This window comes from Citrus sinensis, chromosome 2 (genome assembly GCF_022201045.2).
Source record: "Citrus sinensis cultivar Valencia sweet orange chromosome 2, DVS_A1.0, whole genome shotgun sequence".
NCBI lineage: Eukaryota > Viridiplantae > Streptophyta > Magnoliopsida > Sapindales > Rutaceae > Citrus > Citrus sinensis.
The window spans coordinates 26,093,209-26,215,104 of NC_068557.1; the positions used below are offsets into that span (position 1 = coordinate 26,093,209).

Consider the following 121,896-nt stretch of genomic DNA (forward strand, 5'->3'; position numbering starts at 1 on the left):
TATTATGGGAAACTGAAGTTAACCGACTTGATTGTCACGGAGTACCGTTATCCGCCACTTCACCGGGGTAACAAACTAAAGCACACAAACAGAAAAAAAATTAAAACACACAAAGAAAATTAAAATCGTCCTCTTATTGAATTTACCTCAAGCTCCAACTGGATGTCGTAAACACTTCTCTCAATGTCTTTGAGTTGGCGTTCTAAACCCTCAACATAGGCTACTAACTCTGGTGGTTGTAGAGCCCAAATGCGTTGTGTTTTACAAAATTGAATCTGCTTTTTGAGATGAGTTTTGACACGTTGAAGTGGTTTAAGAATGTTCAGGAGGAACGGTCTAAGTATGGTACTCATGATTAACAATGATAAGAAAAAAGAAAACTTAATGGTAAAACAAACACACTTATGCAAAAATAATTTCAATTAGCAAAAGACTAATAAAAAGAAAGAAAGAAAAATCAAATCAACAAAAAGAAAAAATCAATTCAAATCTGGTGGGTCACTCAAATTTATTTCGGTGTCTTCTCCATGTGGTTGGTACTCTAGATATGGCTTTAATCTTTGACCATTAACTTTAAACGTGACACCGTTCTTTGGGTCCTTAATTTCAATTGCCCCATGTGGAAAAACAGTATGAACAATAAAGGGACCAGACCATCGAGAGCGTAACTTACCTGGGAATAGGTGCAAGCGAGAATTGAATAAAAGCACTTTCTGACCTGGAGTGAATGATTTTCTCATAATGTGCTTGTCATGAAAGACTTTCATTCGTTGCTTGTAAATCTTGGCATTTTCGTATGCATCATTGCGAATTTCTTCAAGTTCTGTCAGTTGTAATCTTCTTTCTGAGCTGGCTTGTTGCATGTCAAAGTTGAATTTCTTGATGGCCCAATATGCACGATGCTCGAGTTCCACAGGTAGGTGGCAAGCTTTTCCATACACTAGCCTGTAGGGTGACATCTCAATCGGGGTCTTGAAAGCCGTTCTATATGCCCATAATGCATCATCAAGTCGTAATGACCAATCTTTCCTGTCTGGCCTCACCGTCTTTTCTAATATGTGCTTTATTTCTCGATTGGAGATCTCAACTTGGCCACTGGTTTGCGGATGATACGGGGTCGCCACTTTGTGTGTGATTGAATACTTTGTCAAAAGAGCCTTGAATGCTTTGTTACAAAAGTGGGCACCACCATCACTGATTATCGCTCGAGGGAATCCAAAGCGTGAAACAATGTTGCTTTTCAAAAATCCTATCACCACTTTGTGATCATTGGTTCTGCATGGAATTGCTTCAACCCATTTCGATACGTAGTCAACAGCAACCAATATGTATTGATGGCCAAAAGAAGGGGGAAAGGGTCCCATGAAGTCGATACCCCATACGTCAAAAATCTCAACCACTAAAATTGGATTTAGTGGCATCATGTTCCTTCGTGTAATGCTCCCCATTCGTTGACACCTATCACATGAAGAACAGAAAGTGTAAGCGTCTCGAAATATAGTTGGCCAATAGAAACCACATTGTAAAACTTTTGTAGCTGTTTTCTTAGCACTAAAATGGCCTCCACACGCTTGTTCATGGCAGAATGAAAGGATATTTTGAATTTCACTTTCTGGGACACATCGCCTAACAATTTGATTTGCACAATACTTGAACAAATACGGGTCATCCCAAAAGAAATTCTTTATTTCCGCAAAGAATTTAGCCTTGTCTTGCTTGGTCCAATGCTCTGGAAGTTTACCTGTAACAAGATAATTAACTATATCAGCATACCAAGGTAATACTTCCACATTCATTAATTGTTCATCTGGAAATGACTCATTCAATGGTAATGGTTCCATAATTGTGTCAAAATGGAGACGAGAGAGGTGGTCCGCCACAACATTTTCTGTGCCTTTCTTATCCTTGAATTCCAAGTCGAATTCCTGCAAAAGTAACACCCAACGAATTAGTCTAGCTTTTGCATCTTTCTTTGTGAGAAGATATTTAAGAGCAGCATGATCTGTGAATATAATTATTTTACAACCAATGAGATAAGATCGAAATTTCTCTAATGCAAACACTACTGCTAGCATTTCTTTTTCAGTAGTTGAATAGTTCAACTGTGCATCATTCAATGTCATACTAGCATAGTAAATAACATGGGGAATTCGATCAACTCTTTGTCCTAAAACTGCTCCTACTGCATAATCAGATGCATCACACATAAGCTCAAATGGTAAGCTCTAGTTTGGGGCCTGAATGATGGGTGATGATGTCAACAATTGCTTTAATTTTTCAAAAGCCATAAGACATGAATCATTAAAGATAAAAGGTACATCCTTAGCAAGTAAATTGCATAAGGGTCTAGAAACTTTGCTAAAATCTTTAATGAAACGTCTATAGAAACCAGCATGCCCAAGGAAAGATCTTACTTCTCTGACTGTTTTGGGTGGAGGAAGATTAGAAATTAGATCCACCTTGGCTTTGTCAACCTCAATACCTTTGCTTGAAATGATGTGACCGAGAACAATACCTTGTTTTACCATAAAATGGCACTTCTCCCAATTTAAGACTAAGCTCTTCTCGGTACATCTCTGCAGAACTAGCGTTAGATGATGTAAACATTGATCAAACGAGTCACCAAAGACAGAAAAATCATCCATAAAGACTTCAAGGAATCGTTCAACCATATCAGAAAAAATGCTCAACATGCATCGTTGGAATGTAGCAGGTGCATTACATAATCCAAATGGCATTCTCCTATATGCAAAAGTGCCAAAAGGGCAAGTGAAAGTAGTTTTCTCCTGATCTTTTGGTGCTATGGGAATCTGATTATATCCTGAATAACCATCTAGAAAGCAATAAAATTCATGGCCTGCTAATCTATCAAGCATTTGATCAATAAATGGTAAAGGAAAATGGTCTTTACGTGTGACAGAATTCAACTTTCTATAATCAATGCATACACGCCATCCTGTAGTTACTCTAGTTGGTATCAATTCATTATCAGCATTGGTAACTACTGTGACTCCTGACTTTTTGGGGACGACTTGTACAGGACTGACCCATGAACTATCAGAAATTGGGTAAATGATACCTGCATTTAATAGCTTAAGGACTTCTGTTCTAACAACTTCTTTCATATTAGGATTTAACCGACGTTGCATTTCCCTAGTAGATTTAGCATTTTCATCAAGGTGAATGTAATGCATGCAGTCTACTGGATTTATACCTTTGATGTCTGCTATGGTCCATCCTAATGCTCCTTTGTGCTCTTTTAAAACATCCAACAACTTACCTTTTTGTTCCTCATTTAGGGATGATGAGATGATTACCGGCAGAGTACTTTCTTCTCCCAAAAATGCATATTCCAATGTGTTGGGCAATGGTTTGAGCTCGAGTTTCGGTGGTGATTCTGATGATGGGATGAGTTTCTTCTCTAATGGTGCTAGTTGTTCAACTCTTGACTTCCATTTATTAGTGTCCATGTATGGTGCTGAGTCAAGCAGGGAGTTGACCTCATTGACCGATCTGTCAATATCAAAATCCAAACCAAAGTGAGTTAAACATGTTTGTAAAGGATCATCACTAAGGTTTGAAAGAAATGTGTCATCAACTAATGCTTCAATTAAATCCACATCAACAATTCCATCATCTGCACTGTGAGGTTGTTTGGCAATGTTGAAAATGTTTAGCTCCATAGTCATGTTGCCGAAGGACAACTGCATATTTCCAGTCCTGCATTGAATGTGAGCATCCGCAGTTGCCAAGAAAGGTCGGCCTAGGATAATGGGGATGTGCTTCCTTGAGTCCTGTATTGGTTGAGTGTCAATTACAATGAAATCAACAGGAAAATAAAACTTGTCTACCTGGATAAGCACGTCCTCCACAATACCACGAGGTATTTTTGTGGACCGATCTGCAAGTTGTAACACCACTGGAGTTGGGTGTAATTCTCCCAGTCCAAGTTTCACAAATACTGAATAAGGCAACAAATTTACACTAGCTCCTAAATCCAACAAAGCATTCTCAATTGTGTGGTTCCCTATACTACATGAGATAGTGGGGGAGCCTGGGTCTTTGCATTTTAAAGGAATTTTATGTTGGAGTATAGAACTAACGTTTTCTGTTAAAAATGCCTTCTTTTGAACATGCATATTTCTCTTTTTAGTACACAAATCTTTAAGAAACTTGGCATAAGATGGAACTTGTTTAATAGCATCAAGTAAAGGGATGTTGACACTTACCTGTTTGAAGATTTCGAGAATCTCACCTGTGGATTTTCCCTTCTTTCCTTTCGCTAACCTCTGAGGAAATGGAGCTTTGGGAACGTATTCTCGTGGGTTGGTTTCTTCTTTTTCCTCCGGTGGTGAGTCCTCAACATTCACAGGTACAATTTGATTTTCTTTTGTCACCGGCATCTCCACTTTGTTGTCGACTTCCTTTCCTTTTCGCAAGGTCATGACTGCTTTGACCTCTCCATGCTGTTGTGGTGAACTGGTACTTGCTTCATGTACTCCTTTAGGATTAGGCACTAGTTGACTTGGAAATTTTCCTTTCTCAACAGTCATTGCCAAGGTCTGAACTGAAGAAGCAAGTTGTCCCACCATCTTCTCGAGGCTTGAAACTGATTGAGCTTGTGAGTTGAAGCCTGCTCTCAACTCATTTCGTAGTCCATCAATGGTGCGGTTCTGTTGCTCAATTGTGGAGTGAGTAAGATTCTTGAGATTCTGGAATGAATCCTCCCATGGTCTGGGTTGAGAGTAGTTCTGGTTCTGATTGTATGGTCTGAATGGTGGCTGAGAGGCTTGAGGATTTTGAGGAATTTGTTGCATTGGTGGAGCTGGAGCTGCTGGTCCATTCTGTTGGAATCCTTGAGACCATGAAAAATTGGGGTGGTCTCTCCATCCAGGGTTATATGTGTTGGAGTATGGGTTGTAATTAGATGGCTTTCTCATTACACCTATGGCATTGGCTTGATCTGGATATGAGTCAGGGTCATGTGATTCTGTTGATTTAGCAGTCGATAACGATGCTATTTGTCGAGCAAGACCTTCAACCATCTCCTTGACTTCTTTGATTCCCGAAGTTGACTCGCCAATTTGAACCTCATTTACTCCCTTAATTCTTCTGGTATTCCTGAGTGATCGACTCCGTTGTTGGGAATTATCCGCTTGTCGCTGGAAAAACTCCCAAATTTCTGATGCACTTTTTGACATTAGCTCTCCTCCACTTGTTGCCATTAGCCATTCTTGCACATTCGGCAATAATCCCTCCAAAAAGTATTGGCATTGGTGCCATTTCTCGTACCCATGATGTGGACACTTCAAGAGTAGTCCATTGAATCGCTCCCAAGTTTCGAAAAACTGCTCGTCCTCTCTTTGTGTAAACTCTGAAATTTCCCTGCGAATAGAATTGGTTTTATGCACTGGGAAATATTTATTTAGAAATTTTGTAACCATTTGTTCCCATGATGCAATGCTATTAGCAGGCAATGTATTAAGCCATGAACGAGCTCTATCCTTTAAAGAAAATGGGAATAATCTGAGTTTAACATCATCGTCTGAAAAATTTTCATATTTAAAAGTTTGACAAATGGTATGAAAATCATTCAGATGATTATATGGGTCCTCATTTTCTAGGCCATAGAATGTGGGGAGACAATTTAGCACACTAGGTTTTAATTCAAAACTCCTAACAGCTACATTTGGGTATCTTATACATGATGTGCTCAAATTAGCTAAGGGACTAAAATAGTCCTTAAATGGCCTCTCCTGTGGTGCTTGTAAATCCATTCCAAATTTATTAATGTGCTTTTGTGTGCGAAGTGTTTTCTCAAGTTCAAGGTCTATAGGTTCAAGATTAGGTAATAATGACCTACGACCATGCATGCAAAATAAAATAAAAATAAAAATAAAGATGAGAACAAAACAAATAAAAATAAAGAAGAGGGAGAAATTACGATACTAACCTTATTGCGTTATTACAACCTTTCTATAAAAATACACAAAAACAAATACGTGAAATAAATTAACTAAAAATTAAATTAATAAAATAAACAAAAATTACAAAGAAAAAATAAATTGAAAATTAAATTACAGAATTTTAAAGAAGAGAAAAAGAAAAGAAATACTAACCTTTAAATGTAGATTTACTTTTTTTTTTTAATAAAAAAAAATACAAGAAAACAATTTAAAAAAATTTATTCACAAAAATTAATTCTATGAATTAAAATTACTTACCTCCCCGGCAACGGCGCCAAAAACTTGTTGTGCAAATTTTAATGAACTCGCAAGCGCACGAATCTATTGTAGTGTAGATCAATGGTGACGAGTGTCGATCCCACGAGGAGGTGGATTTTAATTGTGTATAGAATTAATTTTGCAAAATGGGTGGTTGGAATTGTGGTGGAAGTGATTTAAAATATGCTAAAATTGGAATTGCAATGGCGAGAATAAATTGTAGAGAAAATCGATTAAATTGACGTACTTGGGTATCTGGATCCGTATCAACATGCATCATGGGCTAAATAATCCGTATTAATGCCAATTAAATCATGATGGGGGAATCCACACATCATGAACCACGCTCTAATCAATATGGTGCTAAGGGCTTATCGTGCCAAATAATAATAACCTTATACTAGAGAGCCGGTGTAACCAAGGCGGTATCTAGACAAGATCAGTATTATTTGTCGACGAGAAGTCAAAACATCCACAAAAACTAGAGGGGAAGAGAAAATAAATTTACCAAATTAAGCCCATGACACATGTTGAGACTTCACCTTCAACCCAAGCTTGAAAGAAAATTAGCCACTCATAATTGAACTAGGGGCAAAATGGGAATTTATTAAAATACGAAGAAAATACAAGATGGAGAGGGAATTACAGAAAATGGATCCCAAAAATGGATTCAGAGATATCAAATTAGGGGGGGGAGGCCCCCTTTTTATAGATACATGGAGTAAATCATGGCCATCGGATTAAAAACAGTTTGGACGCTCAGGATTGCGCCACGTCATCAGTCAACAGTCCACGGTTTGACCACGCGGATGAACAGTAACACGGTTTGACCCGGATGAACAGTAACGCGGTTTGGTTGAAAATAATCCTGTGTGATGCATGCACCGTACGCGAGATTTTTCGTCCACTGATATGCTGCCACGTCACCGTCAACAGTACATAAGAATTTTAGTCCAACAGGATCGTGACACCTCATCAGTCAATGCCACATCATCGGTCAATGCCACGTCATCGATCCGTCTTTGTGAACAGTGTCGTGAACAGTAACGTAGACAGTACCGTATACGTGAATAGTACCGTACATGTGAATAGTGCCATTTTTCCTTTTATGCTCCTCCTAAGGTTTTCGACCGTCCTGAGTTCAAAAGTGATGTCCGTTTTGCCGTCTGATCTCTCCTTTATTGTGAAATGACTATAATGCCCCTAAAATACATAAAATACTTAATTAAAATAACACACACGTAATTACATCACAAGAAGGTTAAATACATAAAAGTAAGGGTTGTTAGTAAGACTTGAAATGTAAAATGACGGTTTTCTCCTTTATAAATATGCATTTTCTAACACTCAACAATGATCTCTATTCCATGCTTCTATTCCAGTGTAAATAAACAACATACTCCCACTCCCACTCCACACTTCCAATCCTAGGATTTTCACTCCTCAGGATTCACAATCCAATCCAAAAAGTAAACGCAGCCTAAGTTAAAATGTTGTGTCCAACAGTCCAAGTTAGACTGAGCCTGCAGTTAGTTAGAGGGTGCCCGAGCTTCTTAAGAAGCAGGTTCGGCCCAGCCCGTACAGCTGATTTCTCATGAAGCATATAGTAACAACATAGCAATGGTATATTTAAAAACTTGGGTACAAAAATTGATATTCCAACGAAAATGATATATGATGTGGTTTTATTGTAAATTGTTGTGTGTCAAGTCAAGTAGTTACTAATCTTATTATTTTAGTAGAATATGATGTTTTGTGTAATAATATGTATTTACTATTTCAATTAAAATATAAGTATGTAATTCTATTTTGTAAAAATAATATTAGAAATCTCAATATTTAAATCTCACTATTATGCGTCACTTATCTATTATAAGATGAATTTTATAATTTATAAAATTATTTAATTACTATTTAATAAAACTCAAACGAATACTTAAATGTTTTGATGTGTAGCATTGTTGATCACTTGATCTTGTAATGTATGGCACTACGATGGACGGGGAGCCCTCTTAAGGCATATTTTCTTTTTTTCACTTTGGCCCCTTCAAGTATTAGTTATTTTCATTATACTCAACAGCTTTAACTGTACTTTTTTTTGTTTTGACCTCTACAAATTTTGTTTCATTTCATTATAGCCCCGAACTTCTACAGTTCCCGCACTATTTACTCACTTGTCTCATGGTCTATCCCATTAGCAAATTCCTCGCGTTTGCTTACCCGTCCAAGTTCGTCCTTCCTAAATCACTATCACGAATTGAAGACTAGAAAATTTGAACACCTCATTTACAAATATAATTTAATTGATCAAATTAATCAAACGGTCCACAATAAAAAAGAAATGTGAGATTATGTGTGTAGGGCCCATTTGTTAAGGCAGGACACGTCCGGTCTCTTCTTTCCTTGTTTTTTTTTCCCCTCTTTTGACTCGGCACTCACTACTCTCTGTCTAGAATTCACTTCGAAACTCAACGTTTTATCCTTCTCTCTCAACCTCATTTGATCCATCTTTTGGGGTTTACGCTTTAAAAGGTATGTGATATAAGACGAGATATTATAAAACAGAAAAAAAATCTTTTCAATTATGTTTCTGTTTCTTTTTATTTTAAATTTCGCATTGACTATAAACTCTTTAATCTAAATGACTAATTCAATGCGTTTGTTTCTTTTATTGTGGCATTTGTGTATTGGGGGGATTTAATATAGGTTTTGATGTTTAGATGACGGCTCTGGTTTCTTATTAATTTTTGTTTAGAGGAAAAACGTATGTTTAGCAGAAAGTTTCACAATTCCATCAAATCCAATTTACTGATTCAAAAAAAAATAAAAGGAGAGAGAAAGGTAGCAAGCTTATTCATAGTCCTTTTCCATCAGTGACTGAATGGAGAGTAGCTAATTGTGGTGAATCTTGAGATGCCATTGAATATAATTACTTATAATACGTAGGCCTCCTTAAATAGTCAGTGATGAGGGTTATACCATTGCTGCAGACTGGCAAAAACAGGTGGCTGTATGAGTTACGTTACAGCTTTTGTCTGCAAAGAGGCTGATAATTTTGATAATGACTTCGAGAGCAATCTTGCGGAGGAAGAATTTCCTCTTCAATTATCTAAATCGACCTACTTACTTGACTCGGGGATTGCCTAGTTTTGAGTATGGGCACACTACTGCGTCTAATTACTTTGAACGATCAAGCTTGGTTGGATTTTCAATTCATTCATCTGAAGATACTGATGGTGGACAGGAAGGAGGTTTATCTCGAGTCACCAAGGATGAGCTATCAAAACCTTTACCAGTTGGTTTTCTCAAACATGACTTTTTTCAGATGTCAAACTTTAAGTATGGAGTCGGAAGAGTTAGTTTTATTTCTCCATTGCAAGCTAGTCTGATTTCCCAATCTGTACGTTATGGGTCCACTGCAACAGCTGGTCAGCCTGAAAGGGACAGAAATGAGCAGCTGGCCACTAAACAGATAAAAGAAGCTTCACCAGAGGACTGTGACCAAGCTGTTGAAGGTTTGAGTACAGTAAAAGCAAAAGCAACAGCAAAAGCTAAGCAGATGCAAGACATTCAAAAGAGTGCTAAATCTGTAGTGCAGAGAGTATGGGCTGCACTACTGGGTATTGGTCCTGCTTTGAGAGCTGTTGCTTCTATGAGCAGGTTCAGACTTTGCTGTTCAAGTTCTAATTACATTAGATTTATGCTTTTATAAGCCGTCTAACACTTTTTTACATTCTATGTCATCTTTCAGGGAAGACTGGGCGGTGAAACTCCGCCATTGGAAGGATGAATTCAAATCTACCATGCAGCACTATTGGTTAGGTACAAAATTACTCTGGGCAGATATTAGGATAAGCTCGAGGTTATTGTTGAAGCTAGTCAATGGGAAGGGTCTTTCTAGAAGGGAGAGGCAACAACTCACTAGGACCACTGCTGATATTTTTAGGCTGGTTCCAGTTGCTGTTTTTATTATAGTTCCTTTCATGGAGTTCTTGCTTCCAGTATTCCTCAAGTTATTTCCCAACATGTTGCCATCAACTTTTCAGGACAAGATGAGAGAAGAGGTAATGGTTGGAATAATTGTCGCAAGATGCTTGATTGCTTTAGCATTCATCACAGTCTTCATACTTAAACTTGGTAGCCTCAATCTAAGCATATTCAAATAGGAATACATGTCTGCTTGTATTCTTTACATGTAATAATACTTTAAGTTCTGCTCCAAACTATCATAAAGGGGAATGCAGTTTCAATATAATATTTTGACTTTCAGGAGGCATTGAAAAGAAGGCTAATTGCTAGAATAGAATATGCAAAGTTTCTTCAAGACACTGTGAAAGAAATGGCAAAGGAAGTTCAAAACTCACGAGGTGGTGATATTAAGAAAACAGCTGAAGATCTTGATGAATTTATGAACAAGGTGATAATTGATTCTTTCTTTTACTAACAAGGAAAGGGGGTTTTCCTTTCAATCGACTGCTCTCAAGCTGGCAATAATTTATTTGAGACTCTATTCTGCTGTTTGGACAGGTTAGAACTGGTGCTGGTGTTTCTAATGATGAAATATTAGCTTTTGCCAAGCTATTTAATGATGAGCTTACTTTAGATAACATTAGCAGGTTAGTGCTGTGTAAGCATTCCTGCAATCTTCAGGGTCATGCTGCCATTGGGTTTATCATCATTTTGCTTCGGTTAGTAACCCAATGAATAAATTGGTGAATGCAACTTTTTGGTTGATGAATGCAGGCCTCGGTTAGTAAATATGTGCAAGTATATGGGAATCAGCCCTTTTGGGACTGATGCATATTTACGTTATATGCTTCGGAGAAGACTACAGGAGTAAGACATTTCTTTTCTTGATATTTTCTACTGTTCCACCCTTTGTTTGGATCAGATTCTTTCAATTTTAATTATGTATTTTGAAGGTTATTTTTGTGGTGGACTGCACTGATCAAGTGCCGCTGAACAATAGATAGTCTAGTTTTTGACAAATTATTGCATCATTTTCTTGGATATTCTTAATTCAAGAATTCATAAGGAAAGAGAAGCTAGAGATGATCTGGAGAGCATATATTTTGGTCTTCGGACAATTTTTAAGCAATTGTTTGTGCTTTGAATTCAGAGAAGCTCCTTTTGTGCGAATAGTAAAGATTTTTGTGTTTGTAAATGTCCTGTAGTTAATAATTTCTTTCAAATCTATTTGTTGTATGTTATCATGAGTGGATCATGACTCCCACATCTATGTTATGTCCTGTAATATGTTGAACATTTTGTTCATGATGACAAAACTTAAGCACAAAAAACGTGAATAATTAAAATTACTTACGAAATTAATTACTCATAGTTTATGGAAAGATTTCATATATGTTGAATTTTCTTGAGATTTGAGGAATATTGCCATATTTTAGAGCTCTGGAGGCAAGAGTTCTCCAAATTCTTTTAGATTTACTTCTGATGCAATTTTAAGTTAACAATTAATTACTAGCACAATAAAAAATCATGTTGGGTTTGGCAGGATAAAGAATGATGATAAGATGATTCAAGCTGAGGGAGTGGAGTCTCTTTCGGAAGCAGAGCTTCGTCAAGCCTGTAGAGATCGAGGCTTATTAGGATTACTTTCGGTAGAGGAAATGCGGCAACAGGTAAATGCTCAATCATGCTATTACATATTGTTTTTATAGACTCTCAATAGAAACCAGGCTATGTATCATTTGTGTAAAAAATTCTTGGGTTTGTATCCAAAAGTCTAATCTTCCTTGATTTTCACAATCCGTGAGCCCACATTTCCTTTCTTTTCATTTAATTAGCATTTCCAACAAAAATTCTGGTGTCTTAACAAGCCAAGCTGGCTGGACTCAATATAAGCTAGGTGGGCTGATGAGTACCAATATGTTGTACCTATTTGTCAAACACAAACAAACAAGGAACAAAATTATATCACAGCAGCTTTAGTAGTTCTGTTGGTTTATGATATCTTTTACTACTAACTTTAGATATTAAAATGGCTTTCTGTCAAGCGTCATGATATTAAATCAATTTTATATTGATCATGATCTTAATTTGAATACGAATGGCAACAGGTGCTGAAGTGAATGAAAACAGCTTTCTAGTAAAAAAGAAAGCCTATCGGATTTTCTTTTAGAAGTTGTGTATTGGACCTACCCTTTTGCAGTAAACCTCATTTATGAGTTCTGGAACTTCTGTAATAGCTGGGGACTGTAGTTTCTTCAAGTTTATTATATTGTTTTCTGTGTCAAACCTCTATTATCCTGGCCTTAAAGTCATTACTTCTCTTTGCAGTTGCGTGATTGGCTGGATTTGTCTCTCAATCACTCTGTACCATCTTCTCTTTTGATTCTTTCTAGGTAACTTAAAGCTTCTGTTGTTAGGGTTTGTTTTCAGACATAATGCCAGATTTATATATTTATTGTCATTTTTGTAATCTCTGCAGAGCCTTCTCTGTGTCTGGAAAAGTTAGGCCTGAGGAAGCTGTTCAAGCTACACTCTCCTCCCTTCCAGATGAGGTTGTGGATACGGTTGGGGTTACAGCTTTGCCATCTGAAGATTCTATTTCAGAAAGGAGAAGGAAGTTGGAGTTCCTAGAAATGCAGGAAGAACTGATAAAGGTTTTTCATATAATGCTTTATTTACGTTTGCAGTTTATTTTGGGTAAAAAAAATGTTGCTTCTATGATGTTCGGGCCTCCTTGTTAGGGCTTGGGAACTGGTTTTTCTTTAATATTATAGGTCTAGTTTCTATGATTCACTTGCTTAGAGTTTCTATTATTTTTTAACATTTTATTGATGCATTCTTTTTGTTAATAAATTCTCTTTGTTTTTTATCACAATATTTATATGTGTGTGTGTGTGTGTGAGAATCTATTGATTAATAAACTTGTGCTTCACTCTTTTTCTGTGATGAAATTTGTTAATTTAGCAAATTTCAGTGTATAATTTTGAATTGAATTTGTGGATTTATAACTGTTGAATGGGAGGGATTATTCCCTTAGGTAAGATTGATTTGTCCATGGCTTTAGATTACGAATAGTCATTTCAAAAAATCTCATTCTTGCGAGGTCCCTCCCTCCGTCTGGGCTGTTCCCTCATCTGGATTGTCCTGTCTATGCACTATTCCAAATCTTGTGTGACCTTTTCCCCATTTTGGACAAAAACCTAAACACTCCATGACAAAATCTCATTGTGCACAAAAGTTTTTTCCCGTTGCATACTGAATCTTCAAGTCAATCTTTATGTATTGAAAAGTGCTGAGTATCAATGCTTTGCTACTTAGCCATTTCTTTTGGATATTGGAAATGTTGCGCTGGTAGCAGAGGCAGTACATGAGGTGTCTTTAGTTTAGATTATCGATTAAATTGTACTCTCAATGTTCAGTTGAACTATTGTATATGAGAATTAGAAATTCAGAATTCTGATGTCAATAATACCTGTTTATTTTGCTGTTCATAAATTTGGGAAATATGTTATGAACTTATGGTTGGTTTGAGAGGGTTCTGATGTGACCTTTCTGCTAGGGATAATTTTATCCAATAGTGTAATGCATAGTAATATGCCTGGGAAAGACAGGTAAGTTTTAGTCGTGAAGAGTCTACTCTCCACCCTAGTCAACTTGTAATAAAGGTATTAACTGAAATTGGAAGAAATCCCAACACTTTCATAAGCACGTTTACTTACAAGTCTTAAAGCTCATTCATTAAATAGACTTTGTAACACTTTTGAAGTTTTTGCTTTTATCTGGGGTGCAATGTCTTAATTTCCTTGCTGTTCTTAAGAATTAAATTGATTTATAGGAGGAGGAAGAGGAAGAGGAAGAAGAGCAAGCCAAGATGAAGGAAGCTGTTAGGAGCCGAAAGGATGTTGCGTTGGAAGAAATGACGGATCCAACTGCTAAAGAAGCACAAGAACAAGCAAAAGCTAAAACATTGGAGAAACATGAGCAGCTTTGTGAGCTCAGTCGTGCATTGGCTGTCTTAGCTTCTGCATCTGTAAGAATTAAGAACAGTTATAGATCACTTGTCAATTGTCATGTGTCATGTTTCATATGTGTTGGCATCTGCTAAGACTCTTGACTCGCTTTTTCTGCTGCTTATTCAGTCTGTTAGCCGTGAACGTGAAGAGTTTCTGAGACTTGTCAATAAGGAGGTATGTGGGATTAATTTGTATAGACAAAGTGTGTTAATACAATTTAGATCCAAATTCCTTGAATAATGGTATTTACTTTAATTAAAAGTCATTTATGATTCAAAAAGCTGAGGGTGATGTTATATAAACGTTTTTTAATAGTAATTTCTTTTATATACTAAATTATACTGCTATATGCAAATGTTGATTGTGATTCTTGCTTCCACACATTTTCCTAGATAGACACTTAGTAGTCAAAAATCACAAAACAAGACCCTGAAGTTGTATTGCTCTTTCTTCATTTAACGAAGTACTTATCTGTCTTTTTCGTTTCTCTGCTGCTATGACCATTCCAGATTGAACTTTATAACAGTATGGTAGAAAAAGATGGTAAAGTAGGTGAAGAAGAAGCTAAAAAGGCATACAGAGCTGCCAGGGAGGAGACTGACCAAGATGCTGGGGAGGATGTTGATGAGAAGGTTTCTTCAGCACTTATAAACAGGGTACATATTTGCGGATACTCTTATGTTATGATAAGCGCCAATCATTATCATTCTGGTGTTAATTTAATAGCTATCTGCTTCAGGGATATAACACATCCAACATTATCTAAATGTGACTGTTCATTTGATTTTCAAATTTCAGGTAGATGCTATGCTTCAAAAGCTTGAAAAAGAAATTGATGATGTTGATGCCAAAATTGGAGATCGTTGGCGGTTGCTTGATAGGTTGTTTAATGGCTCTTGAAAATAAATATCTTGAAATACGATTCTATTGTTATGCATTTATCTGCAGTCATTGTATGTGCATTTAGAAAAATTGTTAAATCTGTTCAGGCTCCCAGTTCTCCGTTTCAAGCCTTATATTTTTCTTGTCGGCTCCATTTGCAATGGAGATGTATATTCCTCTTAGAAATAGACCTTAGTGATTGGTGTATCTGCCTCAGCATATCAGACTCTTTTTAGCATTATTGCCTCTTACTGTGTCCAATGCCTTGGTTCTAAGCCAACTCTTATTTATGTGAGATTTGGATGCCATTCCCTGAATGTGAGCTTGAATATGCACAAAATAAGAAATCCTAATGTATCTGTTCCAAGAGGTAGCAATCTTTTAATTCAGAAGGCCTATGATTTTTATTATTATTACTTTTGCAAAATTTCTTATCCTATTCATTTTCTTTTACTTGATCTAAAAAAAACATGTAATGTTGTTAATACCTATCTTCTGCATGTTTCTTCAAACCCCTATCCTTCTTTTCTCCTCTGGTTGAACCACCATGGACAAATTGTGGAAGTTTCTTTTGGCTGGTCTTACTCCCACTTCTATTGGAAAATCATATTTCCGTAGATTAAGTGTGACATTAGGAGAAAAAACTGAATCTATTAGAAGTTGCATGGTGTAGTTCTGTCCTCGTGACCATAATTGACCTCCTGCATATTTATTTTATACAAAATGAAGGTCCAGTTTATCTCATCTGTAAATTAGTTATTTCTTGTATAAGCCTTTTTCACTAGCAACTTATTATTTTCTAGAATTGCAAATAAATTATTTGTGTGATTTCTTACCAGAGATTATGATGGGAAAGTGACTGCTGAGGAGGTAGCATCTGCAGCTATGTACCTCAAAGACACCTTGGACAAAGAGGGCATCCAAGAACTTATAGCCAATCTTTCCAAAGATAGAGGTCAGGGGCAATTTCCCTCTTGTGGAACCTTATGCTACTCTTGTCACTTAATTACCTGCAATTATCAAATTTCTAAGTGCATGTCAACTTCATGGGTGGAACTAGATTCCGTTCTTTCTTTTCCCAAGCAGAGAAACATACCATTTCTTTGAATATTCTTTGGTTATACAATTGGGGTGCATTTCAATGTTCTGTGAGCTTTACTTACTAATATATATACTAATAATATATTAGTGCTTTCCTCATGTTATATTTGTCAATTGTTCATGATTGTGAACGGTGCAAAGTTTTCATTTTCATGTACTATTATCTGACCCCAATGCATATGTCCTATAGAAGAAAACTGGATCAGCGTTTCCATATGCTTGCATATTTCCTTAAAAACATTTTTCTTCCTATTTTTGTTGTATTATTGTTGACATGCTTGAGTATATACTCAATATGATTATTCAAACATCTTATATGAACTGGATGTCTCATTGGTGCTTGTTTTCCTGCAACAGAAGGAAAAATACTTGTCGAAGACATTGTTAAATTAGCCAGTCAAACAGAAGATACTGAAACAGCGGAAACAGGAAGGTCATAGAGATGTGCATCCCCCTTTTTTAAATCTTGTCAATTTGCAGTTTGTTTCTTTGGTTGGCTGATCAGTGAGAGCATCTAAGCATTTTACCCGAACATTGTGGGATGGGACAGCATCCACCTTTGTATCTATGAATCATGGAGGTTGAGGTTCTGTCCCGAATTAGAGGAAAGGTAAAGGAAACTTTTATTTTTTCCAGCAATGGAGGATGTGGTTGCTTTCTTACCACTATTGAAGATAATTACCTTAGAAGATAATCAAATACGGGTATAAACATCTTGTATCAATGCTATTTTGTTTCAATTTATGTCTTGTGTAGTTTGGCGCATATCAGGTTTCAGGAGGCTCCGAAAGTTGTATTAAAGCATCTCACTCAAACGGCCAGCTCAGATGGCCTAATCTATTTTACAACCTTAAATTTTTAGTTATAGAAGGTTCCAAAAGTTGTAGAATCCTATTTGTTATTCTCGTTGTCGCTCTCTTTTTTTTTTCTCAAAATAAAATAAAATAAAATGAAATAGAATAAAAACAAGGGGTCCAGCTATGTTGCAACAGTGGTACGGTACCACTGTTGCTTTCAGCCATTTAATCTTGCTAATGCAACTGTACAATTATAGATCCAATGACTGAAAGTAACAGTGGTACCGTACTACTGTTGCAACATAATTTTGTCCAAAAACAAGTTCATTTTATACAATATAAATATAATAAATATTAAATTTTATTGAGAGGAAATATTTGAAATTGTGGATATGTATTCGATTTAGTATTTGAAAATTATTATCGTTATTATAATTATTTTTTGATTGTCAATGTGAACCGAATATAATCATATTTCTTACATAGTTTTGGCTCATATTTATATCCTAATGAATTTAAAGTGGACGTACGTATGCGGTTGTCCATTTTCTTGAAATTTGAATGTACATTAAGACCTTATTGTATATGAATATTTAACCTTGGTCAGTACAGTTGAAAGCCTAAAAGAATTTTAAGAAGCGGCAGCGTTCAGGGTTTGGAATCGTAGAATTTTAAGAAGTAAAGGGGCATAGGGTCTGTCGGAATTATTAATTCAAAAGTAATTTTAAAACATTAAAAAAGTTAATTTTAGTATTTAGTAAAAATTTTAAAAAATCATAACATATTTGTAAATAAATTTTGAAATACGATTTTAAGAATTAATTATATCTTTTAATACAATTACACAAACATTTTCACATTTTACATAAACCATTCTTGTTCAATTAGGAAATGAAATTATTTTTTATTATGAATTGTTTTGAGAGAACAACATAAAAAAAATTAATGAAATACAAATATTATATTTTAGTTGCCAATTATTATATAAAGACAATAAAAACACCAATATATATTGTATATGTTTCTTTATATGTATCAGTAAATTTCATTTATCATCATGCTTTTAAAAATTACATCATCTTTTAAATTCACTAAACATTTTTGCATGCCGATTGGTTTTCTTTGTTTCTTTTTTCTTTTTTCTTTTTAATTTTATATGTTAAATGTTACATATTTATATTTCTCAAATCACATCATTTTTTTCAAATAAAATAATTGTTAAAAAAGTTGCGATATTACAAGTAACGATAAAAACTGATCTTTTTTTTTTTTTTTTTTTTTTGAGAAAAAAAAAACAACCAAATTCGTAGTAAAGCCCAACTGCCCAATAGTAAAGACTAAAGAGTGGTAGCGTAATGTCTATCACATGGAACTGGGACCCAAAACTCCGAAAATTTCAAACCAATCAAAAGGTGCCACCTCCAAAATCCAATCACAGCACACAAACTTGAAAAATGTCCCAAAAATTTTTTTTAAAAAAAAAAAAAAATTGAGGCAACGCAAAAAGGCAGGGCGCTTCACACTTTTTCGATTTGTTTCAAATCATTTCAACTCCCTCCGTCACGATCTACATACATATCAGTCTCCCTAAACGTCGTCGTTCTACTAGCTAAGTCAAAGCTTATTTTCGTTTCCTTCGTTTCTGTTCGAGGGTTTCCTGCGAGTTGGCAAATTGTGTAAATTACGTCAACATGAAGCTGTTCAATTTCCTGGCTCTGGAGTGATTAGGGTTTCTTTTCTGCGGCTAATTTGGGGGGCTATTGTTGACTTCATCCAGTGGGAAATTCTGTTGTATGAAGAGTTAGGGTTTCCTTTTATTGCTATTTTGGAAGTTTATGCATCTAATTTCAAATTTCTTCCGGATACCATTGGAATTTTAGGGGTTTGGTGGTCAATTCGTTCTATAGATAGTTAGGGTTTCTTTCGTTGACCTTGCAAGTGTGTGCTTTTTTTCATGGTATTTATGTATTGGGAAGCTTATACGAGTTTCAAATTTAGTGTTCGTAGTTAAATTAGGGCTTTTTTTGGTACTTATTTCAGCTACCAGTGTGAATTTTGGTGCATGAAAGCTAGGACTTCTCTGGGTCTGGGGTGAGAAATGTTTTATTCACAGTTTATTTTGGCCAAGAAAGGGCCTTTAGGAACTATATGGATAGCTGCCCACTTGGAGAGGAAACTCCGAAAGAACCAGGTGGCTGATACCGATATTGGCGTCTCTGTAGGTTAGTAATATTTATCATTTTCTTTTTAAATTTGAAGGTCTCCTCACTTTTTTCTTTTCTTATTGCTGAAGTAATAATTAAAAACTTCAAGTTCTTGAATTTTTGTTGATATTTCTTTTATCCACATAGACTTATTGAGTGCATCTTGACTCGGCTAAAGCAAAATTATTGGAACTTTTTAGTGGTTGGATTTTTCGTATTGAAATTAAGATGTTGAAGACATGTACCATGGAAAATTTTCTATTTTTTATAAGGATGAGATAGAAATTTTGTGTGGTTTCTGTATGAAACACCATCTACCGAAGGCCCAAGTGATTTTTACTTTTTCACAACAATTTATAAGATAACAAGAAGAAAAAAGTCAATCAGATATATTCTTAGTTAGTTTTTTGTCCCTTCCGTGAAACTTCAGTTGCTCTATATGTGCAATGATGTTTGTTTTTGCTCTAATTGCAACCTGTGTTGCAAGTTCAGTCTCTTTTGTTATATTATGTATTCATTTCTCAAAGCTCTTGTCTATTTATACAGTGCGCTGCTGTTGGCTTCTTCCTGTTATAGTTATTAGTTTAATTTTCATTTGCATTTGTATATTGTAACACAATCAAATTATAGAGAAAAGAACATGGCATTGTCTGGCTACTACATTTTTAGATATAAGGAAGTAACTTTCTTGTACAATATAAAAAAAACAATTGGATAATCAGTATTTCAGGATGGTTAAAGTTGTAAAAAAAAAGTATTCTGGTTGAAGTTGTGCATATTTGATGAACTTAGATTATCTGAGTATCACAAACTTAGAAGGTTGATCTTTGAAATAGTAGATGCCTGGTAGCATCGTTGCAAGTGTGCAATATATATTCAAATACGCATCTATTGGTTCAAAATGTCCAGATCTATACTCATTAATATACTTTGTCTTGTGTTTCTTATTAAGAAAAAAGAATCATTGCATAAAGTTTTAAATCAATGTTATGCACCAATGACTGCGCTGCAGTTGAGATGGCTTTAGGCTTAATTATTTTCCAGATTGGACCTATGGGTTGAAATCTTCAATTTGCTCCTGTATCCTTCATTTTGCCTTTGTCAAACCATCACTCTCGTCTAATTGCCTCTTGACACTAGGTACTTTTGGCATTCATTGAAGTTATAATTTCTTCTCTGTTGATGTGCACTTGAGCTTATCCTCCTGGAGCTTCAGGGAGGGAAATCACTTTTCGGGACCATGTGTATTTATCATTAAAGGGTTTGATGCGATGATAAAACTATAATGTCATTAATTATGCCTAATCTGCCATTTATTGGTGATTGTCGCATCCGATCTTAGTTATCCAAGAAAAGAAAGCCATTTAATGTTTCACATTTTTGTTTCAAATTTCTACTTCTTTGAATGTCTTTATTGTCTTTGTTTCTATACTATCATCTAAGTTCATCTAACATAGAATGAATTTGTCCATTTGAGCAGACTCTATCCTATTTCCGGATGTGCCTATTGCACTTCGTTTGTCCAGCCATCTGTTGCTTGGTGTAGTGAGGATATATTCTCGAAAGGTGAATTACCTTTTTGATGATTGCAGTGAGGCTTTGCTTAAGATAAAGCAAGCTTTTCGCTCCACTGCCGTTGATTTACCACCAGAAGAATCAACTGCCCCGTATCACTCAATCACCTTACCAGAGACTTTTGATCTTGATGATTTTGAGCTGCCAGATAATGACATTTTTCAGGGGTTAGTTCCAAAATTTTCTCTTTAATTTACTCTTAGTTTTTGTGTTTTCCATCGATCTAAAACATAGCTATTGAACCATAGTCACGAGGCACAAGTTTTATGACAGGGCTTGCCCAGGAGGTGTTATAAATCCATGTTTAAACCATTCCTAATGAGAGACTTGTATTTAAAATGTAATACTGACCGTGCCAGCATTACTTCTGGGAGCCTTTTCTGGATATTTGGCAGATATTTTGACTAGTAACTGACGTATTTACTTCCCACTTTATCTGATTGATGTTATAATGGGTGCATATTGATAAATCATACTTGTGGTAAACTTATGTCATGCTGCATTCTTGGAATATCTTATTAACTTCTAATTGGTTCTGCAGTAACTATGTCGATCATCACGTCAGTACAAGGGAGCAAATCACTCTTCAAGATACCATGGATGGCATGGCATACTCCACATCACAATTTGGATTGGATGGTAAGGACTTATGCATGTCATCAACTGGGTTGGATTGATGGTTAACCATGTAGTAAACTTTTTATTTTTTATTATTTTATTGATTATTTTGTTGATTGTTTTTAGAACGTTTTGGTGATGGTGATGCTTCCCAAATGGGTTTGGACCTTGATGAGGTAATTATTTTGTATACTTCATCTATTGTTGGAAATCTTCTTCTTAACTGAGTTCAGATGTTATAAATAGTCTGATAGATGTGGCTGAATTCACAATTGCATCCCTTCTTATGATACAATGATGAACAGCCATATTAAGTTGTTTGCACGCGATTCCTTTGACTTAACATTTTGTATTTTTCATCCTTTGTTTTTAACATCCTTTTCTATTTTCTTCTGTGGAGTGATGGATTTATATTTTTTATCAGACTTTTCTACCCACAATAGTAGTTGTATCTTGCAGTTGATAATTTTTTCTTGTTAGCTGTGCTCCTTCACCCCATCCATAGTTTTTTAAATTTTTCTCTAAAAAGAAGAGTGCTGGTTGTTTTTCTTCTTACGCTAAAATGTTGTTTGGAATATTTGGATTTTTTTTTTCCCGTGTTGGCCATATTTTAATTCTTTTTCTTTTATTAATCACTAACAGGACCTGTTATTAGACAAGGGTACTGCTGCAGGGCATGGAGTTTCAGAGTAAGCTCCTTATATCTATGGCATCACTCTTTGTCTCCATCAGTCATCCTTTTGTTTGTATACCCGATTTTATGATTATTGTTGTGAATTATTTGTGTCTGGGCATTGCTATTTGGTTTTATTCTTGATAACGTCTTTCTATATGATTGATATTTTACTTATCATTCCTGCTTTCTATTTTCAATGTTATAGAAATGTAGTTGATTTTATTGTTTGTTGTAGACAAAGCTGTCATTTATAACATCTAAATTGTTCTAATTCATTACATCAGGGACTGTAATTGTTTATGTTGATTCAGCTGTAAGAATAACCTTTCTGATTTGTGAATTTTGCTTCCAGACGCTCAATACAATTTTAAATTTCCTGTTGCCTGTTGTATTTGTAGAGTCCATGGCTGTCTGGTTTAGCCCATTTAGATGAGAGTTTATCAAGGTTTCAGATTTGTCATGTGTTTGATTTAGGATTTGAAAAGAGTGATGGCTTGAATAGCTCAATTGTGAAGTACATGCATATTCTTGTGATAGATTGGTTATTACTTAATTGGCTGCAGGGACAGCGGTAGAATCTACTGTCTGAGGGGGTCAGTTTATGCGAACAAGAACTACTAGGGCCAAATTATATAGAAAAAGGCTAATTTAAAGTTTTAATTTTGTAAAAGTACATATTATTTCCGTATTGTATTATAAAATATTTCCACCTTTAATTGCCTGTTGTTGTGGTGGCTTAAGATGCTGATTTATTCTAAAATGTTTAGAACATTGAATGTTCTGATGTAGCTTATTGTCTAATTGCAGTGCTGATCCTCAGGGATCTGTCAAACCGACGACACATTGGGAACAAGATAATATAAGTGAGCGGATGAATGAAATTTCTGAAGAAAGAACAGTGAATGATGGTGCAAATCAGGTTGATTTCAATGTTTTGATATATGATGGCCAAGTTTCATTTTCATCAATTTCTTGCATGTGTATTTGTAGTTGGTTATGCTTTATTGTGGTATCATCGCTATATCTTTCCTTGTGAACAGCTTGAAAGAGTTGGTTTGGATGCTGAACCCATTGAGTATGCGGAGGCACCTTCGACTCCTGGATTGGTGCAAGAGCCAAACTTGTCTAGTGGTCAGAAAGCTCTGGCCAGTTATGATCACTTTGAATCAGAAGATCAAAATTCAAATGAATTGATGGCTACAGAGAGCAGAGTAAATGATCTAAGTAATTCTGATTGTCACAATGGGGATGGCCACACTGCTGATTGGCCTTTGCACAAGGATTCTAATCATGATACCGTACAGTGCATGCTCCCTGAGAAGAATGGCTATCATGTCAGAGATGCAGCAGTCAAACAAGCAGAATCACTTGGTGAGTCTGTTAAATCTATGCCTTTTGTACCAGATGGTTCAGAAGGGACCATTAATCCTCTAGATGGTTCAAAAAGATTTAAAAATCTGCAAAATGCTCCAGGCATGCTGTCTGGGGAATCCCAACAAGTCAACTCAGACAAAACTGCTGCATCCCTTAATTGCACTAATGTCACCTGTGATATGCAAGACCTGAATCCTGAAACTTGTCCGGGTAGCACCAATATGCCTGTATCAGAAGACCGTCTGGCTGATTATCAAGCGTCAAATAAGAAAAAGTCCCATAATGATGCTGAGGTTTCTGATAATGCTGCAGGATCAGGCTCACTTGTGGTTGTTGATGCAGATATTCATGCTTGTCCGGACGCTAAGGATCCCAAGATGTTGAACATCGATGTTGCTCATGAAGAGACAGCATCTGTTAGTATTAACGTGCTAAAACCATGCAGCTACCATACGAGTGACCCTCATATGTCATCTCCTGGGCATGATAATTCACTGGCTCAGAACTTGCAACCTCTGGGTGTTGATCTACACTCATCAGAAAGATCTAAAATGAATCAGGCTTCTGTTGATGTGCAAGGTCTGTATGGTAAATTTTATGCATGTATTGATGCAAGTTACTGGCATACATGAGGTTTTAAATTACTTATTTGAACATCCACTTTTCTATAGGTGAAGAGTGCTATCTGACAGACGTTATGCAATCTGAGAAAAGTCAGATATCAGGGCCTTCTGTATGTGGAGATATTCAAGAAGATAACGGAACATTAGATGAGCCGTTGGACAATGCAACTGCCAGTAATAATGAATTAAAAAAGTTAAATAATTCCATCACTTCTGATTTGCCTGCACCAGAAAAGCTACTGTCTGTACCAGAGGGCCTTCTCAACAAACCAAATGATTTGATAGTCGAGTCTACACCAGAAAAAGAAGTCTTAGCTGGGAGTGGTGGGGTTGATGCTGGAAACAAACTTAATTCTGGAAAAAAGCGAAGTTACACAGAGAGTACAATAACAGTGGAGAGTTTAAACTCATCCGAATCCTTTGGGGTGGACAGAACTAAGAGAAATTCAGAGTTTATCCCTGATGATGATGATTTGTTGTCATCAATTTTAGGTATCAAAACTGTTTCTTTGTTGATTACAGAAAATATAAAAATATACATTTCTGGTGTATTATGACTTAGAAGATTCTTGAGGTGTATTGGCATGTATGTTATCCTTCTATAAAAATGTGTTAATCGCTGAATTGATTTTACTATTGTTTGCTTCAGTGGGAAGGAAATCTTCTGTTCTCAAAATGAAGCCCACGCCACCTGTCCGTGAAGTTGCATCCAGAAAGCGTGCCCGATCTGCATCCCAGACTAATGCTTTGAAGAGGAAGGTTCTTATGGATGATACCATGGTTTTGCACGGCGAGTATGTTCTCATTTCCAAGCTTGTTGCGTTCTATACTTTCTCAAGCTTATCAACTAACCGCTAGCTCCAGCTTCTTCTCTTCAATTAAGTTTATCATCATTTGAATTGTGAACTTGTTTTAGCGAAATTATTTTTTCCTGTCGGGGCAGTATAGAAAAATTAGGTCTCTTTCCTTCACCTTCTTGTATAGCAGAGTGCTTCCCTGATTTATGATGACGGCTTTGCTATTTGAGCTGTAGTTTACCACTCTATTGGTTATATTAGCTTAGGAGAGATCTGATTGGGCTTTGTTTTACTATGTCACTCAAGTAACTGTGGGGTGTTCTCATTCCAATTTATTATTATTATTTTTTTTATGGTGCAATCAATCTAAGCATGCTTGTTCTCATCTATTTTTCCTATGAATTCTTGTTTATGCTAGACCCACATCTTATAATTAATCGCTGATCTGTTTTCCTGCTATGCCTTCTGCAGTGTAATACGTCAACAGTTGACAAATACTGAAGACATACGTCGCATACGGAAAAAAGCTCCTTGCACTGGCCCTGAAATTTTGATGATTCAGATGCAGTTTTTGGAGGATGATATTTTTAATGAACCCATATTTACTGGTGAGTTATTGTGTCAAAGTTTGAGTGAATCTGGCTTGCCGCCTTCTTCTGTAATTGAAGTAATATGATCTTTATTTGTTTTTTTTCCCTTTCCTCCTTTTGATATTAGATTCTCTCTCTCTCTACCTCACCGTCTCTCCACTTGCCATGTGTTAGGTGTTAGTTGATTTTATTTTCGTAATTAATTTGTTAATCTTGCGTCACCTATTAGCGAATAACACATCAGATGCCAATCACTTGGGATACAAACTCTGTGTCCTAGCTATGCCATTTAACCTCCACTGAGTTACCATCTCTTCAACCTAATGACAATCACATATCCCTCTTGTAACATGGGGAATCTGATTTTGGTGGTGTGATATTAATCTAGTCAGAAGTTCTTCTTGTGGAATATCAACTCCCCAATTATATTTATACATCACTGTGTCGAATTGGTCTTTGCTTTGATGGTACTAATTTGTACATGGTTTTCAAGGGACTTTTAACATCTCCATTATAACTAAATGATTTGCCTTTGGTTAATCTTTCAGGTATGTCAGCTGAACTAACGAGTGTGCACTGTGAAATACATGATCTAAGCAAAATCAGTATTTCTGAAACCGACAAAGATCATGGTTCTTCTGAAATTGCAAATGATATTGGGTGCTCTATAGCACCTAATGTAATTGAAGGTGGAAAGCAAGGGAGCAAAGAACCTGTGGCTCTCAGAAATAATGGCGATACGCAACCTGCTGAGACTTCTATCCAGACTGAGAGCCATCAAGGCATTGACCATCAATTTGGTGCTCAAAATACTGATGCTCAAGGGCATATAAATTCTGATACTGATGTAGTTAAAACAGTGCAAAATGAACCTTTGGCTGAATTAAATGAAATGGACGTTGACAGAGGAAATGTTGAAGTTGCTGAGGAGGCTTCTTGCTCTGTGAATCATGGGTTTGGAACATCATCTCAGACTGATGTTGCTTCTGCAGAAGTTTGTAACCAGCCAACTGGAGATAAAACGAACACTGTAGATGCTTCTCTGCTGGTGGATACCGTGTGCTTGACCCCTGAGCCGACGGTGGATGCACAACCTGTTGAAGTGGGCACTTCTGTAGCAAAAATGGACAATGCAAAAGGTGTTGAAGACACAGAAGTTATAGACCGAAACATTGAAAATATTGTTGCAGTTGAAACGGAAGCAAAAGGAACGGATGGGGTCTTGGTGGAGGAAGGCAAAGTTGGTGTATCTGTTGAAAATGGAGCTGATGTTGAAACAGATCGTTCAGTACTTACTGACGCAGTGAATACTCAAGAAGGTGTATCTCTCGAAACTGGAGGGTACAATGACCTGGCTGCTGCAAATGGTGACAATAGTAGGCTAGAGGTTAGGAATGAGGATGGACCTCTGGCTGGGGACTGGGGTTCCAATGGGAAGGACCCGACCTCTAACCATATGTTTAGTGAAGAACCGGTAATAGATTCTACAAATTCAGTTGAACTTGGTGGAGACACAATTAATGTTTCATTGGATGATGGAAAAAGTCAAGTTGATTTACGGAGCCCGATGGATGATGGAAGAATGGTAAGTGGTGTAAGTTGGATCGTCGATCTACTTCTTATTTTGGGTATGCTTGTAAAGTGTTTGCATTTGTTTTGCGGGCTTTCCTTCTTCTCTTCAAAGTTGCATGATGAAGATTCCCATAATATTTGTCTTCTATGTTCGCATTTTTTCTGTATTTTATTTATTATATATATATAAAGGATAAAACTGGGAAGCATCTAACCAAGTGCCCTAAATACCATCTTCCATGGTTTTTGTTGTTTTCCTGGTCTCTTGTATGGTTGCATGTATGATCCTTTCCTGCTTGAAGTGACAGTAATATATGTGCATGCTTTTGTAGTATCACAATATACCTTCATATGTACTCTCTGTTCCTAGTATGAAATGAAATTTCCTGTTAACTATGTATTAGGTTGCTTCGTGACTGAAATCATTAGAATTGATCCTGGTTGGTTTCCCATGGGATTGACACTCTTTAATTAAGTTTTGTTTTCCCAAATTTGTTGCTAATATATACCAATCTTCTAACTTAATCCTGTGATGTATATTGCAATAGACAGTAATACAGATTGAGTTGTTGGGATAAACTAAAATTATGAGATAAAGGGAGTACTGGCTTTCTGTTCTGTTATTCCAGTCATGTCACTTGGGAGAAAAATTAGTGGGAGATTAGGCAATTTCTAGAATGTATGAGTTTGCTTTTTGTTGATGTAACAATTGCTTTGGCGCTGATAATTGGTACTCTTATTAGAATTGAGTAGGCCCATACAGAATTTTTGAGGCATGCCTTGATTACTTTTTGCTCTATGCTGCAGGAAATTGAAGAAGTAACTATTGGCAATGATACAGGTTTGCTTCTTATTCTCTGCTGTTTTCTGGCTTGTTTTTTGTTTTGTGACATATTCTTAAAGTTAAATCTCCCCATGAAATGTTTCGGAAGGAATTACTTAAAAAGTCTGAAACCTCTTGTCTGGGTACTTTTTTACATCCTTTTAAATCAATCTTATAGCTTACTAATGTTTGAATCCAATGGTTGGCTGGCCTTTTATATCTTTTTAAGGTTTTCATTCTGTTTGGTACCTGAGAAGCTTCATTTTCCATTGGGGAAAGGAAATAACTTCTAATTTCTGATAGACATGCCTGTGGATGTGATAATGTTGGAAATGTGTTTTGGGATTGTGAGAGTGCAGTTCCTTGTGATTGTAAATTAAAAATGCTTCTTCTGTATGTTTGTGCTCTGGAGTCTGTTGGTTAATTTTGTTTTTCATTTTTTCTTTTCCAGAATTTTTGAATGTAAATGATGATGAAGTAGCTGAAGATTATGATGATGGTGACGGGTGTCCTGAGGATGCTCGTGTTCTTGAGAATAGTGGATGGTCTTCCCGCACCAGGTGTGTATGCTTCATGTGCATGGTTTGTTTTCTCAGTGTGTAACATATTGCAAAAGTGTGTTTTTTTTTTTTAAAATAGAAAGGGAAAAAAGACAGTAACCATTATTACTACTGAAGAATATTTCCTACACTGTTTGTTGGTCTCTCTTTCTCTCTCTCCAGTTCAAAATATTTATATGGAAAAATATTTCTTGGTCACTCATTGCTTCCCTTGCCCATTCTCCATCCCTCCCGTTCTCCATAGCGAGCTTTTTCTCCTTTAGAATTGGTGTCATATTAATTGTTTGAGAAGTGATAAAGTTGTATGTTAGTGTCAGAAAAACACTTGACCGTGGTTCAACTGATAGTTAAGTGTCCAAAAATTGTATTTAATGTCAAGGCATGCGAAGTAAACACTATCACAACTACAAACATAACAACTAACACTAATACAAGTTTTTGTAATTGGATTAATATGATGGGGATTTAAACACAAGACTACTTAAATCAACCTGCTTTTGATTGCATGTTAGTATTTAATCTCAAATAGTTATATATGTTCCCTCTGGGTCTGTAGTTATATATGTTCCCTCTAGTCTTGTTAAAGATGATTGGATAGATTAGTTCCTATGTTGGGGTTGACAATTTTGTTCTGTCTGCAATTTTAATAATGCAACTAGTTGATGATCGTTTTTCTTCTTGCTTTGATTTTTTCAGGAAGTGGCTTTATTCTTACAATTGCTGATACTCTTTGTTGTAGGGCTGTTTCCAAGTATTTGCAAACTTTATTTGTTAGGGAACCTGTGCAAGGAAGGAAGGTTCTTGCTCTGGACCATCTATTAGTGGGTAAAACTCGAAAGGAAGCATCAAGGATGTTTTTTGAAACTCTGGTATGTCAATCAAAATTTTAATGGATTGAAATTGTGCTTGATCTTCATGTTGGATAGACATATAAGAAAGTAACATACTTGTATGCTGACATCACATTTCACCCCTTTTTATTAACTCTTTTTTTTGGGGGGGGGTTAATGTCAAATAGTGGTTAAAATTTTTCAGAACTGGTGGTTTCTGCAGCTCGTGTGGTAACCACATAGCTAATTCAAGCCTCTTCTTATTTCCTGACGTTTGCCTGCCTTGTTGAGTGTTGCATCTTAATGATATTATTCATTTTTCTTGAACTTCTGTTTGTCAATGAATTGTCTGGCAAATTTCATCTCCTTTATGGCTTCACAACAAGTTTTTATGCTAGTAAAAACTTGAAATGGTCCATAGCTTAATGAAAAATTATGCGAAATGTCAGGTTCTCAAAACAAAGGATTACATCCACGTAGAACAGGCAAGGCCTTTGGACAACATTAATATAAAGCCTGGAGCAAAACTCATGAAAGCAGACTTCTGATTCCTCACACATAGGAAAAAGCAGATACTTTTGGAAAGATTTATGTAGTTGGTAGTTTGGCTGACGCTTGATCTGGATCAGATATGATCTCTTCATCACTGGATTCTTTTTTTTTTTTTTATTATTCTCACTTTGGTCTAAATTATCTCCTTATTTAGTTCATGTAATTGGTAGGTTTAACAGCAGGATCAAGCGGGACAGATTATAAAGTTGATTGTAGCAAGTGTTGTAATGGATCATAATTATATGTATATATATGTGTATAATATTACTAGTTTTAATTGAAGATGATAATTATTTGTTTATCGACTTACACAGTTTATGCTTGTATTTCCTGCTGGCTCTAATAAAAAGATCTGTTCTGTATTTATTAAATTATATTTTAACAGGGGAATTTACTTTGTATTCTGTGATGGTGTAACATTGTTGATGGATCTTTAGTTATGATACTGGTTAAGAAATTTAAACCAAAAATAAGGAATGTGGCGTAACATAGTAAAATCAGTTTATATATTTTCTCTTCTATTAAGAAATATTTGCTCGCAAGGTTTTCAATAGGACCTATGATTACATTAAAATTAGACTAAGATTACATAAAATAAGACTAAAGAATACCTTATTTCTATTAAATAAGCCACCAGTTAAATGCTAAAACGTGATTAAACAAACATGAAAACAGATGTAATTGTGGATCCATCGTTTAAGCCAATTGCAGTAGAGACTGCAAACACATTGAGCATTCTGCTGACAGCAAACATGTACCCAACCCAAATCATTGAACATTCTGGAACTGTTTCGCAATAGAGCTAAACAACTGAAATATCCAAGAATGAAGGCAAACAACTCCAAAGCATAAAAGTTTTAGAAAGTCAATTAACAAGCAGGATAAAATTTCTTTTTACGAAAACCACTGCCGGCCACAGGTCTATTTGGGAAATCAATCGTGGGCGAAGTAATTTTGTAAGCTACATTTAACATGATGAAATAATAAAGGCCCTTGGCATTGCTATAAGTGCTCACTCTTCTTTGCCATTTTTCTCTTCATTGCCTTTCAAGAACCGCATGAACCAATAAGCAGAAGATTTTGGGTGCCGAACTAGCCCGTTCTTGTAATCAACATAAACCAAACCAAAACGTTTGGTATATCCTTGCGCCCACTCAAAATTGTCCAGTAATGACCATACGAAGTAGCCCCTCACATCTGCTCCGTCCCTGCACATATAAACAGATAAAACAATAAGTAGAATTACCTCCAACAACACATTTGATAACGTACAAACTACTACACAAGGGAGGAAGCTTGAAATTTTTTTTAAATATGATATAGACAGAAACCAGTTATTTAACTCACTTGATTGCCTGGGCAACTCCAGAAAGGTATCCCTTAAAATACCTAACTCTCAGTTTGTCATCTAGCATCTCATGGAGTGGGGAACTGTCATTCTCTTCATCATCCATACCTTATAGAAGGAGGTCAATAAGTACTCAGTGGAAATGAAAGAAAGCCAATACACACATAATATGGTTTAGTATGATCAATGTTTTACTAGCTTGAGTACAGCTGAGACATGTGATAATTACATTTCAGATTCAAAGTACAACTTCCCGACTTTGAGATCTCCACCAGTGAAGAAATAATCAGTGTGTTCATACATGTTATTTCCTTCATCAAATCCCATCATTAATCATTTGGAACTATTTTTTCATTTTTCATTGATTCGATTTAAAAACTGAAATTGCAAACCTATTATTATTATTACTTCAACGGAAAAGTTTATGCACATACCATTTTCTGTAACATATATCGGTGGGTTATTGTATGTTTTAGCTATGTAATTAAGAACCTTCCGAAGGCCCCATGGAACAACATAAAGCCATTCGGATGCTGCCTGCATTCATAAAATCTTTCAGCACAATGAAAACCACCTATAAAGATTAGTGAGAGCAAAGTAGAGAGAGAGAGAGAGTTAGAGCTGGACCTTCTCACCGATGACCTCGCCTCCTTCCCATTCGACTGATAAGAAGCAAAAAATTAATTAAAAAAATATTAAATTTGCCATGAAAAGTCAATAAATAGCTTGCTACAGTTATACCAAGTCTCTCCATCTCTTGTGCTTCATAGAAACTGCCTTCCTCCGGGCTTTTTGTTGCATGAGCAATAAACCTTGAAGTATAGTGGTTTAGGCCAACAAAGTCCAGTGAGTTCCTTACCAACTCCTTATCTTTCTGCATGAACTTGGGAAGCTGATCTCCTAAATTGTTGCGCATAACTTCTGGATAGTCTCCATAATATATTGGATGCAAGTACCTATATGGAAAACGGAGTGAAAGGGTTCCAAAATAATAAAAACAGACATTTTCTAAAATAAATATACCGATATAAACCATCTGCCTATCACAGAAAAAACTGCAGTTGGTTTGGGTGGATGAGACCTAGCACCAACAACTGCCAAGCACTACATGAGTGTGATTTGAAAATATGGAAATGAATATGCTAGCCTTAAGCCACAGAACCAGCTTATGCAACCATAAAACTTGTTTTTCCAGCAAGTATTTCCTCCATCAGAAGGGTTTAGCAAGGAGTTATTCTTTCATGTTTACTTCTTAGTAGAGTACCGCATACTAAAACATATAATTAGGCTGTGTTGCAGCAATCTATAAATTCATAGATAATTAGAGTGTGAATATGGTGTGAAATATACAATATACAGGCAGTATGACAGATCACAATCATAACAGTAGATTCTACATTTTGCCATGGTTTAAGCCTTCACATTCCATGCATTTTAATGATGAGCAACATATTCAAGAGGTTAGTTTGAAAAGTAAACTTTCTCTTTCGTTCATAATCAACTAGTGCGGACCTGTGAACATCTAATGATTAACTTCACAATCCAAGAGAGACTCCAGTTATATGGAGCTACCACGTTTGACTGCAACTGAAAAGTTATGAGAATCATTTTCAGATCAACTCTGAGGATGCTTTATTTGTCATGCACATTTTTGTATTTGAATAGCATGACCTCTGTGCATGCAAGAGAGAGAGAGAGATAAAAGACGAACACATTTTCATATAATAACATTACCGCCAAAGATTCACAAAATCCGACAGTGAATGAGTTTTTTTTTTTTTTTTTAAAGGAAAACAAAACGGAGATGTGCCACCAGCTCAAATATAAATATTTGCATTGTAAAAAAGAAGAGATGGAATGATTTGCAATTTAAAGAATCAGACTTGGCGAACTATAAGTTTTATTTTTGCACCAAATTATCCAAACAACACCATTAATTAACTAATTCAAGGAAATAACATTTACTGAGTATTTCAAGCAGTACCATCCAATCTGGAAATCAAGGCGCCTCGCTGCTGCAGATTTATCTTCAATTTTATCTGAATTAGCCTCAGCCCATTCACAATCTACCACCAACCCTATGTTTCCCCCTTGCTTATCCTGGAACAGTAAGTAGTGCAGCAACAAAATGTCATAAATCTAATTATCGAGATTGACAGAAAATTATTTCTTTTCAAGAAGGTACTAATGAAAGTTTCATTAGTTCATCGCTTATATTCATGCGTAGAAAATCTATATCCAATGAACACAGATGTATTAGAGCATAGCTAGTGAAGAGTCAGTTGTAACAATAGTGGGTTTGGCAATCCTGGGACCATCATGAACTATACGGAAGATAAGGAAACTTCGCTGTTCCTAAATTAAACGATGCAATGTCAAATTGGAACTGTGATCACTAATCATTCTGGATTTCCAATTGTTTTTTTGTGGAAAAATGTAGGACTAGAGGTGTTCTTTAAGGTCATGACCTAAAAACAATGCAGCCAAAACTCAAGCGACAAAAATCATATCTGCGTATACCTTATACTTTCTTTGGTATACTGAAAATGCTGCAGCATGGGCCAAGATCTGGTGGTGAGCAACCAAATATGGCTCTGTTGATGAATGCTGATGTCTTCCAGGAGCAAATATCCCAGTACAATACCCATTAACCGCAGTTTGTAGGGGCTCATTTATTGTAATCCAATTCTTTACTCTATCGCCAAAACTTGCAAAGCAAGTATCTGCATAAATTTCAAAATATTTTCTGGAGATTTCCCAGACATAAAGCCACAAGGATCATTAATAAGTAATAAATGGAATTCCATAATGGTTGTTAACATATGAAAATCTTATAAGGCACCAAACCTATTAAAATAAATTAGCAAGGAACTTTTCCTCATCGAATAATTGAGACAGAGAGTTGTGGGTCACACAATACCATAAATTACAATGGATTACTAAATTCTCACCCCCAAAAAGGCCATGATAGAAATTGATTACAAGACAAGTAATAAATGACTCATTTTGTTATATGAAAAGGAGCTGAAATTTTAAAAAAAAAAAAAAATTGTAGAATCAAAGTATTTGCAACTGGAGAATTTAATGATGGCATAATACTTACACTATTTCCTTATTTAACCACCCACCCATTGACTCATGAAGATGCAAAGGAAGATCCCAATGGTACAATGTTACATAAGGCTGAATACCTACAATAACAATGATATTTAATATGTATAGCCGCTGCAACTGGAAGGGAATCAAATTGTTTCATACCCTTTTGAAGAAGAGCATCAATGATATTGTTGTAGAAAGTGATCCCTTCCATGTTTATTTTGGTTCCTAAACCATCTGCAAAAGCAGAAAACAAAGTACATCAAGTCCATTTGTAATAATCGTTAAGCAAGCAACATCATAGGTATTTATTACTCAATAGAATGTACAATGTATGTAAGCTTTATCCCAAAGTAATAGTTAAAGTTTCTTCATAGAGGAAAAAATTTTGAAATTAGTAGGAGGGCATACCAGGGAAGATGCGAGACCATGATATGGAAAACCTATAAGCATCAAATCCCAACTTTGCTATGAGGTCGATATCTTCCTGTTTATCACCAACTCAGTTTAGAAGCTAATATTGGACGGTTAAATAACTTAACAACCATAACAAATCTGAGATGCACTGATAAAGTCCAAATTAAACATCTTTCTGCTTCAAAAGATGTCTCCACAAAAAGTTTGGAATTAAAGGCCACTTTTCAGTTATCTCAGTCCATCATAGAGAGTCTACTTTGACAAAGGAACAGAAAAACAGGCTATTATTCAGATAATTATAATCAAGACAAAGATAAGAATACTCTTCAAAGGAAAGTCGTGACATAGATATACAAAAACAGATAGTTTTGCTCACAGGCCCCTCCCCACCCTAAAATATCCTGATGGCAGAAGAATCAAACAGATTTAGAAGTTTGCAGAAATAAACATCACGGCTATTAACTTTAGTACTGACCTTGTATCTATGATAATGATCCACCGCCACATCACCATTGCTTTTGTCAATAATTTTACCTAATAAAAGAAAATAGGAAAAGCAAACTAAATTTAATAGCCAAGCTAAAAATCATATTTGATCAAATTGATTGGAGTGAAATGGATAAAATGCCAAAAGCTTATGTTAACTTTAATATTCAAAGTCCAATAACCAGGCTCAACTTCAACTATGACCACATTGATTGAGGGGAAACGGATTAATTATATGAAAAGCTTGTTCATGTTAAATAAAAGGGGGGGGGAAGAGAAAGGGAGAAAAAGGAAAAAAGATCTGAAACCTTCAGTGTGTGTAAAATCATCCCATATACTAGCACCTCTATTACCCTCTTCGCAGGCTCCTTCAATCTGTAAAAGACAAACTTTAACTTGAAATGTTTATAGAAAACTCTTTGGGGTGCTACAAGAGGTCTATAGGGGCATGTATTATAAGATGTCCTTAATGATTCCTTTCATAAGAAAATTTAGACATTCATAAGCTGCAACAAGAGCAAATATATACTCTAGTCTCTTTCTATTGTCTCTTATTGATTGTTTCCTTTTGTTATACAATTTCCAAATCATAAACTCATGTATATCTCACCAAATCACATGTATATCTTTTAATATATCAAGTATAAATTGTAGGTTACAAGCAATGTAGCTAATTCTGGCAAACAGATACAAATATAAAATAAATATTGGAGCCGCTAGCAATTAAGAAAAATAAGTCTACATTTATACCCTTGAATTACAGGGCATAACCACTCACTAAAAAATACATTACCAAAAAAGGGAAAAAAATTGTTCTGTAAAAGAACTAGTACAGACCACAGATAACCAGATTAAAGAACATTAGATTTCTAACAAATGAAACTAACGTGTGCATGCATTGCAAAGATAAATGTTTTGACAAAAAAAGAAAAAAAAATTGGAAAAAAAAAAAAAGGCAGATAAGAACAGGAGAAATGAACTTCATTATGTGCATGCAAACCAGAAAAAGGAAAGCGAAATGAAATACCCAGAGCATAAATTGAAAGAAATGAATAAGGAAAAGACCTGATAGGCAGAAGTGGCAACTCCAAAGACAAAGTTTGGAGGGAAATCAGTTTTAGACACATTTCTTGGTTCAGCTTGTTCATAGTCCTTCAACAACTCCTCTTTCTTCACCATTTTTGTTTCCTTCTCCCTCAAAATCAATCTACGCAGGGTGATCAGTTGCAACACAACAGAGTAAATAGGCGTGTGATATTAATGTGTGTGTGTGTGTGTGTGTGTGTATATAAATACATACACGTGTGTGTGTGTGTATTAGAAGTTGCGCTGATAACGGTACCTCAACTCTGTCGTTAACAGACAAGAACAGGATTTTCAAAGAGTGAGAGTTATAAGTGATGTAAATTTAACAAACATGACACCAGAGTTCTTTTTTTTATTTGGGTTTTTTGGTTCTTTTGGAATTCATTTCAAGGCAAATTCATATCAATTACTAACTACTATATGAAGGAGATTAAAAATTTCCCAATATAACATTAAAAACTCGCCCAACCAATAATTTTTCTAGAATGGTTTAGAATTAAAAAAAAAAAAAAGAAGAAGGCTAGAGAATTATTATTACCTTTTGATATTTATTTTAGTTTTCGGTTTTTATTCAAAAATAAATAAATCTCTGTCTTCTAGTGTTCTCGTAAATTACAATAGTATCATTATTGGTGAATATTTTTGTAGGCATACATATTGAAGAGGATTGGAATTTTATCTTTCCAATAGTTCTTCAGATTGATGAGACAATGTTGGCCCATTTGTGTCAAATGGCAAGAGTGGTTCACAATTTTATTTTTGAACTTTTTTTTCTGCCTAGAGTAAAATTATCTGTTCTAGTAAGCTTGTAAAATTTTTAAAGAATAAAATAATATTTTTAAGGGAAAAAAAAAAAAAAAAAGGCATTGAAACCCCGTTGAACCGGCAAAGAAGGGAGATTGGAAGGATAATTCTTGAAAGTATTTAGATGTAAATTATTTAATAAAATCATTATATGGGGTTGGGGTTGATTATTTAAGTTAAAAAAAAAGATGGGAAGTAACATGAAAATCTTGACTTTAAGGTGAGTGGCATGTGCCAGATTAGCAAAATCTTACCACTATTGCCACTGCTTTTGGCTTTGACCGTGACAGGCATAGCGAAATCCCCCTTCTCATAATCAATTTGCCGTCTAGTGATCTCCACGTGTCCCCATCAGGAACGTTTCCTCGGAAATGACAAGCGGATCTTTTATGGGAGATGATGCGACTTGTGGGAGCACTATGCCAAGTGTCTATTCTTTTGTCCATTCCATATTTCAAAGTAAAATTGATTGACCCACCAACTAGTTTTAATAATACAAAATTTGGTTTAGTTTCCAGAGAAATCAAATGTTCCTTTTCCTTCAAAAAGACCGTGTTTAGTTAATTATGTTTAAAGTAATAATAATTATCGTTTTACCCACCCGTGGAAAGTAATAATATATAAATATATATATATTGAGAGAGAGTGATGACATGTCATTTTATGGGCTCTATATATATATAAAATAGTTTTTTTTTTAATTTTAAAATACGAAAAAGTTTAAAAAAAATTTAAAATTATAAGATTTTAATGTTTTTTTATACGTTTTCGTACTTTAAAATTTTAGATTGGAACATTTATATATATATATATATATATAAGATTAGACCATTTGAGGGTCTAATAAGTTTTTTTTAAGTGAAATTCATAAATTTTACCACTTATCATGGATTATTCTTAATTACATACAATTTGTTATCATAAACTATATCTATCATGAAAACAATACATAATTAAATAAGCAAAACGCAAGAGTACGCTAGATCATATTAACTTCTTGTTCATGGTATTGGTTGTTGTCATAATCCAAGAATAATCTTAATTAATTATTTATCTCTTCTTTCAACTAATGTTCATTTGTTTATTTAATATTAACAAACTTTATTTTTTAATTTTCAGATTTTTCATCTGACTAATTTTTTTTTTTTTTTTTTGAATGTCTTATGTCGTTTAAATGAGAGATTGTTGTATTTATTTCATGAACAGTGATGAGATAAATATATTAGATGATGCATAGAGATGGAAGACAAGCGAAATGCCATGGAATCCTTTGGAACTTCTGATGCGGTGGGTGGAAATATTATTTGCTCATAGATGCGTACTTGCTTTTTATGTATCTGTTCTTCTTGAATCTCGATCAATTTTCTGAATTGAAATGAAGAGTGCAAGTTACAAAGACATTCTTTAAAGAGAGCTCTTAGTCTTGGAGGGCGTTATTGCCATTGATAGTGCATTCCAGAATTACATACTTTATTATTTTTGTCTGATTCCTCAACTTCATGTGAACAGCATGCCAGCATTGGCCGCCTTTGATCTTCTTAAAAGTTAAAACCAACATGTTTCATCCAAACCTTATCAAAAGCTCTCACATAATCAGATTCCCCTTTCTTTTTTAGCTCACAAGGTTATATTAATCTTTCTACATATTTCTAAAAATATCTAGTCGCAGATTAAAGTTGTGTTCTATTAGTAAGATCACAAAGATTAACTTGTAAATCACATGGGTTGATCGCAACAACAATGCATCACCAGATCAATAATCAAGTCTTCCGAGGATCTTGGACTCAAAATGTGCACAATGGAAACGAAACAAAGTTTTTCTTATCAAAAAGAATCAGAATAAAAACAATGATGCATATTTTGCTATGCAAAGTTTTTCCTGCTGGTACAGAAAGTATTCAAATCATTAGCAAGATCGAATAGATGCAGCAGAATTAGTCAATAAATCATCTACAAGCATAATGTCAAAAAGGACCATATTTGGAGTAAAGATGACAATAACCTTTAGATGCTAGTTGTTACAGCACGTTGAGTCTGAAAGCAGCATAATATAAGCCAAGTTTAAATATCTTTTATCAACAATAAAATAAGATTAGAGTTATCAAGGAGATCAAAAAATGTTGGCTACTCACTATGCACATCCATATGCAGAAAGTGCAAGCTGCAAATAAAAAAAGTACATCATCTCTCTGTTCACATGCCCGCAAAAATTTAGTTTGTCCTGCCTTATTCTGTGGCCTGACAAACGATATCTTCTTGACTTCATAGTCACTTAAACAAAGAAATATGTTATAAACTAATTCCACATATTCAGCTGTAGATAGCCACTAATTAGCTAAACCACAGGTCCATGAATACCTGACTTTGCACCATTTGAATGGTCCAAAAGTAAACATAAAAGGGATATCACTATAAATGAAAGAAAAGGTAATGATGATATTCAAGAAGCACTTAAAGAGTTAGCCTCAGCAATAGATCCTAGTCCATGTGGCAAGAGACAATTGACTCAATTGAATTGAGTAACATTACATCAATAATTGGAGTAATGCAGCAGACCACTAATGTTCAAAATATAAGCCAAAAACCAGCTGTTCACTGTGATCATTCACATGGGTCCTCCTTCACCCTGAATCTAACAAGCTAATGAATGGTTCAGACGAAAATAGTACAAAAAAATATAGAAGAATGAAACCAACTCACTGGGTCCACTGAAAACAGCACTCAAGTTCAATCAACTGTTAGTTTAAGTGTATATGAGTTTATGTAATGGAAGAAAATAAAGCTTCAAGAGATAGAGATTGATAAATTACTATCTCAGGATAAAAGGAACAGTAAATACCAATTCTTCTTCTAACCTCAACTAGGATGTTACGGGCACTAGAACGAATCTCTTTTGACAAACATTGGATAGGAATGAAGTGGGTTGCTGAAAGTTCCCACCAAAAGCAGATGATGGTATATATATATTATAAGAAAAATAGAGATGTGGCTTTAAAAGAAGAAAAATAATTAATGATGAGCATATTAGACTTAAAGCCTCTCTAACAACCTAAAAGATAGCAAAAGTAAAAATATAAAAAATTAAGCCTCTCCAGAACTCTTTCTTTATGACAGTTCAGCCATCAAACTTAAGTCTATCAAGCAATAATTAACATATCAATAAAGTGACATGACAAAAATTAATTAAGCCATCCAACAAAAAGCCAAGCACATTAGGAAGAACCACAGCGTCAAGTAAACATTAATAACACTAAATTCCTTAAAAAAAAAAAAGGATGGTTCGAGAAATGTAAACAAGAGAAGCATTCTTGATTTCAATGAGAGGACACAGTTAACATAATTACAATGGTGGTGAATTTGCCAACAGGCTGTTTCAATCATTATACATGTAATTGATTCATAAGACTTGTGTAATGACAACAAATCCCGTCCCTCTTTTATCAAATCAACTTCCTAATACATCAAGAAAGAACAAAGAACTACCAAGAAAGTTCAGTTTGATAAACTACCCGGATCTAATTCTCTTCTGGCTGGCTTTACCATCAGATCTTAATGCAGCTGCCGATTCCCCTTCAGATGAGGATTCAACTGATCTGGCGAAAGAGCTTGAGAGATCGGCATAGAGACTGACAACTCTTCTGATGTTGTTGTTCAGCTCTTTGATCAAACCAACATTTCGTGTCAAGTTATCGGGGACCTTTGATTCATGGTTTTGGTTAATCTCATTGATTAGCAACCTGTTTTGGTCCAAAATGTCTTGAACTTGCCCGAAACTCTTGCGAAATGTTTGCAAGACTTTGCCATCCACTTGTGTGCCGTTACCAATGCCTGAGAATATATCCCCTTCCATTTCAGTTTTCACTTCCTTAACAGTTTCCAGCAGTCCTGTTCCTGCATCAAAGACTCAAAGTCAGCATTGATTCTAGCCAACTGAGGGTTAAAAAAGAAAAAAAATTTATGGGAGCCCATCATTCTTCTTACAATTAAAAAAACTCAAAATGCAAAAGCTCATCATTTGGACATCAATTCAGCATTATTATGGGACCATAGTGATTAAATTTGAAAACCTCCACCAGATTGAGCCTAATCCAAGAACTTCACTTCCATGAATTGATGACTCTATTTTATATGCTTTCCCTACTATATATATATTTTTTTTCTCAGCAAACAAACAGAGAATCAGCAGAAGTGCATAAGAGACAATGAAATGGGATTGTTCTGTGTACAAAAAAGCAGACACTTTTCCCCAAAAAAGATACTTTTTTTTTTTTTTTTCATTTGATGTTCTCAAAAAGTCCCCAAATTTCCGAGGACCAGAAAATAAGTGAAAGGAAAACACTTTTCTGTTGCAGAAAACAATGTGCTGCGAATCGATACATCAGTGAGAAAGATCTATGCTATGCCTCAAAATGGAAAACCAAAAGCAAGTCTTTTCCAAAAGTATCAAAGATTTTCCAAGAAACAACTATAAAAGCCCAAACACACGCAAAAAAAATAAGAATTATAAGGTAAGAAGAATCAAAGTACATAAACAAACATGAACAATTCACTGAACTTAGCATAATCAAAATTTTAATTCCAAAACTAAGACATGCCCATCAGACTATGAAACCATAGCAATAGAAAGAAAAAGAAAAAGAAAATCTCTAGAGGGATTCTTGGCCTTTTCTTGATCACTCACCTTGGAAGGGCAGCAGGAAAAGTGGATGAACAAGAAGAACAGACGAAGGATTTTCTGAAGAAAACAATGGGAATTATGAACAATAATGAAGATAAAAGAGAGAATGTCAAGATTTGTGTGGAGAGAAACGGTACAATTCCTGGCTTGTTTTTAAGGATTAATTTTATAGATTACCCCCTCATTTTTTGGTTTATTGTTAATTGTACCCCCAATAGTTTTGTGACCCATCAACGCCACCCTAGACTGACGGACTGTTACCGTTAGCGTCTTGCATCTCCAGTCAAGCTAAATAGTTGACCGCTCTTGATCAGTGAAAGTTCTAATGTGCCCCTCATGCCATCACTGATCCTATAAAAGCACATGTCTATCATACCCAATAATTTTTTTAATAATGATTTATTCTCATTTTGTACTAACTAAAACAAAAAAGGAGATCGAGATATTAAAACTTGTCTGAAATGAACATACATTCAAAGGAAGAAAATGATAATAACAATATAATATATTTGTTCGTACAACTTTCATCGAACAAAAACTTGCCATCATTACAAAAATGATGTGCGCTCAGCGGTCTTCTCGTTTGTAAAATTATAGCATATTTGTAATCAGATAATGTTGATTTACATTTATTACTTTGTCGAAAAAATATAATACATAATAAATATCACGTAGGCCTAAACAATTTAATAATTCATTTTCAACGAATATCCCATAAATTACTGTATAATTAATTTATTATTAGGGCGATTGTCAATTTCTCTCCTACAGTAATTAACATATAGTATTTCTTTTTTTATTATTTTTATAATGGCCAAAAACCCCCCTTAATAGTATAAATTTACAATATTATCATTATTTTCAACTACTCTTTTATTTATATTTATTATAAATTAAATAAATCACATGAATAGAAACTAAATAAAAAATTAAGTATTAAAAAATATATATATGTTTTGATATGAACAAAAAAATTAATAATAATTTTTTTATACTTATTTATTTTGTGAAAATTTTCTTATAATAAATATATAAGAAAATTATTAGTAAAATGATAAAAAAATTATTATAAGAAAATTTGAATGAAAAATAATAATTTATTATAAGATAAATAATAAAATATTTTGCCTATACTTTTTTACATTTAATTTTAAAATATTTTAAAATGTTTATTATAAGAAAATGTTCACACAAAAAAATTACAAGAAAAAAATTTATTATTAATTTTTTTCTCATATCAAAACATATATTTCTTATTTTTAATACTTAATTTTTTTATTTAGTTTCTATACATGTAGTTTATTTAATTTATAATAAATGTAAAATAAAAGAGTTGTTAAAAATAATAATATTATAAACTTATCCTGTCAGGGGGGTTTTTGACTATTATAAAAACAGATGGGGATAAATAGTATATGTTAATTACTGTAGAGAGAAAAGTGACAATCCCCCTTATTATTATAATAATTTAACAGGTAAATGCTAATTAACAAGGTTCTTCCTTCCAAACTTGTGTGCGGTAGACACAGCTCAACCGGTAAGCATTGCTCTAAAAATGACCCCTTAGAGACCCATAATCTTTTTTTCAATTATATGATACTATTAATTAAATCTCAACTTATATTTTACGAGATTAATGTTGATATTTATAATTAAATAATTATTGAAATTAATTTACAATAAATTTTATATAGCACTATTTAAATTTTATTTTTTTTAAAATTCGAGAAATATCTATTTCACTCCCATTTTTTAAAAGAGAAGATTACTTTCACTCGATATCCACTTCACTCACACTTTAAAAACAGAGAAGATTACTTTCAATCGTAATTGAAGAAAAAAAATTAAAATCTCAGTAATATAGCTAGAGGCTGAGTGATGGACCCATAATTTTTTTCGATATATTAAATCATCTTGTATTTAAAAATCACATTAAATATTAACTAATTTAAATTTAAACTGAATAAAATCAATAAAGTGATAAAACTCTCTCAATAAATATTTAATCAATAAAGTGATAAAACTCTCTCAATAAATATTTAACGTACCTATATGTTTTTAGTTTAATTCTACCAATTTTATGGGAACCACATAAGATAGTGTGCAAATTTGTGAGTCCCACATAGGATAATGTGCAAAGCCGGCAACACCAAATAACCATATGGAACAGTTAATTCAGTTGACGGAAGTGGGTAAGGAAGGCTAGGGCATGGCTTCGCTGGCGGTGACGGAGTTTGTGATAAACCCAGCTTCGGCTTCAAGACTCATCTCTAATCCTATAACTAACAATACATTCTTCTTCTTCTGCTTCTGCTTCCCTAAACGCGGCGCTTCATTATTGTTAAAATCCCATCTTCATTCAGCTTCGCGCTTTCGAAAAGCCAATGCTACCACTTCATCATCATCAAGTGACCAATATGACCAACGGCAACAAGAAGAAGAAGAGAACTTTCAGGTGGTGACAGCAGTAAGAAGCAAGTACAATGACATTGTAATAGTGGACACTCCCAAGTCTAGAATGCTGCTCCTCGACTCTACTTGTAATAAAGTCATGCCATATTCTCTCAATAATTCTTTGTTAAAGTTTTCAGTGCTTTTAATTGTGCGTGTGCGTGTGCGTCGTTCTTGTTGCTGCAGATAATGTTCATAGCATTATCAATAAGGGTATTCACAAATGGACTGGTTCTTATTGGGTACATTTATTTTCATGTGCTTTGTACTTTTCTTCGAACTTAATTTGGAGTTGATTAATTGTTCTTTCCCATGTCTGTTTGTTTTAATGTCTCTTCTTGGTTTTTGATTTTACAGGATGAATTTGTTAGTTTGCCGGCTATTGTTCCAAATGGCCCAATTGCAATCTATGGCTTGGTACTTTACTCCATCTTGAAAACTGTATACTACAAAAAAATTAAGTAATATTACTAATGCAAGCCAATGATTTCATGAAGTTGCTGCTTCTTTCAGGGGGGTGGGACAGCAGCACATCTGATGCTTGATTTGTGGCCTTCATTGAAGCTTGAAGGTTGGGAGATTGATGAAATTGTATGGCAATTCAACTATATATATATGTCTTTCTGCCGTATTATATCATATCAGTGTTTGAGAAAATTTAACCATTTCCATCATAATTGCTATCAAATATGATTCATGCTTACACTAGCACACTTTTCTTCAGGAAATAGCACTCCATTTTTATTACTTTGTGTGGAAGCTTTTGCGCCTTTCCATTGGATGAGAATTGTATATTTGGCCTTACATTAACATTGGATATCACCATCTCATGTAAATGTACTTTTAGTCATTGGAGCTGAGCCGAACTGTTTTTCGATCCCTGAAATCACAAAATACAATGATGAATTAGAACTTCCAATTCATTTCCAAACTAATTGGAATTTTGTGTCCTCTTCAATTCAGTTAATTGACAAAGTGAGGGATTATTTTGGGTTATCTGATCTTGAGAAGCCTACTGCAACTGGTGGTGTACTTCAAGTTCATATTGGTGATGTGTTTTCTCCCTCAGAAGATGCTTCTGGAAGATATGCTGGTGAGATTTCCTTCCAATTTTTCACAAGTTTTCCCTTTACTGAACTAGTGGTTCTGTGTGAATTTGCAGCATATCCTGTGGATCATTCTTTTTTCTTTCTTTGGGTGTGTATTAAAGCGTGATGTTTTCTTATTTATCCATGTCATCATCTTTGGCCTTTTCCTAATTTTAAAAAGCATTATTCAATTTCACTTCCTCGGAAGAACATGTTTCATTACTGATTTCTGTTTCATAAAGTTCTTACAACTTCACTACCTTTGTATGTTCAGGCATTGTAGTAGACTTGTTTTCTGAGGGAAAGGTCTTGCCACAGTTGGAAGAGGTATGTACCTGCTTGGTTTCATTTTTTTCTGTAATCAAAAGTGTTAAATGTTGTCATGTTTCTTATCTTTTAGTAAATGCTCATCTGTATGAATGTGTTCACCATTATTCATAATTGTATAAATTTTAACTTTAGACAATTTGTGGTGAATTCATTGTCTAGGAAGTAATTTCTTAACTACTTGAGGTGTCAACATGAATCTTTTTTTTCCATTTGGTTAGGCCTCTGCCACTACCATGTTACAGGATGTGCTTAGGCATGAAGTGTATGAGTAAAATACTAAATTGAAGCTATCTAATTATCTATTACATAGATTCAAATGCTATGGAAGTCAATGCATGTCTATGACTCCTGTATGTTTATACAATAAAACAAAATCTCTGGTTAACAAATGCACTATCTTCTAGAACATGGCACATCTTTAATATAATTTATTATTTGAATTCCGGTGCCCTCCCTTGCAGAAAAAATAAACGGTTCATTTTACCACTTTCTCTGTAAATGCCCGTAAGAATACTAAATATCATTGCAGTATCTTTCTCAACTAGTAATGTTGTGTGAATGTTAATGAAGACATTATTTGGAATGGAAAGGAATGAAGCTTTTGGCCAAGAAAAATTAACAAAATTATTTCAATGATTAGCACTTATTATAGTAAGAAGAGATAAATTTTGTATGAAACATTTTAAGAAGTTTGAGTGTGACTGTTTGACAGGTTGCAACTTGGTTGAAATTGAAAGATAGATTAATGCCCAATGGTCGCTTTATGGTCAATTGTGGTGGCATTGATGGAGTATCTGATATGACATATGGAGCAGCCCGGCCAAAATCAATGAATGACGTGTGGATGCATAATTCTGCTATCAGGGCATTATCAGAAGCATTCCCTGGGAAAGTATGGCATTTCCATGAAATATCCCTCCACAGACAAGTTAACTCTGCTTCTTAACCATCTTCTAGATCATGGTAGAAATAATAATACATGAAATTTCAAGCTTCTAGATGCTAACATACATCGGGGCCACATTTTGCCTCTTTTGGTACTGTTTATCAAAAATACGCCTACATTCGTTAAACACAATATTTCAAAGAAAATGATGATGTTCTATCTACACACACATGCACATAAACCGTAATCATTTAAATGGAGACATAAGGATGATATAGTTATTAAAGGATGATATAGTTATTTAATGATCATAAGACACCACTGAGTTTAAGGTTTATCTGGTATCAGTTCTAAGACTACTCTTGACCAGCTAAATTTCAGAACCATGAAGTAGAGATTTCCTGCACAAGCTGGGTGTAGCGGATATCCCTGGTTTGTATAAGATGTTTTGGAAATTCATAGCAGATACCTTTTTGTACCACCTTAAAATATGCTTGAACAGTTGAACCACTTTCACTTATTGAAGTCTCCTTAAAAAAACAGAGTCTCAAACATTTTCACTTTTCAAATCCATTGTCTTATGATAGTAATGTGAACCTTTTTATGTCTCTGTCTCCCTACTGATTCATTTGCTGCTCTACTTTATTTTGGACTCGTAATGGTGATACTCAGATTAAACCTCTGAGATTTTGTTTAGAGGCTGCTTCCAGTTGGAGTATTCCTACTCAGAGTTATAATATAGGCCAATGAGAAATGGATCAAAAACCAATCAATCATTTTCTGATCAACTGTACTGAACACCTGGCATGAGCTACTGGAGGAAGTATGTCAGTGGCCTTGGTTGTCAACTCTAAACAAGACTGGTCATGATGCGTAGTTTTTCATGCATGCATGTTCATAGTCAAGTGTCTGATATCCTTACGTTTCTGCATATGCTGAGCTATTAATCTGTTTTGCTGTAGTTAGCAGTTATGTGCAACTGCGTAGACTGAATGACGCTCATAGTTTGATTTCGTTGGAACAGGTAAGCTGGAAGAGAATGCCAGAAAGAAATGGTGAAAATTTTCTTGCACTAACAGGACTTTTGCCAGATTTGAGTTCATGGTCTGCAGCTGTGCCAGGTCATTTGAGTGAAACCGTGAAGAAATGGAAGCCTTGTGCTCCTTCTCAATGAAAAAAAAAGTTTTTTCTCTTCTCTTGGTTAGCGGAATGATCACTAGCAAATATGTTGAGACTGCTAGTCTAAAAGTATGTCAATCCTGCCATTCCTGCTGAAATTGGAGATTCTCTCATTAGTCTATCATGAAGCATGTATCTCAGTGAATAATGAATGGTAGTGACCAGCGATTTTTGTTGCTTTCATGCGTCTAGCTATAAAAATTTCATTGATAAGCTAAGAATTGTAAGATATAACTTATTTGGATGAATGGTAGCTGCTTTCAGTTCCACTGTTTGTACTTTAACGTGGCAGCATGTGGAGTGATATTCTGAGTGGTGGGACATAGGCTGCTCAGATAAATTCTTTCTGCATTTGGCTGCCATTTCCAATAGACGATGGTCAGATGGTAATCGCCAGGTAATTACTTTTGAGGTGATCATAGTTGATGACAATTTTTTTCCCCTTGTACGCAGCTATACCATGCTTTCCTTTGATGCCACACATTTTTTTAATTTATTTTAACTTTCAAGGCATGTTGATTCTTAGTTTCTTACTCCTCTTAATAGTAGATTATATAGCTGATTATGCCATGTTTTCATTATTTCAGTCTCCAAGATCTAACTGTTGAGTCAATTGAAATAACTTGTACAATTCATACATCTTTAGATTTCACTTTGTTCACGACCATTTTATAGGTCTGATTTGCAAAGTAATGTAATATTATACCTGAAATGCACATTCCAAGCACTAAAAGATATCACAAACCCAGAAAAACATTGTAAAGTCTAGATTAATGACATGTTTCAGTGGGGCTGTTTCTGTGTATTTTACTAGCGTAAGTATCAGCAGAAGCATATGTCATTACACCAAATGAAAGAAGTGAAACTCAACTTTCCCATTGCAGTTTAAAGCTGATAATACACTTGCCCTCAGCCATAAGGTCAAGAAAGGTTACATTACAACTATGAAACACAACAGGCTATCCCATTTAAAAGATCGGGATTCAGCTCTGTTTGGTCTGTCTGCAGTCCCTTTTGAAAGCAAGCTGAAACACCTATCCATACTCAAATGACTGTACAGAGAAATCCTAAGATTGCTACTAAAACTCTTTGGCAGAATCAGTACTGCTTGATAACTAATAGATCCTAAAACCAATGGCAGAAAATGCCTTCAAACTTGCACACCATTGCAATAGCTGTATAAACCATCTGATAACACTTTCGCAGGTTTCGTAGTTCCCTTTTGGTATACCTTCTCCATTGCAATGCCGTTGCCAAGCTTAGCAGAGAGATTTCCTTGGCTCCCAGATCCTTGTATGAGAGTATCTAACTGCCCACATGCTGCTGCTATAAGCCCTGCATTTGACACAACAACATGAAGATTTTTATTTATTGTTTGATAGGAATATGATGATTAACTATGAAGCTTTTTTTAGCATAATGCAGCAAATCAATTTGTGTTAGGTTTGATATATCACCCAAAAAAAAAAAAAAATCCTTGAAGTTTTTCCACCCATCTTTAAGACTTTAACTAGTTAAAGAGAAGTTTCATATGTGAATAACTGGAAGTTTCTTACACACAACATTGTGAAATCAATCATAGCTTATTTTCTCCCTAATGCATTTTGTTTCACTATGCATATATCAAAGATATAACAAAGAGAACTCGTGAAAGGTTAGAGGCTACTCATTGTTTAGGCAATTTTTTCTTTTGGGGTGGGGGGTTGTATTCCCAAAAGATTCAAAAAGCTTGCATTTCCTTCTTCATATGAGAACACCCACACATAGCAGGGTTGTATTCCCAAAAGTTTCTTTATGTTATATTGAAAGCAATATAGCAATAATAGTCTAAATTCCAGGAAATTTCAAACAGTTAGAAATCCTGTGTACACTTCTGGTGAGTGAAATAGTAGCATGCAATCCATGTACATAGAATACAGGGAACAACTTCAATTTAAATGGACAATGAACTGGTGGTGCTAATGCCAAAGTCCATATCGTGTGAACGAAACCTTTTTTCAAGGAAACCAAAGAACAAAGAGAAAACACACACACACACACACACAAACAAAATAAAGATGAGAAATATTACCTAAGAACAAAGGAGACGGTTTTCCAGGCCTAGATTTGTATTCGGGATGGAATTGAACACCAATGAAGTAGGGATGGTTAGGCAGCTCAACAATCTGTGGCATTAATATGTCTGTTGGCTTAGAACTAATGAACTACCAAACTATGCATCATCAAAAGTAATTTAAGAGCACAGCAATTTTATAGTTGAAAGTCCATACCTCCATGCGTTGGCTAGTTTCATCCTTGCCAGTGAAAGAGAGACCGGCATTTTCCAAGCGTGCTATCATATCAGGATTCACCTCGTATCTATGACGATGTCTCTCATCAATGAAAGTTCTGTTTCCATATCTGATAACACAGAGAGCTAAAGGTTTAGCTAATCTGCAACATCGTTGCTCAATAAAAGCACTTGTTATGTTATACACTTGAGGCACATAACTTGCTTTACTAATTATAATCTCCACATAATTGAAACCACATATGAACCTGCATTACCATGTACAATTTATTCATAATTGAAAACACACATATGTACATATTTCAAAATAGTCAGATAATACTCACAATTTTGCAGATTTGCAGTCCTTGACTTGGAAGTATGTCCTTCTTGACCCAAGACGCATAGTGCCTCCCATATGAGTTTTTGAGCCCTGTTTGTATGGCAGAGAATTAGAAAAGAGAGCCAGATAAGTTATTTGATTTCACGGTAGAGTTAAAATAAAGGAGACACGGATACAAACCTCCGGCATAAATATAACACAAGGATTTTTGGTGTTAGGATCAAATTCTGTGCTGTTAGCATCTCTCAGATTAAGAACAGATCGCGCAAACTCGATGACAGCAACTTGCATTCCAAGACAAATGCCAAGGTAAGGAATTCTGTGCTCCCTTGCATACTTAGCTGCGAGAATTTTCCCTTGCACTCCTCTGTTGCCAAAGCCTCCTGGAACAAGAATACCATCGGCACCCTGAAGACACAGGCTAGTTAGAGCACTACTAGAGAAAGTTGCCAACACTTAAAAAAGGAGATATATGACAGTTAGCTGTTTGAATCAGCTATTATATCACGGACCTTCAACAACTTCCATGCAGCCTTATAAGCATCTGGATTCTGCTAGGAAAATATTTTTGTCAAGATGTGAAACAAAGAAAAAGACAAATAAAGTTGCAACGGAAGGAACAGAATAACCACTAACTTCTTTTTCAGTTGCATCTTCAAGATCGCAAGCTGGAATCCAATCGATGACAAGTTTCTTGCGTAAATCAACAGAAGCATGTAAAAGAGCCTGCAGACAGCACAACTTTTTTTATGGCCAGCACAAAATCATGCACTAACATGCATACCATAGCCATACTCAGACCATAAGAATTAAGAAATAAACTGGTACGAATTTACATTACATTTATATGACTTTTCTCTAGTGCATTCTGATGTCATAACAAATCAAATAGAATTAGTGGATAAGCTTGCATGAGAGAAGAAAGAAATCAAGACACTCACAAAATGACAAGTTATTTAGCCTGTAAACAAGTGGACCATTTTTATTAGGTCTGAAGGTTCTAAGACAATACTTTTGTTGCTATGTTGCTTGCTGTTCTTTGGATACCACGATGAGAGATTCTAATGGATTGTTGGCAACATGATGTAATTATAACTTAAACTTTTAGTTTTTCGAATACCCCAGTCAAGAAAGTAATCCAATATGTTTAAGTTGTAACCGCATCATGTTGTCAAGCTGCATATCTAGTTAATTAAAACGTTTTTCACTTATTGGTGTACTAAACTATATCAACAGTTGGTGCTCTAGCTGAATTAAAACACCACAAAGCCAGCATAAACCAAAGTAAAATCAGATTGTCTATCATCAAAATTCAAGTTCTAAAGATATTTAACTGGTCTATCTATAATGTCATAATTTTCGGAGCTGCCTGACTACAGGAAACTGAGCACCAACTAAATAGACTCCACTATAACAACAAATGAAAATTCAATTTTACAAAATACTTCTGAGTCCCTAAAAGGTTTGAATAGGAAAATATACCTTCAATATAGAGAGATAGGCATCGGAAAGGCCTGTGTACTTTCCAACCATGGCAATTCTGACCTGTAAATGACCGACACATAAAGATGAGACTCTGGCAGCAATTCTTGATAAATATATACTCTGACTTTTACAACTACTGGGAGACTCACTGGCTCATGTAACCCGTCACAGATTTCAGCCCTTGAAGTCCATTCCTTTAGTAAAGGCTCCTTCGTAGTACTGCAAATCATTACAGATAATTGTATAAAGATGCATGGATGAGAAAAATAATGCCAGGGGATGTACAGAGGCTATACGATCCAGCCAAAAAGTGGAAGGAGGAGAAGCAAGAGTGTTAGACAAACCCTTGAAGGTTCAGCACTTTAAAGATTGCTTCATGAGCCTTCTGATCCTAATCAAGAAGAGAAACACACATGTGAGTTTTAAGAATTGGCAATTATATGTAGAAATAAGTTCAGAGAGTACTACAGATTTACTTACTCTTAAAAGCAAGGGAATATGCCATATGTTGGGAACATCATAGAGAGTGATGATGTTTTGCTCCTGAAAAGCATGTGGTATTAGTAAGAAAGAATCTGCAAAGCCGATTACTCAAACAGAAGTGAAACTCAAATAAGATTTTAATCAATTGAACCAACATACCGGAACATGGCAAAACTGAGAAAGCTTTCCCTTTACATTATCATCAAGTGCCTGAAAAATACACTAAGATTTAGAACCTAAAAGCCAGCACTCTTAAGTTGTGCGTGTGTCTGTGACAGAAATAGAGAGATCAATCTACCACTGTGCTGCGACAGGCTAAGATATTTGGTGTCAAGCCCTGGCCTCTAAGTCCCCGAACACTGTGCTGGGTTGGCTTTGTTTTCTGAACAAGGTAAACATTATTTTTTAGAAATTTGTCAAATTTCCAAGTTTATAAATTTAAAAAAATAAAAAAAATGGGACTGTATAATAAGTTACCTGTTCACCAACAACATTAAGTACAGGCACTAGGCTGACATGAATCAAGCAAAAGTTGCCAGGACCTGAAATAAGGAGAATCGAATAAAATAAGTCAACTAATACAAAATATGAAAGAAAGAGGACTTAACTGTGTCAAATAGTGTTGCACTGGAAATATTCTTACCCACACGATATGAGAACTGCCCCAAAGCCTCAATAAATGGCATGGATTCGATGTCTCCTGAAAGCAGAAAATTATCTTTCAATGTAAAGGAAACAGGAAAACAGCTTACACCACCAGATATAAGAACCTTGTTGTTAGTGTACCTATGGTTCCTCCCAATTCTATGACACAAACATCTGCTGGACCTTCCTTTCCATCCACAGGTATCATTGCAACACGCTCAATCCAATCTTGAATTTCATCAGTAATGTGAGGAACAACCTGTAGATGGCAAGAATGCGTAAAAGGCATGCATCAAACATTAATTTTATTCTAAGAAATAGAAGAAATATGTGATAAAATCAGCAGTTAAATTATACCTGAACAGTTTTTCCCAAGTAATCACCCTTTCTCTCCTTATCAATAACAGACTGTCAAGCATCAAGAAAGAGTAGAACAAAATCAGAATCTGGCATCCACTCAATCTTATGATTTTTGGCACCTCTAGCTGCTGATGTATGAAAATTAAAAATAGCTATGTAACCCCCACACTTGCCTGGTAAATCTTCCCAGTAGTGATATTATTGTCACGGGTCAACTTGATATCCATGAACCGCTCATAGTTTCCGAGGTCAAGGTCCACCTTTCAGAACCAAAAAAAAAAAAAAAAAAGGCATGAGCAAGAACTTGCTTCAATCAATCTCCTATCTTTTTTCTAAGATTTTAAGCTTAAACTTTTCATTATTATAAAGGAAGTAAAATGCAAAAGTCGAGGAAGCTGATCCAAAACGAAGTAAATACATGGACAAAGGTAGAAAATAAACATGATGGTCAAAAATATACAACCCCCTTGAAAAAAAAAAAAAGGAAACACAGAGATATTCTCCAAAGTACAACAATGAATAAAAAGGGAAGAAATTTCTCTGTCTACCTCGCCGCCATCGTCCAAGACGAATACTTCCCCGTGCTCAAAAGGAGACATTGTTCCAGCATCAGTGTTCAAGTAAGGATCTAAACCAAATAGATTGAAGTGAGTATTAGGGTGATATTGACAATTCTGAACCAGGAACAGAGAAAAGAAATTGATGCAGGCACATTCATTTAAACAAAGGAACATATATTGCAAATTTAGAGGCGCATAAAGAAGAAAAGTGGGACATTTTAATTGTTGCAGAAAAGGTTTAAAACCCAAAAAAGAAATTTTGGAAAGACCAAAAAAAAAAAAAAAATCATCCAATATGTTATTCAAGAAATGATGTACTCATTTCAGAAGACTAAAAAGCAATTAATCCAAAAACCAAAAACAAGAAAAATAAAAATAAACAAAAAAAAAAAAGATGAGAGGAAGAAGAAGAAGAAGAAGAAGGGAAGTAGAGACCGATTTTAATGCAAGTAACACGAAGTCCACAAGCCTTAAGAAGAACACCAATACTGCTGGCTGTGACTCCCTTTCCAAGTCCACTTACTACTCCACCAGTCACCAAAACATACTTCATCTTCTTCAATGCCCCTGGATCAGATCAGAGCAGGCATGTCATACATATTATTATTAATTATTGTAGCCAGTTTTTACAGAAACAAAAGTTTCCACAAAGAAGATGAAGGAGGCTGGAACCTTTTCTTGGATAGTTTACTAATTGAACTGCTCCGTGTGTCAACTTGGAGTTGAACTAACCAAACAAAAGCAACTTATAATAGTAGTAACGTTATCTGCTTAATTTTTCTCTTAGTTGTCTTGGATAAGGAAGTGCAAAGAGCATGAACTAAGCGAAACCAACTTTTTTTTCTTTTCCCTCCCTTTTTGGGTAAATAATATTTAACAAAGAAACCAAGAAACTATCACTAGCTAGCTCAAACGAGTGCTGCAAGAAGAGAAAGAGAGAGAAGAATGCAATGCAGAGAAGAGAATGACGAAATTGTTTCTGGTTTTGGTGAGTGTTGGCGGCCTTTTATATACAAATTGTCACCCTTAATCAACCTCATTACAAAAATTAAAAAAATATGAAAATGATTTTTCTCTTTATCTGTTTTTTTTTTTTAGTTTATATATAAATAAAATAAAATAAAAGGTCTTGAACATTATGACCTCGAATGGGAGGCCCTTTTCCCTTTTTTTTTTTTTTTTTTGGGTGTCTGGTGTCCTGAGCAAAGCAGGTCCCTGTGAGCCCTGTGATAGCAGGCAGGTCCCTGAACCCTGGCTCCGCACCCCAACATCAATATTTAAAAGAAAAAAAAAAATTAATATAAAATTATTTCTGATACCCCATTAACTAAATTAACTAAACTAATCTGCTTGTTAACAAAAGACAAAAGATAAAAGGAGATATTTAAAACAATGTTATCTCCATGCTACTAAGGTTATGACTAATTCATTATAGCCTTCAACCTTCACAATCATATAAAATATTTTTATTACTTAATCTGTAACTTGAAAGAGTCTTGGATAATGCATACTCCGATAACAATGCGTCATAGAATTAAATTCTTTATCATGTTTACACTGATAATTTTTATGATTGGTTAAAGCTTGTACTTGGCAAGATATTAATGGAAGCGAGTATTAAACCTAGGAGCTCTAATTCTGCTTGTTTGTGTTTATGAATTTATGTATGCGTGTTCAATATACAAGCCTAGCTTAATGTTCCTTTTACATTTTCAAAGGGCAGGTTTCTTCAAACACACTGATTTTCGTTTTAAATATAATCATTTTTCTTTATATTAGACCGGTCTTGGTATTAAGTGTAATCATCTTCTGTCCCAATCAACAAAGTGGAATTTTAAACATCGAGTTGAATTCACATGAAATGTTATGTCTTTTGAAATATATTACATTTCAAGTTTATAGATGGTAAAACAAAAAATGGGTGGGAACCTACTTTACTGTAACATATATTCAATAGTCAATTTCAAAGGAAAAAAAAAATTATCTTTTTTTATATATATTAAATCATCTACTAATCTAGATTCGAGCCAAATAAAAGACCACATTAGTGTGGTAGAGAGGCTGGTATTCCTAAGATTTGAACCGAATACCTTAGTTAAGTTAGAACAGCTCTCATGCCAACTAATCTATGCACTTATTCGTAAAAAGAAAAAAAAAATTACTTGATAACACCGCAGACCCTCACTTTAAATTTTTTTAATGTAATTTTATTTTTTAAAATTTCAATGACTTTTTTAGATAAAACTGTATCTTTTCAAGAAAATATAAAGATTTGTTAACTATTGAATAAAAAAGTGAATTTGTCGAGATTAAAAAAAAAAGAGAGAGAAACTACTTAAAATATAAAAAGATTAAGATAAAACATAAAAAGTGAAAATTACAAGTTTGGTGTATGTAACACATGATATGCACATGAAAATTAACTAGCTGACAACAAAATACAGCAAAAACATGCATGAAAAGCCCTATTAATTAAAAGAATCTGATTGTTTCCCGCAACAGAGTGGGAAACTGACCCAACTTTAATTATAATCACTTTCACTTTACGAACAAATACTCACATATCACTTATTTTGCATCCCCTTTAATGAGTAAACAGTGAATTGTTTACTCAAAAGCATCAAATTCAGATTTGAACCTAATTTTGATTCACATGGGACCATATCTTGGATTGAAGAGGGGAAAAAGGGCATCAAATTTAGCGAAGGCGGTGAGGTAAAGCTTTTAACAAAGGGTAGCCAAAACAAGAAAGTGATATGGCTTTAATCTAAATCATCATCATTTATTGCTTCACCCAAATGCCAAATTCATATTATTTTTCTCATTTTGTAAATGTAACGCAAGTTTGATTACGATATTGATTAGTGTTAATACCACATAAATCATGATCATTTTACTTAATTTACGTTTCATATAATGCGCAGACATTTTCACTTAAAAAATGACATTGGGTTCAAAATTTTGAGGTTTATATTGACCAAAAGTCAGTATTTGGATATAAATATTAAAGCAAAATACGTGTACAATAATAGTAAAGTGGGAGTTAATGAGGGCACTACTTCGAATTAATTAACGATACCCCACAAGTTGCCAATAAGAAGCAAACAACAAGGACCCATGTAGCCCTTATCCCATGATTTATGACTCCTAATGGCGCGGCTGCGTAGGATTTGTGACCACCACACCCCCTCCCTGATTTGCATATCCCTAATTCTCTCTCTTTCTCGTATTTAATATCATTTATTATTTCTTTTCCAATAAAAGGCTCTTATCCGATGAGACCGATTAGAGAGAAAATTGGGAATTAATTTGACGAAATAGAAAAAGGAACCAGAGTCATGATAAGGCGACGACTCACTCTATCTTGTTCCGTGGGGAAGGAAAGGATATTCCAATTCCAACAAAACGAAATTCAAGCTAAAACCCCACTTTCCGAAAGCACCAAAAAGAGGGATAGAAACTTGAGAACCAAAAAAACCCACATGAATAAGAATAATAATAACAATAATAGGGACGGGGACAAATTTTCAGAAAATGTAAAAAGAGGATTATCAAAATAGAATCCTTTCTTTTCAAGAAATCCACCCAACTACCAAACCAACTTCCAACAAACCCATCAATGGCTCTTTCATTCTCTCTTCCTATATTGTATTGTTGTGTGTGTATATACATATATACTCGTTCTATACCAAACAAATATAATTATTATTATTTTACTTTACAATAATTTAATAAACAACACTAGTCGTGTTATAATAAATAATACGGTCAGTCAAAAATACCGTTATTTTCTTCATTCCCAGTCCCTTTCCCAACTTTATGAGAAGGAGTTCAATTAACCGATTTTCTAATAGCTCTTACCATTATTAAACTACGCAAGTTAAGATTGGTCCCAGAAAATTTTTATGGTAACTTTAATTATTTTTTAATGTTAAATATATTGTTATATGTACGAAGTATAATTAATCCATTTTTTTTTCTTTTGATTGGAACGTGAATTTACCGTCTGTACTACATAATAATAAGTTTGAAGATCTCGTACGTAAGTAGAATTTAATTAGATGGTTCTATCAAGTTTCGTGGTCATGGACATGGCTTCATGGGTTGTTTTGTACCAACCGTTCAAAGGAGACCCAAATCAACATCACCTAGCTAGAACTAGAATATCTCTTTAGTCAAATCTCACTATTTGGATAAATATTTAGCTGACATTCATCCAATCAGTGTTTATTTGTTGTTCCATCTTCTTCTTTTGTTGCTTTTCTCTTTTTTTATTTTTCCGTTTTGTTCCTACTCGGCGATTAGCATTTACAATCACTTTTGTGCTTTTCTAATTGTTTATACGAACAACCGTGGTTTTGAAAGTAGAAAAATTTTAAAGTTGAAAAAATGTCCGATGAATTCAGTTACCATTTTTGACTTTGAATCGCCTGCTTCATTCAGAAATAATTGGAGGGAAACTTGAAACGAAGGTGTAGGTTACATTTATCTTATAAATTTTTTTTTTTTACTTTAATTGTAATTAATCACATTATATTAACTATATTTTTATCGTAGACGAATAAAAGGCGAAAAGATGTGCTATAAATAATTATTAATCCTTACTTTGATCAAATTTAATTCCCCAAAAAAACGGCATTCTCGTAATAATGTCAAAAGACTCAAAACCGCATGCTTCTTTTTATTTTTTGAAATACCTTTTTGTTATTAATTTCCATGTTCTAGAAGAGTAGAAGTACAATTAAATTTTCCTTCTTTTAAAAACATTTTAAATCTTTATATGTCTTTTTTATAATTCATTGTTTAACTTTTTTTTAAAAAATTCATTTGCTGAACAATTTTTCTATTCAATATTATGCTTATAAGTTTTTATCGACATGTCAGTAATCAGTTGTTGTATTGTATTAAGTAAATCACCTATCATTGAACCAAATGTATATGCCATAATAATAATTTTTTTTTTTTTTTTTTTTGTGTCTCTCAACTTTCTAAGCTGTAGATTTTATAAAAACTGACAATGGAATCTCCCTCTTACTTTAAAGACTTGGCTATATGGTTAAACACTCTATTTTGTCTTCCCTCGGTAGAGTTTCAAATTGTCTCAAAACCTCTACGATTATCCCATCTATATAAATAACTAAGATATGAAGGTGCATCCTCATCAAATGACACAAGGATTGGTAAGTTTGAGAATAATCTCGAATCTCTAAGTAGGTTTTATTAGGATGATACTATAAATGCACATTTTAGAAAGTATTCATCTCCATAAAGTATATCGATTTTTTTTTTGCTAAATGAATGTCACATTACTTGAAAATAATAATAATAATAATAATTACCATACAATAATACTTAGAGATTGTGTATCTTGTAAATTAAATAACGGGTTATGTTAAAAAAAAAATACTCATTTCACTATTAGGACTGGAACTGTATAATTTTGACAAATTGTTGAAGGCTTGTTGAAATATTGTAAAAAATAGTCCTTTTCTTCCAAATAATACTCCCAATAAAAAATTTAAAGAAATTAATGTAGAATTAGATTAAAAAAAAAAAAAAAAGAAGAAGTCGTTGAGCCAAGGCGAATACACGCTGTGCTGACACGCTCCATCCTCGCCTAAAGTCGCGCGGCATCGAGGAAATCGCAGGTGGACCCTACAACTAACAACTGGACACGTCATCTCAGCATGGCACCACGTAGGCTCCGACAGTGCCCCAAGTCAACGTGAAAAATAATTGTTTAGTTGTACAATTAGGTTGAACACAACAGTTCGACTTGTCAAATACGACTCCACCAGGCATCACGTAATAAACTACAAACCTTAAATTGAATTTTCAATTTCATCATTTTCATGCGGATGGTTTTCGGTGGGACTTGGGAGTGCTTTCTAATATCCGATAAAGTCTAGATAATCAAGGCGCAACGCATGTGTTATTTTAAATTATAATTTACCCAACCAATTAGGTCATGTAATCAACCAGGTGCTTCTTTTTACCAAAGCCGATTAATGTATCAAAGTATTCATAGCGAGTTTAGAATTGAGGTGCTGTAGTTTTAAGCTACAGCTGCTGTGGAAAATAAATTGTAATTATGAAATAAAAAGTTAATAATATGTAATAAATATAAATTTTAAATAATAATTTTGACAAAATTATTACATATATAATAGATTGTTCATTATACAAGTGAAAAATTATATTAATATATTTTCTAAACTACAACAGTAAGTATTTACCAAACACTTTAGTACTGTAACTTTTAAATTACAACTGCTAACCTCAATTCCAAACGCACCCTTAAGGGGCTGTAGTTGTTTGGTTTGATGAAAGAAGTTTGTATTGTGTAGATTAAATAAACTGGTAATGAATAAATAGATGAAATAAGTTGTTTTTATCTGTGGATGAAATAAATTATTGATTAAAAAAAGTAGTTTGGTATTTTTATAATTATTATGAATTTAATAGGCAGAGTAGATACATTATATAAATTTCAATACAAAAGTGTTTTTTATTATGTAATGGTCAAAATATACGTAAGTTTAAATTTTCTTTGTTAAAATATTAAGTTTCTTATTTAGAACTTTAAGATATGTGGTTTCTTATTTAATAAACTACTTATATAAAATACTAATGTTAAAATAAAGAAACTTATGAAATAAATAATTTTTAAAAACTTACCAAACATTACTGTTGTAAAAATTTACGAAATAATATAACATTTCAACCTCAATTCCAAGTGGGACTTTAGTTATTTACATGTTATCTAATTTTCTTTTTAAATAAAAATAATAAATAAATGAGCATGTATAAATAAAACGTAAAATTTTTCAAAAGGTGAAAAGGAAATAAAAAAGAAATAAAAAAGGAATTAGGAAATGACATCATGGGCAGCGCAGGCGGGCAGGGCGGTATTGGATGGGACTGTGTTGTTGGGTCGTCAGTGATGATGAAAATACGGAAGTCCATGTCGGTTAAAGACAGTTAGCCACGTAAGTTACACGTGTTTTTTCTCACCCACTTGACCGTTGACAGTTCTTTTGTACGGCCTCCTCCGTCCCCACATTCCCTTCCCCCCTGCCGACATTTTACTTTTTGTCCATTTTTACCCTTTTTTTCAAAAGGAAATTATAGAATATTTTTCAAAATTCATTTTTTTTTCTTTACTATTAGAATACATCTCAACCAATTATTTCAAAAAAAAAAAAGAAGAAAGTATATTTTATTAGAAATCAGTCTGAGTTAATCATTTTAGGTAACATAATTCAAGAATCTTCTCTCGTATATATCCGATATCACGTAATTTTACTTTTCAAGTTTCAACAGCTGTGGACTTAAAACAGAGCATTAAGACCGTTGCGCGACACTTGTAGAATTTAAAAACAAATTTAGAATTTTTATATAAAATATAAAAAATTATTGTAAAAAGTGAAAGTCGGTCTTTGCACACCTAATCTAATCTATGACTTTATGCATTGGATAAAAATATGATTTAAAAATTCTCAGTAATGTCAAAATAATAACATTTTTTTTTGGTTAGAAATTTATTATTTTTTAGAATTTTAAAATCAAAATTTTGAATTTGGCCCATAAAAATTTATCCCGAACTCCGCCCTGAGTGGACTATTCTTATATCACCTACAAAACGCACACTCTATATTATGAATAAAAAAAAATCATAATAAAATGTATCTGAAGTTTTGATCATTGATTAATTTTTCTTTTTTCGGCATACGTATGAAGACTATAGTATTCTCCAAATAAGTTGTGAAATTTTTTATACCGGTAATGCGTTTGAAGAATGAGAAATATATTCCAAACAAACGATCAAGAAATTTACGTAGGTTTTGTAGCATCAAAATGGTCCATAACAGGCCCTACACTTTAACGAATTGACGTGAACGGACTGCGAATTTGTGATTGTGGTGCCAAATAAAGCGTAGCCAGATACACTTAACAAGAAACTAACTGAATGACACGTGTGAATTAATTAACTATTAATTTGAATTAATTAACTAAAAGGTTAGATTTAGTCAAGTACCAATAGATGATAAATTGCCGACATCCTTCTTATTTGACTCCGGAGTCCGTTATTAATTAGGATCGTTCACATCAAGCAACATTTACTAAAATCTCAATTGAAAATGATACACAATGCTAAATTATTAATTAATGTGTTCAAAATAAAAGATGGAAAGAGATTCCGTTAATTTTTTAGACACATTAAAAATTTTGATAAAATAATAACACTTGCGATTGAGAAAATTTTATTAATGAAGTGAATTTTTAATTAATTGAATTATATTTAGCACGTTGACCTTAAGTCGTTAACTGGTAAAACCTAGTATTTAAAATTGATATTTTGATTTATTAAAATTTTAACATAACTTTTTTAATAATTTAAGAAAGCACAACTATAGATGGATTTAAATTATCATTAATCGAGTCAACTTTGTACGTGAGAGGTGATAACATCATAAGATTTCACCCAATAGTCACAATTCGTTACTCTTATGTTTTAACTTTGATGTGTAACACCTATGGCCTACAATTTAACTCACAAGAGTATTGCTTTAGGAGCATCCAAAAAAGTTGTCTTTACTTTAATGAGCTAATTTTAAAAAAGATAAAAAAAATATATAATAAATAACTAAAGACAACAAACATTTCATTAAAAAAAATAAACTCATTCACTTTATTAATTTTGTCATTCAGTATAAGTATCTTTATTATACTTATCATATGCAATTAAATAAAGATATTAAAAATTTTACATCGTACGATCAAATCAATATAACTTTTAGGTTATAATAGTTAATATCTGTTAAATATTTTAATACTCTATATGTATAGGGTTTGAATTTTATAGTGTAGGTTATCAATCAAACTAACTTCTTTCACGTCCGTTTGTTTTATTAGATTATAAAAACAAGGAGAGACGAAAGAGAAAGGAATTAAATAAAAAAAAAAATGAAGAAGAAAAGATACTTTTATCCCGAAAAATATCGCAAACGGTTAAAACGACATTTTACTATAGCGTAGAAGTTTGGAGAAATAATTTGAAAAAGATCACATTCACATGGGGTGTTAATTTCAAAAAAAGCAAAAAGGGAACCGCGGATGCGAAATTGCAAAACCGGGCGGGAGTCACCACATGTGCCAATTCTGCAAAAGCAATAAAGACAGGACCATACGTACAACACTGAAACACAACCGATCCTTTTAACTGTTAACCGCTCCTCAAGTGGGGCGTGCTGGAGCACACTGATGTGTTCAGCATCTCTGTCGCCGCCCCACCTGTCTGTCTCTATTACAAACATCTCTGCAGTTTTATAAAATTAAAATTAAAATTAAAATTAAAAAAAAAAAAAACAGATTGCAGGACACTCTGAACTGAAAGAGCAGAGAAAATGCCAATTCTTAAAGAAATATTTTTATTTATTTTTATGGTTTGATCGGTCAACTTCATCACATGAAACTCTATTTATTGTCTCATCTGCAGCGCAGTGCACCGAAAAACACCATGATGCTTAATTGCTTATGCTTGTGCAGTTACTACTAATTAATTATGTTATTAATGAGTGATAATAAATACTTTATTATTATTATTATTATTATTATTTTGTTTCCTAGATAGCCGTGTGGCGATCGCAGTTCTCTGAAACACGCCGCCCTTTTTGACAAAGGCGTCATGGGCGCCCCTGTGGCGTCACCTCACCGATGCCAAACTCCTCCTCTTACTAATTCCATCAACGACGTCGTTTCACATGGCGGGTGCCCGACCGCAATTGCTGGAATTCTCCGGAAATTAATTGCCGATGGCATTAACTAATGTCGAGAGACTGTGCTTCGAGTGGTGTAATGTTATAATATCATGTCGGAAAATTATTGTTTGTTTGATAACTTTATTTATTAAGTGGTTTAATATATAAATGGAAAATTATTGTCTCAATTTTGTAAGTTTATCATTTCTTTAAAAACATTATGCGAAATTTTAATCAAAATTATATGTTTCTTTTTTTTTTAGTGCATCACGCACTTGTGACAAGTAAACAAGCAACCAGAAATAACTATGTTTATACCTCTGTCGGGTTAAGAATATTTATTTTGGTCCTAATTTAGGTCAGTTATAAATTAAAATAAAGTTTACGTTGTAATAAGTTTCACAATCTTGTCTTAAAAGGAACTTGTCTCAACATAGTGATAATTATTTATTTATATATTTTAAAAAACTATACGTTACGTTACATTAAAAGTTTAAGATAAAATAAAATATGAAAATTAAATTAATACAGTGAAACTATAGCGTACATTACTATATTAATTTAATTTAATATCATAAAAATGCAAGGAAATAAATAAAGAATCCACCGATTGCCGGTGGAAACATGGGGCGCTGGTTAACATGTTAACGGCGATATTATATTAGAGAAATCGTTGTGAAAAATTAATTTAATTAATAGATGGTATCTATAGCCCTAAAAGTGAGTGAGTATGGCTACAATCAGTCTCGTGAGAGCACTTGCCAACACTCTTTTTTAATAATAAACTGATTCTCTGAGAAAATGGTTTGATACTCTGTTGTCACCAATAATTGTAAAAAAGTATATATATATAAAAAAAAAAAAAAAGGATAAAACGTACTTTAAAATTGTCAAAAATTGTAAATGAACAAAGTTCATGAGCAAAGTTGAAACTTTGCTATACATACAGACAAACACAGCGTTGTTGGGAGAATGAGATTTCTGTAATTTTTTTTTTTATATGCCAAGCCAAACTTTTAATGTGCAACAAAGAATAATAAAATGTTGGCATTTTAAACGACAACTGTTTTCAGGCACAAGATTGATTGAAATTTGACGTGCAAAGCCTTGAATCAGTGTGGATTCAACAAAGTTCCAGTTGAAAATTCTCACAAGAATTGAGTACGGGCTGACGAGGATTAGGGAAGTTCTTTGTCAGCAACAGCGCATGAAGCCAAGCAAATGCCGTGCTTGACGTGTTGATTTTCGATTTTCATGGAAAGTGCTCATTTTCTCAGCACGTTTTGTGCAGCTCTTTTTCACACAAATCTTGTTTTTCGTCGGCTGCAGAAATAGTCTTGCTAACCTAACCAAGCTAGCTTTACCATGCATTATTTATTATTTTTTAAAATTAAAAAAAAAATCAAGAAAAATATTTTCTTCTATGATAGAGAGACAGAGAGAGAGAGAGAGAGAGAGAGAGAGAGAGAGACGGAAAGCTGATTACATGTTTGATTTGGATTTTGGAAAACAAGTGATAGAGACCCATCATATATAATTTTGTTTTTCTATTATCTGTTTACAATTTTTCTAATTACCTGTTACGTGAGGAAAGCAAACAAAGGTTAACGACCCTATTTTTTAACTTTTCCTTTTGAAGAATATAAATTATACAATACGTAATCCCAAGGGGCCATGGACTCGGGCCGCCAAATCCCCCCTCCCCCCTCCGCCAAAAAAAAAAAAAAAAAAAAAAAAACCAATTGGAAAATAGAAACTATTATTTACATTTTGTACCCTAATATACGTTTTGCGTTTTGTACGTTAATATATATGTTTTTTTTTTTATGATCTGACGCCAATAAGTTCCATCGACTTCCATTATGGGCAACAGTTTTAGATGCATTTCCATTATAACTTGGCCCCGTTAACTTATGTTCTTTTTTCATTATGCCCCAGCTTCCCGGCTCCATGACCAAGCGGCTGAGTGTTGAGAAACTATCCATTAATAGGAGGCTAAGCCACTATCCCTTCCGTGATTTAAGCCCTTGAGTGTGCGAATATGACTAGAATTTTCTTTTAGAGATTTGAAAAACAAATCCCATTTATTTTGAGCCCATATACTCAGATTTTTAGATAAGAGTCCCGACATATTCCTGACTACCACAACCATCGTATGTGGTAGCGTTTTTTTTTTTTTGTAAAAAGAACTTTTTTTCAACTACCAAATCGACCATTTTGTGAATTATTATTATTATTTTTTTCGGTGCTAGTAACAGAAAAATGGAACTTTCCAACCACCATACCTAACCCAATCTCATAAGTTTGAAGATTTGTTGTTGCCTTGTCTAGGCATTGGCAAGGCCATGTGAGTTTTGATACCCCACAACGCCTTGTTCTTTTCAGTCCCCCCCAAAATTCATTTATTGTCTTTTTTACCGCTTCTGTAAAACCACTCGTACATTACATGATGCCCTACAAGGAGAAATGTGGAAATCACATTTCACAAACCAGCAGAGCTCTCTGCAAGCATGTGGATAATTATTCAATATGGTGTGGACTCTTTATCTCTTCACCAGTACATGTTACCATTTTCGTGTAACAAATTCATGTGGAATTTAATCTCTCCGTATGGCCTTAATCACTTGATTCATGCTCAATTTGATGGCGGATCTTTTCTCGTGGACATCGGGTGGACTTTTAGCTTTGTTTTCTGAAGATTTTGTCTTCCAAGAAAAGCAAAAATATTGTTCTGTATATCTGCTATTTGTTTGTCATTATTAATGGAACATGGTCTCCATCGTTACAGACACACACACACACACACACACACAGTCTTTGAGATAAATAAAGTCATGGTGCATGTGATGACCGATCGATGATAATTTAAAATGAAAATGACCAATTAATGCACGCCTATGAATTGCTTCCAATTTCCAATTGACAGTAGGTGTGGGAGCTTCTGCCTGTTGCCGTTCTCGGAACTTCAATCCCTCATTTCTTTTTTAAATCCCAAAAGAGATTCACTTGTTCTCGTGAGAGGAAGATTGCTAGAGCCTAGAGGCGTTGCTAGAAATACAGAGAATATTAATTAATTTATTGGTGATGGAGGTTCTTATTACATTTCTTATATTTTCAGTTTCAAACTTTCAACACGCCTTTTGATGCAAGAGTACTGTAGGCAAATTGTTGTTAATGCTCTTAAATACCATTGTTTTGAGTAATTAATCTCTAAATTTCGGCTGAGTTTGCGAGTATTCCGCTGCTGGGACTACCACAGCCCAGCTGCAAAACAATAATTTCTTATTATCTGAGAGTGTAAATATTGTGATAGTCAAGCAGCTTCGCTGTTACAGCGCAGTATTCTCCTATCCGGAGCTAGCCTTAAGTTTTCTGGTCAAGTGACAATTTATTACATCAAGATGACTTGTGAATAGATTCAAGCTTAGACGAGCTTTACTAGTGAGGAGGAGGAGGAGGACGCTAAGGTGTCGTTTGTCAAATTTCCCAGCAGTTTGTTAAAATGCAGTCATCGTAGCATAGCAAAATCGTATCCCCATTCTTTCAAAAGGAGAAAAAGAAAAAGTCCTGCTCCCGACCATTTACTGTTTGCATGTGTTTTGGCTCTGGAGACCATGTGGGTGTGATGATATAACACGCAGACAACATTCATGTAGATGATACAAAATTGACTATCGTTGTACATTTTTTAGAACATGAAGGTAAAATGTGCTGCTGCCACACAATCTCTGCCGAAGATTTTCCTTTATTTATTTATTTATTATTTTTTAATTTTCTAATTTTATGCGTGTAGAAGAAAAAAATCTTATCTAAATTGAGACGTCTCAGTCTCCACCACGTTATACTGACTATAAAATCGTCCAATAAATCTCGGTCTTTTATGCATACTCATTTTGAAATCAACCAATCACGAGTTTAAGTTGAAAATAACAAGGAAAAAATTTAAAAAAATGTTGAAAAAAATGTCTAATATAAGACTTTCTCATTTAAACTTGTACACCGGATATGTGCATAAATTGTTTGGGAGATTAAAAAAATTGAATAAAAAAAAGAAGGGGGGGTAAAAGAAAAGAATAAGAAGCAGTCAATAAAGGCAGTCCATGTCCATGTGAGGAGGAAAGATCGACCCGGTAGTTATGGAAGTTAAGTGTCAACAAAAATCATCAAAAAGCAAAAATCCAAAAGCTTTGTCCCACCATTATCCTCTCGAGGGCCAAGCGTGAGAGTCTTTTTAGCCCTACGTAATCATATGTTTCTGTAACCCAAATTCACATATAATTGATTGATTCATCCGTGCGTATTTAACATTTACTTAACTTGTTGTGTAATCAACTGAGTAGTAGTAGACGAGTAGGGCCTTTGTGGTGAGCAAGAAAGTAGAAACGACTGATAAAGATTAAAGAACACATTGAAATCACAGAGAAACCACGTTGATAAAAATGGAGCCGTGCGAGAGATACCCAGCCCACCCATTTGATGCCATTGGACCACGTCAGCTGACTATTTTGGTTTCCCTTGTGCGGATGAATTGAATTGAATTAACTTCCGTTGCGCTTAAACAGCTCTCACATGATTATGTCACCCAGTCAATTTCTTCTCGAGTCATGACACTCCCACTGGAAGAAAAAAAATTTAAAAGAAGTAAAAACAAAATTCGATCACTTTAGTCAAGTGGGTCCAAATAGGATTCCATTAAGCTAATGTGAAAAATTGAAAAAGAAATCGACATCATAAAAGTAGGCAGTTAAGATTAGGTGACATTACTACCCCCCAATTTTATTTTATTTTATTTTATTTTTTTTCTCTTTAGGAGGATTAGAATATTAGATGATATGGTTGTTAAAATAATACTGAAACGGAGACCTTTCACATGCATGGCGAATTGAGATTAATGCAGCAAATGGAAAAATCTTATCCACATCAATTGCCATTAAGCTGCTTTCACCGACTTTATCGAAGCCTTTGGAAAATGGAAGGCAACTTCTTCAAAGTTCAAAGCAGGAGATTATATTGCTCTCTCAACCTTATACAAACAAAAGAATCGTAGGAGACGTGTGAGCAAGCAAATGGGATATTTTTAAAAAGCATTATCCAGAAACAAAATCCGATTCTTTTTTTCTTTTCCTTTTTTTTTTTTTTTTTTATCCCCTCTTAAAGATTTAGTTAGTGCTTGGAAACATTAAATATAATATCAACTTGTGTTAAATAGGCCATAGAAAGCGACCACAAGTATTTTTTTTTCTTTACTTAAATTTTTTAGTAAAATCAGAAGTCTCACTCGTTAAAATATTAATTTTAATGTCTTATTCTTACTCGAATTTAGGCGACCGAAGACCTAAAATATGAAAATATAAGTGACCTTTCCCTAAACAATCTTTTTAAAAAATTAAAAAATAGCCGCCTTAAGATTAGACCCATATTTTAAACTTACAAGCCCACTAGGCCATAGCCCAACGTTTTCCACTAATATCAAGCCTCTGAAACTGACTAACAGACCAGACCAAGAGTGTGCGTTTGTAATTGCTATTTTTTCTTCCCCCCCCCCAAAACAAACAGAAAACATTGAAAAATATGTATGGTGGCATATTTTCCAAAGCTTTTTTTTTTTTTTGAAAACAAAAAACATTTATCTTTCAAATTATAACTAAAAGATGGAAAATATTTTCCCATTATTTTTTAGTACTAAACTTATAATAAGACAAAACTATTGGAAGTACGAATTCGATAGGCCCAAATGTTGGGGCCCACTTCATCAAATACGATATTCCCTAATTAAAATTTTGCTCGTATAGTTATTTTATTTTTATTTCAACCGAATACCAGATGGCAATTTTAAAAATGACACCAAATTTTTTTTAATTTTAATTTTTAGAAAACTAATTTTATGAAATGATATCAAAAGCATACTCAACCTTGAGGGCATGAGTTCAAGTCTCAGTGCAGGGTCAACACTGGAACTTAACTTACCTCTCCATAAAAAATGGGGATGGTTAGCTCCCATATTATAATAGGATCGATTTCCCTATGATATTAATGGTGATGGCAAATCTTCCTCTAATTTATTAGGATTGATAATTGAGATGTGCTGTAATCGAATTACTTAGGCTAAGTCCCGGCTGATTTTTGATTGTAAAAATCAACGATTGTACTATATTAGTGTATCAAAAAAAAAAAAATACTCAACCTTAAAATATGATTTTCATTCTCAATTATTTTTACATCTATGATGCTTGGTATATACTCATTTTTTTTTTCACCTGCGGCTGATGTTTCCAACTACCTACTCGGCAACTCTTGATTAAAAATTCAACGACCGCATACTAAAACATACCCTAACAAAACTGACTACACAAATAAATTCCAAAAATTAATAGGCACCGGATCGGGATCGGCACGATTTTCTAATTGATCAGTATAAAGAAAGAGGCAAAATATTTATCTTGGCTATCCAACTGGCAAGTCAGAGAACCCCTCGGAGGCGAGGAAGGAATATATCCTCTCCGAAGCCTAAAATCTCAAATGAAACGTGGGAAGAACACTGTCAGTGTCACCGCAATGAACAATCTCATTCATCCATTCTTAGTGAAGCCTAATGTATAATCTAACAAACTGATATTCAATGGCTAATGCCAAATCAATACAATAGCCGTCATGGTAGATTGAATGGGAGAGAAGAAAAATGCATATAGATAAAATGACATTCATTTGTACAAATCACAGGCAGTTGCGCAACAATTAAGCAAATTAAGGGCATTGGCTATCGTTGTACTTCATCATTATATAAATAAATAATAATGCGTCTAGTATATTCTGGGCACAAAAATGTCCAGAGAAAAGACAAAAAGAACTTGGAAACTAAATGATGGAATAAGCAGAGGAAGTGACAGCGACACTAGCTAAATGTTAATTGCCTTCAAAGCATCTTCTTCTTCTTTTTTTTAACCAATTCATACCCATAAGATGTTAACTGCGAGTCTGCGACGTTCTCTAGAATCGTCTAACTTAAACAGCAGTCTCCTTTTTTGTCTACATTTAAGAGCAACCATGAAAAAGTTAGGACACCGTGATGACTCATGATACACGTGGAGTGTTCGTTGCTACCGAATACAATGGTTACTCTTGTCCATGCAGCGTTGACAGTGATGTCAATAGCGACTTGGATCTCGTATCTGCAATCCTAAACACTAAGGTTGAGTAGTTATCCTCTGAAAACTAGGGCCAGTGCAGCATCATTTTTTAGGGGATATTATCATTTTACTATTAATATTATTCTGACATATTATATTAGTATCATAATTTGTCGATAAATATATTTTATTATTAAACATTTACAGCGATATTAATTCATTACTATTCCGTTAAGAACATTAAAAATTTACTGATATCATAATTCATAAGGGCATCAAAGATATATCTATCTATAAAAATAAAATTATCTGTTAATTTGATAGATAAATTATCATTTTACTATCAAAATTTTAAGAGAATTATCGTTTTACTACCAATATTTTTAAAAAATTATCATTTTATTACTAAATTCTTGGGGATAAAATCAACTTTTAATTCAATTTTCGTTAAACATTAACTTTTTTTAACGGAATAATATTGAATTGATAACGGTGCAAATATTTGATAATAAAATATATTTTTTTCACAAACTATAATACTAACATGATATATCAGAATAACTTTAATAACAAAATAATAATTTTCCCTTTTTAGGCCGTATTTTCACTTACGTTCTCAGAGTCCAGGTGCGATACTCACTCTGCGGTCCTGAAAAAAAAATTGTAAAACAAATAAAACATATTACATACGGTTTGGGTGAATTACAAAACAAACTTTGAAGTAAATTATAAAACAAATTTTTAACCGTTCCCCAAGATACTTCTACTACTTCTCCCTCCTAAAACAAAACCTTATTTGTAAACTGATCTTCTCTTCTCTCTCCATTAGATCTGAACTCACAACTCTCGATTCATGGCTTTTGCTCTTCTTTTTCAACAAATTTCACCATCACTGAATGTTGAATAAGATCGTTGTTGCTGCCGCTCCGCTCTCTCTTTTTCTCTCTGCTTTTGTTCTATCTCTGCCACTGTTGTTGCTCTCACTTTCTTCTGCTGCTGCTACTCTGTAATTCATAACGTTTATCATGTAATTCAATAATTATTTTATTTAAACTGTTGTAATATTATCTTAATTATAGTTTGAGAAAAATGACAATGTAAAACTTTTTTTTTCTAGTAATGCTAATACTAAGTTGATTATGGTACGTTTGTTCACGTATTTTTATGATTTAATAATTTTTGTAATTTTAAATGAATTATTAGTTTAGTAAATGAGATTAAATAAAAAATTATAGTATTTTTAAATATTAAATATTAGTAAAAATTATTTCTAAAAATGATACTGTAAAAAATATACTCATTGTTTTTATCTTTTTCAATTATGTTTATCATATGCATGTTACTGATTTCATTTTTAAAACAAAGGATACTGTAAATAATACCATACATGCATCAGTGAAGCTATTAGCACCCCTTCATTATTCTTATAAAATCCCACTTCAAATAAATTACAATTAAAGAGAAACAAAAATTAAACATACATAGATTTTTTTTCCAACAAATTACTTGCATTCATAACCAATCCCTTTTTTTTTTTTAAATGTTACTTCCTATCTAAATAAAATAACTTGTATAAATTTAGAATAATCTATTATTCTTATCATATTTCTTATTGATTAAATATTTTTGTACTTAAGATTGCTTTCAAATTATAATGTAAAGTATGTTTAATTTAAGCCAGTGATTAACATTTAAAAATTCTATCACCTAGAAAAGTTTTAATTTGTGTGTAGAGTAATAATAAGATTGCAAAAGAAATGAAAAATACTTTTGAGTTTAACAAATAAAAGAAAATTAAATGAAAAATTAGAAGTGTATTTACAAAAAGAAAAAGGATACTTTCATAAATAAAATAAATATAACTAAAAAAAGGGGTGCCAATAGTCTAACTTGACACATATTTATATTTGGAATACAGCAACTATAAAACATCATTTTCATTTTCATTTTTGTTTTCAAAAAATACCAATTCAAAAACAATATCAAACTGGCCCTAAGATTTCATATTAAAATCCTGTTTGGTATTGAGGTAAACAGTTGTAACTTAAAAGCCACAACACTAACGTGTTTGGTAAAATATACTTGCTGTTATAACTTGAAAGCTTAGTTGAATTAATCACACACTTGTATGATGAAAAACTTAATATATTTACTAATTTTTGTTAAAATTATTATTTAAAAGCCACATTTACCATACAGTATCAACTTTTATTTCATAGATATGGCCTTTTTCCACAGCAACTATGAATTAAAGGCTACAGCCTCAATACCAATCTAGGCCTAAGTATCTTAATGATCTTACATTTGTTTGAATAATATAAACTGTCACACATACATACATGTTATGAATAAAAATATAATGTTTACAGTTTTATTAATAAATCAATTATTAGATAGTATGCATGCATTAATAGGGGAATTCAAGTCGTAATAATTTGCCAAAAAAAATTGCAAAAGTATCAACTAATCTAAAAATGAAAGATATTGCTATGTTAAAGAAAAAGAAAGTAATTTTCCTACAGAGAGAGAGAGAGAACACTACTACCTTTCCCTACAAAAAAATTAATGAAGAATGTCATCAGAAAGGTGAGGATTGAAATGAGTGTCCCTCCCATAAGACATACATGAAGAACTTTTTCCCTCTGCCTTGGGCTCAGTGAAGTGATGAAGCATAGAGTCACCTCGAAAATGGATTCTCCATCTAGAAAATATGCCTAACAGAAAATATTATGATTAGAAAAACTGAAACTTGATTTGTAAGAAATGGCATACGGTAATCTTATATAAGCATTCTCATAGCCTAACAGGTACTTAGATTAAACTTATATAAGCATTCTCACATTAATCTTATGTATTGTATGAAATTAAATTGCTGACGCTACCTAAAGATAACAAGATATCAAGCTCCATCATTGATGATCCTCCGAATAATACACATTTCACTCTGCCTGCTTATTAATTTAACACCATCAAACATTGTAACATTTTGTCATTGATGATGATTAAATCTAAAATCCACTTTCATTTGCCAGCATTTATCTCTCTGACAAGTACCTCTCCTAGATGAAACAAAAATCAGAGAGCAAATGAACCTCATCATAACATGTGAGGTAAAAGCTCTTCAGCTTAAGAACCTTATGGTCACCACTAATTTCCTGATTAACTACGATGGTTAACAGAAGATTACTTACGACAATTCATTTCTCAGACCCTTTTAATTTAAGAATTCAACTTGAATTCAACATACTGCACCCCAATGCAGGCTAATGTTTGCTTGAACAGAATCATGTTCTTACAATAAAATGAAAAATAACAATAACTTACTGGCAAACTGTTAAGAAGAGCAAGTGTTAGAGAGACGTGGAATAAGCAAATCAAACTCTTCCTCAGAATGTTTGGAAGATATGCACCAAAAGAAGATGCCCAACGGGGTTGATACTGAGTTAATGAAACTGATTGAGCCATGAAGATTACATCACCAAAGAAGACAAAAGTTCCACCACAGTGTGGATCCGTAAAGTCAGTAGTCCTGGTATCAGAAACTGAACTTCTTGAAAGTTGCTTGCACTCCAAGGAATAAGGTCTTGAATATGTAATCTCAACCCATGCCAAACCTGGCAACTGAACCGGAGTCAAGCAGGACTCCTCCTGTGAATATTTGTCACATATTTATTCAGTCACTAAACAGAATATTTCCACTGGATTTCAAGAAAACAAGAAGTAAAACAGAATGATTGATAGACATTACAATGCTTGAAAGCCTTTATTTCATTCCCAAAGATTCAAATATCCACCTTAGAGCACACACAGTGGCTTCCATTTGTTGAAGATGTGACCCATCCATCACCACATTTCTTGAGCTTGACAATATCGTTTGCATTCAAGCAGTAAACGTTCTCTAATTTGTTTAGCTGGTCCCCTTCACTGCTAACATTAACTGAGATACTTATATCAAAGCACTGAACCGTAACAAATGCAATAAAATCATTGGGACAAGCAGATTGGTTGTCTAACAATTGAATCTTCTTGCTCTCTTCGATCATATAATTAGAGACGCAGTATCCCTTTCTGCCATCAGCTGCCCTTAAACCAGGATATTTGGAATGACTTGAATTTTGCGGAGTGTATTTATCCAGCAAAGCAGCCATCTCCATCCAATCTTGCTCGTTATGGATGTGTATGCCATCCAAAGACACAATCACATCTCCAGGTGACAAATAGCCCGACAAAGGTGAAGTAGACGGCACATCCAAAACCTATGCAAACCAACCAGATATAGGAAAGTACGTACATGGGAACAATGTGTCAAATCAGAATATATAATGTTTTATGTTTGTTTGCACATATAAGAAGTCACGTGAAAAATGTCCGTGGTTGTGGTGAATTACCATGGTGCCTTCACATTGTTTGTAGAAGGGAAACAAGATCAAGGGCATGAGAAATAGCAGCATTCCACAGACTGCACAACACTAGAGAAGAAACTGCAGGAAATCAGCATTAACTGAAAATAAAGTTCAGTTAAAAATTTAACAAATACAATGGCACACAAGCATTTTGTTGCGATATTGAGTGAGCTTCTTACTGCAGCATTATGCCAAATGCCAGCACAATACACACGAAGAACAGTAAAGCGTGGTAATGACTGCAGCAAGTCCTGATTGAAAGCAACAAGAGCTCCAGGAAATAGAACGGCAAAAAAAACAGCAATGTACTCCACTTGTACGCCCTCACTGCTCTTCAATAATCGTAACATCCATTAATAGTATTTAAGTCTTGCTTTTCTGACTTACTGTTCATAATCATATATGTACTGTAAACAAGCATCGTTTGAGAACAAGAGAAAGCAACCTCACCAGGCAGCAGCTGTAGCATGGCCAAATTCATGCACAGATACTGAAATCAAAGTAGAAAGCAAAAGATAGGCAGCATCAGCAAGTGATACCTGCAATCACGAACCATAAATAACAACAAAATAATACCAGAGCTACACAATGAAAAATCAACCTTTGCAACCTGACGTGGCAGCATCATAACTCGTGTTATTATTAAAGCCACATGTTTGTCCACCATGAATTATTAATTTGATAATACAACGGATAGAAACTCTACTACTAATTCAATTAATGGTGCCTACCGAGGGCGAAAAGCCAAACAAGAAGAAGAATGCGGCGTCGTTTGAATTCCTTTGAGCAAAAAGATTCCAAACGAGAAGGAAGCTGAGTGCAAGCAGCAGCGTGAGGCTGAAACCGACGCCGATGGAGAACCAAACTCTTAGCCAAGCGGCATGTCTTCGTCCAAAACGGGACAGAGCGTCATTCAAAGCACGGATTTTGAAATCGCAGTAACAGCACGAAACGGTGTAGGCGGTGTTATATTCGGGTGCGGTTGCGCCCACCGGAAGAAGGGACGACTGCCTCCTTCTTCTTCTCCCGAATCTTCTCAGTCTCCTCCCATCCATCAAATTAAAACCTCTCAGTTTGTCACTCACTTGGATCGAGATTCCAATTTTCAACTGATTTTTATCATTTTTGTCCAAAAAATTTATGTTATTATAATTTCAACGGTCGTGAGTCGTGACTAATCCAAGGGGCTTTTTGATATTTATCATAAAAGTAAAGACCTATTTAACATAAGGACTCCGCATTATCATCTTAATTAATAAGAGAAAGTATCAGGAGTCTGTAGGATAAATATCCGAACTTTTCAACTTCTTAATTTGGGTCAATGTCATAGATACCCTTCAACTTAAAAAAATCGGTTCAGCTTGATCATATGAACCGGTTCGGTTTTGGTTCATGACCAAAGATGAATTTAAATTGGCTCCAAATTTTTTCTACCAAAAGTTCTAGGTTACCGAACTTATATTTTGTAGCACTCATATCCCATTATTGATAGTGGTGAAGCATAAATTTTCTTTATTGATATTGGTAAAATATAAATTGTGATTATTAATTAATGCATGATATAAGAGAAAGTTTTAGATGAGACAGATGTATCACGTTATTTATATATTTACTTAATTAAAATTAAATTTATACATAGTGATTTTCAAATTGACCAATTATTATTGATGGGATAAAAATATTCATAATATATATCATGATTTTATTGGATGATTCTATTAAGATTATCTCATATAAAACTTTCTCTCAATATAGATAAAAAAAAAAATGTCATTTGTCATTCAACATTTTAATACATTTATTCCTTTTATTTATACTACCCTAAATAAATCAATTTATACGGAGAAAATTGTAGTTCTATGTTCACTATATTATAATGTTGCCTTTTGTAGCATTAAGGTATTAGATAGTGAAATACAAAGGAAATGTATTTGTTTGGATTTTTGAAGTTGAATAAGGGGTCTAATGGTTTTTGCACTTTAAGGTTTGGTTAATTCCAAAATTTGATCTTAGGCCTTGTGATTAGAAAGCTCTAAAAATTATTAATATATATTTATTAATACTTAGTAATTTTTTAAAAAAAATTGAACTCAAAATTACTTGAGTGTAAATGTAATAGCTTCAAAATTAGTTGACTGATTTTTAAGTAATTTAATTTACCTGGCCTGAGATAGATAAGTACTAAATATACATTTTAAAATTTGCCCAACCCTTTCTTTGAAAAAAATAAAATAAAATAAAATTTTGAATGCAATATTATACTGCATATCATAAGTACTGCTAAAGATAATTCAATTAACAAAATGTGGCCAAAATGGACTTCATATTTTCTTCCGACTGGAGGTGGGAGATGATGGCCGATGGGACCTACTAGGTTTCATTCAAAGTTCCAGTTTAGTAGGGTCCATAAATCCATTTGGCACTCTGAACTTGTGCAGTAAGGAGTTATATAATAAGATGTAACACATTATGTTTTTTATTTATAAAACGAAAACAATTAAGGACCTACATGATAATTATTCTCTTGAAAATTGAAAGAATCTCCTCATAAACATTATCACGTCTCACGTTTCTGTCTATGTGACAAATCAAAAACAGATCACAAACAATAGCAATCACAATCATAATCATAAGAATAAGACATAACCCCTCTCAATTTTCATCCAACAGATGCTACTCTTACAGTCTCACTCGAGGTTCCTTCTTGAGGCTTTGTTGAATCGAGTTCAAAAGTAAGTTCTTATGAGCTTCTGCATTTTTATTACTCCATTTTTTGCTATTTGCTTGTACCAATTTCACACGAATTTTTGATATTGGTATTCTAATTTTGGTTGATTCTGCTCTGCAGTGTTGATAAAGCTACTGAGGTGGATTACCACTGGGTTGAGTTTGACGATGTTCGTTACCATGTTCAGGTAATTTAATCTAAACCCATTGGTTTAAATTAAAGTCTGAAGAAGCTGACGCTTGTCTTGAAACGGGTTATGTGAATTAATTTTTAAATTATTTGCAGGTGACGATGAAGAATCCACATATAGTGTTACTATCAGTGTCGTTACCGGTCCCACCTCCTGAAACCATTTTCATTGGTGGGCTCCCATTTGGAGCCATAGAAGCTATAAAAGCGGCTTATGGAAATGTTGTACAGATTCTTGATCCTCCTAGGGATGGTTTTAATCTTACCTTGAAGCTTAATTTGTCAAAGCTTCCTCCAAATGAAGGTTCAACGAGTTCCTTTTCTAAGGTCATTATAAGCTTGCTATTAATATGCCATAGACAATTAGGATCAGCATTTTAAAAGTTTTCATGTCCATATTCTTTTTGCAGATTGTGACTTAATGGTGTTTTAGTTGATTAGAAAATTGAAACTCTCTGATTTCCTAGTGAAATGTCCTGGCTTTTTGAAACAAGTATTAATGTTGGTATTCTAGGAAGTTTAGGGGGTTCTTTTTTGTGTTGATGGATATTCCTTTGCAATAATGAATAGCTACACTAACAAATGCAATTGGAACGAAGATATAAATGTTGAGTCACTTGAGAGGCAAAGGAAATAAAGTGATGAGTTTGAGAGGCTGTCCAAATTTTAATCATAGTTTTATTGTTGATTACTACTTCTTGATTTTGAAGAGGGTATATTCTAGAATGAGCCATTAACATTCTTATGGCAGAAGCAGTTTTTTGATTGCCTTTTCTGTAGCTTCCTTCTTTTCACTGTCTGCTAATTTTTTATCTTGCTGCACAATGTTAGAGTGTCAATTGATGCTTCCTCTGAAAAAATATTGTCAATAGATGTTGTCTGACAAATACTTTGACAATTGTTATGAGAATGAAGGGAAACTTGTAATGTTTTTAGCGATGAAATCCATAACTTGCCTCAACTGGGACATAAGAAGAAGCTGATGATCAGGTTTTGTTAGAAAACTTGTTGCCTTAAATATGTGTGTCTACAACTTTTAGCACATAGCTTGAGGTTGTCTGTACCTATACCATCATTTGCAAGTAACCATCATCTATCCATTTTTGTTTAGTCGTCATTGAGCTGTACACCAATAATCATGCAGTGAATAGCTGCTTCCGATATTAGGGAATTGAAAATTTGCGTTCGTTTTGCGGTGATACATGAGTAATTGGTGGGTGAGTCTGTTTTTCCTGTCCTGGTTGATATCCAAGCAACTGCATGATATGCAGTTTGAGTGAATATGATAGGGAAGATGGGACATTTCTTGAAGATAGTTGCAAAGTCTTATGTGTTCTAGCCCTGACTGATTGTAGTGCCACGTGGACCACAAAACCCATAATATACATAAACAAAATGAACTGGCCTCTAAATTTTTATTCTTTTAATCACTTTTAGTACCATTTTTGACAGTTTTTATTTTGATTTTCTGCAGAGAACAAACATGCTCTTTTGGTGAAGATTGCATCTGTTAGGGAAGTGGTGTTAGGTGCCCCATTAAGAGTAGTACTAAAACATCTTGCATCAAAGACTGTTGCTTCTGATATAGATCAGCTTCTTGCCCTTGTGCATCGACCGAAGGAGTCATTTTTCCTTATTCCTCAGGTACAGTGATAAGTCTCTTTTAGCTGTGTTGGTTCTCCTTGTTATATATTTATCATTATTTTGTACAATAGAATTTGGCAAAACTTGATTCCAAGAGAAATCTTTCAGAGCTGAATATCATTTTCCCTCTTCTCTTTCTTACTCCATATTTTTTTCATCTGAGAGTTGTTTTCACTTTTAGTCCTTCTATAAAGATGGATCTGTTATTTTTCAAATTGAGGTCTTATGTTTTTGCAGAGCTTGTGTGATCTGGGTACTTGTCCACATGGCTTTTCATTTATTTACATGTATGATGTGGCAATACTTCTGGTTTATGTGAGTAAACAGTGCACTTGTTAATGCAGGCAGAAAAGGTGACTGTGGTGTTTCCTATGCGATTCAATGACTCCATAGATACTGTTCTTGCTACTTCCTTCCTGCAGGTACAGTTAGTAAATAATCTTGCCTACTAGCTTGAAGTTTTGATATTGCAACATGGATTCAAAATATTGGTGGCAATTCATATTGGCAAGTTGCGTTTCTGTTGTGTTGAGGTAGGGGTGTCAAATGATTGGGGTCAACTCAAACACAACCTGTTTAATTGATCATGTGAGGGATTTAAAAGCCAAAACGAATAGAACCCACTTATTAGTGGATAACATGACACGACTTTTTACACAAGTTTGTCCGACATTACCCGTTAAACAAATTCAAATCGAATGGTTCTAGTCATTAAACAATCTGAGACAACACAGATAACAATTTGTATCATTAAACAAATTCACAGGTTAGGGGATACAATCTGAGCTTGATACATCTATTTATTGGGTTAAATGGACTGATACAAATATAACATGGACACGATTAAGTTCAACTTTATCCCACTAAGTTGATGTTATCTTTGTTTTGTGTTGGTGGGTCATGTTACAAATTGTCACTCCTAATTCAAAATATCAAGGATTGTTCAGAACCAACTTTTACTTCCCTCAAACGTAGATTCTATGAATTTTCTAGATTATTAAAAGATTGATGATTGCTATTTTGCATGAAGGTTTAGCTTCAATTTGTATTTTTCTGTAATGTTTCCTTTATTCTCCTTGGGTATTCAGGAATTTGTGGAAGCAAGACGTACTGCTGGACTTAATAACGCACCTCTTTGCATGTGGTCCTCTTCTCCGCCACTGGAACTGAAGGGAGTTCCTTCTGAAACGTTATCTGCCAATGCTGGATTTGTTACTTTTGGTAATATCAGATGAATGAGTACAGATTGTTTCTTTCTTTTTTATTCTTGTTATAACTTTTTAATGTTTTCAACCCACTGTAGTGATATTTCCCCGACACGTGGAAGGGAAAAAATTGGATCGTACAGTTTGGAATTTATCAACTTTCCATGCATATGTTAGTTATCATGTTAAGGTGGGTTTCCTTATCAATCGTTCAATACTTAGTAGTTTATCTCAAACTCTTGCATAGATTAGAATGGTAACGTGAAATAAAAAAACGATGCAAAGCACGTTGTGCCAAGATCATACTTGGTATTTTTCAGTTGGATAATCTTTGATTATTTTATCTTTATTTGAGTTTTACCATTTGCCATTGAGCTGTGCTTACTTTGACTTGATTCTTCACAATTTATTTCCACTAATCTTTCTCAGTGCTCGGAGGGTTTCATGCATACACGAATGAGGCGTCGTGTAGAATCTATGATTCGGGTAGTACTTCCACTTTCTTTTGGCTATTTTCTTTAAGTTTTCTGGGTTGCTTTGTTATTAGTTTAAAATTTGACCAAAAAAAAACTATTTTAATTATTCTCTTTGGGGAGATATATTATTTTACATGCTCAGTTTCTAACCAATGCAAGACTTTTAATGTTCCATAGACGTTGGATCGTGCAAAACCCGACGCAGAGAAGTTAAAGAAATCTACGAGTAACAAATCTTTCAAACGGCTGGTAAGTGGTCAGATTGGTTGTCTTTATATCCACCCTGTCAAATGAAAGTGATTAATTTCGGCTACATTTTTTAATTTACATGTTGGATTGTAGAGCCTCAAGGATCTGAAGGACCATCGCTCTAATTCAATGTCATGATGATGAAGACATGGTCAGAATGCCTTCTGTTAGAGATGGAAACGGAAAAACACCCAGGGTTTGATAACTTAACTGCATATGTCTGGGCAGAAGAAGACTGCCAGCTAGTTCTATTTATTTATTCGGCTTCCTGAGAAGAGGAGAAGGGCAGCGGGTTTTTCTGTTAGGTGCTGATGTGTACTTACATTTTTTCTTTTCTGTATCTGGTCCCGTTATAAACAAGGAATTCCAATTTGTTAGGTTATTCTTTTGGAGTTTAATATTAGTCATTTTGTCTTTCTTTTCAAACATTGATTTACCCCCTTTTTTTATTCTAATTTATTATTATTATTTCTTTAAGATGCAATTGAATTGTACCAATGTGATGGAGCTGGATGGTATATTTACATTTTTCTCCCTGAGTGTCTTTGGAGCTGAATGAGTTAATGGCTTTCTGCCAACATTTTACCTGGGTGACAGAAATTCCTGTAACTCTAGTATGGTATGCAGATGCAATACTAAAAATTGTAAATTTGATAAAAACTGAGGGACATATTAGTAAAATGGAATAGAAGCACAAGACTTCTTTTATGAAAGGCTTCACTCAGACTGATTGGACTACATTGTTTTTATAATAGGCTGGGCCACAACTAGTCCATCGGATACAAGAATAAAGAAATTTCTTATTACGGTCGGCGTCATCCAGCTCGGTCCTGGGCAAATTGGCGTTAACCCATCGCCGTCCACAGTAACTAACACCTGGCCCACGCTGCTGCCCTCTCTTCTCCATTATGCGAAATTGAGGTATTGCTTTTTGTTAATCTAATTTATTTTTACTATTCAATTTAGGGTTTTGGCTTTTTAGAAACCCTAGGGTCTAGGTCAATTAAGAAATTGCATCGTATGGTATTGGTTCAGAGGATGAAGCAGTCAAAGGACCCATTTGAGGCAGCATTGGAGGAATCGCCCGGGGATTCCCCGGATGAGTTAGAGATTGAGACTCAACCTCAGACTGGTACCGCTGCTGGTTCTGCCACTGCCGCCGTTACCGGCGAGTTAGAAGATGAGTTTGATAATCTAGAGAGTCAAGCTCCAATGTCCGTGTCTGCTGGCCCTGCTGCTAAGATGACCATGTCCAAGAATAAAGATGAGTATGACGAAGAAGACGACGAAAACGTGGATGTGGAACTTGGCAAGTTCCCTTCTAGTTCTGACCCTGCTAAGATGGCCAAGATGCAAGCTATTCTTAATCAGTTCACTGAGGACCAGATGAATCGGTACGAGTCCTTTCGGAGATCTGCACTTCAGAAGTCCAACATGAGAAGGGTATTTATTGCATCCCTTAACTCTTTGAACTTGGTTCGATTGTTTATGTTCTCCGTGACTTTATTGTATTGATTACATTTCTCTTGTTTTGTGAAAGCAGTTGTTGGTGAGCATCACCGGGAGCCAGAAAATTTCTTTACCAATGACAATTGTGGTCTGTGGGATTGCTAAAATGTTTGTGGGTGAACTTGTTGAAACAGGTTTTTGTGTTAATGTTACCCAAATTTTGTTTGCAAATTGATGAATATGTTAAGTAAAAGATAGTCATGTGGCTAGGGGAAAGGTCTGAATACTTCAAACAGTAATGGTTTAATGCTTTTTTTTACAGTCTTTAGAAACCCAAAACCTTAGCTATGAATTGGTGGTTTGTGTAATATGCATCAAAGATTGTGTTTAGAAGTTTGAATCACCTTTTCGTCTGTGGTTGTGCAGCTCGAATGGTTATGACGGAGAGGAATGAATCTGGGCCAATCAGGCCTTGCCACATCAGAGAAGCTTATAGACGACTAAAGCTTGAGGGCAAAGTACCAAAGAGATCAGTTCCAAGGTTGTTCCGATAACTGCAAATATTCTGATTTCTTATTATTTAGGTAAGCTGGAGTACGCTTGTAAAGCTGTGATTTAGTTTTCAAGCATGCATAAACCACTTTGGTGATTATGCATTTTGAGATCTCATTTTGCCCGCTTGAATTGTCTGTTATGATAAGGTAATCAAACTAGACAGGGCATGATTTTACTGATGTCTGTTTCAACTTTTCTTGACATACATGATATGATATATATCAAAATGCATAATCAACCTAGTGAATTTAGGGCAAGTCTATGAATGAAAATATAGTAGCTTTAGTGTTTGGTTAACAACTTATTTATGACACCTCATGACTCCATTTATCATTTTAACAGCTAGAGAGTTCATTTCTCAGCAGCTGATTGGGTAAAAAGATTATGCACCTCGGTTCCAAACAGGTCCTAAAACTCCAATATTCAAATCCTTTTTTGCTCTTGCATGCTTGTAATGCTGTCTAGCATCACCGGGTTATTTTTCAACATACAATCTAGAACGGCAAAAGCAAAACGACGAAGACGGCTGAGAAGTAGAAGATATATGTTGCTTTGCAAGGCTGAAAATAATGTATATGCAGCCCTTCCTCCCTGAAATGGGGGATTGTGATGTTGCAGTTAGTGGATTGTTCTTGTAATTGTGTGGCTCAAGAATTTTGCACTGAGATGTGAAGTTAAATGAAGCAGCAAACAGCTGTCGTTTGTCCTCTTTCTTTGTCATATGATTTGTATATGTGATCTTTTTTGTTATATAAACGTGAACTTTATGCCCCTTGTATCTACCATAGAACACAAATAGAATAACAAAATCTTTTTAACATTTTTTGGCAAAAGATCTTAGTAAATCAACCAATATTTACATGCCAGGCATGCTATTAGGGAGACATGACATCTTGGGGGTATTATACATCATCAACAAAAAATAACAAAATATGGCATTATTTGACATGAGAACCAGCCTCTTTGCCGCCACATTTGGCAAACATTCATGGTTAGAAAATTAAGTAGGGAAGGATCCCACTCCTCGAAAAGTGAACAAATAAATGAACAGAATAATTCGACGATCTCCGTTGTCAAAAACTTGCGAGATTTCGAACTGTTTTGGAGATATACGAATCAAGAGTCAAGTTCTCTGCTAGATTGATAGATGGAAATTCTCGTAGTTGAGGAGCTGTTTATTAGGTGAAATTTATGGAAATTGGAGGTTTTTTTCCTTTTTTTTCCACCGAAACTACTAGATTCCTTGTAGGTTTTAGAATCTTGACGCATGGAAAATTATAAAGAAAGATGCCTTTTGTTTTCTGAATTAGGATCTGATGATGACTGCGCGAAGCTAATGATGTGTTGATGGTATTTTAGTCTTTTTAATCCCCGTGAAAATAGCTTAGACTGTCAATATTTTAAGCTCACAACGTCACGCTCACGCCTCCGAGTAATCATTAGTTTAAAATAAGATTTCGAACCCTACACCTATGACCACACTTACATTTTTACCTTCCGAAAAAAAAAAAAAAAGGTTATTTGTATAATTTTTTGCAAATATAAAAATTATTATTCAATCAATAAAAATGATAAATTTCCTCAAGAAATTCTGAAAATCTTTCTATTCGTTCACTAAACAAGTGTACGGGTATATTAATTATGTATTATTATTATTTGTTTTTTAATCACAAACTTCATCACACCCTATCTCCATGCACAAATACATATATTTATAATTTAAATGTTTTCGTTTAAAATTGAATATCATTATTAAGTTTAGATAGTTAGGGCTCATTTACATTTATTTTTAGGAGGTTCAAAAGTGATTTTGAAAAGTTAAAAATCAATTTTAGTATTTGGTAAATTTTTTAAAAAATTATTTTTGTCAAAAGTCACTCTATCTTGTAGCAGCTTTTTAAAAAGTAAGAAATGAGTAATTTTTAAAATCTGATTTTGATAATGATTTTTATATTTAATATAATTTCATATATATGGTTATATACATATTAAAAATCTAAAATTATCCTTACAAGTTAGAAAATAAAATTATTAACTTTAAAGAGATTATTATTACTACTTATTATATTGAGATAACAAAATAAAAATAAATTAATAATATAAAATATTTATTTTAATTATCAATTATTACATACACAAAATTAAAAATATTTTATGCATGTTTATAAATGTGTAAATAAATTATGTTCAGCATTATGTCTAATTCAATTATTTATATTTTTACAACAGATTTATAGTAAGATTTACCTTACACATGATTGTTTTTAAAACTCACAATATTTTTTAAAATAAATTTTACCAAATGTTTAACTGATTATCTTTACAGCTGATTATTTTACAGCACGACTAATAGCAATTATTTTAAAAGCTACATCATTACCAAATTAGCTCTTAGTTGGAATACCTACTTATGTGTCACCAATCTTTTTAATACCATGTGCATGTTATTAATTGATTTTATTATCAATTAGTAGCATATTGTTTTTATAACTTACTCAATTGATGACACATAAAATGTAGCACTATTAAGTATTCCAATTAACTATACAAAGTGAATAAGCATAATGTTATGCGTTTGGAAAAAAATGATGTCAAATATTTTCAAAATAATGGAATGTATATAAAAAATAATAATAATAAATGATAAAATTACGAAAGAGAGTTAGGGTTAATGTTAGGAAACAATGAGTTGTTAGGGTTTTATGACGCAGGATAGGCTTATTAAGCAAAAGTATAGAGCAATTAAATGTTAATAATTATCATGAAAAAATTTAATTAATAATATTGTAAAGATAAAGAAGCTTTCACTATGACTATAAATGGAAACACAAAATTAGGTCACGGAGTCAAATTAAACTTTATAAATAATAACATCTAGGCCCCTAATGTTTTGAAAACCTTGAATAAAATACACAGGTTTTCTTTTTGTGTCAAATAATTCAAAAACAATTGAAACACCGAGTCGCTAAAGGGCATTTGAGTCATTTTAAGAGTATACAAGGAGAAATGTCTGCTCTTGGCGGAGAATATATAAAATCCAGGGATCTAGATGTTATTATGCCAATCACTTTATGGGGAGAAAAACAAAACAAAGAAGAAAAAATAAAATAAAACTAAGAAGGTGATCACTGATTAAAAGCACGTCCCTCCTTGCCAAAGATTAAAAGCCTACTGTACTAATTACCGCTCCATTATTTATAATTTTATATTTATGTTTGATTTATTTATAATAGTATTTATATAAATAATATGGGCATCGCCTCAACACAGCACCACAGCAGGTTTCCTTCCTCCATTGTTTGTTCATCCTCAACAACTCTCTCTGCCTTTCCCCCCCCCCCCTCTCTCCCCCCCCCCTCCCTTTTTTCTTTTCTTTCTTTTGTTGTAAGAATAAAGAAAGGAAAAAAAAAACTGAAGAACGTCGCCGTTTCATATTGAAGATTACCCTACGCTGCTTTTCCATTCAACACTTGTTTTAGTTGTTCCCGTTGATAATGATGAGGTTTGCCTTCAATGACCCTCTTCGTCTCATCTGCTCGCACGCACATGCCCTTCTGGGGGATGGGCTGCTTTGTTTGTATGAGATTTAATGGATCCAATGAGATTCGGCCGTTGCATCGTGCTGTTTATATCCGCAAACTATAATGGAATTTGAGCTGAAACAAATTGTTTATATGTTGTTAATTGATCGACCGGCGGATCTTTTGATTCCTCATTTTGGTTGTTTTCTTTTACAGATATCAGAGAGTGAGCCCAGATTATAATCCGCTGAGCAATAATGGCTCAAAATCCAGCTTCAGATGTAGAGAAGAAGGTGAAAACGGGACCAAAACCGTCCTAACCACTACCAACGGAATTGAGAGCGGCTTCAGATTCAGATCCCCATCGAAGCCGCCGCCGCCGCCGCCGTCACAAGAAAACAACAATACCAATCACTATAATCATAGTATTAACAACAACAACAATACGACTACGACTGCTTCTGCTTCTCCGCTCTCAGACCACAACAAGCTTAGCAACGGTAGAGGAGGAGATGTGTTGCTGCAATTGCAGTGGGGTCACAAAAAGAGAGCAAGGCTTTCTAGAACTGAGATCCGTTCACTCAGTGTCAATGATGATTCTTCGTCTTCTTCTCCTTTCCATAGAAGAGCAGGATCTCCCTTCATCGACAAGCCTCCGCCCCCACCGCCTCACTTTCACCCTTCCAATGCTACCTCTACCTCCACTAGACCTTCTAATCTCAGAACCAAAGATTCCTCCGGATTCATTAACAACAGGTACCAAATTATTATTATTATTATTTTTTGAACTTTTTCATTGTTCTTAATTTTACGTTTATGTTTTTCTCTGGGTTAAGAGTTTTCTCTTTTACTTTGTATGTGGTGGGGAATGATTTAATTTTATTTGATTTTATTTATTTATTTATTTTTTAGGGGGTTTATTGGTTGATGGGAAAGAATTTTGGGTCAATCAATTTGGGTTAGGATCTACTGTTCTAACCCATCACTCCTTATTTGTGTGAAGAGGCTTCTCTAAACGATTTGCAAACTTTTTTTTTTTTAATTTTTATTAGTGAGTTTACTTTTATACCCTTTAAAAGATGAGCAAATGAATGATCTCTTGGCATTTGGACTATCCACCACCTTTTACCCATCCCCCCTTCCGGTTCATCTTAACTTGTTTTCTTTGATGGAGTCATTGATTAATGCTTTTGTCCGGATCTTGAAAATGATGCCATCTCTTTGAAAATTCATTTTTTAGTCCTCCTTTTACTATCTAATTGAATTTTTCGAATATTTCTTTCCCAAAATTACATTGTGTGTTGTTTTTGTTTTTCATATATTTCACTTGTTAGTGTTAAATATTAATTTCTGGTCTTTTTTTATTTTTCTGGTGCTGTCCGAGTATTTTGTTGTGTGCTTGTGAAAGAGTCAATAAAATTCGATCAACATTTACCATGATCAGGAATATAGAAGATCGACCCGCAGCAGCAAATGGGTCTCCATCACGAAACGCAGCCGGTGATAGTAGCCGGGGTGTTTCAAGATCTGCCGTTGGCAAAAGATCTCCTCATTCATCAGAAAAATTGGACAAAAAGATACGAAAAGACGAGAACACAACAAATGGATCTATAACAAGAGCTGATAGTGCTGCAACTACAACCCCAGTTCGATCAGAGCAAGAGACTCGGGCTGGAGCTGTAGCTGCAGGTGCCGCCGGTACAAGTAACACAGTAGTTTCAGTTTCAGTTTCAGTTGCCCAAAAGGTTAATGCGGAAGTGATCGAGTGGCCAAAGATATATGTTGCCTTGTCTAGAAAGGAGAAAGAAGATGACTTTCTAGCTATGAAAGGCACAAAGCTCCCTCATAGACCCAAGAAAAGAGCCAAGAATATTGATAGAACTCTCCAGGTACCACACAATAACCAAAAGCCACGGATTAAAGAAAGAAGAAAGATAAAATGAATCTGTTTTTTTTTTTTTTTCAAAAAAAATAATTTATTTATATCTTTCCTTATCTGTTTACCTAATTTTCATTTTCATAAACAAGCATTATATTTGTTCATTTATTTTATTTTTGGTGTTTATTTGGCAGTATTGTTTTCCGGGGATGTGGCTCTCTGATTTAACGAAGAGTCGGTATGAGGTTAGAGAGAAGAAAAGTGTCAAGAAGGTGATTAATTTTCCTCTTCAGTCTCCCTTGTTTCTTTTTAAAAATAAAAATACAAATAAAAGGGCTAAAGGCGAATAAATTTCAATTAGGTGTTTGTTTTTTTCTTTTAAAATTAATCAGGCATTTAGTTTAAGCGTCGAATACACGGTTGCAAAAGAGACATGGCGTGCATGTCTTATAATATTATTTATATAGGTTACAGATTAATGGGTCCTACTACTATTACCTAATGAATCATTTCTTTTTTTTTTTTAAAAAAAAAAAGAAAAATACTGAAATAGTTTAGAATATTTTTGTGAACAGCAAAAGCGAAGAGGGCTGAAAGGAATGGAGAGCATGGAGAGTGATTCTGAGTAGTAGTAGTGATTGTTGAAAAGTGATAAAAATCTGACCTTGAAATCAAATCAAGTTTTGAGAGAGCCTGAGCCTCGGCTGCCTACCCCTTTTTGTTGAGAATAGCTACCTGCATGTGCGAAGAACAGCTTGTTAAAATGGTGAAATGGGTCCGAGCAGAGACACAGAGCAGAGCTGAACCCTTGCTGACAACAAACAAGCAATGAAAAGGAGAAAGCAGGCTGCCATGTTTTCTTTAATTATTTCTTCAATCGCCCTGCGAGCAAATGCAATATTGTGATGTTGATGAATTCAGCAGAGCCAACTAACTCGTTTATCATACAAATTGGCTCAAGGGCTTTCGTCACCGGCTCTCCATTTATTTATTTTTACCCTCCATTATGTTAAATTCTTTGCTTCTTCAATCATGCGCTTCTTCTTCTTTTTTTCTCTGCCCTCTTCTCTATATCAATGCAAAAGCAGCTTTTTGACCTTTCAATTTATTTTTTCTTGTTTACCTTTTCTTCATTTTTTAAATTGATTAAAAAAAATGGAAAAAATATACAAACATAATGATACTGAAAAGAAATGAGGAAAATGATAGGCAAATTACCGCGATGGACTCTTTTGAATTTGACACATTCTTTTTCAGCATGTTCGTCTGCTTTACAACTGTAACATTTTGTTTCTTTCAATAAAAATTTATTGTTATACTAAAAAATTAATTTAATTATTGGAATTTTTCTTATGTTATTTATTATCTTAAAAGTGATTAAGTCACCACTTTATTTGCTATTATTCAATCCTTGTAAAATAATAATTTTTAAAATACTTCTTAAACTATATTAAGTTTTAATTTATCTTGAAAAGATAAGGGAAAAATAGAAAGGATTAATGATTTTTTTTTTTAATCTCCTCAGTAAAAATAAGTGGTAAGTTGATATTTACAATAATTTGAGTGATATTTTGAAGATTATCATTTCAAAATTTACCCTTTAAAATATGAAATGAAATTGAATTAAAGCACCCTAATTGTAAGAAAATTTATCAAAGGAACCAATCACTATGCATTTCACCGTTTGTAAAAAGAGAAAAAAGTAATAAATAATTTTTTATTTTTTAAGCATTGCAAAGTTAAAATTTTGCTTTTAGTTATTTCAATCGAAATCTCGTTCAAATTATCTTGAGAAACCGAATGTGTTAGCCAATTTCCTCTCTCTCTCTCTCTTTATTGGTTGACTTACTCAATGGGCTCGTTTAGCAGTCGCAAAGGTACGTGGATTAAACTTGTAAGATGCAGGCACCCAGCCCACCAAACCATGTAACGGGCCTAAAGAATTACTTCGTTACTGAGAATGGCAGACGTCGACCCTTTATTGACAAATAATGCACTCTCATTTTTTGAGAGAATAAATGATATTAATGATAAGGCAAATGCTAAGTTACAATAATTGTAACATACATTTCTCATGTGAACCACACAAATTATGGGTCCTACAATTTTATGTGGTTCACATGAAGAATGTATGTTACAATTATTGTAACTTAGAGGCTCCCTAATGATAATTCACTTTTATCTAGCGAAAGATGAAAAAAATTCAAGAGTACACAATATTAATTCATCTATAATTTCTTTTTCTTTTTTTCTTTTTTTTTTCGAAACTAATGCATTCGTAGTTTATATACAACACTAATTTCAAAAAAAAATTATATAACACTAAGTACTATTCTAATGTGCCAAGACAACACTTGTGATAATATAGTAAATAGTACGACGACATCATATTCTTAGAGATAAAAATTTTGGGATATATGCTGCTTTGGTAATGGTGACATGAAATTTTGGGCTTTCAGTGAGTCTTCAACACGTCATATAAGTACATTAAATTGGGGAATTAATCTTTTAGTTGTACAAGAAATTATGTCAAGCATTCGTCATGTGTAAGTTGGTTTTATATATCAAAATGTGTTATCCATGTCACCAGTAATTTTATTTTATTTTATATTTAATTTCCTTGCCGCTAGCTGGCTAGCAAATAGGAACAATCTCACCATCCACGTCAGAAAAACCCCAGATAAATTATTGTATTCTCCGAGCAAATTGCAAAAGGCAATAACTTTATGTGCCTCATACTTATACTCGGCACATATCTAAATAATTACAACAGCAAAGATGACTAATTACACATTCAAACTATATCTATAGTATTAGTTTTTCCAAGTACTTCATTCAAATGATGAGGCCCTTGATCCAGTTCATAATTATCCTAGCTAGCTGTTAAAAGAAAAAAAAAAAAAAAAAAAAAGGGAAGCAAAACCCTGGCTCCCTCCCATATCTCATGATGATCAGCTCAGGCATGCAGTAGTGAAAATCGACGAGAGAAATGTGGATATGTATATATGAACTAATTAATCAATGTTTCCCTAATAAATTTGGCATACCATATTTATTTTGTGAGCTGTCCAATAATGATCACATTGTTCACAGGGGCGTAACATTATTTATAAGTCTAAAAGAGAGACTAGCTAGGGTTGGGATTCCTGCGATGTGATCATGAAAATGATAAGGCAACAAGGACCAGCACATATCATCAAAATGTCCTGAGTGTGTGTGTGTGTGTGCGCGCGCACATATAGCTATACAAATTAACAAGCAGCCCTACGTGGGCTAGAAACAATTGATGAGTGTGTGTGTGTGCGCGTTTATACATATACGTATATAATAAGTTTAATTACATGTTAATTAATTCCCGTATATATATGTTATACTCATGCATCAATTTAAAGCACTTCTTCTAGGACCCACTATTATGCTTTTTTTTTTTTTTTAAATGATTCATGGCTATCCATCCTATGAGATATAATAATATAATATTATGTTATATATATGAGGAAAATATTATGTGTACTCTTTTGACTTGCAGAATCATCAACAATATCTATGCATGTCCTTGTTTTCAGGCGCGAATTGGAAGAAGAAGAAGAAGAGACCCCCCCTCTCCCCAATGATGATGGGGGCAACCACATGCTTTCCGAACAATGATGCACTCTTAATTCACGATATCGATATGGGTTGGCCTCAAAACAATTATTGATTATTTTGACGAGTGATGTTATTATTTTCTCGTGCAATGATAACATTATCGATCTTCATTTTACAGCTCCAGCATGTATGGGTCCATCACACGGGGACGGGGGAGAGATCATAATATATATATAGCAGGAGTAAAGTTGAAGTTATGAATCCCAACATCCCCAGAATTCAACCAACGTACTTTCCTTTTTTTCTTTTTTTCTCTTCTTTCTGGAAAGTATAGAGTATGGGGGGCGGGCTCTTTATGCGAACAGCAAAAGAAAATTGGTCCCAATACCTAGATTTATTATTATATGTGTGTATTTTCAAATATTCCATCATCTAAATTAAAAAAAAAAAGAAGGATTCAAAGGGTGATTTGGGTCCCCAATGTTGATATTATTCCTATTTGATCGTCGTTATTAAACTCGAAAGATAAAGGTTAATACACAGTTTACTAAGTCAAAGTACACATTTTTGTATGGCTTAGTTAGAATAAGTTGGCTAGGCTAGGCTGGGCTGGCGCTGGCTGCCGCTCTACAAAAAGACTAGAAAATGATGGTCATTTTGCAGCAAAGTTGTAGGTGGAATTTTTTTTTTCTTTTTAATTAAAAATGAAATGTGAAAGGTGTGATTGGACTGCTTTTGTCGATAACTTAAAAACTTTTGTTGATGTTCAAAATTGTATTAATGCATGAGCAAGGAAATTAAAAATTCAAATGATTTTCTGCTTCAAGTTAAAAAACTTAAAAGAGAGATATTACCTGCCATTGCATTTTCAAAATATACTAAACATTGAAGCAACTAATACTGAAACTAATCCTAAATGGAATCAACATATTTTCGATAATCAAGAAAGAGAGAGAGAAGAGGGGGCGAAAAAAAAAAAAAACCCACTCAGTTATAAACTTGGCTAAAAAAGGTGATGGAAATTCTACTAGATATTGGTTTTGATAAAACGATCTGTTGCAGCGCACCTCTTTATGCAAACGTTTGCTTTTGCTTTTCCTTTTATAAAGCAAAAGCTATCCAGAAAATAAATAAATAAAATAAAATAAAAAATACTGAAGCAAAGCAAGCAAGCACCAACGAGCAAACATGACCTTGGATGCTGTTAATGTGGGGGAAGCTTTATCTTTACATTCATTTCATCTTTCATCACTCTCTCTTTATTATCTCTTTGTATATTCGTTGATGGTACTGCATCTATCTGCATGATAATCTTCTCCAATCTAAATAAAGGGGTTGGTTTCTCCAATACCGTCTTTCTCTAAGCCAAAAAAAATAATCTTTCAATGGATGTCGTGAGAGTCATAGTACTTCTCTCTTCTCTACTTCTCGTTCTCTTCTCTTCATCATCCCATTCACTTTCCTCACGTAATCTGTCTCTCAGGGCGCAAGCTTCAATCCTTGTTTCGCTCAAACGAGGGTTTCAGTCGTATGACCCTTCTCTTGAGTCCTGGAATGTATCCAATTTCATGTCTCTCTGTTCTTGGCCAGGCATCAAATGTGATGATATCGCGAATACGTCAGTTGTTTCTCTTGATATATCCAGTTTCAATATCTCCGGTTCTCTTGCACCTGCGATCACTCAACTCCGCAGTCTGGTCTATCTTTCAGTCTCCGATAACGGCTTTTCTGGCGAGCTCCCCAGGGACATGCATAGGCTGACAAGGCTTCAGGTCTTGAATGTGTCGAACAACATGTTCAGTGGAGAATTAAACTGGGATTTCTCTCAGTTGAAAGAGCTTGTGGTGCTGGATGCTTATAACAACGAGTTCAACGGTTCACTGCCATTAGGTCTTTCTCAACTTTCAAAGCTGCAGCATTTGCATTTAGGAGGGAATTATTTCTCCGGGAAAATTCCTCCAAACTATGGTGACTTTGAGCAGCTTTTATATCTCCATCTCGGCGGAAATGATTTGAATGGTATCATACCTGGTGAGCTTGGAAACCTCACTACACTCGAGCAGCTTTTCTTGGGCTATTTCAATGACTTTGATGGCGGAATCCCAGCTGAATTTGGCAAGTTGACCAGTCTTGTTCATCTAGACCTCGCAAACTGCAGCTTGGAGGGTTCGGTACCCCCTGAATTAGGCAATCTAAACAAGCTGGACACCCTGTTCTTGCAAGTAAACGAGCTCACCGGTTCTATTCCTCCTCAACTGGGCAATTTGAGTAGCCTGAGAACTCTTGATCTTTCGAAAAACAGCCTTACCGGAGAAATTCCACTTGAGCTTTCGGGGCTTCGACAGCTCACCCTCTTGCAGCTAAATATCAACAAGTTCCATGGGGAGATTCCCCGTTTCATTGCAGAGCTAGATAATTTGGAAGTTTTACAGCTTTGGCAGAATAATTTCACTGGGCCTATTCCTTCAAAGCTTGGAGCAAACGGTAGGCTGAAAGTACTCGATCTGTCCACAAATAAGCTCACAGGATTAGTCCCTAAATCTCTGTGTTTCGGAAGGCAGCTGTTGATTTTGATTTTGTTCAACAATTTCTTGTTTGGTCCTCTGCCTGCTGATCTTGCTCAGTGTGAAACTCTAGTTAAAGTTCGGATCTGGCAGAATTATTTGACAGGATCCATACCATATGGGCTACTTTATTTGCCAGAGCTCTCACTCTTGGAGCTGCAGAATAATTATCTCACTGGAAGCGTACCGGCAGAAACAGGCAAGGTATTGCCCTCAAAGCTTAGCCGATTGAATCTTTCAAACAATCGGCTAACAGGGCCCCTTCCTACTTCTATTGGAAATTTCTCTAGCCTGCAGATTTTTCTACTCAGTGGGAACAAATTAACAGGAGAGATTCCATCTCAAATTGGGCAGCTTAAAAATGTGCTACATTTGGATATGAGTAGGAACAACTTTTCTGGCATCATTCCTGTCGAGATTGGTCATTGTCTCTTGCTTACTTATTTAGACTTGAGCCAAAACCATCTCTCAGGCCCAATCCCAGTTCAAATTACTCAAATTCACATATTGAATTATCTCAATGTTTCTTGGAACCAATTGAATGCAAGCCTGCCCAAGGAAATGGGAAACATGAAGAGCCTAACTTCAGCTGATTTTTCCCACAATAATTTCTCTGGTGAAATTCCTGAGTTTGGACAATATTCATTCTTTAACTCCACATCCTTTACCGGTAACCCTCACCTCTGTGGATCTTACTTGAATCCATGCAACTATTCATCAACTACCCCGATACACAACCAAAATGGCAACAAGTCTCATGTCCCGGGAAAATATAAGCTTCTTTTTGCTTTGGGACTTTTGTTATGTTCATTAGTATTTGCTGTTTTAGCAATCATCAAGACTCGAAAGTTTCGGAAAAATTCAAATTCATGGAAGCTCACGGCATTCCAGAAGCTCGATTTTGGAAGTGATGACATCCTGGAATGTGTAAAAGACAACAATGTGATAGGCAGAGGTGGAGCTGGAGTTGTGTACAGAGGAGTTATGCCAAATGGAGAGCAAGTAGCTGTGAAGAAATTATTAGGCATAACAAAAGGTTCTTCTCATGACAATGGCCTGTCTGCAGAAATTCGGACACTGGGTAAGATTAGGCACAGAAACATTGTGAGGTTGAAGGCATTTTGCTCCAATAAAGAAACAAATTTACTTGTTTATGAGTACATGCCAAATGGAAGCTTAGGTGAAGTTCTGCATGGCAAGAGAGGGAGTTTTTTGAAGTGGGAAATGAGGCTAAAAATAGCCATTGAAGCTGCCAAAGGCCTGTCTTATTTACACCATGACTGTTCTCCTCTCATAATCCATAGAGATGTCAAGTCAAATAACATTCTACTCAACTCAGATTTTGAGGCTCATGTAGCAGATTTTGGGCTGGCTAAGTACTTGCAAGACACCGGAGCATCAGAATGCATGTCTGCAGTTGCTGGATCTTATGGCTATATTGCTCCAGGTACACTTACTCTTTCGCCTAGATAATTTGAAAGCAATTCCTTAATGCACAGTCCAAAAATTAATGATGCTTGTAGCCACATCATTGTGCTGCGACCAAAAGCAATTGTAGCTAGCATTAAGCTTTTGACTTACGTTAAAAACATGAAATGAGTCTGTCTCCCAAGCTAGGAAAACATTGAATCATTGATTCCAAACATTATCATGTCCAAATATTGAAGAATATACTTTTCCTTTTCTTGGACTAAAGTAGTATCAGCAGAGCCATGTGAAGTCCAAGAAGGGCAAAGGCTCCTCTAACACAGAGGACAATTCACCTTTTACTTTTTCTCTGTTGTCCTACCACAAACAAGGCTTTAGCTAAACCATAAACCCAATTTTCATTCAGATTCAAACCAATAACTAGTGACCTTTTGACCCAAAAACCAGTTATAACAATAAAAAGATACACATGAATCCAAAGCATACATACTCTATCTAACAATGCTGATTAGGATCAAAGGTTTACTTTTACTAAGCCCTAGAAAAAAGATTCTTGTCTATATAGAATACAGCCAAAGGCACAAAGCCACAACCACCTTTTCTTTTTCCTGTTACTTTACCTGGGGAATTGAGTTGATCCTCCCGAGTTCCCCTTTGCCAAAGCATGGTGCATTGCTCATACACACAGCGAGCATTTCATTCAAATCTCACCAGTCAACCACAATGAAATAGTCTCATTTACCCCTTTTGAAGCATATGATACCGTAAACTCAGATAAGATGTGATTTGTCGCACTACTCGAACCAGTATTAATTTATATAATATGACTTAAATTTAGTTAATAATTTGTACTTGTTTTTAAACTTAACAGAGTATGCGTACACATTGAAAGTTGATGAGAAAAGTGATGTGTACAGTTTTGGGGTGGTACTATTAGAGCTGATAACAGGGAGAAGGCCAGTGGGTGATTTTGGGGAAGAAGGGCTAGACATTGTTCAATGGACCAAAATGCAAACAAACTCAAGCAAAGAAGGAGTGGTGAAGATACTTGATCAAAGATTGAGTAATACTCCTCTCAGTGAAGCAATGCAAGTGTTCTTTGTTGCTATGCTATGTGTTCAAGAACACGGCGTGGAGAGACCCACCATGAGAGAAGTTGTTCAAATGCTTGCCCAAGCTCAAAAACCAAATACATTTCAAATGCAATAAGTAATGATCATCAAAATATTCTTAACAAGATCATATTAATCTAGTGGTGCAAATTCTGCAGTGTGACACACAACAGAAGCACTTGATAGCAACCTAATGCTGTAGCTTTTGAGTTTCTTTTTGGTTTTTGTTTTATTGTTTTGTTTTTCTGCCCTTGTTATATGCTGAAAGGAGAGAATTTAAATACAAAACTTGGTGTTGTATTGTTGAGGCAATTAGATTTGAGGGGTGTTACAGTCATTTGCGACACCGAACAGAAAAAACGTACTATAAAGTATAAACCGTAATGGAATGATGGGCACTGGCGGTGGTCTTCAATCTCCATTATTGAGTGATCATTAAATAGTGTGATCGCCATATGATTTGATGTTGCTTTCATTTGCATTGGACTACTAAACCGATGTAAAATAGTTTTCGAGCAAATTTCATGAACACAAAATTTTTGCCACAAGACGTGACTATCAATTATTAAATGTACTACGTTTCAATGGGTTGCTTATATTAATCACCTACAGCCATGTGCCCATGTAAGTCTATGCCTATCAATCTCTCTTTCTCTCTCTGATCACAATTGATGTATTTAGAACACACTTTTTATTCTTCTAAATCTGAACTATTGGTGATCCTCCAAAGCCTTAGTCAATAATTAAAAAAAAATAACACTTAATTAAAAAGAATCTCATGAACTATATTGATTATCACGCATAAATTCCTTCTAATTGATCCCTGAAAGAATTAAGAATAGAGGGTTTGAACCCAAATAAGTAATAAATTGGAATTATTAGTATCTTTTCTTAAGAGTTGTTTTTATATTTTTTATTTAACGACTTAATCTGCTTTAATTTTAATTAGTTAAGTCATTAAGTCTGTCTATTTTTTAATTTAATGAAAATTTTCAGTCATTAACTTATTAAGTCAATTCTTTTTAACTTTTTACGTAATCTAAAAAGCCTGAATGATGTCATTAAAAACTATTCTAAAAAATATCCCTATCTAATTAATCAATTCTAATCCTTACCTAAACAATATTTAATAATTAACATTATTATCCATCGCTATAACTTGTGATAATATATTGGTAGAATGTTATTATTTTTATATTTTTATTTCTTCAAATTAGCATTATTTATCTTCATATTTTTTATGAATATTTTTCATATAAAAACATCATGAATTACAATAAAATTGATGAACATGTACTAATTCAGAATATAAATGGTTGTATTCAATTGAACATGATTTATGTTATGATAATATATTATCTTGTTTGATATGTTTATTATTTAATCATGTTATGATAATTATATTATGTTATTTAATATGTTTACATGTTTATTATTTGTTTAACATTTATAATTTGTAAGAGCACAAATATAAAAATATTAGTTTTTAAAATTTTTAAGTTAAAAAAATAACTTAATATTTATTTTTAACAATTCAAATAAAAAAATAAACATATCATTTAGGATTCAGACATTCACTTATATTAAAGATTTAAACTAAATCAAGTTTCAGACACAAAAAAAAGTGCCACCCTCATACTTTCCTAATCTTTAGATAATTATGCCACTTCGGCCTTGGTCGGAGTGGTGGGCTGCTGCCCTCACAATGGGCTAACGTGCTTATTTGTTTAATATTTCAAAAAATTTCCTCCCCCTCGTGCAATACGAGTGGAGTATGGACATCCCTCTTCTGTAAGAGATTATTTGTCTGGGCATGTACTTCACAAAATTCAATGTAATAATATAAGTCTCAATCATGTATTTCTGATTGTAAATATCAGTGTAATATATCTGCTATAATAGTAGTTGTAAATATCTGTGTAATGCAGTAATATGATGATTAATCAGTATTCAAAAGAAAAAAATCTTTAGATAATTATTTGACACATGTACATTTTTAACTCATGTTTCAATTGTGATTAATAAATAAGTTGATTTTTTTGCATAGCTTACTCACAAATAAAAACCTAATAAACCATATTAAATTAAATTTAGAGAGAGAGAAAAAAAAAGCTTGAAATAGACGAGGGCATTTGTGGTTTTTGGTTCCGTTTGGGCCGTTGTGTCTGCCCGCAAACAGAGACCAAAAGACGCACTGAGCCATTGAACCACTATGCAAAGCAACGACGGAGGTAACGTCTTCAAATCTAGAGGTTCGTGTAATTTGTTACATATTGCTGCACGCCGATTGTTTGAGAAATTTCCGCAGCGAGTTCCCATAACTGATTATATTGTAAATTTTGTGCTCTATTATCTGGGATATCTTGGATGATGCCAGAAACAACTTCGGGGATGCTAGGTCACTTAATGTTTTTTGGATTTTGAAGATTGAAGCTCCATTTCAATTTCACTTCAGTTTATATATTCTGTTTATTTGAGGTAGATAGTACATTTTGCGTCCTCTTATTTTTGAGTTCTCATGTTATAAATGTTTCAATTATTAAGCTTTATTTTTGGTTTTGTTCTTGTTTATGTTCTTTGATTCAGGAAGCGAAGCGTGCCTGATGCTTCCAGAAACTGAGGCCATTGTTAAGCTATTGACAGTATTAACTTCTTTTGGATATATATATTCCTATGCTATATTTACATCCTTAGTTATATCTATAGTTCAAAATTTGTCATGTCAAATATCATTTCAGGTTTTCAAAATGTAATTAGATACTTATATTTCTGTCCAGGTCGAACTTGTCGTTGATCATTACACAATCCACCACTTCTGTCAGGTTCCGAGAAGATGTCCTTAAGAACTGCTCAAATTCGTCTTGTGAGCTCACATCCTGAGGTTTATGAACCATGTGATGATTCATTTGCACTAGTTGATGCTCTCCTAGCAGATCGAATTAACTTGGTAGAGCATCATCCGGTATTGTGTATGGAAGTGGGTTGTGGTAGTGGATATGTTATCACTTCTCTAGCTTTAATGCTTGGGCAAGAAGTTCCTGGCGTCCAATATATTGCCACTGATATCAACCCTTATGCAGTGGAAGTGACCCGTAAGACACTAGAAGCACATAATGTTCATGCAGACTTGATAAACACTGACATTGCATCAGGACTAGAAAAGCGTCTGGCAGGGTTGGTTGATGTAATGGTTGTGAATCCACCATATGTGCCCACTCCTGAAGATGAAGTAGGTCGTGAAGGAATTGCATCTGCTTGGGCTGGAGGGGAGAATGGCCGGGCTGTTATTGATAAGATTTTGCCCATTGCTGACAAACTTTTGTCAAAAAGGGGCTGGTTATACTTGGTCACTCTTACCGCCAATGATCCTTCACAGATATGCCTCCAAATGATGGAGAAGGGTTATGCTGCTAGGATTGTCGTCCAAAGATCAACAGAAGAAGAGAATCTCCACATCATTAAGTTCTGGCATGATTTTGATATTCAAATGGATGCAAAGGATATTGTACCAAACAAAGCAGCTCCTGTAGGGGTAATGGACACGCTGCTTTCACAAGTTCATCGACTATCATTTCGGAGAAGTGCCAGCAGCAATAACAATTGATATATGGATGAGGGAGAAAGCTGTGTACATAAGTTCTGGAGTTTTGATATGGTCTGTCTTCCTGCCCAGTATTCATATGGTTCTTTCAGTCTTGGATAAAAATGCTGGTATTGTGGGAAGCAAATGTGCGATTGTTTTAGTGGATTACTACTTACTGGATTACAATGACCTCAACAGCATTGATTTTGTCACTTAAAGTTTGCTCTAAACTTCTTACATCTCAGTGGAAATATTATTGTTTTAAAGGTTAGTGGTAATTTAACTTCAATCTTAGTTTCTTGCGATTACTGCGTGGGCAAAAGTTTCAATATTATTGTAAATAAAGTCAATATAATTGGTATTCTCATGAGATTTCAGTCGAAAAATTCACCGATAGTTATCCATTATCTCCTTTTAAGGGAGAGATGAAGCAAGCTTGGATGTTTAATTTTCAAACTAGTGGTATTATATTTAACAGCCAACTTCTCATTTATTCTTTTATATGTATGTATGGTTATCAGAACAATTGGCAGTAGTTGATCATATAACCCAAATGTGAGGAAACATATTTAATAGAACACAAAATTGCATGCATACATTACATTCTTTGGCAAAGAAGCTGAAAACAATAAATGTAAATGAAGTTAGGTTCAATAAGGGGTGAATCTGAAGAAGACTGAAATTATAAATTTGCTCAAGGGCTATACACCACTCGGGAATTTACAAAATTACAATGTATAACTTTCGGGAATTTGCAAAAATATGTTTCTTAAACATTCAGCACTGGGACGAACCATTAGAAACTGCACTGCTGACAGACAAGTGGCTCATGTATTAGGTGGGAGCTTCTTAGTCCTTTTCACAGCAGGCTTTGCAAGAGCATCACAAATCTCTTTTTTTCGTTTGGGATTGTTTTTGTTCTTTTTGTTGCTGTTGTCCTTCTCATTGTTGTTGTCATCATTGTTATTATTGTTGTTGCCACCCATGTCCCCAGAACTCCTACTTGCAGCTTTCAGTGATTCTTGTACGAAAACCTTTAACCGCCATAATGTTAATTCACTCTGCATTGATTTTGGAAAATGGTAGAAAATAAAAGGATAGATCTCAGTTGCCTGAAAATTACCGAATAACTTGACAAGAAATGAAAGAAAGGACAGACAATATCAGATGATAAACGAATCCAACATAAAATATGGACCTGAGCATCCATGTCCAGGTCCACTTCTTGAGCAGTTGCATGAAAGCTTGGATTATTCTCAGCAACTATCTCCAGTGCCTTACAAAGATCTTCAGGGGACAATCTGGTGAGAGCTGTCCCAAGATTTTTCTTCTCTTCAGTCGACATTTTTCTGAAACAATGCACACAGTCCACATTGATAAAATGTATGAGCACAACAATCAACTTCAACAGACACAAATAGAGCATGCAAGCAAGCACAACTGCCAAAAAGATTTTCTAAAATTTATGAACACCCATTAAAAGTTTATGGACTCGTTCTGTTTAAACTAGTTCTTTGATAAATGATAGCCACCACTATTTCATTCCAACTTACCACATTACGATCTGAAATGCAATCCAGGACTCTCTCTCTCTCTCTCAAAACCACATTTAAATACAGATTTTACATTTTTAGCAATATGGATACTGGAATATCTGGGATACCAGAGCATTTTGGTTGCCGAAGGTTCTCATTTTCTGCCCCAGATTAAAATACTTAACAGTTAGATCACATAAACAAGGTCTAAAGCTTTCCATTACTCTTTTGAGTCCCTTCATTTTTGTTTCTCCTTCTACACTCATGTACTAGCTCTATGTTATAACAATCATCGAACCATAATTCAAGATCTCAATTGACACTCCTAAACCACACCAGCTACAACTGCCAAAGCGAACTCTCAACCTCAGTCAAAAAGTTTCTTAGTCATAAACGAGAATATAAATGAAGAAAAAGTATATATTTAGATCACATGCAGGTGCTGCAATCTCCATGATATTTGGATCAGTACAATTTGACTGTAAAAGTTGCAGTAAAATAGGGTTGCTATACCAACCTGCACTTCTGAATCACTGTTTCTCTGAGGTTCTCGAGTTGCATATCAACTTCATTAAGCTGAGAACAGTTCAGATATACATTGTTACAGACACGCATCAAAACATACCCTGACGTACAACTAACTTGTAGCTAGAACATGTATGGTAAAAATAGATGCATGCAGCTAGCTAGAACATATATGATAAAAAAATAGATGCATGTCAAAGACATCTTAAGGAGGAAAACAGATTAAATTCATGTTGTTCAAGGCCAAAAGTTTCACAAGAAAATATTTTAATTCAAGTTCAACAGTTAGTTCATACAATCTTAAGACGCTGACTTTCAAATAATAAATTTGTTTTATGCAATTTAAAAGGCATATTGAATGGAATGTCATACTTCACTTCTTAATTCCTTAGCTTTGTTCGTCTGGACAGCCTCCTGAGTGAGTTGCATATCAAGTTGTGCCTTCGCTTCCTCCTCCTCTTGTCTTTTCTCCTGTAAGTACAAGTATGGAAGCCATCACAAGCTGCTAAAATTTAGAAACAGAAAGCATGGAAGTTTCCCTAGCTAAAGGACTGTTACCAGACATCAAAAAAGTCCTTGTTTAAGTCAATTTGACAAAGGAAATTTCATATTGGAGAATTGACTAACCTCTTCCATTACTTTAGGCAAAAGCTGCAGCCACTTTTCTTCAAATTTTTCCAACAGTGATTTTGCCATTACATGGACATCATCTCTTTCGTCATTGTATTTCATTGCATTCTTAAATACCAATCTAACATCAGCATATATCTCCCTCACATTCCTGTACCCAGTACCATCCTTACCATCCATCTTATTCTTTATTGTACTAAAGTCCATGGGCTTCTCAATAACCTGGTATATGAAACATAAACATATTAATTGACATCATATATAAAAAAGGGGAAAGAAAAGATTAAACATGGATCCAACATGAGTAAAAGGTAGCTGCAAGGCTATCAATGAGAGATCCACTAATCAATGCTGAATTCTACAACCAGACACAAATTCAAGATGCGGATACCACTTCAATCGTCTTCATTTAGTTTTCATCTAAAAGAATTAAAAATAGTAAACTAGCACCAAGTCTTTCCAACGAATCACTTAAAATTTTCAAAATTTTCGAGGGACAACAATTGATAGTTGGGTGCAAATGAAAACAACATAAAATAATAAGAATCGGAATAAATCATCATTAGACGAATTAGGCCAAGGATTAGGATACATTCTGGGTCAACTGATGACCATACAGAAAGACAATCAGAAAGCTAAGGAAGCAATATGCCTAACCTCATAGTAGTCATGCAAACCAAGACCTTCAACATCAACAGGATGCATAAAAGGCCATGCCCACTTGTGCTGAGTGATCTGTGACATTAAAGAATGGGGAATAACCGTGAGATATGATTGCATAGCCATTTGAACCCAAAGCATATCATAAATGAAGAATACTACCCACAAGTATAATTCTTAGTTAGCAAGTAAGATTTATTTGAAGAAAACACTAATTTAAATTTTTCTGAAAAAAATTTAGTTGACCTCAACTTTTGAAATATGTATCAAAACTGACTCAAAAGCATACATAAGTAGTTAAAAAACTAAAAAACAATGACCAAAACTCACAAAGCTTCGTGCTTGCCTGACGAAAAATTGCAGCAAACTGGCGCTTAAGTTCTTGCATCCTCCTTCCAGCAGCTTCTTCCCTATGAAATGCATCTTGCTGCTGCTTCTCAATGCTAGCAACATGTCTATCCTTCAATTTTTCCTTTGCAATTGAGATACTTTTCGAAGTGTTTGGTTGATTATTATCCTTAGTCAGGTAGAACTGCTCAACATCATTCAGTTTTTGCTCAAGCTGGAAAGAAAACATTAATGTCAAGATGAATAGATACTAGCAAATAAGAAGTTTACAGAAGCTTAATCAAAAGTCAACAAGCCAAACAATGAAAAGCTGCATTCACAAACACAGCTATATCTCTAGACAAATCAATTCTGCCAAAAGCATGATTAGGATCCCAATGCCAAATTTATTCATATCAATTAAATATAGACTTTGATTCACCATTTCATCTAGCATAGGGCAAACCCAAAATGGTAGACACAGAATAGTTAAGGGTTTGATACAAACATTAGAACTGTTAGGAAAAAATGTCATTGTAGGATTAAAACCAAACACAAATATAACTTATAACATACAGCAAAAGGAAAATGTTATCTTTTACAAAAATGTAAGTCGCTAATAGTTTTTATGCCGTCAAAGAGTGTCACCTGAGTAACTTTCTGCAATATATCATCAATAGTTTTGTTTAAACCCTCCACTTCTACAGTGTCACCTTCAGCCTTTCCTAGCCCCACGTTTCCCAGGTCCTGATTCAATCCACTCATTGGTTCCATCTGATATGAGAAAAAGGGTTTAATAATCACCAAGAATCATAGTCATTAAAGCGGAATGCAACAATGAAAGCAAGAAATAAAGACCAAAAATAAAAGAATTGCAGAGCATAAATGAGACTCCATAAACGTGAAATAAGTCAGCAAAAACAGTAAGGAGACCATTGACCTAAGAGTTTTTCTTCAACACATTCAAATAAGAACTCAGAATTTCACAACCAGTGCCAGTTAAAGATTCCACCTTTTAAACGAATTTTTCAGTTAGCATCAAATCAAGTCCCAAAATGCATTTATTTCAGAAATAGTCTTGAAAAATTAAAGTTCCCTTTCTTCTATTTTGATGAAAACTGAAAAAAAAAATTGCTACAAAATTGAAATTGTATCTATTAGAACAAACAAAAAATAATAATGCAAAAGTGTGACACCAAATAATTAGAAAAAAATAGATGAACCCTAAACCCTTTTCTTCAGTTACCTTACCAGCAACAACAGAGTGATAGCAGAAGAATCACGTTTACATGGTCGGTGAAAATTGAAAAGAGCAACCAAAATTTTCTGCGAGGCTCCGTTTATTTTGAGCTAAGCTCTACGTTTGTAAACTTCTTTGGGCTCAGTTTCTTACCCAGATGTCTCATCTGGGCCTGTGTCCCGTTTTGGACGGCCCAGTTTCTGATTTCATCAAATTGTAAGAGAGCATAGTAAAATGAATTTCATGTATTTTTATGTCATTTATTTATTTATTTTTATGGTGGCCATTGGTAGGGATGGCAATAGATTGGATTTGATCCAAGATCCACGTGATCCAAATCCAATCGGATCGGATTTGGGTCGGTTTAAAATGAATTTGGATCGGATTTGGATATTGACGTGCGGATCTAAGACGAATCTGGAGCAGATCTGGATCTATCCTAATATCTAAATCCATATCCATATCCACCCATCTTTTTATTTTATTTTATTTTAAAAGTCTCTTAACAATTGTAGAATTATAATGATAATAAATTTTATTCATAGCATATTAGTGGTATTTACTATACATTTAAACTCTTAAAACTTAAAAGTTAGTTTTGTAAATTTAAAGGTCAGTCAGCCCCAAACCATGTATCTGCAATATTCAAATTGCAAGTCAAGTAATACAACTTGGCAATTTATTTTACTATATTGGCAAAATAATTTTTAAGGAATATAGTTATTCATATATTTAGTCAAATAGGGCCATAATAAAAATAATAAAACACTGAATATAAATCATATTTTATTTATATGTCATTATCTAATGTTGTAGGAATGAGGGTGGGTGGGTGTGGATATTAGAATGATGGAGACAATAGAATATTAGATTGATCTTACTCCTGCAATTACTTTTGAAAAATATTTTATTATCTTTCTTATTTGTTGTTTTGGTGCAAAAGTATAAACTACAATATTTATTATATTTTGAGATAAATTATATAATTTATTTGTTATCAAAACATTTTAGCATTCAATTTTCATTCTAAAAATTTATTATTTTTTTATTGCTGAGTTTTAGAATTCATGACGGATTTAGAGTATATTTGGATTTAAATTTTTTTTTTTCGGATTTGGAGCAGATATAGATATTTATTTCTTTTTTGGATCTGGATATGGAGCGAAAAATATGAATTTATGACGGATCTGGAGCAGATACGGATCTTAATTTTTATTATGGGTCTGGATCTAGAGCAGAGTAGATCCAACCCATATATGCCCCATTGTCATCCCTAGCCATTGGCCTGTCCTGTGCTGTGTAAGTCACAATAAACAAGAAATGGAAAATTATTATTTTATAGCTGTTCGATGATTACTTTTCTTCTTGCAGATAGGATTTTGAAAATTTATAATTAGGATGTTGCTTGATTTAAAAGTTTAAATTATTAGGTAATAGATAAGATATTGAAATTAAAAAAAGATACTAACGGATCACATTATATGAAACGTGGATTTAAGAGATTGAAATAAACATTTGAGAAAAAGATGGGTTTCAAATAAAAAATAAAATCAATAGGGACATATTCTAGAAATGAAGTACCTAATAATTTTTTTTTATTAAAAAACATTAATTTTAACAATGACTTTCTTTATAAAAAAAAAATCCAAATTAGCGTTTGCATCATATATATGAGCATGGAGTTACAGGTTTTTCCATCTATGTGCATGTATAGTTGCACACCAAAGACCAAAAGTAGTATCATAATTGGTCGTTACTAATTGTTTATCAACAATCTTAGTGATGGAATTTAGCTTCAGAAAAAAAAAACAAGTACTAGTAGGCTATTGAGAGGAAAAATAATGAGAAAAAATTTCCATTCATGAGGATAAGAGAAACCAACAAAAGAAGAACGAATGACAAGGAAAATTTCAAGCACAAGAGAAGAAAAATCTTTGAGCCTCTTCATTGCATAATTATTATTATATCGTTTTAGTTCTTCAATGTAAAGGTAAACAAATAATCATCCCTGTAAAACACAAGTATTATTTATTTTTTGCGTTATTAGTCACATTTAATTCTTTCCCTCACCAACCCATTTATATAAATGAAGCACACAAGTGTAGGTCAAGAGAGCACATTACACACTTATAAATTAAATAGCGAGAAAGAGGGAGCTTGGAATTATTAATTATAAACAAATAACTTCTCATCATCAATATTCTTTTTTCTTTTTTTTTTTGCCTATCTCTTTTTAAATGATCTCCATGAGGAAAACACATACAATCAAATCAATGAAAGCAACTAAAGCGTTAAGGGTATCTCCACCCACCACATTAATCCCTGTATTGTAAAAATTAAATATTACAAATAATAATAATTCACAAATACAAAAAATAATAATAATAAAGAAAGTAAAAATAAAGACTGTAAAACAAAATAATACAAGGGAAAAAAAAACAAGTAGGTGATATACATGCGCATATAGAGGAAAAAGAAAGAATAACAAATCATGTTTTGCATTTTACAAGACTTTTACGTACACAAAATATTAACATTATTACTTCACTTTCACTTGATGAATATGAAATATATATCTATGTATATATGGATATGAATTTGTCTTGTCAGTTGATGCATGTTCTCAAGGCTTTGGTGGCTCTGCAGCAGCTGGTTGGTCCTCCTTGGCGGCGGCAGGAAGAGGCTCAGTTGGGGCTGGGGCGGCGGCGGCTTCTGCCGGCTCAGTTTTCTCAGGGCCGGCGGGGGCCTCTTCTTTCTTCTCTTCCTCAACAACTACGTCGTCCTTCTCTGTGACTGCGGCGGTACTACTACTTGTTGTCTCTTGTTCTGGTTTTGTTTCTTCTCCTGCTGCGGCGGTTGCTGGCTCTGCTGCTTTTTCTTCAGTAACAATAAACGTTGAGACCTTCTCAAATATGAAGAAAACTGGCCCCGGAACAGAGGCTGCCCCAAACTTTGACGATGCTTCACTTACTGCTTTTGATCCTGGAAACTCTGTATATACACATACATGCATACAGACATATATATTAATAAAAATCTCTTGTGATTTTAACACATGACGTTAACTTTAATTAATACCATATGTGATAGAATTATTTTACCGATTTTAACGAGTTCTTCAAGTAACTTGTGCACAGCAGTGGAGTGCTTCTTAAGTCCATCCTCCTTGCGATCCTTGACCAGGGTCTGTATTTTCATTTAAACGCCAAAGCCAAAGCCAAAAAAAAGAAGGTTAAATTAATAAATAAAAACTTGCATGAATTGGATCTTTTTAATTCTCTCTGACTTTTGTAGCTATAACAGATTTGGTATGTTCATTCATGTAGAGACCTTGATTTCAGCTGAAGAAGCTTCATAGATTTCGACCACTTTAGGTTGGAGCTCAGGCTTCTTCTCTTCAAACTCTTTATTGATTTCTTCCTACAAACGCGCATATATAGCAAGCTCAACATAATTGTTAATTAAACAACAAGCAAAATAAATTAAAAAAAAGGACACATATGTACATATACATAAAGACAACCTTTGAATCATCAAAGGACTTGCAAGCCTCAGCAGCAGCAGCTTTCTTGGTTCCGTTTTTCTCGAAAACTTTCTTGATCCTTGGGAGGACCTTGGATTTCCAGTACCCCATCTTTCTTCTTTTTTCCAATCAAATGAGTCCCTCTGAAAGAAAAATCTAATCAACAAGCAAACAGCTAAATAAAATTTGTGGGGACCAAATCAAATTAATAAAAATTGAAATAATTAAAAAGAGAGAAACCTGAGTTGAGTTGGTGGCTTGGTGCAGCAAGCAGAAGTTTGCTAAAAGAATCTGAATAGCTATGCACTCACTTCTTTTAACTCTCCTTCCTCTGGCTGTCTGTCTCCCCAAGGCTTCAATAAAAGTCTACCTCAATGCAACTGTTTTGAGCCAACCGTGTGTCCCTCCTAATTTTATGACCGTGGCATCATCGTATACACATTCAATACCCATTTTCTTTTTTCTTTTTTCTTTTTTTTTATTAAAAAAACCCTTTTGTTTCCTAATTATTTTCCAAATATACCCTTTTGAGTTTTATATATCCAATTTTATGCCCGCCTTGCAATTTTTTCTTTTTTTTAGTAACTCCCTCTCAATTTAAAATTAGAGAATTTTACGCATAACTTTTTTGTTTAAAAAAATTCTCATGTTAGCCAACTCTCCCATTAATTTATTTGTTATACTTGAATTGACAATGATTTCGAACAATTAAGTGATTATTCAGTAATTTTTTTTAAAACAAGTTTAAAAAGAAAAAAAAAAAGAAAAAGAAACGTATTCAATTTGGTGTTTAATGTAATTTGGAAACTTCTTTTTTTTTTTTTTGAAGTATCATTTTAAAAAATAATTTTCATAAAAAAAACAATTATTAAAAACAATATTATAAATGCCCCCGATAGGCTTGAAATAAGTGTAAAATTCCAGGGGTAAAATGGGGAGTGTGGAGAGCTGGCAATCACTTCAATCAAAGGTGGCAGAATTATCATAAAGTGGGGCCAGTTTCAATAGGTTTCTAATACTGATGTTGATCTGTTCTCACATGGCTTCGCTGGAGCAATTTTTCACAATCAAAGCCGTCAATTGACTAATAATTCTATTTTCAATTTTTTCAAAAATAATAAAATATTCCCCTATGTTATCCTAAATTTTGAAAATTCTATTACATGCTAGAACGTAGTTGCCAAATTTTCGATCTTTTCAATAGCTTATGCACTTGAAAAAAATAATAATTGTTTCAGGGAAATACTTCGACGAGACCAGACGTGATGAGCAGATATTGGGTAGTAGAGTTCTGCGAACAGGTGTGTTCTGTAAGAGCCTGGTAGCAGAGGAGCAGCAGCAAGAATATTTTGCTTGTCCACGAATATGCCATTCATGAGGATGAACTCCCGTTAGAGGCATAAGGCCATTCCTGCTAGGAGTCGAGGCGAGGAGACCCGGTCAACGACAGTTGGCAAGACGTACATTCCTATTCGAGAATCAAGGCACGAAGTCCATCTCCATTCGCCCACAATGACTACAATGGGGCATCCACATCCGAGGGTGGGGAGAATAATGGGCGTGGACTACGGAAGATCGGGATTCAGAGGAAGCCTATAAAAAGGTAGCCAGCGAAGGTAAAAGGGTTAGACTTTTTGCTATTAGAACTAAGAAAAGAAAGTTCCGAGAATTGAGATTAAAAAGAAGCCATAAGATTCGTGGCAAACATTCCCAGAACCCCTATTTCTGACTTGAGCGTCGGAGGGTTTGCGCCGGGAAAACAACCGGCGTACTCTGACCTGTCTGTGTGCGCAGGAACCTCTGGAGAAGAAGCTTTACGAGGAGAGATCCTGGTCGTGGTGAAGTTGATCGAGCAGAGACCCTGGTCGTAGAACGAGGACAACCAGAATCTCGCATCAACAATAATAATAATCATAAGAGAAGCAGAAAAAAAAAAATCCTAAGTAGTATCCTTAGATTGAGATAAAATTTCTGGTCCTACATACACGACATAAGACGCTCTTAACATTTTTCATAATATTCATGCAACAAGATATCATATCGCTAGCTTGCATGCACGTGGAGTGCTTAATAAGTATTTTGAATTTAAGCAAAAACAGAGTAAGAAGACAATAAAAATGGATTAATGACTATTTATCAAATCAAAATCAAAATTATTCATTTGGGTATCTTGAGTTAACAAAGTTTGGACTATTATCGGGTTTGGTTTTTTGGTTTTTTTTTTTGTTTTGTTTTGACCATGAGGTATCCTGGGGAGGGCCCCAACTGTGGGAGGCACCTTTAAGCCCGTACCACAACCCAGACTATAAGTCCCCGCTCGAACTGAGAGGCACATGTTCTCCCAACAAAGGCGACTTCCCTGCGACTCGAACTGGGGAGCAAACTCAGTCAAACCACACAAGGGGACTCCATTGCCAGTGGAGCCAACACTTTGTTGGTGTTTTTGGGTTATTATATTACTTGCTTGTTGACGATACCTTCAATTATGATCGACAATAACGCATGGTTTTTATAAATTGGAAACGTATGTGCTTCTTCTTCCTTTTTTTTTTTTTTCTTCTGTGAATGCATATGGAATTTTATTAAAAAAAAAAAAAAAGGAAAAAGAAACAAGACTACAGATTTGTCGCGATATTTGAGAAGATCCAAGAATCTTCATGCAGATTTTTGTGTGGGGAAAAAAAAAAAATTGTTAACACATCCCATTAACTATAGCAGGAGCAAGTGATGCCCATGTATCGTGTTTGTTGTATGATAAATTCTTCAGGTGTTAACAGTGAAAAGACAAAAATTTAATTGTATTGGAAGAATGGGTGTCGACTGTCGACATTAATTCTGGCTACTTGGTCGATTTTATGACCATGACCGTTTATATATTTTTATGAGCTTCTTATCTGGCAAGTGATGAATTTCTTTTTTCTGTTCTTCTTTGGTGGGAAAGTTGAATTTAATGGTTACGAAACCTAGAAGAAATAATAACTACAAAAAAAAAAAAAAAAAAAACCCTGCTTTCAAAGATGCCTCATTATCCACAACCAAAGATATATATATATAATTGGTGAATTCGAATTGTTTGTGTTGACTCAAATTATTATTGATCACACGCTTTCCTTCAACACATGCCTTCTAGATATTTCTTGATATTGGCTTTAAGATACTAAATCAAAACTCATTAGATGAGAAAGCATAATCCAAAACCTTGACAATCTTTTTGAGAATCTTGTATTGATATTTTTGTTTTTTGTTTTTTCTCTCTCACCATCTCTCTTTTAAATGGGGAGTAAAGTTGAGATTATTTGAACCTATCAATTTTCTCTTTACATCATATTTTTAATTAAGAATTTTATTATCAAAATAATTCTAACAGAATTACTTATAATTAACCCTTTCTTCTCTTTTCATTCTTAAATCTTCAATTCTCATTAATTTATTTACATATTTTATTTTATGGGTAAATAATTGGTTTTGTTATCATAAAGTAAAATCCATCGACAAACTTTTACCAACCATGAAATAGAGATTATGATTTAATAAAAAAGGTAAAAAAAAAATTCAAAAGACAGTGAATTTGAAAGTTTAGTTTGTAAAATGTGAGGATAGAGAGAAACTTTGCAATTGTGAGGAGAGAGAGAAAGAGATCAGTGAAAGGTGAATTTGAGATTTTTAAATTTTAAATCATAAATAATAAATGTATTTTCTAAAATGAGTTAAGAGATAAATTTGGTGAGTTCAAATAGTTCTACTTATTTTGTAAACGGGAAAAAATAAAAATTATTATTTAACCTTAAGAAAGCTTTTAATTAATTTGTTGGAGATCATAAATTTCATAAAATGACAATTTTTAAAATACATAAAAGAAACTGTACTTATTTTCCCATGTATGAAATAATATTAGAAGTCTTGACTGATAAAGGAATTAATAGAGTAGAAGATATTTATAATAGGATATCAGGTATTAGACAACACCTTCTTTGATTCAGTCATTTAGGTTCACAATGTCAAGTATTAAATTAACAACAGTACTTATTATATTTAAATAAATTTTACAGTATCGAGTATTAAATTAACATTAAGATTTAAAATTAGCACTCTATTAAATCTTATTTTTAACTAAAACAATTACGACAAGATTCTACAATGGATATTTCAAAATTGAGTTGCCAATCTTGACAATATTCACTTTGCTTTAAAATAAAGGCCTTTATGGATTAACAAATAAAAAAAATTATAAAAAATTTAAAAAAAAACTGTGGGTAGTTTCAAATAAAAGTGCATATTTTAATAAAATTATTTAATATCCAAAATGTTTCAATTACTTTCTTTCTCATCTTTTTATATTTTAATGCCTGTGTCATTAGAATAATGTCCTTCCTATATGTACTAATTTATAATAAATATGACAGAATAAAAATGTAAGCAATTATTATTAAAAGAAAAAAGGAAAATTATTTTTGTAATAGAAGTAGATTAATGAATCTTCATATTGTGCAGATTCACTTGCACATAGGTAGTATGAAAATTATGTACATAGGAAAGAAGAACATTTTGTTTTTTGGACTATTCTGAACTTGAAAATTAGGCAAAGTGGAGTTGGTACGAGCAATTAGAAGGAAAATTAAAATTAGGGCAAGTTGAGAGGATGAGGATAGAGGTGACAACACATGAAATGGTGCAAGATTACAAGTAGTCCATTTCAAAATTGCATAATTAAACAAGAAAATGAACATGACGTAGCATTGCGTTTGAGTGCAAAACTCAATTGATAATGATAAGGACTCATTCTCCCATTGAAAATGAAAGTGTAATTAATTTTATAGCTTTCTCTAACCTTATTTGCCTATTCTAGTCCAACTTTAATACGTTAACTTTTCTAACCTAAGCATTTCATTTGATTTTGACATTCCATTTCTTTTTCTTATTCAACTGATCGTGCATATAAAAATGAATAGCGATCGAGAGATAAAAATGCTACACGTAACAAATTGTCCTAGTTTTGACAGATAAATTAGAGGCTTGTTTGTTCGAGTCTCTTGACCTAATTGCCTGCCCTATGTTATTGTTCCCACTAAACTCTTTTGAGTTTATAGAACTTTCAAAAGATTATTTCACAGAATATAAAATTTGAGTACTTAAATATAATCTTAATCCTTTTCTGTTCGTGAAATTTACCTGACAAATTTTAATATCTGCTGTTGTATTAGTTTGCTAATTAATTTTTTAGCTCAGAAGCCTGAAGGGTAGGCCCAAGTCCCCACATAATTTACTGGGCTCACCCGGTACCCGAACCAAGCCCACCCATTTGTTTTTCTTTTTCAAATCACTTTATTAATCAATTGGCATACCTGACCCGTGGCCTCACCCTGGATACGATCAACAAGAAAATGTTGGTGAGGCAAATCCAACTAATGAATTGACATCCTGTCTACGTACTGAATAGACAATAATGGATCATTTTTCAAGTTACATGTGCCAAAATCTGAACAAACATTTCTCAAAACTGCTTTACAAATAATAATAATAATAACAATGATAAATTGGATGAAACTTGCACTGCAGCTCATTCGTGGCTGAAAGTAGTAGCATGTAGCAACTGGCAAAAGGTTTGCATACACCGACAAGAAAATAAGTTGTTCAAAACGATTGTCACAATTCAGAGATAGGAACAGACCCACATGAAGCGTGCCATTGATAAGCTTGGAAGCAAATGCCATTGCCAGATCAGGGCCAGACAGCAAGCTCATTAATCTAAGCATATTTGATTTTTGTTCTATGTAACAACTAACAACACAAAGGATTGGTAAGAAATAACCGCCTTTCCCAATCCAAGACAGCTCAAGTACTAGTGTTGGCTCGCCTGATTCCCTCAGCTTTAAAAAACATGGTGGGATCTGACAGCTAAAAAGAAAAAGAAAAAGAAAAAGAAAATATATGCAGTCGAGAAGTAATGAAGAAGCCCCCACTTGATTTAGTTATGCAAAGGCAATGTTCTTGTTACATTCTAAATTGTACAAGCTTGTTTGATTAGAAACTAATGGTATGAGCCAACATCCAACATCATCACGATGAAGCAGTAACATTACTTAAATTACCAGATTACAACATGCACATCAATCTTTGACTTGTGTTTCCAATACCTTTACGCCAACTCTTTTTCATGACGGACTTTCAACAGTAATAAGCTTCAGATTCTAGTTTGCTGGCCATAAAGATCTTATCCATATAGCCTTCATGCTGTCCAGCTTGTGATAGCTTATGAACCGTAGAAAGATCTTGTAGCTTCTCACTTGTTGATCCATTTGCATATCAGTCAATGACATAATTTGGCGCCACGGCTAATATCCTGTCATCTCTAGATGGGCGCCCTTCACCTTCCGCTGCTGCTTGTCTACCATCATCCACCACTATCAGATGACCTTCCCTCCTAATCAAACTCTGCATTGCAAGTATTTGATTATTTAAAATAATTAACGAAACAATATTAAGTTGAAATATGACATTTGGAGCTTCGTTTATCAGAATTAAGATGAGTACTATCGTACCTCAATAATAGCTTTGAGTTTGGAAACTTCCTTTTTCACTTCCTCCATAGAACTGTAGGTGTTTTTCTCATTCTGTTGTTCCACATACCATTTTATCAAATCCTTCTGCCTCATTCCAGCAAGTCCAGTCCCTGCAAGTGGCAAAAAGCTCAGAAATTGCTTAAGAAAAATGACTATTAATGGATCATGCATGGTGGGAACAAGTCCTGGTGGTTAATCATGAAGCAGGGCTTCAGATTCACCAGCTAGTGTTGACCATCCAAGTGTGGTAAAAACTCATATTTGGAAGAAGATTAACGGTTGTGCTAAATACCCTATCTCCAAAGACCTTATGTTTGATATATTCAAACCATTCACTTATGAACATGAAAGACCGATGGTTCAGGAAGTTACCTTCTTGTATTACAGATTCTTCATGCTGTCTAAGGCGCATTACCAGGGCTTGGGTGACCCTCTGGAAATATTCATCGCTTATAACAAGTGTTTTCCCTTGTCGGTTCGCAGAACTGGCTCCATTTCCTGGACAATAAAAAGGCGAGGTTTTCCTTAATTAAAAATGGTCATATAAAATAAAATCGAAGGAATTTAGGTGATTGAATCGCACCAGCTATTCCAGAAGCCGGTTCAGGAGTCCTGTTCCTTGGTTGAGCATCACCTTGATCATTGCCATCATTTCCATCATCACCGCCATCACCATCATCACGATTATCTTCTTGAAACTCAGACAGATCAATCTCACTGGACTCCACACTGCATGAAGAGACAAATTACACATCTTCACCAGTCATTTAGAAGAGAGGATATTTGGCATAATTTCACTGGTACCGTACCTGATTACAGATGTTTTTAGCAGTCTTACTGCTACACGAACATGTCGCGGATGTACCTGGAAGGATAATTTCATGAATATATGATGACAATGCATAACAATGAAATATGCATAACATATTTCATGAATATATGTACCTGAGTTTCCAAATGACTCCGAGCAATGGCCTCAGACAACCTGATCAATGCTTCCAGCTGCCTAACTGTCATACGATATGCAACTCTGCTCCCAGGAGTTGTATCTCCCCTTCGGAGAGCAACATAAGAGTCAACCAACAGTTTCCTGGCTTCCAAGCTTAGCTGAATTATAGAATCGATGTTAAAAATAGGCAGTACAATAACATAAAATCTCATTTTCAAGTCAAAAACCACATCATGATCATAGAAAGATTAAACAGCCAACCTTTGGTTTTAAAGTTTTAGCATATGCAATGTAACGCTTCAGCTGTGCAGTTGTGAATGCTGGAGCTAGAGCATCTTCATGCTTCTGATGCACTCTCACAATGTGGTGAGCAATATGGTAATCAGTGTGATCATCTGGATCATCGATCATTACATATACCAGATCAAACCTGGAAAGAATAGCAGGAGGCAGCGCAACATTGTACTGGGGAAGAAAGATAAATCCAAAGTGATCAGTTCACAATGAGGACATGAAAAATTATAGCACAAATGCCTAGGAAATCAGTTGCAATGGTACCATATTCCAAAGATTCTCACCTTCAGTGGTTTCGACTTATCATAGCGCCCCCCTGCAGGATTAGCAGCAGCTAGAATTGATGTTCGGGCATTCAGTGTAGCTTGTATACCTGCTTTTGTAATGCTTATTGTCTGCTGTTCCATGGCTTCATGAATTGCAACCTTCATAAGCAGTTGGAAATCAAGTATCAGCATTGCATGGCAAATAAGATCCTCCAAATAGAACAGTATAAAAATTACCTGATCCCTGATGTCCATCTTGTCAAATTCATCAATGCAACAAATACCATTGTCAGCAAGCATCAGTGCACCTGCCTGGAAATAAACAACACACGTTTGTCACTGAACCTGAACAAGCAGAAATTGTATACTCAGAGGTACGTGGTTAATAAGGAACTTAAAAGAATATGATGGGAAAACACACATCAGAAGATTAGGGCTAATCAGAAGTCAATTATTTCCGGTCTCCAAGGACATATCATAACTCAACCTAACAAAAAGCAATAGAACTGAATGCTACCTCGATACAGAATTCCCCAGTTTCTGGTTCTTTGGCAACACTTGCAGTCAAGCCCGCCGCAGAGGAGGACTTGCCAGATGTGTAGACAGATCTAGGAACAATACCAGCAGCATATCTGCAAGTGCATTGACCATCTATTTAAGTTTTTCAAGCAGTATAAACACCAGGAATTGCTGTATTAGAAACCAAAAACCCAAGGAACAAATAAAATGACATACTTAAGGAACTGAGATTTGGCACAGCTGGGATCTCCAACTATACAAACATTAATATCTCCTCTCAGGTTGATGCCTTCATGAGTAAGCTTGTGAACACCACCCAAGAGCATGAGCAGGATTGCTCGCTTTATATCTTGATGACCAAAAACAGTTGGGCCAATGCTATCAACTATCTTATTGAAGAAATCAGGGGCATTTCTCATTCTTTGGATTTCGTCTATCTCTTCTGTCTGTCAGTTGAAAATAAGTGAGTAGAGTTCTAGAATTTGATATAGTTTCTAGGTTCACAATAAAAATCAAAATTCAATATTGAGAATCCTGAAATCATTAACACCATCTGTGGTACACATTCCGAACTCATTAGTAACTTCCTATCTGCAAATTATATCTTTACTTTAAGCAGTTCCAAAATTTAGTTATGTAAATCAAATTCCCTCCAGACTTGGTTGAATGGAATTGTTAGAAGGAAATAATGTTAAATAAGCCCAAAGTAAAGAAATTGACAATTTTTTTTTTCAGTAAAGTACAGAAAGACATTATAAATAGAGATTTGAAGTAGCATGAAGTAGCTGTGATTGATAATCAAACAAATCTCTAGAAAATGGGACTATACTAAAGAAACTAGAAATACTGCATGTTGAACCCACCGTGAACTGATGTTGGTCCTCTTCATCGGCATCCTTCTTCCTATTTCTTATGTCGGTATCTCTTCTACCATCAGCAATCTAAAGAAACAAGCAAGCATGAAACATGAACTGCATGAACAAACTCGTCACATAATCCAACTTGAATTATAAGCCACTGTATCACCAACCTGAACTGAATTGGCAATGAAGGCAAGCCGGTAGGAAAGGTCTCTCACTCCCAATGCTCGAAGACCTCTCACACCATCATGTCCAACGGCAGAGGACTTGCGTTGAGAAGCTTCTCGGCGACATTCTGCTCTCTCCCCAGGAGAGCCCATTGCCAATATGTCAGGTATGACAACCACAGTACCAGTGAAAATGACCCTGTTGGTGAATAAAGATTGGAGATATTAATGACTTGCAAATATCTTATGATATTTTCTAAGCGAGAACAAGTAACTAACATTAACATCTATAGGAAAAAGAAAATGATAGATATTGACTTAATGGGGATCTTACGTGTCTCCAGCTCTGGCTTGTTCGACAATATCATGGCGGAGAATAACATCCAATGACCTGGGCAAGGATCCAGCTGGAATCTCTTTGGAAGTCTCCTGCATTCTCACCCTCTGCCAGTCAGCAAACTTGCTATCTTGGCGTAGCAATGCCCAATTTGTCCTATTGGAACATGTTGCATTCGCACAAATTGTGGGCTGAAACCAAAGAAATGCAACAACACATCGATTATTGCCAGGCAGTGAAAATTCACCCACATAAACATGTAAAAATACTCAAGCAGGTTAACCTCAGTATATTTGAATTGCTGCTCAACATTCTTGATGACTCCCCCACATTCCAAGCACTTAAAGGTCCCTTGAAGTAGCTCAGGTCGAACTTCACTTGTTCGAGTCACCACTCCTGTAACTGACACCAGTCTCCCAATTTCTGCCGTGGTCAACTCTCTCAATCTGTGCTCAAGCATTACACACACATACAAACAATTCATAACTAATGCAATTTTTCATAATCATCAGATATTTAGTGTGTAAATTTGATTACCAATGCCTGAATTAAGAACAATTGAAACGATTAAATAATGAGCATTAAAAATTACCTCTTAGAGAAAGGGATGTTGAAGAAAGCAACATTGATATCCTTGTTAGGATTATCATCAGAAATGAAATTGGGGTTTTGCTCCATCACAAATCTCTTGCAAGCATTCTTCAAATACGGTTCAAATCTTAAATACTCATCGGCAATGGCTTTTTGAAGAAGGTCATTGTATCGCATAACGTGAGAGAAATCGATGAACATGGTGTTGGATTCGTTGGCTCTCATGGCCTCGATCTCGGCCTCGTAACACGACTCTCCGCCCATGTTTCCATCTAATCTAAAACTGCCCAGATCATCGTTTGGAGCGAAAATCAACACCCATTTAACAAAAACTACAATTTTAAATGAAAAAAATGGTTAGGGATTTAGGGAAGCCTACCTCTTTAGAAATTCCAAGAAAATATTTTCAACTCTCACTGCTTTTTCGTCAACCAAGATTCCACCAAACGCCTCCATTTTTTCTTTGTTGTACGATGTTTCGGAAGCTGCAGTCGTCACCCGATTTGGAACCCTAATTTCCAACTGTAAACACTTCGTCTTGTTTGTGCTTGTCGGTCTCTCCGTGGCGGGAAAATCGTCAAGGCTTTCCCGCCAAGACCAAAAAAAAAAAGAAAAAGGAACCGTTAGGGCCTTTTGGGTTACGGGTAATGGGCTTGATCGTCATTTGCTTCGCAAGTTTCAGTTTTGCAATTTTATTTTTAAAGTTTTTTTTAGGCAAAAATATTAAAAAAATAATAATAAATGTTTTAATTAAAAAAATTAACCTAATTTCACATTTTCAACCTAATATTATGCCATTTAAGATTAGTTTCAATGACGGACTCTCTTGCGTAATCACATGATTTCCCCTCATCGCATGTTGAGCTTTTAGGTATCCAAAAATCAATATAGATTTGGGCTTTCTTCGATGGTGTCATAAAAAATAATAATAATAATAACAACTTTTTTAAAAAAGTATGTAAATATTGAAAACTAAGTTCTCTTTTTTTTTTTTCATAATATTGAAGATCAAAATGGTAGGAGAGGCCAAAAAATTAATTTACAGTTTACTTCCAAATAAATAAAGAAAAATTAAAGGTTGAATCTCATATCTCTTTTATCAGTGAAAAAAAAATTGAAGAGTTAAATGAGTTGACACCAACAAATAGGGAGAAAAATTTTTACATGCTAGTTCTGAAATCTTAACTCGCTGAGGTGGGAAGATCAACCACTTAGATTCAATTATTTAGTAAAATAATGAGCCTCGTGGTGAGATTCTAAATGAGATTCTCTTAAAATTGAATATAAAATAATAAGAAGAAGAAGAAGACTATTTTACCAATTAATTGAATCTCATGGACTGATCCTTAACACCTCAATTTTACAAGACGATAGGACTATCCTATACAAATCTCTCTCACAAATACATAGGGCTATATATATTGCATACTATCGCCTATAAGTCATGCATGACCCTAGGATAAGCATCGAAAAAAAGAAGATTTTTTAGAAAATATAATGGCACAAATTGTTGACGATACCCGATGTTCCTACGAGATAAAACTAATTGGCAGTGCATAAGATAAACTTGTGATGGATTTGGCCCATGTGTGAACAAATATGGCCTCATTATTCAAACCCAGACCTAAGTTTCAAGGCCCAATGGCTCAATTCTGTAAAATTAATAAGTGAAAACACA

The 121,896-nt window shown here is 34.4% G+C and overlaps 15 protein-coding genes and 1 non-coding gene across 42 annotated transcripts; 9 read left to right on the forward strand and 7 right to left on the reverse strand.

Annotated features, from left to right (window-relative positions):
- The first annotated feature begins 5,289 nt into the window (after positions 1 to 5,289).
- On the forward strand, positions 5,290 to 5,393 carry LOC127900508 (small nucleolar RNA R71). Its single transcript, XR_008052691.1, has one exon. It is a non-coding gene; the product is annotated as a small nucleolar RNA R71 (small nucleolar RNA).
- A 3,197-nt stretch (positions 5,394 to 8,590) lies between these two features.
- LOC102623210 (uncharacterized) lies at positions 8,591 to 17,078 on the forward strand. 2 transcript variants are annotated; one of them, XR_003063742.2, is made up of 16 exons: positions 8,591 to 8,756; positions 9,215 to 9,884; positions 9,976 to 10,288; positions 10,495 to 10,641; positions 10,752 to 10,840; positions 10,968 to 11,060; positions 11,737 to 11,863; positions 12,522 to 12,586; positions 12,673 to 12,847; positions 14,029 to 14,223; positions 14,333 to 14,380; positions 14,716 to 14,862; positions 15,005 to 15,087; positions 15,928 to 16,043; positions 16,547 to 16,799; positions 16,946 to 17,078. XR_003063742.2 is itself a non-coding variant. In XM_052434834.1 (15 exons), exons 2-15 carry the CDS (start codon positions 9,286 to 9,288, stop codon positions 16,627 to 16,629), a joined length of 2,280 nt encoding a protein of 759 aa, XP_052290794.1. In that variant the 5' UTR covers positions 8,591 to 8,756; positions 9,215 to 9,285; the 3' UTR covers positions 16,630 to 17,078. The 2 variants fall into 2 exon arrangements, 1 of the variants encoding a protein (XP_052290794.1); XM_052434834.1 differs by having other exon boundaries at positions 16,547 to 17,078.
- A 1,383-nt stretch (positions 17,079 to 18,461) lies between these two features.
- Positions 18,462 to 30,089, forward strand: LOC102622501 (hypothetical protein). 4 transcript variants are annotated; one of them, XM_025094221.2, is made up of 16 exons: positions 18,462 to 19,208; positions 20,331 to 20,509; positions 20,671 to 20,932; positions 21,307 to 21,404; positions 21,510 to 21,559; positions 22,026 to 22,072; positions 22,867 to 22,978; positions 23,100 to 24,012; positions 24,105 to 24,548; positions 24,706 to 24,850; positions 25,325 to 25,461; positions 25,992 to 27,028; positions 27,823 to 27,856; positions 28,290 to 28,398; positions 29,138 to 29,267; positions 29,678 to 30,089. In XM_025094221.2, exons 2-16 carry the CDS (start codon positions 20,476 to 20,478, stop codon positions 29,774 to 29,776), a joined length of 3,651 nt encoding a protein of 1,216 aa, XP_024949989.1. In that variant the 5' UTR covers positions 18,462 to 19,208; positions 20,331 to 20,475; the 3' UTR covers positions 29,777 to 30,089. The 4 variants fall into 4 exon arrangements, with proteins under 4 accessions (XP_024949989.1, XP_024949988.1, XP_006468629.1 ...); XM_006468566.4 differs by lacking the exon at positions 20,331 to 20,509 and having other exon boundaries at positions 18,463 to 19,208; positions 23,100 to 23,430; positions 23,533 to 24,012; XM_052435309.1 differs by lacking the exon at positions 20,331 to 20,509 and having other exon boundaries at positions 18,463 to 19,208; positions 23,100 to 23,430; positions 23,776 to 24,012.
- Positions 30,090 to 30,533: 444 nt separating this feature from the next.
- LOC102622210 (beta-glucosidase 42) lies at positions 30,534 to 36,396 on the reverse strand. Of its 2 annotated transcripts, XM_015527167.3 has the most exons (13): positions 36,193 to 36,396; positions 35,436 to 35,502; positions 35,117 to 35,175; positions 34,636 to 34,711; positions 34,387 to 34,461; positions 34,232 to 34,319; positions 33,649 to 33,874; positions 33,113 to 33,228; positions 31,870 to 32,084; positions 31,756 to 31,790; positions 31,563 to 31,665; positions 31,128 to 31,236; positions 30,534 to 30,988 (listed from the first exon to the last, which is right to left on the reverse strand). In XM_015527167.3, exons 1-13 carry the CDS (start codon positions 36,304 to 36,306, stop codon positions 30,793 to 30,795), a joined length of 1,479 nt encoding a protein of 492 aa, XP_015382653.2. In that variant the 5' UTR covers positions 36,307 to 36,396; the 3' UTR covers positions 30,534 to 30,792. The 2 variants fall into 2 exon arrangements, with proteins under 2 accessions (XP_015382653.2, XP_052291270.1); XM_052435310.1 differs by lacking the exon at positions 34,232 to 34,319 and having other exon boundaries at positions 33,649 to 33,851.
- Positions 36,397 to 40,307: 3,911 nt separating this feature from the next.
- On the reverse strand, positions 40,308 to 41,832 carry LOC102578003 (ELF4-like protein). Of its 2 annotated transcripts, none has more exons than XM_006468564.4 (2): positions 41,699 to 41,832; positions 40,308 to 40,902 (listed from the first exon to the last, which is right to left on the reverse strand). In XM_006468564.4, the coding sequence occupies exon 2, from the start codon at positions 40,865 to 40,867 to the stop codon at positions 40,523 to 40,525; it is 345 nt and encodes a 114-aa protein (XP_006468627.1). In that variant the 5' UTR covers positions 40,868 to 40,902; positions 41,699 to 41,832; the 3' UTR covers positions 40,308 to 40,522. The 2 variants fall into 2 exon arrangements, with proteins under 2 accessions (XP_006468627.1, NP_001275817.1); NM_001288888.1 differs by having other exon boundaries at positions 40,309 to 40,908; positions 41,699 to 41,796.
- Positions 41,833 to 43,781: 1,949 nt separating this feature from the next.
- Positions 43,782 to 48,966, forward strand: LOC102621243 (uncharacterized). Of its 2 annotated transcripts, none has more exons than XM_006468561.4 (8): positions 43,782 to 44,235; positions 44,333 to 44,388; positions 44,504 to 44,563; positions 44,660 to 44,737; positions 45,110 to 45,239; positions 45,509 to 45,561; positions 46,277 to 46,492; positions 47,475 to 48,966. In XM_006468561.4, exons 1-8 carry the CDS (start codon positions 43,905 to 43,907, stop codon positions 47,622 to 47,624), a joined length of 1,074 nt encoding a protein of 357 aa, XP_006468624.2. In that variant the 5' UTR covers positions 43,782 to 43,904; the 3' UTR covers positions 47,625 to 48,966. The 2 variants fall into 2 exon arrangements, with proteins under 2 accessions (XP_006468624.2, XP_006468625.2); XM_006468562.4 differs by having other exon boundaries at positions 43,783 to 44,235; positions 46,277 to 46,456.
- LOC102620771 (uncharacterized) lies at positions 48,483 to 54,829 on the reverse strand. Its single transcript, XM_006468560.4, has 21 exons — positions 54,447 to 54,829; positions 54,210 to 54,341; positions 53,763 to 53,842; positions 53,388 to 53,474; positions 53,212 to 53,262; positions 52,996 to 53,113; positions 52,853 to 52,909; positions 52,687 to 52,751; positions 52,508 to 52,591; positions 52,369 to 52,419; positions 52,207 to 52,269; positions 52,071 to 52,117; positions 51,876 to 51,945; positions 51,724 to 51,786; positions 50,878 to 50,967; positions 50,754 to 50,792; positions 50,422 to 50,649; positions 50,246 to 50,331; positions 49,900 to 50,029; positions 49,701 to 49,794; positions 48,483 to 48,964 (listed from the first exon to the last, which is right to left on the reverse strand). The coding sequence occupies exons 2-21, from the start codon at positions 54,325 to 54,327 to the stop codon at positions 48,780 to 48,782; spliced, it is 1,806 nt and encodes a 601-aa protein (XP_006468623.2). The 5' UTR covers positions 54,328 to 54,341; positions 54,447 to 54,829; the 3' UTR covers positions 48,483 to 48,779.
- Positions 54,830 to 70,293: 15,464 nt separating this feature from the next.
- LOC102620118 (membrane-bound transcription factor site-2 protease homolog) lies at positions 70,294 to 76,205 on the reverse strand. Of its 6 annotated transcripts, none has more exons than XR_003063985.2 (10): positions 75,797 to 76,198; positions 75,516 to 75,604; positions 75,245 to 75,392; positions 75,051 to 75,131; positions 74,457 to 74,918; positions 73,987 to 74,310; positions 73,208 to 73,376; positions 71,454 to 71,666; positions 71,275 to 71,311; positions 70,294 to 70,704 (listed from the first exon to the last, which is right to left on the reverse strand). XR_003063985.2 is itself a non-coding variant. In XM_025095391.2 (8 exons), the coding sequence occupies exons 1-8, from the start codon at positions 76,118 to 76,120 to the stop codon at positions 71,662 to 71,664; spliced, it is 1,602 nt and encodes a 533-aa protein (XP_024951159.2). In that variant the 5' UTR covers positions 76,121 to 76,198; the 3' UTR covers positions 71,305 to 71,661. The 6 variants fall into 6 exon arrangements, 3 of the variants coding, with proteins under 3 accessions (XP_024951159.2, XP_024951160.2, XP_024951158.2); XR_003063986.2 differs by having other exon boundaries at positions 70,294 to 70,712; XR_003063982.2 differs by having other exon boundaries at positions 70,294 to 71,311.
- A 1,411-nt stretch (positions 76,206 to 77,616) lies between these two features.
- LOC102619842 (actin-related protein 2/3 complex subunit 2A) lies at positions 77,617 to 82,090 on the forward strand. The gene is made up of 10 exons (XM_006468555.4): positions 77,617 to 77,797; positions 77,914 to 77,980; positions 78,079 to 78,286; positions 79,457 to 79,626; positions 79,971 to 80,048; positions 80,715 to 80,847; positions 80,930 to 81,021; positions 81,261 to 81,317; positions 81,485 to 81,556; positions 81,650 to 82,090. Exons 1-10 carry the CDS (start codon positions 77,736 to 77,738, stop codon positions 81,692 to 81,694), a joined length of 984 nt encoding a protein of 327 aa, XP_006468618.1. The 5' UTR covers positions 77,617 to 77,735; the 3' UTR covers positions 81,695 to 82,090.
- Positions 82,091 to 82,289: 199 nt separating this feature from the next.
- LOC102619164 (transcription initiation factor TFIID subunit 11) lies at positions 82,290 to 84,331 on the forward strand. Of its 2 annotated transcripts, none has more exons than XM_006468553.4 (5): positions 82,290 to 82,477; positions 82,592 to 82,999; positions 83,100 to 83,199; positions 83,432 to 83,546; positions 83,903 to 84,331. In XM_006468553.4, exons 2-5 carry the CDS (start codon positions 82,595 to 82,597, stop codon positions 83,904 to 83,906), a joined length of 624 nt encoding a protein of 207 aa, XP_006468616.2. In that variant the 5' UTR covers positions 82,290 to 82,477; positions 82,592 to 82,594; the 3' UTR covers positions 83,907 to 84,331. The 2 variants fall into 2 exon arrangements, with proteins under 2 accessions (XP_006468616.2, XP_006468617.1); XM_006468554.4 differs by having other exon boundaries at positions 82,295 to 82,477; positions 83,432 to 83,589.
- A 2,376-nt stretch (positions 84,332 to 86,707) lies between these two features.
- Positions 86,708 to 90,068, forward strand: LOC102618866 (uncharacterized). The gene is made up of 5 exons (XM_006468551.4): positions 86,708 to 87,062; positions 87,298 to 87,837; positions 88,526 to 88,970; positions 89,155 to 89,232; positions 89,536 to 90,068. The coding sequence occupies exons 1-5, from the start codon at positions 87,055 to 87,057 to the stop codon at positions 89,587 to 89,589; spliced, it is 1,125 nt and encodes a 374-aa protein (XP_006468614.2). The 5' UTR covers positions 86,708 to 87,054; the 3' UTR covers positions 89,590 to 90,068.
- A 3,526-nt stretch (positions 90,069 to 93,594) lies between these two features.
- On the forward strand, positions 93,595 to 98,071 carry LOC102618381 (leucine-rich repeat receptor-like serine/threonine-protein kinase BAM3). Of its 2 annotated transcripts, none has more exons than XM_006468550.4 (2): positions 93,595 to 96,559; positions 97,458 to 97,620. In XM_006468550.4, exons 1-2 carry the CDS (start codon positions 93,934 to 93,936, stop codon positions 97,475 to 97,477), a joined length of 2,646 nt encoding a protein of 881 aa, XP_006468613.2. In that variant the 5' UTR covers positions 93,595 to 93,933; the 3' UTR covers positions 97,478 to 97,620. The 2 variants fall into 2 exon arrangements, with proteins under 2 accessions (XP_006468613.2, XP_006468612.2); XM_006468549.4 differs by having other exon boundaries at positions 93,606 to 96,559; positions 97,412 to 98,071.
- Positions 98,072 to 99,721: 1,650 nt separating this feature from the next.
- On the forward strand, positions 99,722 to 101,605 carry LOC102617336 (uncharacterized). 8 transcript variants are annotated; one of them, XM_006468546.4, is made up of 4 exons: positions 99,722 to 99,904; positions 100,030 to 100,130; positions 100,239 to 100,294; positions 100,430 to 101,605. In XM_006468546.4, exon 4 carries the CDS (start codon positions 100,486 to 100,488, stop codon positions 101,254 to 101,256), a length of 771 nt encoding a protein of 256 aa, XP_006468609.2. In that variant the 5' UTR covers positions 99,722 to 99,904; positions 100,030 to 100,130; positions 100,239 to 100,294; positions 100,430 to 100,485; the 3' UTR covers positions 101,257 to 101,605. The 8 variants fall into 8 exon arrangements, with proteins under 8 accessions (XP_006468609.2, XP_015382652.2, XP_024950313.2 ...); XM_015527166.3 differs by having other exon boundaries at positions 100,239 to 100,279; XM_025094545.2 differs by having other exon boundaries at positions 99,722 to 99,883.
- Positions 101,606 to 101,896: 291 nt separating this feature from the next.
- LOC102616636 (transcription factor GTE1) lies at positions 101,897 to 106,322 on the reverse strand. Of its 5 annotated transcripts, none has more exons than XM_025094543.2 (9): positions 106,164 to 106,322; positions 105,561 to 105,686; positions 104,932 to 105,147; positions 104,583 to 104,660; positions 103,923 to 104,147; positions 103,668 to 103,766; positions 103,288 to 103,346; positions 102,434 to 102,584; positions 101,897 to 102,269 (listed from the first exon to the last, which is right to left on the reverse strand). In XM_025094543.2, the coding sequence occupies exons 2-9, from the start codon at positions 105,684 to 105,686 to the stop codon at positions 102,063 to 102,065; spliced, it is 1,161 nt and encodes a 386-aa protein (XP_024950311.1). In that variant the 5' UTR covers positions 106,164 to 106,322; the 3' UTR covers positions 101,897 to 102,062. The 5 variants fall into 5 exon arrangements, with proteins under 5 accessions (XP_024950311.1, XP_024950308.1, XP_024950312.1 ...); XM_025094540.2 differs by having other exon boundaries at positions 102,359 to 102,584; XM_025094544.2 differs by having other exon boundaries at positions 102,359 to 102,584; positions 104,916 to 105,147.
- Positions 106,323 to 108,436: 2,114 nt separating this feature from the next.
- LOC102616151 (plasma membrane-associated cation-binding protein 1) lies at positions 108,437 to 110,083 on the reverse strand. Of its 2 annotated transcripts, none has more exons than XM_006468540.4 (5): positions 109,916 to 110,083; positions 109,676 to 109,818; positions 109,483 to 109,572; positions 109,254 to 109,338; positions 108,437 to 109,143 (listed from the first exon to the last, which is right to left on the reverse strand). In XM_006468540.4, the coding sequence occupies exons 2-5, from the start codon at positions 109,784 to 109,786 to the stop codon at positions 108,776 to 108,778; spliced, it is 654 nt and encodes a 217-aa protein (XP_006468603.1). In that variant the 5' UTR covers positions 109,787 to 109,818; positions 109,916 to 110,083; the 3' UTR covers positions 108,437 to 108,775. The 2 variants fall into 2 exon arrangements, with proteins under 2 accessions (XP_006468603.1, XP_006468602.1); XM_006468539.4 differs by having other exon boundaries at positions 109,676 to 109,831.
- Positions 110,084 to 115,617: 5,534 nt separating this feature from the next.
- On the reverse strand, positions 115,618 to 120,822 carry LOC102615859 (DNA replication licensing factor MCM6). Its single transcript, XM_006468538.4, has 17 exons — positions 120,598 to 120,822; positions 120,220 to 120,501; positions 119,911 to 120,073; positions 119,625 to 119,818; positions 119,294 to 119,489; positions 119,127 to 119,204; positions 118,480 to 118,709; positions 118,262 to 118,376; positions 117,982 to 118,056; positions 117,763 to 117,903; positions 117,446 to 117,649; positions 117,181 to 117,342; positions 117,045 to 117,100; positions 116,819 to 116,964; positions 116,608 to 116,733; positions 116,215 to 116,345; positions 115,618 to 116,107 (listed from the first exon to the last, which is right to left on the reverse strand). Exons 1-17 carry the CDS (start codon positions 120,672 to 120,674, stop codon positions 115,979 to 115,981), a joined length of 2,505 nt encoding a protein of 834 aa, XP_006468601.2. The 5' UTR covers positions 120,675 to 120,822; the 3' UTR covers positions 115,618 to 115,978.
- Positions 120,823 to 121,896: the final 1,074 nt, after the last annotated feature.

Bases quoted from the DNA above. Each gene is read 5' to 3' on its own strand.
- LOC102622210 (XM_015527167.3), bottom strand. From the start codon at position 36,306: ATGGTGAAGAAAGAGGAGTTGTTGAAGGACTATGAACAAGCTGAACCA. The intron at 32,085-33,112 runs GTACTGCTTGAA...TTTTCCATATAG, and splicing joins CTTGATTTCCAGATTGGATG to GTACTTGCATCCAATATATT. The intron at 31,666-31,755 runs GTCCAGCTCTAA...TTATGAATGCAG, and splicing joins GCGAGGTCATCGGTGAGAAG to GCAGCATCCGAATGGCTTTA.
- LOC102578003 (XM_006468564.4), bottom strand. From the start codon at position 40,867: ATGGAAGGGGATATATTCTCAGGCATTGGTAACGGCACACAAGTGGAT.
- LOC102617336 (XM_006468546.4), top strand. From the start codon at position 100,486: ATGTCCTTAAGAACTGCTCAAATTCGTCTTGTGAGCTCACATCCTGAG.
- LOC102623210 (XM_052434834.1), top strand. From the start codon at position 9,286: ATGACTTCGAGAGCAATCTTGCGGAGGAAGAATTTCCTCTTCAATTAT. The intron at 9,885-9,975 runs GTTCAGACTTTG...GTCATCTTTCAG, and splicing joins GCTGTTGCTTCTATGAGCAG to GGAAGACTGGGCGGTGAAAC. The intron at 12,848-14,028 runs GTTTTTCATATA...ATTGATTTATAG, and splicing joins TGCAGGAAGAACTGATAAAG to GAGGAGGAAGAGGAAGAGGA.
- LOC102619164 (XM_006468554.4), top strand. From the start codon at position 82,595: ATGAAGCAGTCAAAGGACCCATTTGAGGCAGCATTGGAGGAATCGCCC. The intron at 83,000-83,099 runs GTATTTATTGCA...TTGTGAAAGCAG, and splicing joins AGAAGTCCAACATGAGAAGG to TTGTTGGTGAGCATCACCGG. The intron at 83,200-83,431 runs GTTTTTGTGTTA...GTGGTTGTGCAG, and splicing joins GGGTGAACTTGTTGAAACAG to CTCGAATGGTTATGACGGAG.
- LOC102618866 (XM_006468551.4), top strand. The intron at 87,838-88,525 runs GTACCAAATTAT...TACCATGATCAG, and splicing joins TCCGGATTCATTAACAACAG to GAATATAGAAGATCGACCCG. The intron at 88,971-89,154 runs GTACCACACAAT...TTTATTTGGCAG, and splicing joins ATATTGATAGAACTCTCCAG to TATTGTTTTCCGGGGATGTG.
- LOC102620771 (XM_006468560.4), bottom strand. From the start codon at position 54,327: ATGAAGTATGTTTTGGTGACTGGTGGAGTAGTAAGTGGACTTGGAAAG. The intron at 53,475-53,762 runs GTAGACAGAGAA...TGGTTCTGAAAG, and splicing joins TCTTGGACGATGGCGGCGAG to GTGGACCTTGACCTCGGAAA. The intron at 48,965-49,700 runs GTAATATTTCTC...TGTCAAATGCAG, and splicing joins ACCGTCTCCTTTGTTCTTAG to GGCTTATAGCAGCAGCATGT.
- LOC102620118 (XM_025095390.2), bottom strand. From the start codon at position 76,120: ATGGATGGGAGGAGACTGAGAAGATTCGGGAGAAGAAGAAGGAGGCAG. The intron at 75,393-75,515 runs GTGAGGTTGCTT...ATTGAAGAGCAG, and splicing joins CATGCTACAGCTGCTGCCTG to TGAGGGCGTACAAGTGGAGT. The intron at 74,311-74,456 runs GTGGATATTTGA...AAATATTCACAG, and splicing joins GCCACTGTGTGTGCTCTAAG to GAGGAGTCCTGCTTGACTCC.
- LOC102616151 (XM_006468540.4), bottom strand. From the start codon at position 109,786: ATGGGGTACTGGAAATCCAAGGTCCTCCCAAGGATCAAGAAAGTTTTC. The intron at 109,573-109,675 runs GTTGTCTTTATG...GCGCGTTTGTAG, and splicing joins AGTCCTTTGATGATTCAAAG to GAAGAAATCAATAAAGAGTT. The intron at 109,339-109,482 runs GTCTCTACATGA...ATGAAAATACAG, and splicing joins CTTCTTCAGCTGAAATCAAG to ACCCTGGTCAAGGATCGCAA.
- LOC102616636 (XM_025094540.2), bottom strand. From the start codon at position 105,686: ATGGAACCAATGAGTGGATTGAATCAGGACCTGGGAAACGTGGGGCTA. The intron at 103,347-103,667 runs GTATGACATTCC...AACTGTTCTCAG, and splicing joins CTAAGGAATTAAGAAGTGAA to CTTAATGAAGTTGATATGCA. The intron at 102,585-103,287 runs GTTGGTATAGCA...GCATTGTTTCAG, and splicing joins ACAGTGATTCAGAAGTGCAG to AAAAATGTCGACTGAAGAGA.
- LOC102622501 (XM_025094220.2), top strand. From the start codon at position 19,085: ATGTTTTATTCACAGTTTATTTTGGCCAAGAAAGGGCCTTTAGGAACT. The intron at 24,013-24,104 runs GTCTGTATGGTA...ACTTTTCTATAG, and splicing joins GGCTTCTGTTGATGTGCAAG to GTGAAGAGTGCTATCTGACA. The intron at 24,851-25,324 runs GTATGTTCTCAT...TGCCTTCTGCAG, and splicing joins ACCATGGTTTTGCACGGCGA to TGTAATACGTCAACAGTTGA.
- LOC102621243 (XM_006468561.4), top strand. From the start codon at position 43,905: ATGGCTTCGCTGGCGGTGACGGAGTTTGTGATAAACCCAGCTTCGGCT. The intron at 44,389-44,503 runs GTACATTTATTT...TTGATTTTACAG, and splicing joins AATGGACTGGTTCTTATTGG to GATGAATTTGTTAGTTTGCC. The intron at 46,493-47,474 runs GTTAACTCTGCT...TCGTTGGAACAG, and splicing joins AAATATCCCTCCACAGACAA to GTAAGCTGGAAGAGAATGCC.
- LOC102615859 (XM_006468538.4), bottom strand. From the start codon at position 120,674: ATGGAGGCGTTTGGTGGAATCTTGGTTGACGAAAAAGCAGTGAGAGTT. The intron at 120,502-120,597 runs GTAGGCTTCCCT...TGATCTGGGCAG, and splicing joins TTCTTGGAATTTCTAAAGAG to TTTTAGATTAGATGGAAACA. The intron at 117,650-117,762 runs GTGAGAATCTTT...TTTCTTCCCCAG, and splicing joins ATAAGTCGAAACCACTGAAG to TACAATGTTGCGCTGCCTCC.
- LOC102618381 (XM_006468549.4), top strand. From the start codon at position 93,934: ATGGATGTCGTGAGAGTCATAGTACTTCTCTCTTCTCTACTTCTCGTT. The intron at 96,560-97,411 runs GTACACTTACTC...TAAACTTAACAG, and splicing joins TTATGGCTATATTGCTCCAG to AGTATGCGTACACATTGAAA.
- LOC102619842 (XM_006468555.4), top strand. From the start codon at position 77,736: ATGCTACTCTTACAGTCTCACTCGAGGTTCCTTCTTGAGGCTTTGTTG. The intron at 78,287-79,456 runs GTTCAACGAGTT...GATTTTCTGCAG, and splicing joins AAAGCTTCCTCCAAATGAAG to AGAACAAACATGCTCTTTTG. The intron at 79,627-79,970 runs GTACAGTGATAA...TTGTTAATGCAG, and splicing joins CATTTTTCCTTATTCCTCAG to GCAGAAAAGGTGACTGTGGT.